The sequence below is a fragment of the Delphinus delphis genome, chromosome 17 (assembly GCF_949987515.2).
Source record: "Delphinus delphis chromosome 17, mDelDel1.2, whole genome shotgun sequence".
In the NCBI taxonomy this organism is placed as follows: Eukaryota; Metazoa; Chordata; class Mammalia; order Artiodactyla; family Delphinidae; genus Delphinus; species Delphinus delphis.
In genome coordinates, this window is record NC_082699.1 from 34,455,814 (window position 1) to 34,599,992 (window position 144,179).

The window sequence follows — 144,179 nt, forward strand, 5'->3', positions numbered from 1 at the left end:
ATTCTCTAGTAGTGAGATAGAAGCCAGGACTTCTTAGTCACTCTAATCCTTCTTCAAGACAATACTAAACAACCCTCTGGCCATTTCTGGAAGTCATGGTTCTTTAGTACCCCACAGTCCAGGCCCAAGCCTGGTGTGACTATATGGCTTTAGTACTGGGCATTGTTGGCTTTGCTCACTGAGTGGTTTGTTGCTGGGGGGCAGGGCATGACTAAAAACAAAATCTCCTGCTACCCCAGAAAACCTCTCCACAAAGATAGAAGAGAAAGGGAACAGCTTTATTATTGAATAAGCATAAACTGGAATTACAGGTGATCTGTTAAAGAGATTGCAAAGACAGAAAGAAATCTCATCCTTCTATATAATGTTGACAAAAATTTAATCAATAGTTGAGCTAAGAAAGAAATGGGAAATTTTATTTGAGCCAACCTGAGAATTATAACCTGGGAGATAGTCTTTCAGTAAGCTCTGAGGACTTTCCACACATTAGAGGTCAAAGCACAGTTATATAAATTTTTGAGACAAAGGGTTACACATCAAATGATGTATTGACTGTTTACACAATCCAGACTGCATGTACAAAGCAAGTAGTTGGTCATTATGACCCTTTACAGGATTAAGAAGGATGGTTGTCTCCTAAGGAGGTCTGGTTAATGCAGATGCACAATACACACTAAGGGGAATGGAGAAGGCCCAAATAGGTGGAAAAAAATTTATGATCAAATTTTTATCCTGCCATAAAATGAATTTTATTTCATCAGTTTCCCCCTTTTGATCACTAATCTTTTGAGAGAAAGCACTGAGTGATCAAATATTTGGTCCCTTGATGATAGGGTGATTGCTTATCTGCCCTGGGTCCATCATGTCCCTTGATGTCAGGTCTTAATAGCCTGGTTCTTTTTTTCCTTTTAGGGGTTGTACTAGTAAGAACTAATGTCAATTCCAAATTGTCCAATAGGATTTACACCAATTTTATCTTGCATGTGCATTGTGCATGTTCATTAATTTATAGAGAACTATAGATGTAATCAATAATTTCAAGTTGTTTATATATCATTCTTAGTAGGAGTAGGTGATGCATAGTGTGAAAGGCAAAAAAATTATCACTTTATGAGTTACACAAACTGTAATCAAATTGACGGTATAAGTAACAATGTCATTTAGTAAAGGTTTAAGCCAAGACCCTCCTAAACCAAACCATTTCCTTAGTATTACCCCTAAACTGGGAAGAGGATCATTCAGAGTGGCAATATGATTTTTCATATGTGTCATAAGATGAGTTACAATAAAAGACTCATCAGGTATAAAAGCACAACATTCAGTATCTATTATAGCACAAGTTCCTCCTTGGGAAGCAGTTAGAATATTGAGGACCATGTGATTCTGATCTTCATGGAGACTTCTGAATTGAGCAAGATAATGACTTGATTACTATTATTCAAAGCTTGCTGAGTAAATTTTGTTAAAGCCTCTATGTGATTAATGCCATCTTCTATTCCAAGTGATGGAACAAATATTGTAACCAAATGGTCATACTGTTGGAAAACTGATTGAATACAGAATGCTCACATTAAAGGCAGATTGGCAGGAGCTGTTTCCACCTACCTGTAGGTGACCTTGAGCCCAAGGAGGAAATACATTTGGTTCATAAACAAAAGTTTACTAAAGTAATACAGGCCTGGCTTAGCATCTTGAGTCAGCTGTCTACTTCAGATGTCATCTTCTTGTTCTGGTCTGATAGTGCTGGTCTTAAGTTAGTCAGGTGTCAGAAACAGGAGTTGCACTTCATTCAGGAGAATAAGAGGCCTGATATGGTCCCTTCCATCAGGGCTGTAAAGAATCCTTTATCTGATGTTTTTTTCAGTATGCATAATCTCCTGGTCATGGGGCATCTGATCTTCATCCAAATATAGATTACTGTGATAAGCTTCAGAAACAAACTTTACAATAATGTAACATAGCAATAAGGAGCCATTTGAGAACTGAGTCTTATGCAGTAAATACAAATAACTTCAAAGACAACAACACTAGAACTTCTTTTTAAACCACACTAGAACTTAATGTCCACCGAAACATAATCTTTTCTCTCTAAAATACAGAAAGTTTTAACAGATTACTTAAAAGGTTAAGAAACTTTACAATCTGTTATCAAAAGCAGATTAGCATCGTAAGAAAACTTTGCCCTCTTAACAGAGAAAACACCAAGTTCAGATTTTACACCATCTAACCTTTAATATTAAAATTAATTTACTCAATTAAATTTATTCTAATCTTAGCAAATCCTGACATAGAATTCTTTTCTAAAGATTCTTTCATTTTCTTTCTCACACACCTTCTACAACTTTCTATATCCATATTAATTTGTCCCTTATTTCCTTTCCCATTTAGAAATAACCAGCTTTAGGACAAAAATTACTTTCTTTTCCCTTAAGAACACTCATTTCCAATCCTTATACCTTCTTTTTCCTTACATACAAAGATGTTTTCCTTGTTAATTTTTAGTAGTTTTAATTACATATTTTAATTAGAATTCTTAACTTTAAAACCTTATTGTCTCAAACTAACAGGCAAGTAATTATGAACTGTTTATTTGTCATACAAGCACTTCCTGATTGGCAAACTTAGGAATATATTCTATAACCTAATTTCTTTCCTCAGTGAGGCACAATATATATCTAAAGAACCCAAATATCTTTAGTTTTTCTCTAATAAGAAGACAAAGGTATGTAAACTTAGACTTGTTTAGCAATTAAAGTTCCAGTACATTATTTGGAATGATCTGGATATTCAATGAATTCCCATCATTTAACTTAATTTAGCAGTTTTAAGTTACCAAAAAATCTGCAGAAACTATTTTAAGTAGACAGTCCTTAAAAGAGAAACTATTTTAAGTATACAGAAACTATTTTAAGTAGACAGTTCTATTTTAATTAGAGTCCCATCATTTAAATTAATTTAGCAGTTTCAAGTTACCAAAAAATCTGGAGAAACTATTTTAAGTAGACAGTCCTAAAACATCATTATTCCTAGAGTTCACTTAAAAATCTCTTACCTCATTTATATTTAATGTACTTTAAAGTTTCATCACATCAAGTTAATGTTCTTGCTGACAAATTTTGCAACAGGAATGATAAGAACTTATTTGACTTGTAGTAAACCTAGGTACCATAAAAGTATTGATATTACACTTAATGTTGATGACTCTAAAGACACGTCTATATTAATTAAAACAACACACTTAAACTTGTTTTCATTCATTAAAGTTAATCTTAGATCATGTGACACTGAAATTCATTTGGATTAGTTTCTTTTATATTTCTGAGTTTTTATATAAGCACTTAATTTCCTTTCAGCCAAGTAAATAGAGTTCTTTTATAAATTAATTTTAGCAATACCATATATCTAAAACACACCTATGTAGATACATACAAACACACAGACACAGAGACCCCATAGTTCCTATAACAAAATTTCAGCCATGAATCAGGTACAATAATATAAAACCCACCAGTTACAAAAGAGATTGGATTCAAATTGGGTTTCTGGCAGATGGAACAAATCAAGGTCATTTGTTTAGATGGCTAAATCCTTTTTGCTATTATTTATTGAGAAGACACTTAAGATGTGTATTTGTTCTTGACAAGTCAAGTTCCAAATTAACTATCTCCCTTTTGTTTTTTTCTTTCCCTAAGAGTTACCATCCTGAAATTTGCATTTCAAAAAGATGGTCTACCTAAGAGTTCCTAGAGAAGACCAGATATATGACTTTATATCTCAAAGGCATAAGAGAGGAAATGCAAGTTCCCCTTAGGAGGAAATTTTGTTCCCTTAAAGCCAGAACTTATTTTTTCAATACTTACAAGCCACTTAAGGGGAGGTTTATCCCCACTAAGGGGATAAATAGGGGAGGTTTGTGGAGTGGTAAAAGGATTGGTGGGCTTTGGATTGTTTCTGGAGACACACATATGGTCCCGTAAAGACTAGACTTATAAAACAAGGACAGCTGTTTTTAATTCCTCAAAGGATTGAGTGGCCACTTAAATTATATCGAAGGGCTGACATACTTTTTCAGCTATGTTGGATTGTTTTTGTTTCCCTCCTTTAGCTTAGGGGAGAAGGCCAAAGGAAAAAAAGAAATCCAATCAGGCCCTCAACATTAGCTATGGTTCTGTTAGACTGGTAGCTTCCCCTCTTGGTAATCCATTTACAAAAACATTCGCGGATTCTCCCTGGGTTTAAAAAATTCTTTAACTATGGCCCTCAGTTTGGCCTTTGATCTGAAGAGGCTCACCTAGAGCCTCAGGTGGTCCCATTCTTAAAGGTAACCATTCAATAGTCTCTTCATAGTGGAAAGGCAATTCAGAGGATTACTAGAATGAGTACTCAAATAAAGGGGGACAGAGGGGAACAGTAATTACATCAGTCTTGAAGTCTTTTGTTTTAGGTACCTTTTATATCAATCTTTCATTAGCCTCTACAACAAATCCTTCAATGAGGCCACTTTGGAATTTTGAAACCTGTGGGGGCTTCTGCACACCAATTAAAATAAATACAATGTTTTAAGATGAGAGGTCTCTAAAATTTTAACAGTTTAGAAGTCTTTCTAATTCAAAGAATCCAAGAAGCTAGCCCTACACGTATTTTCTCCTACTATTCTAATTTTAGAAAAGAGAAAAACTATTACCACTCTTGTTTCCAGTAGATCCTGCAGACAGAGATCCAGCAGACTGGTTGCCATGGTAAGAACTTACCTTCCACTGGCTTTCTTTAACTGTGAACACAAAGTTCAGTTTTGGAGTGCCTAAAGAACCCTATCTTGGCCATTTCAGGGTGGGATTTCCTTTAATACCCAAATAAGTAAGTACTTGCAAGTATACATAAACCCAGCTGGTATTCCCCTGGGTGGCTATCTTCCCAGGAACTGTTTGGCCTTTGAGAAACAATTTTACATTAATAATTTGGTACTCTAATTCAGATATTAGATCTGATCTGAACAACTTTCTGAGGACAGTGTGGTAGATTGGATGTGTGCTTCCTCTGAGTCTAGTTCCCCAAGGAGTTGCCTTTGGGTTGGTTCAACTCTTTTACGTGTCTCAGTTTCTCCCTCTGACAGTCTGAAACCACTGTGGGTGCTTGGAGCACTGGATGATCAGTCCTTATCTTGTGCATCTCTGGAAGAGCAGTATTTACTTAATGATTATAGTGGGGTTCTCTGTGGGGACCTCACTGCACATCGTGAGGATTGATCTTCCACTATGTTCTTAGTCACCTAAGAACACCCTGTGGCTGGAAGGAGCAAATTCCCCTTGTTCTTCAGAGCTGAATGATTCAATCTTTCATACCACTAACAAAAGTTTTGTTCTGAACATATATCAAATTGTTTTGTCAATTTAAGTCAAATTTAAAAAACCCAGCCACCTATGTGTCCCTGAATCTCCTGCCCAGATCCCCCTAGGTTCCTGCCTAAGAAATGCACTGGTGCCCCTTAAGATTCCAAGTCTTAAGTAAAAACAGCTCAAATAAAAATTTAGAATCATCACTTAAAATCAATGAGATCCAGATATCAGGAGAACTCACCAGAACACCTGAGGAGTACTGAGAAGCTGGTGGGGCTCAATGGGCCTATGCTGGTACCAAGTGACAGTCTGGGGTAGACTCCAGGTGTCCTCAGGTGGGTATCTCTGATATCCTGCCAACCATACCATGCATATGTCAATGAAAAAATTAATCAATAGTTGATCTAAGACAGAAAGGGAAAATTTTATTTGAGCCAACTTGAGGATTATAACCCAGGAGACAGTCTTTCAAATAGCTCCGAGGACTATTTTACCCATTAGAGATCAAAGCACAGTTATATTAGTTTTTGAGACAAAGGGTTACATGTCAAATTACATATTGACCATTTATACAATCCAGATTTAAATGTACAAAACAAGTAGTAGGCCATCATAACCCCTTACAAGATTAAGAAGAAAGGTTATCTCCTGAGGAGCTATTGAGTAGTAGATCATCCTGACCCTTTACAAGATTGAGAAGGAATGTTGGGGATTCCCTGGTAGTCCAGTGGTTAAGAACCTGCCTTCCAATGTAGGGGACATGTGTTTGATCCCTGATTGGGGAACTAGGATTCTACATGCCGTGGGGCAACTAAGGCCGCTTACTCTAGAGCAGGGGTCCCCAACCCCCGGACTGTGGACTGCTACCAGTCCATAGCCTAATAGGAAGCGGGCTGCACAGCAGGAGATGAGCAGTGGGCAAGCGAGCAAAGCTTCATTGCTTCATGTGTCGCTCCGCATTGCTTGCCTTACTGCCTGAACCATTCCCCCCATTGCTCCCGTTACTGCCTGATCCATCCCCCCCAAATCTGTGGAAAAATTGCCTTCTATGAAACCAGTCCCTGGTGCCAAAAAAATTGGGGACCGCTGCTCTAGGGCCCGTGCACCACAACTAGAGAGCCCATGTGATGCAACTACTGAGCCCACGTGCCACAACTAGAGAGCTCACATGCTCTGGAGCCTGTGCGCTGTGGAGCCCACGCACCACAACTAGAGAGAAGCCTGTGTACTGCAACGAAGAGTCTGCCAGCTGCAACTAAGACCCAATGCAGCTAAAAATAAACAAATACTTTAAAATATATATATGGTTAAAAAAAAAAAAGACGGAATGTTATCTCCTAAGGAGGTCTGGTTAATGCAGATACACAATACACATTAAAGGGGAGGGAGGAGGCTTATATAGGCAGATAAAAATTTTATGTTTAAATTTTTCCTGCCTTTCCATAAAATATTAAACCTTCCCACAGAAACTAGGAGATGGGGTACTCTCTTTCTTGATAATTACGTTTCTAAGAAATGGCCCCCAGGTCTCTGAGAAAGACATTGCTGGATTGTAAAGCTATCAAGAAGTTTATTTAGCTTTATAAAAAATATTTACATACATTGCAAAGAGAAAGAGAAAGAATTTACAATTATAAGTTTTCTAAAGTAAATGCTCTAAAAAAAGGGAGATAACAGAGTTTTTCCCCTTATTTTCAACAGGGAGAATTGTCTATTATTTTTAATTTGTATCCCCATTACAGTACCAAACTAAGTGGGACTGATCACCCTCTTCAACCTCTTCCCCTTGAGCAGAAGCTGTGAGGCATAATTTTGTACAAACAGAACTTGGTAAACTTATTTTGGACACTATATGTTAGGTTTTTGTAAAACTCTCTAACAAAAGTTTAAAAAGCATTGAATGTAATTTCTAGACAATAATTCTTGAGCAGGAATTTTGTAAGTTTTTTTCCTTTTTTTCCCTCCCTTGGAGTCGTTTATCTTCTGGGTAATAATCTTGTTGAACCTGCTTAACAGTAAGAGACTGTGATTGCATGGGAAAAGAAAAAATCATTATAGAATGATGCCAGGGGTTTCCCCCTAATCCTGGGTTAACAATTGCCTTTGTCGATGTGCATGATAACAGTGAGTGTTTACTGGCTCTTTTCTATATGCCAGGCCCTATTCTAAGTGCTTTAAATATGTTATTTCATTTAAACCTGTATAGAACCTTACAAAATAAACACTCTTCTTATCTGTACTTTACGGATAAGAAAATCAAACAGAGTTCATAACTTGCTACACATTAGGCATCTAGTGAGACCTGTAGCTTGGCTTGAACCTCAGCACTCTGACTCCCATATTTACACCCTACTAGCAATGGCTGCGAGCTGGGCCCCAGAGCCAGACAGGTCTGGGCTCACATACTATCACTGTTAGCTGGGAAGTTTGCCTAATTGTTCTGTGCCTCAGTTTTTCAAATGGGGATAATAATAGTACAAACCTGTGAATGAAAAATGTTGCCGCCATATCAGTAAACAAAGGATGTTACAGCCATAAAGCCATCACATTACAGCCACCCCTTACAGTGAGCCCTGAGGGAACTCAGGATGGAAACAGGCTGCCCACTGCCCAGCCCTCAGCTGCTGTAGCCACCGACGGTGCATCCTGAGAGGACTCAGGATGGGAAAGAACAGCATACTGATCCTGGTTGGTTAGGGCGCATATCAAAGGAATGATTTCAGTGAGCCCAGACTCTTGCATCTTCCCATACATAGAAAAGTGCTAAATTCCTTAACTTGAGATGTCTGGTTTTCTTTAATTAACAGCAATCTTCTGAAGTTCCTACTACCTGGTCTTTGTTGCAAAAACTCCTATATACCCTGGCTCCTCCCTTACCCCTTTGGAGCAGTCTCTCAGAGCTATCTGAGAGGCTGTGTCCTGGCTTAAGTCCTCAGTTTTGTCTGCCAAATGAAACATAATTCTCAACTTTTAGGTTTTGTGTTTTGTTTTTTCAGTCGACAACCTCATGAAAGCTCATGAGGATTACTGATATGTGTGCACAGGATGCTGAAGAGTTTGACAAAGAGAAAAACGTTGAGAGATATTAGCTTTCATTAATCATATATCCTCAGTCATTGAAGTCAAACCCCATGGCTCCAGCCTAATTGAAATAACTCACTGAATTTGGAAAGGTCTCTTTGAGCCCCCAGTCTATTCCTTGGTAGTGACTGTCAATGCTACAAGTTCTCTAAATTATATTTATGGTACTGGCTTTAGAAATGGCAACAGTCTCAGTGCTTACAAATTCATGCAACAAATGTTTCTTGAGGGCTATGTTACCAGTCATTTGCTAGATATGGGAGATAGAAAGATAGTAAATAAAAAAACACTCACCCCCACACCTCCCCTCTAATACATAAAAGAGAGATGCAACTGCAACTGTGACAAGAGCTACAAAAGGGAAATTCAGGGCTCTGTGAAAATGTAGAACAAGGTGGAACAAGTAAACTTCAGGTCCCCTCACTTGCACAATCCTTCCAAGGACACAGAGGCATTTATGTTTTAGTAAAAGTTGCAAGATATCTTAACATTTGTGGTTAAAATAACTTTTCATTCCACTTCTGTTTGTCAAAACTCCTCTCCTGTTGGATGATGTTGGGGTGACCACCAGCAGTTGGGGGATTTGCTAAGAGGAAGTTGAATTGGGGATAGCTTAGACTTGGACTAAATGAGAAATATTTTGTGATTAGTTGTCTCTTCTGTATAGGTGTAAGTAAATTTTAGTTGTACTGCTATAGGACTATCTTCCAGAAATATACTTTCTCTGTACCTTGTGACATCCATGTCTAGGCCAGAGGTGGTATTGAGATATAGATGTGTCCCATGGTGTCCAGTCCTGGAAGAATATGAGGATTGAAGGAGAAGCAAAGTTTGAAATGTTTGAAGTGTATGGAATAAGAAGTTAGTATCAACTGTGTAAAATTGTAAGCAGAGGATATGGTTTCATGGATGCAGTCATAACGGAAGTTTTCCTTTGTCAGAAATATTCAGCAATACGGTATTTACTATTATGATGCACCATACTTTTTGTGTGTGTATGATGGGAATTGGACACAATAGAATTTATCAGAATTTCTGTCTATGCAGGATACAAATCTGTAGCAGTCCTATAAACAGCAAGTCTGTATATGTGTGCAGTCACATGATTTAGCACCCAAACTTTCTACTCCCTCTATAGAAAATGTGCTTACAAAATCTTTGATATATGAGGAGGCGATCAAAGATAATGCAGCCAAAAAAATGTAGGGGAAAAGTGTAAATAGTGGTATGGTAATTAAGCATTTAAGTAATTAAACATACTACCTTACTTTTCTGGATTGTATGAAATGTGTAATATTACAGATTTTTTTGACATTTGTAATTTGTTATGATTTCTTCTTACATTCTAAATTAATATTCATTTTTGTACCTAATTTGGTATTCTTTTTTCTTAAAGAAGGCTCCCAAAAGTGTGTAAGTATCAGATATCACCAAACTTGGATGCAGCTCTAGCAGGGAGACCTACACTAGTCCAGAGTCAAGGTAACTTTCTGAGAAAATGACTTTGAAGCTGACTTTTGATGTTGGGGGTCAGAGGCAGCCACACTAAGATGGTAGTGTATTTATGTGTGTGTATGTGGGATGGGGATGGGAGGGAGAAAGTGTGAGGAACTGGGGTGCAGACGCTAAGGCTGAACAATGAGGAAGGATGGCAGAAGTCATGGTGTGTTTTTAGGCCCTGCAATTTCAAGAAAAATTAAAAATTAAAAAAATTTAATATGATCATTTCTTTTGTGTCACATTCAAGACAGGTGCAGTGTATATGAATTTTCAACCCCATATTCAGGAGTGAAAGTAATATCATTTTATTTTATTTAAGTCCCATTCTTAGTCCTCATCCATCCATCCATGATTGTGGGAAATTCAACCTTAGTCATCCTTAGAGTCCTGTTCTTTTCCTTCACTCTCAAGATCATGAGAAGGTGGGCTTTCTCTGAGGTATGTGTGTTAGTCCGTTCATGCTGCTATAACAAAATACCATTGACTGGGTGGTTTATAAGCAACAGAAATGTATTGCTCGCAGCTCTGGAGGCTGGAAGTCCCAGATCAGTGTGCCAACAGAGAGTCCCCTTCTGGTTTGCAACTGCTGACTTCTCATTGTAATACCATCGCTTTGGGGGTCATGATTTCAACATATGAATTTTGGGGGAACACAGATATTCACTTCATAGCAGCATGTGCTCTCCATCTTCTCCCAGAGTTTCCCTGTGGCATTGGTCTAACTGCCCACATTGTTAGTTAACTGGATAACTCACCCTGTATTGTCTGCCTCCCTTTCTTACTGGTATTCCAAAGTTCCCCAGTGAGTCACTTGTAGTGGATCTTCTTCTCAGGATCTGCTTTGGAGGAACCCAAAGTGAGACAATGAGTTAATACTGTAAGCGCACTGTCAATGCCCTCCAGCCAAAGACCACCAGGGACACATCTACAGTTGAACCAGTTGGGTTTATTTATTTTTTTGCATCAAGGTAGGACACACACCATGGGATATCATGGGGTGTCTCTGAAAAAGTGTGTCAGAAAGGACCTATTATAGTATTTGGACTTGGATGGTTTGGGAGATGGTCTAAGGAAGTGGGATTGGATACTGTCAGAAAGCACAGGCCATTCTATGAAGGAGGATCTCAATAAATCTTACCTATAGTGAGGGGAGACTAAAATGAAGTTAAAGTTGTAACTGGTAAAGAAATAGCCACTCACCTGGGCCAAGAGCTGGGTTGTCAGGTACTTGTGGGTGACAACCGGAAACTTGTTTTTGTCTGTGCTTACACAAAATTGTGAAGTGGACTTGCTTTGTCTCACCTTCTGATCTCAGAGTAAACTTGTCTGAGGTTGGTATTCTGTGAGATGGTTTATGTCTAACAGATTAGCATGGTCTACCTGTGAATGCCAGGCCAGGTTCCGAAAGTCCAGTCCTGGTCTGCTTTTTAAATTTCTCAGCACTTAGAAAATGCAAGGCACTTAGTAAACTCTCAATGTCACATACCAGTCACCAGTCTGAAGTTAGGGCTTCACAAGCAACCTCTTTTAATCTTAACAATAATCTTGAGTTAGGTATGAATTATATTCACATTTTAGAAGTGAGGAAGAAATGTGATCTGTGCTTATGCAGGATGTCAACAGGTACATTACATTAAGATGAAGAATGATAAACAAGAGATCTGCCCTTAATTCTGAAGTGAATATTATTAATCCCTTAGAGAGAAAAAGCAAAAGCAGGAGGGTCAGAGCCCCGCTGTCTCTCGGCGATAAGATAAAAGTCGATGTGTCCTTGGAAACATCAAAGCTGCCCGGAATCTGCAACTTTTATTAGATTTCAGCCACTTCCCCTTAGGGATATGGAGGCTGTCTTAAATATATTATTATTCTGATGATGTGTGGTTCAGCTTGGACTTAAACATGCACTTCAGGAGTAGACATAAATTACTGAAAAGGCATTAGCACTCCGGCAGTGTATACATGCCTTTTGTTTCTGCAGTCTTTAAAACTTTTCTGGCACAGTAATTCGTCCACCAACACAAGGACATATAAACCGCCATTACCAGCCCTATAAAAAACAATCGGGACAACAAAGGGAAAGACAGCAAGGAAAAGCGTGAGAGAGGCAAAGCGAGGCAGCGCCCTGGGGTTCAGACCCGGGTGGAAACGCGCCAGGCCCCTCGGCCTCCAGGGCCCGCCCGCTCCCAGCCCAGCCCCCATAGCTCTAGGATTTCTGGCCCGCCCCCTGCATTTCCGGCCAGAAGTTGGGAGGCTCTACATGGCGCTGCTAAGCCGTGTCCTCTTTGTTTGGGGCCGCGGTCCTCGGCGGGTAAGGCGGTGCTGGAAGGGCCGAGGGTCCTGCGCTCTCCCCGCAGACGCCCTGTCCGGGGGACTAGCGGAGCGAAGCGCAGAGCGTGGACTCGCGTTACCGGGGCGCTAGGAGCGAGGACAGGGTATCTCGCGGAGAGAGGACAGAGGACTGGGGTTTCTGGGGAATCTCGCGAGGAGCGGGAACCCGGGGACTGGGATGAAGTGGGAAGGTCGCCTTGGGTTGCTGTCGGAGGAAGTCCTGGTGTATGTTTGTGTTTGGGGTGGGGATGGGGCTGGGGAGGGCACGCCGTGGTTCTCACTGGTTCCCATTCCTAGTAGTTTCAAAGTTGTGTGTAAGTAGAAAGAGAGGACGCTGTACACACCGGCCTTTAGAGCTCTGAGTGGGAGAGGGACGGGGTGGGGAGTGGGGCCCAGCGGAAGCATTGGCCTTATCTGTAGTTTTTTATTTTTTAATGAAGGAATTCTTTCAATTGTTATCCAGTTAAACATTAATACAAACATATTCACATAAAAAACTTCCCTTCCTAGAGATAATGCTGGGCGAGCTGCATCTCAGGCTGGCTTCCACCACTTTCACCCTCATAATTTTGTTTTGTTTTGTCAACATCTCTCCACTAGACCAATAATCAGAATAAAGTGTGCAAGAGAAGACAGCTGGAGGGGGGAAGAAAGAGAAAGGAAAATAAAAAAGTCATATCCAAGACAGCCCCTTCCCCCAACTAAATTAAAAAAAAAAATCTTAGTGAGCTAAACTAAACGAAACCAGAGTTCACAATTTCCTTAGCCAGGTAGAAAAATTAATCTGCCAACTGTGAAAAAACTTTTTTTTCAGTTAGAATGGGCAGCCATGGTTTTCTTTTTTGAAAAACATGGACAAATTGCAAATGTTGAACACAAGGAAATGGTATAATGAGTCTCTGAAGTAAGAAAGAACTACCTTTTAAAAAGTGAAATTTGTTCAAGGCTAGGGTTTTGTTGATACTGTTTTCTCTTATAAAGATTTAGGTTCTAGGTTATTGTAAAAGAAAGCTACATTTTCACATCCCTTCTTAACTCTCTCATTTGAATCCTACAAAGACTCTGTGAAGAAGAAAAGTCTTCAGAGAATTTTTTTTTAAAAACACAAATCATTAGGCTTGTAGTAATAAGGTCACAGAGACTGTATCCCTGCTCTTCTGACACCATTAGACAATACAGCATGAGAGGGAGAAAATGAACTCATTTAAAAATTAACTGTAATCTGACAGTTGTGAAATTCCTTTGCTTAAGAAAAATGGAAGTTTTGAGGATGGGGGTTTGAAGGCAAGGGAGGCCCTTATAGGTGGTGTTTCTCTCCTCCCTGGCACATGCAGGCTTGGGTGTGAATTACTGGGAAAGGAAAAGTCTTCACATCTGTTAAGTGGGAGATTGTTCCAGGCAGCATAATGTTTCTGTGAGCAAATACAAGTTTTTTCAGTTAAAGCCCCTGACTTGAATATTTTAGTTACCAAGAAACTGAGAAATGTTTCATTTGTCGTACATCCTATTTATGAAGTGCTGTATTGTGCTGGTAGCTAGTAGGGTTCAGTTCAGTGCAGCGTTTAATGAGAACTGGCTCTGTGCCTGCCCTGGGGATGCAAAGGTTAAAAAAAAAGTATGAAACTTGCTCTCAGTTTTTTTTAAAATAAATAAATTTATTTATTTATGACTGCGTTGGGTCTTTGTTGCGGTGTGAGGGCTTCGCATTGCACTGGCTTCTCTTTTTGCGGAGCACAGGCTCTAGGCACACGGGCTTCGGTAATTGTGGCACATGGGCTCAGTAGTTGTGGCTCGTGGACTCTGGAGTGCAGGCTCAGTAGTTGTGGCACACGGGCTTAGTTGCTCCATGGCACGTGGCATCTTCCCGGATCAGGGCTCAAACCCGTGTCCCCTGCCTTGGCAGGCGATTCTTAACCACTGCGCCACCAGGGAAGTCCCGCTTTCAGTTTTAATGAGGAAAACATTCACTCATTCAGTAGTTTATCAAGAAATGCTAATTAAGTGCCTACAAAGTGTTGGGCGTTCTTTGGCGATCCTTACTTGAAAAGTATCTCTACTGTCCTTGAGCTAATAGCCTCATGTGTATTTTTCAAGTTATGGATAATAACTCATGAATGGACCTTGAAATAATTTAGTGGAACAAAATGAGTTTAAGAAAAATAAAGTGGAATGGAGTAGAAAATAAAGTGGAATAGAGTAGAAAACCTAATGTAGTAAGGTTAAGTTTACTTTGTGAAACTTTTTTTTTTAAATTTACTGTTCTTCCTTTCATAAATTCATTCTTTGTATCTCTGGTGCACATTGCTTTTTCTTTTTCCTTTTTTTAATCAAGAGTAATAACTACTATTTTTATAAAAATGATACCTGGCCAATATGAATTCAAGTAATAAATATAGTTAAATTAAAACAAGCAAAGTAACACATGTTCCCAAACTGGCCACCCAGAAATAACTGGGGTTAACATTTCGCTAACATCATTCCAGGCATCTTGTTTGTGCTGGTAAAAGGATGGGTAGATAGGCATAATTTTGCTTGGATGTATCACATTTATTTTTCCCATTGAACTTCATCAACATTGTTTCATTGTTTTCTGATGCTGATTATTGTCAAGAAGAAGTGTAAGGCCAGCTGTTTTTTTTTTCCTCCTGTTTGTGTTTTGAGTTTTCTTTCTTTCCTCCCTCCCTCCCTCTCTCCCCCTTTCTTTCCTTTCCTTTCCTTTTCTTTTTTTCTCTCTTTCATTTTTCTATCCAGAAAGCCTAAGAAATCTTTCTTTACCCATCTCAGAATTTCAGAATATAAGCTTCCTGGAGGCAAGGGTTTTCATGTGATTTGTTCACCTGGGCTGTATGCCCAGGTCTAGAGTAGTTCATAGCACAGAGTAAATATGGAATATCTGTCACACGACTTAATGCATGTACTGTGTTTTGTATAGGGCATATTTCTTACTAGATCCTCATTCAGAATATGTCTGAAAAATGATATTCTAGTGGGTCATCACCAGACATCAACAGACTGAAAATGCAGATGTTTATTAGAATGCATATATGAACAAAGCAGTGTGTGCCTAGAGGAGGCAGGGAAGGCTTCATGGAGGAGGTGGGCTCCTAGAGCTCACTTTTGAAGGAGTTGCAGTGTACAGGATCCCAAAGGTAATCTAGATGTAAGGAATAGCATGTATCAAGAAGTGAAGGAGCATGACCTATTTTTAAAAATTCAAGTGTTTTGGCATTGTGGACTTTGCAAAGTATTGGAGTCAGAGAGAAGTTCATGGAGATGAGACGGGACAGGTTGCTGGGGGACCAGGGCATGGTGGGCTTCACTTATTTATGTGGCAAATTGAGCATTTACTATATGTTAGGCACTGTACTAGGGATATGAGCATGAGAAAAAGAGCTGATTCCTGCTCTCAGGAAGCTTAAGAATCTAGTAACATTATAGTTTATTATGGTATGTGTTTTTTTTTTGCTGTATGCGGGCCTCTCACTGTTGTGGTCTCTCCCGTTGCGCAGCACAGGCTCCGGACGCGCAGGCTCAGCGGCCATGGCTCACGGGCCCAGCCACTCCGCGGCATGTGGGATCTTCCCGGACCGGGGCACGAACCCGTGTCCCCCGCATTGGCAGGCGGATTCTCAACCACTGTGCCACCAGGGAAGCCCATGATGAGTGTTCTTGATCTTAGAGGGGGTACAAATAAATAGCATCCCTCTTCTCCCATCTGAAAAACCAGAGTAAAGATGGAGGCCAAAGTACCACTTGTTACAGTTTGATTTTAGAGCCAGTGCTAACTGGATTTCCTGAATTAGGCAGACTTATCATCTGAGGAGGAACATTTGCTTTCTGAGGGCAGCTAGCTCCCAAGAGGGAGAAGGTTTAAGAAGGACTACTCATGCCCAATTATTCTCTCAAAATTTGCTGGTCAGATAAACCATTTCCAGGGGGACAGGGTGACTAAGGGGGCAAAAAGAAGCCTGGAGTTTAACTCAGCTCCCCTCCTGGAGGGAAGTGAAACATCAGGATTAGGGAAGAAACATTTCCCATCCACAGTGGGAGAAGTGTACAGTTTTAAGGAGTATAGGGGCTTCCCTGGTGGCGCAGTGGTTAAGAATCCACCTGCCAATGCAGGCAACACAGGTTTGAGCCCTGGTCTGGGAAAATTGCACATGCCACGGAGCAACTAAGCCCAGCAGCTAAGCCCGTGCGCCACAACTACTGAGCCTGTGCTCTAGAGCCCGTGAGCCACAACTACTGAAGCCCACGCACCTAGAGCCCGTGCTCTGCATCAAGAGAAGCTACCGCAACGAGAAGCCCATGCACTGCACCAAAGAGTAGACCCCGCTTGCCGCAACTAGAGAAAGCCTGTGTGCAGCAATGAAGACCCAATGCAGCCAAAAATAAAATAAATAAAATAAATAAATTTAAAAAATCACTTTAAGGAGTATAATTTTTGGGTTTTACATATAAGCTGGGACCTGAAGGATTAGTAGAAGTTAGTCAGGGGGAGAAGTAAGAGTAAGAAAGTTCTAGGCAGGAGAGTGGCCTATGTGAAGGCCCAGACTAGATTATAGGTAGCAAGTAAGGAGGCAGGTGGTGAGAGACAGGCTAGGGAGCAGCCTGTGAGCCATATTAAGGAGTGAGAGCTTTGTTCTGAAGGCCTGGAAATAGGGGTGAGAATGGAGGCAACCTGGGTAATCTTCTCTCCAGATGAGAGGCCATGGTGGCTTCAACTAAGGAATGGCAGTACATGAGAGACTTGAAGTCTGGTGATATTTAAGAGATATATTGAGAGGTCTTGGTGATTGGTGGTAGCGGGTGAGGAAGGAAGATTGGGCCATGCTGAGGAAGTGAATGGCACCATCAGAATTGTGAGCAGGAAAGTATTATCATCAGGTGAGACTTGAGATGGGGATACTAGAGTGCAAGTATAAGTGGTAAGGGTCAGAACTAAGGGCGGTTGTTGGAGCTATTTAGGACTAAAATGAACCGAACTTAGTGGTTTGGGTATGTGATGTGAGATGAAGCCCAGATTTCTATTTTTGACCCCTGAGCTAAGGGAAATGTTACTCTCTGAGAGAGAGCATTTATGAGAAGGAGCCAGAGGGAAGAGAGGGGTAAGTGATATATCTTGAACATGTTAAAGCGCCTCTAGGACTTCCAAGCTGGTATACAGATAATTTGATTAAGTTACAGAGATGGCGGTGAGAATGATAATTCTGTTGGGAGTGTTAGGGAAGCCTCAGCCTTGAACGATGAATGTTGAGTGATGGTGGGGATCAATTTGTTTTTGTTTTTTTTTTTTTGGTGGGGATCAATTTGTATAAAGGTAGAGAGGTGGAAACAATTTGTGTTTGGGGAACCCTGCATATTTTGTTTTTCTGAGTATAAATTTCAAGGTGGAAAAGCAGAGGGAGATGAGGCTGGAGAGATGGACAAGAGCCAGGTCGTAATGACTTGCTGTGCTGGGTGAAGCTAAGGAATCTGGACTTTATACAGGGAGTCATATAAGATCCTTATACAAGGATCTTAAGGGTAGAAGTACCATGAGCAGGTTTGCAGTACTCTGGAGCACAGCATTGCAGATATGTTGGAGTAAAGGGAGACTGGAGGACAGAGACCACATAATGGATGATGTAGCATAGGCCCTTAGTATTTGTGAATGATGGAAGATAGGGACCTTTGAACTCAGGCAGTGGACGGAGAGTAAAGATACTGACTGGGGAGGTAAAATACATGGGACTTGGAGAGGGATGGAATATATTAGGTGAAGAGAAAGAGGATGTGAAGGAGTCACTAGAGGGAATCACATCGATGAATGGTAGCCTCAGAGCTCAAATATTAATGTGAAGAAATTTCAAAACAAACTCCCTTCCAAAACTATAACACTAACTTCGTAATGTTAAAAAAAATCTAGATCTCAGATTATTCCCCACAGGTCATTATAAAGCACATCAAAAAAAGGAGGGGAATTCTAAAGTTAGCCAGGGTTTCCTAGAGCTCATATTAGAAGGCATTTCATTGGTGTTTGGCAACCCTTACTTCTTAAAGAAAATTCCAGGTAGAAAATAATCAATCTTAGCTGTCCTATAGTCTCTTCCTAAGATGATAACTTACTTTAAGATTAGAAATGCCTGCGTAAGTATAAGTAAGTTAAGAGTAAGGGGACAGCTATACTTTGATCCCTTCCAGCATGGGGAAACTCCCACATTGCATTGCATCTAAAACAGTGATAGAACTGTAGGCTTTCACAGTTTGTGAAATGATGTTGCTGTTTAGCTTTAGCCCTGATTTATTTTATTCTCTGTGCTTCAAAATTTTATTTCCAACTGCAGATTAGATATCTCCACCGGAATAGTCCACAGGCATCCCAGGTGGAGCATTTCTAATACAGAACTGGTTATCTTCAGTTCTCCACCTTGAATCTTTTCGTGTCAGCCCAGTCATTTCAGTAACAGCATCACTCCACATGTAGCTATTTAAACTAGAAAACTCTGTCATCTTCATCTCTTCCCTTGCTCACCATTTCCAGTTGGTTGGCTTCTGAGTTCAGGCTAATCAACATGTTAAATATGTGTGGTAAATGTTGTCTTGATTTCTGCTGTCCTCATTATTTCTCACTTAGACTAATGCCTTTTGTCTGACTCATATCTGTTTCCTTCTAGCTCACAGATAAATCTTATTCTTTCCAAAACACAAAGGCAATGCAAAAAGTAGCAGAGGTATTGAGGTGAAGGTGAGAGAAGTGGAAAAGGCTCTATCTGCCAAATGGCCTTGATCAAAGGGAGAGACCTCTTTGTCTGCTTTTAGTGAAATAGGTCAATGTGTTGCTGAGGTTGGACTTTGAGGCAAGAAGAAATAATTGGATTAGGCAATATTAGGTACAATAGTAATTCACTATATCCTCATTTTCTGGGACCTTCCCATCTGCAAGTAATTTTATTTGCTAACTTCTTACCCCTTCTATGATGGCATCCAGTCTAAATCATCATCTCTTGCCTGGCCTGGCATAAAAACATTATACTTACTCTCCCTGCTTCCAGTCTTGCCTCCTACATTCCATTCTCAACTTAGTAGCCAGAACAATTCTCTAAAAACTTAAGGCAGCTCATGTCAATCCACTGCTCAAAACTTTGGAGAGTTTCCCACTTGACTTGAGTATAATTGTAAGTGGTTGACTCAGCCTGTGTGATCCAGTCCCCTTTACCTCATTGACTTTACCTCCTGTCCCTCTTTCTCTTCCCTCCTTCTACTTCAGCCACACTCGCCCTCTGATTCTTTCTAATGTGCTAGGCATGCTTCCTTCTCAGGGCCTTTGCTTTTAGTTTTCCCTCTGCCTGAAAGGACCGTGCAACTCATCCCCTCACTCCCTTTAGGTCTTTGCTCAGATGTCACCTCGGTGAGACCTTTGCTGACCACTCTATTTAAAATAGCAACACTCTACCCATATTCTATGCCGTATCTTTCCCACAGCAACATACTAGCTTTTAATATACTCTATATTTCACTTAATTTATCTTCCCTCCCCCCCAAAGATAATCTCTCTTAGGGTAGAATATTGTACCTGTTTTGCTCACTGCTGTATTGCCATTGCCTAGAACAGTGTCTGGAGCATAGCAAATGCTCAGTAAAAACATGCTAAAGATAAATAAAATGAGTTAACACAATAATCATAATATCATGTTTATCTCTAATACTTTTTCATACAAGCAAATTCCCAAATCAGAACAAACCCTTTACAAGGGTTTGTTATGCTATGTTGTAACCTGTTACATTGTAGACACTTATTAGGAATTTTTATTTCAAATGTGATTATTTTTACCTTTATAACCTTTTCTATGAGGTTGAGAAAATGTTTTAAAATAATAAGAAAAGAAAGTTTATATGCAAATATCTTGCTTAATTTATCTTTCATAAAGTACCAGATAAAATTCCCTATACAAATCAATACTAAATAAATAAAAATTCATCTTAGTGTTGGGAAATTAGGACACATTTTTTCTTTATTACTAGGTAACGATAAACTCACCAGCCTACTTGTGCAAATTTCCTGATTCATCATCTTAATGTAATAGTTCTGGAGTTGGTGGCAGCCTTAAGTAAAACTGCCATTTATGCAGAGAAAGATTATTGTAAGTTGCTTGGATTATCATGCTTTGGCTAAAGGGTACCAAAAAATGCTTTGTCAACACGAAGGTAAATGAAATATAATGACTGGCATGGAGGATTACCAGATTTGCAAATTTATCTTTCACAATTATTTTATACATGTTTTCAAATTTTATCTTTCACTAACTTTTTTCCCTGGTTAAAAAATCAAATCATATTTATTGAATAGATTTTGAAATTACTAAGAACCAATCAAACTAACAAAAAGAACAAATAATCTTCCATGATCCCATCACCTAGACATACATAGTAACTGTGAAAGGTAATGAATGGACTCTGAAGTCAGACACATCTTCGATTTGAATCTTTACTACTTATTATTATTTGTCTTTAAAAGTTAGTTACTTGACCTTTCTGTGCTTCAGTTTTCTCATCTATAAAATGGGAGTAACAATAGAATTTACCTTATAGGGTTGTTGAAAGTCCTTCATAGACCTGGCACATGGTTAATATTGAATCTACTACTAACTGTTGTTATTTTCTTCTAGTCTTTTTTCTAAGTATATATTTTTATTTATAGTTAAGAACATCCTGTATATTTCTTTTTTTACTTAACATCATATTATAAGCATTTTCTTGTTAAATTTCTAGTTGATGAATAGCCTTATCCTAAATCAGTGACAACATTTCTATTTCCTTAGGGTAAATTGTAGATATCTCAGAACAACTAATGGCAGCCCATTTAACTTATAAGAATGCTCTAGCAGGAAATTATCGATTCTGGAGTTTTAATCTTATAACCATAACCTGATGGGGAATATCAGATACCCGACTGGTGTGATCATTGAACTCAGTAGGAGCTCAGTGAGTAGAGGGAGGCAGTATACAAGGTCGTTATAATCTTGGTTTTGCAAGTTGGGCAACGTACTTAACTTTTCTGGGCCCCTCCTGAACAATGGGGTAAAAATAATGCCTATCTCATGGAGTGGTGAAGATTAGTTTCTAATCCTGATAAATGGTAAACACTTAATGAATATTAGCTCTTTATTGTTTGTTATTATGGTTAACACTTAAAAGTTTGTTTTCATAATTAAAAGTGAGAGAATAGCAGTGATTTTGACAAGTAATATGAGAGTAAGCTGTAAAATATAAGATAGGGCAGTATAAATAGTTTTCAGTTGAAAGTGGTTTGATTTTATCCCCCCATTTTAAATATAACAAATATTTTTATCTGTTCTAAATTTATTATCCAGAAGACAACATGGGAAGAGGCATTTGGTTTAATAAATCTTATAAAGGACTTTTTATAATTTTCTTCAGTGATTCAAAGATGGAATGTGATTTTTATCCAAATTATTCTTGTTAAAAGACAAAAATGCTTTATGTAAGTTTTTTTGAAGTAAAATTTAAGCTAAATACATAAACTAATAATGCTAGCATTTATAGAGTGCTTTCTGTGTGCTACACAATTTTCTAGGTTTATTATTCATATTAGCTTATGAAATCCTTATAATGTCCTATGAGGAAGGTTCTGTTATTATCTTCTATTATTATAGAAGAAACTGAGGCAAAAAGAGGTTAAATAACTTGCTGAAGGTTACATGACTAGGGAGAAAATTCTGCCCTCTGTAGTCTAGCTCCAAAACCCATGCTTTTAACCACTCTACTATGTTACTTAACATTCCAACAGAAAAAGGATAAAAATTGATTAAATACAGTACCAATATGTTTACAGTAAGTTTGTGTTAATCTAAGAATTTGATTAATATTAAAGAGTATGTTTAAAAAAATTCATATCTTTTGTGGGAATATAAGTATGCAAATTTCAATTCATTTTTTTTCTTTTAGTTTTTTAGGTATGGAACAAAAATATTATATCAAAACAATGAAGGTTTTCAGTCTAAATTCTTTCCACCCTTTCAAGAAGTGATGCTACCACCAAATAGTTTTCAAGGAAAAGTAGCATTCATTACTGGGGGAGGTACTGGCCTTGGTAAAGGAATGACAACTCATCTGTCCAGCCTAGGTGCACAGTGTGTGATAGCCAGCCGGTAAGTCAGTCTCAGCAAGTTGCCTGGCAAGAGTCTATTGGTGAATAATTCCGTGCCACAATATTGAAAACACTATTTGCCAGAGTTGTTTGATTTGCGTCGTAATCTTCTATGAAATATCCTTTAGATTATTTAACTAAATCTCCTTGGAAAAAGTCAGTTATAATTTGTGATGATAGGGCTTCCCTTGTGGCACAGTGGTTAAGAATCCACCTGCCAATGCAGGGGACACGGGTTCGAGCCCTGGTCTGGGAAGGTCCTACATGCCGCAGAGCAACTAAGCCCGAGCGCCACACTACTGAGCCTGTGTGCTAGAGCCCACGAGCCACAGCTACGGAAGCCTGCGTGTCACAACTACTGAAGCCCATGCACCTAGAGCCCATGCTCTGCAACAAGAGAAGCCACAGCAATGAGAAGCCCGTGCACCGCAACGAAAAGTAGCCCTGGCTTGCTGCAACTAGAGAAAGTCCACACACAGAAATGAAGACCCAAAGCAGCCAAAAATAAATAGAATAATTTAAAAAAATAATTTGTGATAGAAATAATGATTGATTATGGAACTGATGATATATATATTTCACAAATTCAGTGATAGAATTTTTTCTCTATATGAAGTTAAAAAGTACTATATTGAGGCTGCTTTGTTTTCAGTGAGATTGATTATAATTACTGATTCAGTGGATAGTTAACCTTGTACCAGGATAATGGATATAATGCTTCCATTTTCTATAAGATGGGCAGATATTTCAAAACAGCTGTTGTGATGAATGTAGGGAGGGTGAGACCATGTGGAAAGAATTTCTTATTTAGGCATGTCCCAGTACCTTATAACGATGTAAGTATAGAGGTTTAGAGACTGGTCAAAAAAATCTACCCCTTCTTCCAATTTTGAATAGTGTACAATTCTTAGGTAGGCTAAGTAGTAACCTGAATGACAAGTCACTATGTAATTTACAGGGGGCAAAAGGAATTTCTTTCAGATGTTGTTGTTTTTTTTTTTTTTTTTCCAGTACGCGGGCCTCTCACTGTTGTGGCCTCTCCCGTTGCAGAGCACAGGCTCTGGACACGCAGGCTCAGTGGCCATGGCTCACGGGCCCAGCCGCTCTGCGGCATGTGGGATCTTCCCGGACCGGGGCACGAACCCGTGTCCCCGGCATCGGCAGGCGGACTCTCAACCACTGCGCCACCAGGGAAGCCCTCAGATGTTGTTTTTAATGCAAATTGGCCAGAACATTTTTTTTCATGTTGTAATGTGTTTAAGAGTGTTAAAATATTATTTTTTTATAACACTACATAATTTACATTGTGTATTTTTTTGTGTTTCTCTCAAGAGCATAAGATTTTGACTATATATAGTTGTCCAGACCCATCAATTTGATCTAAAATCTACTAATGTCGATTTTATACATAACATAGTTTTTTTATAGTTTAACGTAAGCTTACATCATTCCAGGAATGTATTTTCCTTCTCAAGCAAGCTTGGGCAAGGAAATACATAGAAATGAATATAATTAAGGAAATAATTTAAAATCTATGAGTAGATATAAAATAACTGGCTTAGAAGTAATTTAATAAATTAGTGTCACATATATGAAATTGCTTAAATTTAACTTCTAGAAAATAAATGCATTCAAACTACCTTGCTTGTAGATATAGCTTTTCTATTGTCTCAAAAATTCATGTCATTAAGCTGTAGATTCTCTTTTTTAATTTATGAAATTAAAAAGAAAAATATAACATGAAGTTATTTCAGAACTCATGCAAAGTACCATGTGTTTTTTTCTAGAAAAATTGATGTTCTGAAAGCAACTGCAGAACAAATTTCTTCTCAAACTGGAAATAAGGTACATTAAAAACAGTTACTTAAATCAGATTTAGGAATTATAGCATGCTTAAGTAATTTACTCATACTCATGGATTAGGAAGTCTGAAAAAATATAGGGTTCTTTTTTTCTCTTTGTTATTTTGCAGGTTCATGCAATTCAGTGTGATGTGAGGGATCCTGGTATGGTGCAAAGCACTGTGTCAGAGCTGATCAAAGTCGTAGGACATCCTGATGTAAGTGTAATGGTGATGAGGCGAAAGTATGAGGCCTTTGATGTTGATATCACCTACCAAGATGTATTAAGGAAATAAAATATTGATGTGAGCAAATGCTGTGTTAAGAAGCAGCTATTTTCCATTGCTAGCAGAAAGCTAGCTCTGTTTAAACCAGGGAATAGATTAGGTGGACTGCTACACCATTTCCTTTCAGGAGTACTTAAAAAATACATTTACAATCATATAGAAAAAACGATTTTACTTTATTTAATAAGATTATGAAATAAGAGCTGTTATCCAAGAGCACAATATCTAATTTAAATGATTCATGCTCTTTGCTTTTTTTAAATAACTTGATTATCTCTGTCAGTGGAGGAGAATAATACAAACAAGGAAACCTACAACAAAACCTCCAGATTTGTAAGACCTGAGATATGCATGGGTATTTTGCTTTTGTTTGGTTCACATATTGGAAAGAAACCATTTCTTCCAGTAGTCTCAAAGAGAGCACTTTTCTATGTTAAAGATATTTTCAGACAAACCGATAATGTATTACATTATTGGTGGAATAATAATATTGGAATCTTTATTGATACTGAAGAAGCAGGTCATCAACCAAGAATTTCATTAGCTAAATTAAGCCAAAATGATACCAGAAATTAAAGGCATTTTAATTAAGATTTCTTGAAATAAAGTATAGTCACATGGTAGATATGCTTAATCTATATTTATATTTTTAATAATAGACTGTACCCTAATTTTGAGATGGGGATTAGAACTCTAAAATTTGGTAAATAATAATAGGGAATTTTCACAGGCTCAAAAAAGGTAAAACTGAACCAAATCTCATGGTATTTTTTCATAGCAGACTGTGAACTTTAGCTTTATTATATTATTTGGATTTATAAGTTTCAAAAATAAAAGCCCTTTAGGGAAAATATTCTTCCTCATCTAAGTTTCTGTAACTTGCCTTAATCATTTATTAGATTGTGATAAACAATGCAGCAGGGAATTTTATTTCTCCCACTGAAAGACTGTCTCCTAATGCTTGGAAGACCATAACTGACATAGTTCTAAATGGCACAGCCTTTGTGACACTAGAAATTGGAAAGCAACTAATCAAAGCACAGAAAGGTATGTATATTTATTCTTTACATGTTTATTGGATTCCTACTTGTGCAGTTTCTGTGCTAAGCCCTGGGATACGTAAAAACGTCAATGACAGTGTCTATTCTTGTACAACTCATAAGCTATTGGGGAAGAAAGATACTTAAATAGTTACCATATGCACTTAAATAGTTACCATATGCTGTGATCTAAGCTATATTAAATGTTATGTTTCAAGTTCATTGGAAATCCAGAGAAAGAAAGAAATAACTCTCCCTAGGGATGATTATCATGTTCCTCATTATCATTGAGGAACAGAATGCAATTTTAGCTGAATTTTCAAAGATCTAGACATGGAGAAGGGGGAAGGAAAGGAAATGTAAATGTCCATGGGAAGAAGCTTGGTGTGGGAAAAGCAGAAGGGTTTAGGGACTGGTTACAGATGGGGAGGGAGATCAGTGGGAGATGATTATGGGAGGTGGGTTGGATGTAATTGGGAAAGTTCCCAATACCAAAATGGGGAATTTGATGTTAATTTTGAGGAAATGGGGAATTATTTCTGTATGGCTTTTTCTTGAAGGTGTCTCATAAAGAATGTGACTTGATTAGAAAGGTTACTGGGAACAATGTAAGGGCTAGAAAAGATTAGAGAGATCATTTAGGAGGGTCTTATTTTCCTTTTGTTAGGATAGATGGCATGGAGGATAAATTAGGAGATATTTAGAAGATAAGATCAATAGGCCTTACTGATAAGGTGACAGAGTTTTTAGCTGGAGTGGATAGTTTAGATGATGATGACATCAATGAGAAAACTGGAAGGAGAGTAGATTTAGAATGTACTAAAACATTTTTGTTTAGTACTATAGGAACAGACTTCTTTAGAAAAGTTCATACAATATAAATAGTGAATATATTTGTAATGTATTTAGGTGGGTATATACATATATGTCTAGAACCAGTGTACATTTATTCATTTAACAGAAACTTACTGATGACTTTTGTGTACCAGGCCCTGTGCTGCATGCCCACATGACAGGTGACTAAGACACTGTCCCTGAGCAGGTTGTGGTTGGGACTTGAAGGATGGGGGCATTTTCTCAGAGAGGTTGGAGAGTATTCTGAACCAGGACAAGGAGGAAGAATCCTTGTGTTCCTTGAAGGATGTCCTCTGGGGCTTGAGGGGAATGGCATGAGCCGACCAGTTTCCTTCTGTTGGTTCAAAGCCTTTGCCTCATTAGGTTCAGTTTCTTCTTCTTTACAGTGTGGATAATTCTCAAATCAGCTTGAGAAAGGATGTAGGAACAGACAGAAGGATGCTAGAGAGGCACTAGCGTTTTTTCTACACATGTGCTAATAACTTCCATCTTTTCTCCATGCACTCATTGAAATTGAAACCCCAGGTCACTCATTCCCATTACAACAAAGTGGATATGATTGAAATTTGGAATTTACATATTTTTTTTGATTTTTTTTAAAGGGGTGGATGATTGGGAAGGGAGACAGAGAAGTGTGGGCTGACTTCTCTCTCTTCTCTGTTCTAGGATCCTTCTATCTCTTCTCACTCTGCCTCTGTCTGATTTCCTCTCTCCATACCTCTTACTCATTTCTCTATTTGTTTCTCTATGTATGTCTGTCTCTCTCTCTTTCTCTCTCTCTGTCAACTCTTCACTTTTGCTTCTGTTTCTTTCTTCGGTCTCTCTCATCACTTGGTGTTTCTCTGCCTTTTCTCTTTTATTTCATCCCCTGCCCATCTGTGTTACTCTTGATTTCTGTCTGACTCTCCCTTCTTTTCTCATTATTGTCATTCATTTTAACGTAGACTTTGATCTATTTTTATTCATCACATTGGTTAAAATTCTATGGGCTTCATTAAAAATACATTAGCTAAGGCTTCTTAAAAGATGGAGCCAGTTTTCATTCTTCCAAAATTCCTGTCGGTTATAGATGCTGTAACCTGACAGGGTTTTAAGGACTTGTATTAGTGAGCTGTGGAGAGTACAATGCACAGGGTCTTTTCTGGTATTGGAGCGATAGTCAAGGAACTCAGGTGCTAATGACCTCTGAGGTGTGTCAAAGTGGTAAATACGGAAGTCAGTTCAGGGAGCAGGCAATCTGTAATAATCTGTGATCAGAAGTATGTTAGGTGGTCTGATATCTAGGAAGGTGGTCAAGGTAAGGTATCCGGGAAGTCAGACTAGAAAATATAAGGGCACCAGCAACTAGAAGCCAGATACTCACTTGCTGGGGACAGGAATTGGTGATGAGGTGCACTCAGAGAGGGACTAGCAGATGACTGAAGATCAGGAGAACTGTGGCCTTAGCAGGGGCAGAGAAGCTAAAATTAGAGGGACACTATTAAAGTATGTTTCTAGGCAGCACTGATGCAAAACTAACAATTTTGAACAAATAAAGGATTTAGGAAACTCCTAAAGACCTTAGCCCAATGTGCTCTTATAGCCACAAAGGTCAGTAAATACATGGCTGATCCTTTCTGGGGAGGATTTGAAATTATCATGCTGAGGTTCATTCATCACTAAGATGTCATATATAAATTTAAAATTTTTAGTAAATAGTGTGGAAAAGAGTACCTAAATTTATTAAAGAATTGAGAGAACTTGAAATGAGGAAAGACTAAAAGAATAATACAGAGTTTTATTTAAGAGACTAGTCATGAAGGACATGGATAGGATAAATATTGAATTTTTCCATCAAACCCTAGAGATCACTAGAAGCAAGAGATACCTCTTGAAACTCTTAAGAGGTTATTTTAACCACTTAAAGTAGCATTATTATTTAAGTAGCATTAATAATACTTTATACCACAATAGTGCTTTGTAATTTACAAAGTATTTTCATATATCAGTATAGAATCAGTATGAAATGCAGGATTATTGTATGCTGAAATACAGATAGATTAAAGAAAGAGTAAATCAATGCATAATGTAGCTCTAATGTATGTATTATTTTTAGTTTGCTAAATGGGAAGAAACATTTATGTATAGTAAAATCCACAGATTTTCTATATATAAATTGATACAGAATTTTGATTGTTTTGTAAATTTATACACTTAGGTAACCATTACCAAACCAAGACATAGAACATTTCTGTTGCCTCCAAATGTTCCCTCTTGCCGATTTCTACTTAATCCTCACTATCTATGTTTTTAATCCATTTTTTATTGAGTTATTTCTCTTTATTATTTTAAAAATTCTAGATTTATTTTTTATTGAAGTAACATTGGTTTATAACATATATAAATGTTTCAAGTGTGCAGTATTTCTACTTCTACTTACACTACAGTGTGTTTACCACTAAAAATTTTGTTTCCATCTATCACCATACAGTTGATCCCCTTTACCCATTCCTCCCTGCCCCTTCCCCTGGTAACCACTACTCTGTTCTCTGTATTTATGTGTTTGTTTTTGTTTGGTTTTTTCATTTGTGTGTGTGTGCATGTGTTTGTTTTTTATAGTCCACATATGAGTGATATCATATGTATTTGTCTTTTTCCATCTGACTTATTTCACTTAGCATGATACCCTCAAGGTCCATCTGTGTTGTCACAAATGGGAAAATTTTATCTTTTTATGTCTGAGTAGTATTTCTGTGTGTGTTTGTGTGTGTGTGTGTGTATCACATCTTTATCCATTCAACTGTTGATGGGCACTTAGCTATTTTAATATCTTGGCTATTGTAAATAATGCCATGATGAACACAGGGGTTCATATATCTTTTCAAATTAGTGTTTCTGTATTCTTTGGATAAATACCCAGAAGTGGGATAGCTGGAAAATATGGTAGTTCTATTCTTAATTTTTTCAGGACCCTCTATACTGTTTTCCATAGTGGCTACACCAGTGTATATTCCCACTAACAGTTTACTAGGGTTCCCTTTATTCTGTATCCTCACCAACATCTGTTATTTATGGTCTTTTTGATGATAGCCATTCTGACAGGTGTGAGGTGCTATCTCATTGTGGTTTTGATTTACATTTCCCTGATGATTAGCAATGTTGAGCATCTTTTCACGTGCCTGTTGACCATCTATAAGTCTTCTTTGGAAAAATGTTTATTCAGCTCCTCTGCCCATTTTTTAAATGTTTTTTGTTGTTGTTGAGTTGTATGAGCTCTTTACATATTTTGGATGTTAACCTCTTATCGGATATATCATTTGCACGTATCTTCTTCCATTCAATAGTTTGTATTTTCATTTTGTTGATTGTTTCCTTTGCTGTGCAGAAGCGTTTTAGTTTGATGTAGTCCCATTTGTTTATTTTTGCTTTAGTTTCCCTTGCCTGAGGAGACATATCTAGAAAGATTGCTAAGACTGATGTTAAAGAGCTTACTGCCTATTTTCTTCTAGGAATTTTGTGGTTTCAAGTCTTAGATTCAATCTTTAATCTATTTTGAGTTGATTTTTATGTATGGTGTGAGATAGTGGTCTAGTTTCATTTTCTGTCAGTGACTGTCCAGTTTTCCCAACACCAAGTACTGGAGAGATTATCCTCTCTCCATTGTATGTTCTTTGCTTCTTTGTCATATATTAATTGTCTGTATATACATGGTATTATTTCTGGGCTCTACTTTCTTTTCCTTTGATCTGTGTATCTCTTTTTCTTTCATTACCATGCTGTTTTGATTACTATAGCTTTGTAATTTAGTTTGAAATCAGGGAGTGTGATACCTCCAGCTTTGTTCTCTTTTCTCAGGAGTGTGTTGGCTATTTGCTGTATTTTGTGATTCAATATAAATTTTAGAATTCTTTTGTTCTATTTTCATGAAAAAAGTCCCTGGGAGTTTGATAAGGATTGCATTGAATCTATAGATTGCTTTAGGTAATAAGGTCATTTTAACAAAGTTAATTCTTCCAACCCACGAGCCCAGAATATCTTTTCACTTATTTGTGTCTTCATTCTTTCAACAATGTCTTATAGTTTTCAGTGTATGAGTCTTTTACCTCCTTGGTTAAATTTATTCCTAGGTATTTTATTCTTTTTTTTGTGATTGTAAATGGGATTGTTTTTTAAATTTGTCTTTCTGCTAGCTCAGTGTTGGTGTATAGAAACACAGCCAATTTTTTGTATGTTGATTTTGTACCTTTCAACTTTACTGTATTTCTTTACTATTTCTAATACTATTTGGGGGAGTCTTTAGGGTTTTCTATATATGAAATCTTATCATTCACAAATAGTGACAATTTTTTTTCTTCCTTTCCAATTTAAATGCCTTTGATTTCTTTTTCTTGCCTAATTGCTCTGGCTGGGGCTTCCAATACTATGTTGAATAAGAGTGACAAGAGTGGATATTCTTTCCTTGTTCCTGATTTTAGAGGGATAGTTTTCAGTTTTTCCCCATTGAGTATGATGTTAGATATGGGCTTGTCATGTATGGCCTTTATTATGTTGCAGTATGTTCCTTCTATACCAACTTTATTGAGAGTTTTATCATAAATGGGTGTTTAATCTTCTCAAATGCTTTTTTTTTTTTTTTATTCTGCCTCTCGGCAGTTATTTCCACCATTTTATCTTCCAGCTCACTTATTCATTCTTCTGTCTCAGTTATTCTGCTATTGATTCCTTCTAGTGTAGTTTTCATTTTATTTATTTTGCTGTACATCACTGTTTGTTTGTTCCTTATTTCTTCCAGGTCCTTGTTAAACATTTCTTGTATTTTCTCTATCTGTGCCTCCCTTCTATTTCCAAGATCATGGATCATCTTTATTATCATTACTCTGAATTACTTTTTAGGTAGGTTACATATTTCTTCTTCATTTATTTGGTCTTGTAGGTTTTTACCTTGCTCCTTCGTCTGTTGCATATTTTTTTGTTGTCTTAATTTTTTGTTGGGTGGGAGCGTGTTCCTGTCTTAATGGTTGTTTGGCCTGACGCTTCCAGCACTGGAGGTTGCGGGCAGTTGGGTAGAGCCAGGTTTTGGTGCCGAGATGAGGACCTCTGGGAGACCTCACTCCAATTAATATTCACTGGGGTCTGAGGTTCTTTGTTAGTCCAGAGGTTCAGACTCAGCACTCCCTCCATAGGAGCTCAGTCCTGACCCCTGGCCCATGAACTGATTCTGCAAGTGATGTGGTGTGACAAGAAAAAAAAAAAAGGAGCAGAACAATGACAAGGAGTAAAAAAGAAAATAAAAATAAAAAACTAACAGGTATATTAGAAGAATTAAAAATATAAATGAAACAGCAACCAGAAGGTAAAACATAACCCCAGTAGCAAAAAAAAAAAAAAAAATAGCCAGAAAAGGCCTTGACTGTGGGGGGCGGAGCTTAACTGGGGCGGGTCTAGGCTGGAGGTGGGCTTTAGGCTGGGGAAGAGCCTGTGTTCAGGACCTATGCTGCTGGAAAAGGCCCTGGGGATTGGGGGTGGGGGGTAGGCTCAGCGGGGCTCGAGGGGCCCTTGGGGTGCCTCCAGCCTCGGAGGGTGGAGTGCCAGGCCCAGCACCCCAGCAGTTTCGATGAGGCCGGAGTGGGCAGGGAAATGCTAGCTGTGTTCCCTCCGATTCTCCTATCCCGAGAGTCCCTCCCTGTTCGTGTCTACTCTTCCTCCCCCGTCTTCCACACCCACAGGACCCACGTGGCTAGAGGCCCAGGACCCCAGCTGGCTCCCAGGGGCTTGAGTGGGTAGGGGAAATGCTAGCTGTGTTCCCCCCGGATCCTACAACCCCGGGGGTCCCTCCCGGCTCACTTCTACTCTTCCTCCCCCCTCCCTCCCATGTTCCCATGACCCATGCTGGAGGGGGCCCTGGAGGGCAGAGGACCAGGCCCCGGACCTCAGCAGGCTCCCCAGGGCCTGAGTGGGTGGGGGAAATGCTAGCCTCTGAACCCCTGAGGGTCTCCTCCGACTCCCGGTCCCCGTTGGTTTGCTCATGGTGAGTGGGCCTCTCCAGGAGTGGGAATCCCTCCCCTTCCCCAGCCACCCGTCAGGCGTGCCAGTCCCGTCCAGCCTCCACTTCTCCCCCCTCGTTCCCCACCACATCCTACCCGGTCGCTTGGGGGTTCCTCCCGTCCCTTTGGGTATTGAGGTCCCCCACCAGCATCTGGTAGGTGCCCTAGTTGTGAGGACATGTGAACTCTGTGTCCTCCTACTCTGCCATCTTGACTCCACCCTGTTTATATCACATCTTAGTCCACTCATCTGTTGATGGATATTTAGGTTGCTTCTGCATCTTGACAATTGTAGATAATACTACTTACAAATAAATGTAAGATGTTAGGGGAAAACCAGAATGAACTTTTTGGCCAGCCCAGTACAATGAACATTGCAGTGCATGTATCTTTGCAAATTAGTATTTTTTGGATGTATACCCAGGAGTGAAGTTGCTGGGTCATATGGTAGTTCTATTTTTATTTTTTTGAGAAACCTCTGTACTGTTTTCCACAGTGACTGCACCAATTTACATTCCCACCAACAGTGTACAAGGGTTCCCTTTTCTCCACATCCTCGTCAACGTGTGTTATTTGTGTTCTTCATGGTGGCCATCCTGACAGGTGTGAGGTACTATGTTATTGTGGTTTTGATTTGAATTTTTCTGATGATTAGTGATGTTGAGCATCTTTTCACATGCCTGTTGGCTGTCTGCATGTCCACTTTGGAAAAATGTCTGTTCAGGTCTTCTGTCCATTTTTAAATCAGGTTCTTTGTTTTTTTGATGTTGAGTAGTATGGTCATTTTAACAATATTATTCATTCCACTCCAAGAACGTGGTATATCTTTCCATCTGTTTGTCTCATCTTCAGTTTCTTTCATTAGTGTCACAGTTTTCTGAGTACATGTCTTTTACTTCCTTAGATAGGTTTATTCCTAGGTATATACTCTTTCTGATGTGCTGGTAAACAGGATTGTTTCCTTAGTTTCTCTTTCTGATAGTTTGTTGTTAGTGTACAGAGATGCAACAGATTTCTGTATATTAATTTTGTATCCTGCAACTTTACTGAATTCATTGATGAGTAATTTTTTGGTGTGTTCTTAGGATTTTCTATTTATCTTGTCATCTGCAAGCAGTGAGTGTTTTGCTTCTTCCTTTCCAATTTGGATTCCTTTTCTTTTTCTTCTCTGATTGCTGTGGCTAGGACTTCCAGTATTATGCTGAATAAAAGTGGCAAGAGTGGGCATCCTTGTCTTCTTCCTGACCTTAGAGGAAATGCTTTCAGCTTTTCACCATTGAGTGTGATGTTAGTTGTGGGTGTGTCATATTGGGTCTTTATTATGCTGAGGTATGTTCCCTCTATGTCCACTTTCTGGAGAGTTTTTTTTTTTTTTATCATAAATGGATGTTGAATTTTGTCAAAAGCTTTTTCTGCACCTGATTGAGATGATCATGTTTTTTATCCTTCATTTTGTTAATATGGCATATTACATTGCTTTGTGATCTTGAACCATCCTTGCATCCCTGGGATAAATTGCACTTGATCATGGTGTATGATCCTTTTAATGTATTGTTGTATTTGGTTTGCTAATATTTTATTGAGGATTTTTGGATCTGTTTTCATCAGGAATATTGACCTGTAATTTTCTTATTTTTCTTTTAATTTTATTTATTTATTTATTTATTTTTGGCTGTGTTGGTCTTCGTTGCTGTGCACAGGCTTTCTCTAGTTGTGGTGAGCGGGGGCTACTCTTCGTTGTGGTGCACGGGCTTCTCATTGCAGTGGCTTCTCGTTGAAGAGCATGGGCCCTAGCCACACGGGCTTCAGTACTTGTGGCTCGCAGGCCCTAGAGCACAGGCTCAGTAGTTGTTGTGCATGAGCTTAGCTGTTCTGTAGCATGTGGGATCTTTCCAGACCGGGGCTCGAACCTGTGTCCCCTGCATTGGCAGGCGGGTTCTTAACCACTGCACCACCAGGGATGCCCCTGTAATTTTCTTTTTTGTTGTTGTCAGGATGATGATGGCTTCATAGAAATGAGTTAGGAAGTGTTCCCTCTTCTTCAAATTTTTGAAAGCTTTTTAGAAGAATAGGTGTTAATAGATATTAAATGTTTGTTAGAATTCACCTGTGAAGACATCTGGTCCTCTGCTTTTGTTTTTTGGGAGGTTTTTGAATACTGTTTCAATCTCTGTACTAGTGATCAGTCTACTCAGATGTTCTGTTTCTTCATGATTCAGTCTTGGAAGGTTGTATGAGTCTATGAATTTATCGGTTTCTTCTCAGCTGTCTGATTTGGTGGCATATAGCTGTTCATAATATGTTTTTATAATTCTTTGTATTTCTGTGTGTCTCTTGTTATTTCTCCTCTTTTGTTGCTGATTTTTTTATTAGAGCCCTCTCTTTTTCTTGTGAGTCTAGCTAAAGCTTTGTCAATTTTGTTTGTCCTTTTGAAGAAACAGCTTTTAGTTTCATTGATATGTTCTTTTGTCTTTTTAGTCTCTATTTCATTTATTTCTGCTCTAATCTTTACTGTATTCTTTCTTTTACAGACTTTGGGCTTTGTTCTTTTCTTTCTAACTCCTTTAGGTGTAGGTTTATTTATTTGAGATTTTTCTTGTTTCTGTGGTAGGCCTGTATTAGCATAAACTTCCATCTTAGTATTGCTTTTGCTGCATCCCATAAATTTTGGTATGTTGTGTTTTCATTTTCATTTGTCTTCAGGTAATTTTTGATTTCTCCTTTGGTTTCTTTGTTGAACCAATAGTTGTTCAGTAGCATGTTGTTCATTCTGCACATATTCATGATTTTTCCAGCTTTCTTCTTGTAGTTGATTTCTAGTTTTACACCATTGTGGTTGAAAAAGATGCTTGATATGATTTCAAATTTCTTAAATTTTTTGAGACTTGTTTCGTGTCCCAACATATGGTCTATCCTTAAGAAAATTCCATGTGCACTTGAGAAGAATGTGTTTTCTGCTACATTTAGATGGAACGTTCTTTACAAATCTATCAAATTCATATGGTATAATCTCACATTTAAGGCCACTATTTCCTTGTTGACTTTCTGTCTGGATGATCTATCCATCAATGTAAGTGGAGTGTTAAAGTCCCTTACTATTATTGTGTTGCTGTCAATTTCTTCCTTTAGGTCTGTTAATAATTGTTTCATATATTTTGATACTCCTATGTTAGGTGCACATATATTAATCACTATGTCTTTTTGATTAAATTGTCCTCTTAATCATTATATACTCTCCATTTTTGTCTCTTGTTACCTTTTCTATTTGATGTCTATTTTGTCTGATATAAGTATAGCTATAGCCACTTTCTACTAGCGTTGAGTAGATGTTCTGTGTGAATCGTTCCACTTGTACATGTGTTTTTGATGTTTTTGTGGGAGGAGTAGAGCTTCAAATCCTACTCCTCTGCTATCTTTTTTTGTTTGTTTGTTCCCAAACAAGATGGCGGAGCCATCTTGATCGCTCCCCTATACCCACTTCCTTTTGGCTACTATTTGCTTGGAGTATTATCTTCTGTTGCTTCACTTTTAGCCTACATTTGTCTTTAGAGCTGAGATGAGTCTCCTGGAGGTAGCATATATTTGGGTCTTGTTTTTTAATTCATCTAATTCTGTGTCTTTTGATTAGTGAATTCAATCCATTTATATTTAGGGTGATTATTGTTAAATGAGGACTGCCATTTTATCTCCTGTTTTCTGCTTGTTTTGTATCTCCATTGTTTCATTTTCTTTGTGTTTCTGTCTGCTGTTTTGGTTTGGTGGTTTTCTAGACACTTTACTCAGTTTCCTCTTTTTTATGTTTTGTGTCTCTGCTCTAGATTTATGTATTGTGGTTCCATGGGGTTTGTATAAAATGTCTCATAGAGAAAATTGTCCTTTTTCTGACGATAGCATCAGACCTTTATTTACCTATATGGGTTCCATCCCTTACCTCTTCACTTTTGTGTTTTTGTTGTCTCAACTTACCCCTTTTTACGTTGTGAGTTTGTTACCAAATTGAAGTAGCTATATTTTTCTGCTTTTGTTCCCTTTTAACTTTTTTAAAATTTTATTTATTTATTTTTGGCTGCGTTGGGTCTTTGTTGATGCACGTGGGCTTTCTCTAGTTGTGGTGAGTGGGGGCTACTCTTGGTTGTGGTGTGCAGGCTTCTCATTGTGGTGGCTTCTCTTGTTGTGGAGCACAAGTTCTAGGCATGCAGACTTCAGGAGTTGTGGCTCGCGGGCTTAGTTGCTCTGCGGCATGTGGGATCTTCCCGGACCAGGGTTTGAACCTGTGTCCCCTGCATTGGCAGGCGGATTCTTAACCACTGCGCCACCATGGAAGTCCCCTTTTTAACTTTTATGCAATAATAAAGTGTTTGAAAGACCTGTTCTGTAAGTTTGTTTATGTACAACATGATTAATATAATTAACATGCTATATGTATGCCATATATGAAAGTTAAGAGAGTAAATCCTAAGTGTTCTCATCACAAGGAAAAAACTTTCTTTCTTTTATTTTGTATCTGTATGAGGTGATCATTGTTCACTTATTGTGGTAATCATTTCATGATGTATGTAAGATTGTTATGTTGTACACCTTAAACTTATATAGTGCTTGCTGTATGTCAACTTGATCTCAATAAAACTGAAAGAAAAAAACCTATTCTGATAAAGAGTTGCTATTTAACATCTTTTCTATTTAACATCTTACTCAACGTTTTGTGTACTTTTGCCTTTTTGTTTCTAGTAGAAGTGATGCTTTCAACATTTTTTGTAAGGCAGGTCTAGTGTTGATGAACCCCATCAGCTTTTGTTTGTCTGAGAAAGTCTTTATTTCTCCTTCATATCTTAATGATGACTTTTCAGGATAGAATATTCTTTGGTGACTTTTTTTTTAACATCTTTATTGGAGTATAATTGCTTTACAATGGTGTGTTAGTTTCTGCTTTATAACAAAGTGAATAAGCTATACATATACATGTATCCCCATATCTCCTCCCTCTTGTGTCTCCCTCCCACCCTCCCTATCCCACCCTCTAGGTGGTCACAAAGCACCGAGCTGATCTCCCTATGCTATGCAGCTGCTTCCCACTAGCTATCTATTTTACATTTGGTTGTATATATATGTCTGAGCCACTCTCTCACTACGTCCCAGCTTACCCTTCCCCCTCGCTGGGTCCTCAAGTCCATTGTATACCTCTGCATCATTATTCCTGTTGTGCCCTTAGTTTCTTCAAAACCTTTTTTTTTTTTTTTAGATCCATATATATGTGTTAGCATATGGTATTTCTTTTTCTCTTTCTAACTTACTTCACTCTGTATGACAGACCCTAGGTCCATCCACCTCACTACAAATAACTAAATTTGGTTTCTTTTAATGGCTTAGTAATATTCCATTGTATATATGTGCCACATCTTCTTTATCTATTCATCTGTCGATGGACAGTTAGGTTGCTTCCATGTCCTGGCTATAGTAAATAGAGCTGCAATGAACATTACAGTACATGACTCTTTTTGAATTTTGGTTTTCTCATGGTATATACACAGTAGTGGGATTGCTGGGTTGTATGGTAGTTCTATTTTTAGTTTTATAGGGAACGTCCATACTGTTCTCCATAGTGGCTGTATCAATTTACATTCCCACCAACAGTGCAAGAGGGTTCCCTTTTCTCCACACCCTCTCCAACATGTATTGTTTATAGATTTTTTGATTATAGCCACACTGACTCGTGTGAGGTGATACCTCATTGTAGTTTTGATTTGCATTTCTCTAATGATTAGTGATGTTGAGCATCCTTTCATGTGTTTGTTGGCAATTTTTATGTCTTCTTTGAGGAAATGTCTATTTAGGTCTTCTACCCATTTTTGGATTGGTTTGTTTGTTTATTTGAAATTGAGCTGCATGAGCTGCTTGTATATTTTGGAGATTAATCCTTTATCAGTTGCTTCATTTGCAAATATTTTCTCCCATTCTGAGGGTTGTCTTTTCATCTTGTTTATGGTTTTCATTGCAGTGCAAAAGCTTTTAAGTTTCATTAGGTCCCATTTGTTTGTTTTTATTGCAATTTCTCTAGGAGGTGGATCAAAAAGGATCTTGCTGTGATTTATGTCATAGAGTGTTCTGCCTATGTTTTCCTCTAAGAGTTTGATGGTGTCTGGCCTTACATTTAGGTTGTTAATCTATTTTGAGTTTATTTTTGTGTATGGTATTTGGGAGTGTTCTAATTTCATTCTTTTACATGTAGCTGTCCAATTTTCCCAGCACCACTAATTGAAGAGGCTCTCTTTTTTCCATTGTATAGTCTTGCCTCCTTTATCAAAAATAAGGTGACCATATGTGTGTGGGTGTATCTCTGGGCTTTCTGTCGTGTTCCATTGATATATATTTCTGTTTTTGTGCCAGTAACATACTGTCTTGATTACTGTAGCTTTGTAGTATAGTCTGAAGTCCAGGAACCTGATTCCTCCAGCTCTGTTTTTCTTTCTCAAGATTGCTTTGGCTATTTGGGGTCTTTTGTGTTTCCATGCAAATTGTGAAACTTTTTGTTCTAGTTCTGTGAAAAATGCCATTGGTAGTTGGATAGGGATTGCATTGAATCTGTAGGTTGCTTTGGGTAGTAGAGTCATTTTCACAATGTTGATTCTTCCAATCCAAGAACATGGTATATCTCTCCATCTATTTGTAACATCTTTAATTTCTTTCATCAATGTCTTATAGTTTTCTGCATATAGATCCTTTGTCTCCTTAGGTGGGTTTATTCCTAGGCATTTTATTCTTTTTGTTGCAGTGGTAAATGGGGATGTTTCCTTAATTTCTCTTTCAGATTTTTCATTATTAGTGTATAGGAATGCCAGAGATTTCTGTGCATTAATTTTGTATCCTGCTACTTTACCTAATTCATTGATTAGCTCTAGTAGATTTTTGGTAGCATCTTTAGGATTCTGTATGTATAGTATCATGTCATCTGCAAACAGTGACAGCTTTACTTCTTTTCCAAGTTCGATTCCCTTTATTTCTTTTCCTTCTCTGATTGCTGTGGCTAATACTTCCAAAACTATGTAATAATAGTGGTGAGAGTGGACAACCTTGTCTTGTTCCTGATCTTAGTGGAAATGGTTTCAGTTTTTCATCACTGAGAATAATGTTGGCTGTGAGTTTGTCATATATGGCCTTTATTATGTTGAGTTAAGTTCCCTCTGTGCCTACTTTATGGAGGGTTTTTATCATAAATGGGTGTTGAATTCTGTTGAAACCTTTTTCTGCATCTATTGAGATGATCATAGGGTTTTTCTCCTTCAATTTGTTAATATGGTGTATCATATTGATTGATTTACGTTTATGGAAGAGTCCTTAAATTCCTGGGATATACCCCCACTTGATCATGGTGTATGATCCTTTTAATGTGTTGTTGGATTCTGTTTGCTAGTATTTTGTTGAGGATTTTTGCATCTATGTTCATCAGTGATATTGGCCTGTAGTTTCCTTTCCTTGTGACATCTTTTGTCTGGTTTTGATATCAGGGTGATGGTGGCCTCATGGAATGAGTTTGAGAGTGTTCCTCCCTCTGCTATATTTTGGAAGAGTTTGAGAAGGATAGGTGTTAGCTCTTCTCTAAATGTTTGATAGAATTTGCCTGGGAAGCCATCTGGTCCTGGGCTTTTGTTTGTTGGAAGATTTTTAATCACAGTCTCAATTTCAGTGCTTGTGATTGGTCTGTTTATATTTTCTATTTTTTCCTGGTTCAGTCTTGGAAGGTTGTGCATTTCTAAGAATTTGTTCATTTGTTCCAGATTGTCCATTTTATTGGCATATACTTGCTTGTACTAATGTCTCATGATCCTTTGTATTTCTTTTTTTTTTTTTTTTTTTGCGGTATGTGGGCCTCTCACTGTTGTGGCCTCTCCCGTTGCGGAGCACAGGCTACGGACGCGCAGGCTCAACAGCCATGGCTCACGGGTCCAGCTGCTCCGCGGCATGTGGGATCTTCCCGGACCGGGGTACGAACCCATGTCCCCTGCATTGGCAGGCGGACTCTCAACCACTGCGCCACCAGGGAAGCCCGATCCTTTGTATTTCTGAGGTGTCAGTTGTTACCTCTCCTTTTTCATTTCTATTTCTATTGATTTGAGTCTTTTTTTCCTTGATGAGTCTGGCTAATGGTTTATCAATTTTGTTTATCTTCTCAAAGAACCATCTTTTAGTTTTATTGATCTTTGCTATTGTTTCCTTCATTTCTTTTTCATTTATTTCTGATCTGATCTGTATGATTTATTTCCTTCTAATTTGGGTTTTTTTGTTTTTCTTTCTCTAATTGCTTTAGGTGCAAGGTTAGGTTGTTTATTTTAGATTTCTCTTGTTTCTTGAGGTAGGATTGTACTGCTATAAAGTTCCCTCTTAGAACTGCTTTTGCTACATCCCATAGGTTTTGGGTCACGTTTTCATTGTCATTTGTTTCTAGGTATTTTTTGATTTCTTCAGTGATGTCTTGGTTATTAAGTAGTGTATTGTTTTGCCTCCATGTGTTTGTATTTTTTACAGTTTATTTCCCTTAATTGATATATAGACTTACTGTGTTGTGGTCGGAAAAGATACGTGATACAATTTCAATTTTCTTTAATTTATCATGGCTTGATTTGTGACCCAAGATATTGTCCATCCTGGAGAATGTTCCATAAGCACTTGAGAAGAATGTGTATTCTGTTGTTTTTGGATGGAATGTCCTATAATAAATCAATTAAGTCCTATAAGTATCAATTAAGTCCATCTTGTTTAATGTATCATTTAAAGCTTGTGTCTCCTTATTTTCATTTTGGATGATCTGTCCATTTGTGAAAGTGGGGTGTTAAAGTCCCCTGCTATGTTTCTGTTTTTGTCGATTTCCCCTTTTATGGTTGTTAGCATTTGCATTATGCATCATATGTTGGGTGCATAAATATTTACAATTGTTATATCTTCTCTTGGATTGATCTCTTGATCATTATGTAATGTCCTTCTTTGTCTCTTTTAATAGTCTTTATTTTAATGTCTGTTTTGTCTGATATGAGAATTGCTCCTCAGCTTTCTTTTGATTTCCATTTGCATGGAATATCTTTTTCCATCCCCTCACTTTCAGTCTGTATGTGTCCCTAGGTCTGAAGTGGGTCTCCTGTAGACAACATATATACAGGTCTTGTTTTTGTATCCATTCAGCCAGTCTATGTCTTTTGGTTGGAGCATGTAATCCATTTATATTTAAGGTAGTTATCAATATGTATTTTCCTATTAACATTTGATGAATTGTTTTGGGTTTGTTATTGTAGGTCTTTTCCTTCTCTTGTGTTTCCTGCCTAGAGAAGTTCCTTTAACATTTGTTACAAAGCTGGTTTGGTGGTGCTGAATTCTCTTAGCTTTTGCTTATCTGTAAAAGTTTTAATTTCTCATTCCGAATCTAAATGAGAACCTTGCTGGGTAGAGTAATCTTGGTTGTAGGTTTTTCTCTTTCATCACTTTAAATATGTCCTGCTAGTCCCTCTGTCTTGCAGAGTTTCTGCTGAAAGATCAGCTGTTAACCTTATGGGGATTCCCTTGTATGTTATTTGTTGTTTTTCCCTGGCTGCTTTTAATATTTTTTCTTTTTATTTAATTTTTGATAGTTTGATTAATATGTGTCTTGGTGTGTTTCTACTTAGATTTATCCTGTATGGGACTCTCTGCGCTTCCTGGACTTGTTTATTTCCTTTCCTATTTTAGGGAAGTTTTCATCTATAATCTCTTCAAATATTTTCTCAGTCCCTTTCTTTTTCTCTTCTTCATGTGGGACCCCTGTAATTCAAATGTTCATACGTTTTTTGTTTTCCCAGAAATCTCTATGACTGTCCTCAATTCTTTTCATTCTTTTTTCTTTATTCTGCTCTTCAGGAGTTATTTCCACTATTTTATCTTCCAGGTCACTTATCCGTTCTTCTACCTCAGTTATGCTGCTATTGATTCCTTCTAGAGAATTTTTATTTTCATTTATTGTGTTGTTCATCCTTGTTTATTTGCTCTTTAGTTCTTCTAGGTCCTTGTTAAACATTTCTTGTATTTTCTCCATTCTATTTCCAAGATTTTAGATCATCTTTACTATCATTATTCTGAATTTGTTTTCAGGTAGACTGCCTATTTCCTCTTCATTTGTTAGGTCTGGTGGGTTTTTACCTTACTCCTTCATCTGCTGTGTGTTTCTGTGTCTTCTCATTTTGTTTAACTTACTGTGCTTGGGGTCTCCTTTTCACAGGCTGCAGGTTCATAGTTCCCGTTGTCTTTGGTGTCTGCCCCCAGTGGGTGAGGTTGGTTCAGTGGATTATGTAGGCTTCCTGGTGGAGAGGACACTAGTGCCTGTGTTCTGGTGGATGAAGCTGGATCTTGTCCTTCTGGTGGGCAAGACCATGTCTGATGGTGTGTTTTGGGGTGTCTGTGACCTTATTAGGATTTTACACAGCCTCTCTGCTAATGGGTGGGGTTGTGTTCCTGTCTTGCTAGTTTTCTGGCATAGGGAGTCCAGCACTGGAGCTTGCTGGTTGTTGAGTGGAGCTGGGTCTTAGTGTTCAGATGGAGATCTCTGGGAGAGCTTTTGCCTTTTGATATTACATGGAGCCGGGAGGTGTCTGTTGGACCAGTGTCCTGAACTTGGCTCTCCTACCTCAGAGGCACAGGCCTGACACCCGCTCAGAGCACCAACACTGTGTCAGCCACATGGCTCAGAAGAAATGGGAGAAAAAAAGAAAGAAAGAAAAAAAAAAACAGGTACATGGGGAGTTTTTGCCTTTTGGGAAGTCTGAGGTCTTCTGCCAGTGTTCAGTAGGTATTTTGTAGGAGTTGTTCCACATGTTGATGTATATCTGATGTATTTGTGGGGAGGAAGGGGATCTCCACTTCTTACTCCTCCACCATCTTGAAGGTCTCCTGGATTTGTTTTCTTAAGGCCTTACTTACTACTCTGTCAGTCCTCAGCTCTACTTTGCCAATAGATGATATGTTGTTTACAGCCCTGTCTTTTGAAATTGATATTATATTTAAACTAAATTCAACCAATGTCTCTTGTGCCACTGTGAAAGACATATTAAATAAGTGTTCAACATAGTGTGATGCTCTTCATACTTGGTTGTTTTTCAGAATCTTAAATTACTTAACATTTGAGTAAGAATATTGACCACATATCCACTATTGTTTTTTTAAAAAATATATTTGTTTGGATTCTATTTAAAGAGAACAATTTTTCTTAAATTTTACTTTTTTTGTCTGTGTGAGTGTATTAATTGACAAAATATGTGACAGCCTACCCAGATATTTTACTTGATTTTGGACTATCTTTGATCATTGAGTCACATAGATTACTTTATACCAGGAAGCTAGAATTTCTTCCATGTAAGACCACATATGAGAAATCTGTAGTGATTACTGCAACTTGTATAATTATTAAATACAGATATAAGATGCAATAGATGTTAGAATACTGAACAGTATTATTTATAAGTAAATGCTCTAATTTTAACTAAATTTTCTTCCTTCTTGTCTCCCTTACTCCCTCTCCTTCCCTCCCTCTCCCCTCCTTCCTTACTTCCTTTCCTCTTACTTTTTTAAAACACCTAACATTTATCAAGTGCTTATTCTATATCAGCTTTTGTTCTAAGTGTTAAATATTTATGAACTCATTTAATACTTGTAATGACTCTGGAAGGTAAGTGCTGTTTATAGTTATGAGTAGAAACTGAGGCGCAGAGTTAAGTCTTTTTTAATATATTGCTAGATGTTTTTAATTCTCACTTTTACAGATGAGAAAATCTCGTTTATTAAATAACTAAGAAGTGTTAATTATCACTGTTAAAACTGATGATTGACAAATTTTTTTTTATTGTCAGAAGTAGTCCAGGGCTTCCCTGGGGGTGCAGTGGTTGAGAATCCTCCTGCCAGTGCAGGAGACACGGGTTCGATCCCTGGTCCAGGAAGATCCCACATGCCGCAGAGCAGCTAAGCCCGTGTGCCACAATTACTGAGTCTGTGCTCTAGAGCCATGGGGCCACAACTACTGAGCCCGCATGACACAACTACTGAAGCCCACATGCCTAGAGCCCGTGCTCTGCAACAAGAGAAGCCACCACAATGAGAAGCCCACTCACCGCAACGAAGACCCAACACAGCCAAAAATAAATAAATAAAATAAATAAGTTCATTTAAAAAAAAACCAAAGAAGTGGTCCAATAGGAAAAAAGGAGCAGTAGTTTAATTAAAGTCATTGTCACCTAGTTTATACCTGATACTTAGATGGTGAGTCTTGATATTTTGACCACTACTCAGCTTTCTCATCTGTAAAAAAGATTGGATAATCAACTACTACTCCAATATTTAGTAAGCAAACAAGGTATTAGATACAAAAGTTTTGTGAAAAACATAAATTGCTTCAAAAATATTCATGTGCTTCTTCATGTATGTGAATGAACATATGGTAGCTTAGATAATTTAAAGAATTAGGTAGAATTAATTTTCAGATATTCAGGGAATCTAAGAGTATGGAATAGTCAGAAGCAGCCCAAGGAAGCTTGAATCATATGGACTGTGTCAGGGAAAGGCAAGGAGTGAATGGTTATTGTCTAGTCAGATTAATCATGAACAATGAAGGGGAAATAGAAAGTAGTTAAGAAGTGTCTGTAAAGGAAATCATGGATAGGATCAGTGTCATTGGAAGTATGCCTGAGATGATCTTACCAGCAGCCTGAGAATATCTTACCAGCAGCCTTGTGCTAGAGGAAGAGAAGAGTAAATGCAAATAATGCACCAACCGAAGAAACTAAAAAAGGAAAGATCCTTTTAATCAATAGTTATGAAGAATCAGTTGAAGGCTTTGAACTACGTAAAATACTTTATGCCATTCTTGCAATTGAGTTAAAACAAATTATCAGAAAACACAAAGTTTTTAACCATCTTGCTGTTCTAGACACATAATGTGTGAACTGTAAACACAGAAATAAATTTTAAAGCATTCTTATTTTCAATCCATTGATACTGAACTCGCCAGTTACTTTTCCTTCATCATTACATCATTCAGTGAACTTCAGCCTGTCCAATCTCACATCCTCCTGTAATCACGCTTTGTTTGACTACTCTTTTACATAGACTCTGACAGAATCATTTTCCCTTAAGCCATATAGAATTGTCATGCCCAGCTTTAGTTCCACACGTTAATGAATCATGTCCTATTCAAAAGCTCTAATACACACTTTAGCATTTAAAAACATGCTGCATATTGTTATTGTTCCATGTTGCAAGTCTTCTTTTCTCATCCATCAAAATTGGAAATGCTATTACCCATCAGTATACAATACTTCTGCCCCACCTGAAAACCCTTTCCACCCTTACTCCATTCTTCTCCCCACCAGTTCCTAACTCATCACTAAGCACAAAGGTGATGCTTTGTTTATGGAATGAAACATTTTTGAGACTCACAAAAAAAAGGCGAATTGAGGGCATGTTTAACACTACTTTCAATTATGTCCTTCAGCTTTACTATTAGGGGAAAAGAAGATGATGAGCCATTTGACAAAATCAACTGATAAGGAGGCAAATGCACCTTGTTTCAGAAGAAGGAAGAGTAGAGCAGGCATAGGATGAGGCTTTTCTTATTTGTCAGTGTGAGTGCAAGTTGTATGCTGTTTAGATTTTAAAGTATAGAAGGACCATATGGGTACATTTCTGTGTATTGCGACTAGGCCTTCCTTAGAACAGTGGGTGCATTTTAAGAATGTTTAAAAACACTTTCTTAGTAATGAGTTGGCATTTATTAAGGCAGTGTTAATATCCTTTTAAAATCACTTTTTGCCAGAGTTACTAATTTGATACAACATTTCTACCTCATTTATTAAATTTTCTTATAGCAACTGTGTACCTTACTTTGATGTTTTGTGAAGATAATGTAAAGGTAAGGTGATTTGGAAATTTTGGAAAGGAATCTTATTTTTTCTTTTTAACTATATAACTGAAAATTTCTTCGAGAGGAAATTTTATGAGTGCAGGCTCTGGATCAAACTGCCTGGTTCTAGTCCTGATGATACCACTTATTAGTAGTGTGAACTTGGGAAAACTACCTCTCTGTGCCTCAGTCTCTTGTAAATAGGAAGATAAAGATAGAACCTTCCTCCTAGGATTGCTGTGATGATTAAGTGAGCTAGTGCCTGTAAAGTGTTAAGAATAGTGCCTGGCTCAGACTACTGCTCAGTATTAGCTATTAAAGAAAATGTTAGATTCCTCCAAGATAAGTGTATTTTTACCACCTGTTTTACAAGGGGACCATAAAGTATCTGAATGTGAGGCTATGTTCCTATGTCCCATAGTTAAAATAGACTAGAAAAACCGGAGATCTGATACCAGTTATTGTAATTAAACTTTTAAGTTTCAACCTACATGAAGGATGTATTTATGTTAAATGTTCAAATGAGGTGTCTTCACTTAGTAGATAATAATCTTTTAAAAAGAGTTATGCTATTTGTTTTTAAGTTATATGATCATCCTGTGAATAACTTTTAGAGTGTTGATGACTTTTAGATTTAAATTCAGTTGAGTCTCTTATCAAAAAGTGGCTAAGAAAAAAAAAAAAAAGTGGCTAAGAGTTAGTGTCCTCTGTGCCTTCATCAAAAAGAGAAGTGAAGAGTTTTCTCTTCATGTTATGATTGTCAGGAAGATTAATTGCTGGCAATAACAGTAGAAGAGTTAAACCTGCAAGCAATAGCTCACCTGTGTGCTTAGATAGTGCAAGGAGTTCAGGCTTACTTACGTGTAGTATATAATGCCTGGAGAGGCAAAGATGAGGCTAAGGGGTGTGGACTTTACCCTCTGGAATTGGGTAAAGATAAACTGAAGGATCTTAACAAGAGATATATTCAGAGTGGAGACTGAAGCGTGATTAATGACTGAGGGGAGGGCCCAATGAGAAGTGTTGAGAAAGAAAGAAGAGAGAACCAATGAAGGAATGTTGTAGTCTCAGGAGATGTGAATCAGAAACATAGGTGGAGGAGCTTACTCTGGATACTGAAAGAGTTGATAAATGATGTTGAGAGCCCTGGTGAAATTGTAGATGCATCTTTCCAATGGCATTTACCTACAGCTTGGAACAGTTTTAAAACTCCCTCCTTATAAGAGTGGAGAAGGCCGTTCTGGTATTGAGAACCGCAGGATGGATGTTTGAGAGAATGTGTGGCTAGGAATTGAGTGCCTGATTCATGTAATAGTCTAGGCTGTAAATAGAAAAGTTAGACTAGGAGGGAACTATGAGCCTAAAGAATATGGGAGATAAAGCACCCAGAATTTATAATGAGGTCTCAAAGAGCACATGTAATATGAGGATGTGAAAGATCTGGAAGGACAGAATACAGAGAGTTAACACATTGCATTCAGTATTTTGGAATGATGACAAAGTTCAGGTTGTGGCTAAATTGGGGTAGCACTGAAGGTCATGGAACTGTAAGATTTATGATCTTGTCCACCTGAATGTTGAAATCTTCCAGATTGTTGAGAGAAGTTGGCTTTGAGATGTGGTTACAGATATTTTTGTAGGTTTAAGTCCAGGAGTCAAATTTTAATTAAAATGGCAGAGTAGGTTGGGAAGTCAAAGTTAACATCAATTGAAGTTACAAATGGTGGTTAAAGAGCTGGATATTATCATTTTCAAATGGGACTTTTTGCATGAGGGTAAAAGAATAATAGGTAGAATCGATTGCAATGATCAATTAGTGAGTAATCTGTAGAATGTAATGACATTTGCTGGAAACTCTCTATTTTCCTACTTTACAGTGATAAATCTGGGGCCCAGAACAGGGAAGTGATTTGCCCAAGGTCACACAGTTATAGAGCTAGTAAATAGTAGAATTAATGTTTGAGTCAGGTGTCTTTAAACTGCAGTATTCCATCTCTACTGGACATTGGAACTAAAATTTTTTATTTTAATTTTCAAAATTTGTATTTAAACCAGATTTTAGAGCTTTTGAGTCTTTTTGAAACTGGCATGTAATCTTACACGTTTTATCCTTTTTAATAGTGTGATTTTTAGTGTTTCTTTGTTACTATTTTTTTCCATTTTGAAATAGTTAAGGATGGGCAAGCATAATATTTATTTTATTTATTGCTCCCTTTCTCTGTTTTCTTAACTTCACTAACATAGGTTCTATTTTTGTTGTCAGCACTGGGATGTTAGAAACTTGCCATTTACAAGCCTCTTCCATAGGTAATTCTAATTTAAATGATAAGCCTTCCTATGAAAAGAAAAAAATATATCTGTGACTGACCCTGGGAGTCTGGGAATTCTTTACTTTGAGCTATTAGCACCACTGTTCATTTTTTGAAATCCAGCTGTTAATTGTTTATGCAGCATTCATCCTATTGGAACAGTGCAATTTCAAATGTTTGCCTCTTTTTTACACTCAGGGGTAATTAAAAGCAGCAGTATCTCATTCTAAGCAGTGGGCTACCCACATCTTAAATAAAATCTAGAGAGAAAGAGAAGAGGATGATAACTTTCATTTCCAGTATCTCAATTACATAATAATGACTTAACTCCTCCTTTCCCACACCTCACGAAAAATTGCTGTTAAATCTGAATGGGAAGATAGAGCACATTCTATTGGAACATTGGCATTACATAAGTAATTGTCACTTTTAAAAGTAGTTTTTATAATTTTGTTGTAAGATGATGCAGTTAGCATCTGTTGTCAGTGTACTGTAATGGTGTACACTAAAGTTCTACATCCTCTTCTTTCACAGGGTGAATTTGGAAACAAAGTAATTTTCAGAGATCTGAGAGATTGAGCTTGATATATTAGGAAAAGTTACCATAATGCCTAACATAACTATTCTTATTTCTCATGTCCTTAAAATGGTACTCCTGTCCCCTCTTCCACTCCCAATGTTTTCCGGGTTGTACTAAGTTTTGTTTCTACTCTGGAGTGTGTGGAGGGAAAGAGAAACAAAATATGTCAAGGAGAAAAAAAACTTATCTGAATATTCTTTAAATTATTTTCCTTGTAGTCCTTCAAACTTGTAGTCTTAAATTTCTTAAAGTATCTACTGTTTCATATATATATATATATATATATATATATATATATATATATATATATATAGTTTGATTCATTTGCTAATATTAACTTACAGTATTTTCAGTGTTGTGGCTAAGTAGGAAGTAGAAAATCAGTGATTTTTCAGGAGCTAAAGATTATTATTTTAAACTTTCATACAGTCAATTTACTGAGAACCCAGTATGTCCCAGGCAATGTTGATTACTGGCTGTATTTTCCTGTGCTGTACAATATATCCTTGTTGCTTATTTTATACATAGTAGTTTGTGTCTCTTAGTCCGATACCCCTATCTCACCCCTTTCCCCTTTCCTCTTCTCAGTGGTAACCACTAGTTTGTTCTCTATATCCGTGAGTCTGTTTCTGTTTTGTTGTATACATTCATTTATTTTATTTTTTAGATTCCACGTATAAGTGATAACACAGCATATGTTTTTCTTTGACTTATTTCCTTAAGCATAATACTCTTTAGGTCCATGCACATGTTGCAGCTGTCAACATTCCATTCTTTTTTATGGCTGAGTAATATTCCATTGTGTGTATATATATATATATATATATATATATATATATATATATATATATACCACATTTTCTTTATCCATTCATCTGTTGATGGGCGCTTAGATTGCTTCCATATCTTGGCAATTGTAAGTAATGCTGCTATGAACATTCTTTTTCTTCAGACACATACCCAGCAATGGAATTGCTGGATCATATGGTCGTTCTATTTTTAGTTTTTTGAGGACTCTCCATACTGTTTTCCGTAGTGGCTGCCTCAATTTACAATCCCATCAACAGTGTACTAGGGTTCCCTTTTCTGCACATCCTCACCAACATTTGTTATTTGTAAACGTTTTGGTGATAGCCATTCTGACATGTGTGAGGTGATATCTCATTGTGGTTTTGATTTACATGTCTCTGATGGTTATCATTGTTGAGCATTTTTTCGTGTGTCTGCTGGCCATCTGTATATCTTCTTTGGAAATATGTCTTTGCCCATTTTTTAATTGGGCTGTTTTTTTTTTTGATATTGAGTTGTATGAGCTGTTTACATATTTTGGATATTAACCCCTTATTGGCCATCTTATTTGCCAGTATTTTCTCCCATTCAGTAGGTTTTTACATTTCATCCATGGTTTTCTTCATTGTACAAAAGCTTTTAAGTTTAATTAGTTCCCATTTGTTAATTTTTGCTTTTATTCTTTTGTCTTAGGAGACACATCCAAAAAAATATTGCTGTGGTTTATGTCAAAGTGTGTTCTGCCTATATTCTCTCCTAGGAATTTTATGGTTTTAGGTCTTTTTAGATCTTTAATTCAATTTGAGTTTATTTTTGTATATGGTGTAAGGAAATGTTCTAATCTTATTCTTTTACATGTAGCTGTCCAGTGTACAATATCATTTGAAAGGTCTTCATCTGCTGATTCTATCTCCTGTGTCATTTATGAGAGTCTCTCTATTATTTGATTTTTCTCCTGGTTGTTTCTGTGTCTTTTTATGTGTAGTAATTTTTGGTTGCATGCTATGAATTTTATGGTGGTGGTGGTGGTGGTGGTGGTGGTGGTGGTGGTGGTGGTGGTGGTGGTGGTGTGTGTGTGTGTGTGTGTGTGTGTGTGTGTGTGGTGTCCACATATGTGTATGCGTTTTAATTTCCCTTTGAATTAAAAACTTGTGGACCAGCTTGATCAGTTCAGTGTTCATTTTTAAGCTTTATTTGGGTGAGTCTAGAGTAGACTTTACTTTTGGGCTAATTTAACCCTCCTATTAATGCACAGCCCTTCTGAACTTTTCCACTGAAAGCGCTGGATATTCAACAAAGCTGCTCAGACTCACTTATCTCCCAGCCCTCTGTGTACTCTGGGAATTGTTCAGCTTATGGTTCCCAGGCAGTTGTTCTTTGCCTGGCCTTATGGAATCTTACCCTAAACATGTACAGCTTGATATTTGGCCAGAGACTCAAGGATACACTATGCAGATTTATGGGGCTCTATCTTTACATACTTTTCTCTTTGGGGGAACTCTCCTCACAAATTGCAACTTCCTCAGTCTCTCTAAAATCTGATCTGTCTCCTCAACTCAGTGATAATGCCTTATATGGCTATTTTCCTACTCCTTATGCCACAGTCTATATGACATATGTATATAGTATAATATAGAGTATGTAATATAGAATATATAGTATGTATATATATGTAGTATATAGTACATACTATGGTATACGTACAGTACCTTTAGGCAAAATCTGATCTTAGGGCTCATTTCATTTGTTTTTCTTCTCTCAGGAATTGCCATCTTTCCCTGCCTGCTAAACAGTATCTGAAAATAGTGGTATCATATATTTGATACAGTTTCTTTGTGTTTACAGGAGGACGACAAATCCATGATGCTGGAGGCAGAAGTCCCTGCTAATTTAGTTTTGGTTCCGATTTATTCTTATAAATGGGTTAATGGAAATCCTGTCCAGCTGATTATGCAGGGTATAATAGGGCCATACCTTTGAGATTTGAGCCTTGGTATTGACTCACCTGGTATAGAATTTTAATTAAGCACAGACTGGACCATCCTGAATGGCAGCAAGATTACTAGCAAAGATGTAGCAATTTTATTAGATTACTCTTTCATTAATTTAGGCTTAGTGAAGTTTTGAAAATTTCTTCAGTTTTTGTTATACCCTCTTGAATTAGATCCCATTATTATAAATAATGTTTTCCTGATGTGAATTGATTTAGCTGTATTGTTAATTACTGTATCATTTTAAAATGTCAGGAGCATCGTTTCTTGCTATTACAACCATCTATGCTGAGACTGGGTCAGGTTTTGTAGTACCAAGTGCTTCTGCCAAAGCAGGAGTGGAGGCCATGAACAAGTGAGTACTACTGTGTTAATCCTGTCACTGAAGATAAATAATGTGCTTTGGTAGCTTGTGTAACTAAATTCCTGCTTTCTAGTCTCTTTCCAGAGAAAAATAAAACAAAGACTAATTTGGATTCACCAGGAGACATTCTATTTCATGAATAGGTCCTATTTGTCTACAGCAGCACTGTCCAATAGAATTTTCTGCAATGATCGAACTGTTCTGTAAATCTGCAGTATCCAATAGCTATATGTGGCCATTGAACCCTTGCATTCTGGCTACTGTGACTGAGAAACTAAATTTTATTTAATTTTAATTACTTATCCAGTATGACTGTGTATTATAAAGTATGAGAAAAAGGCTTATAGGAACTCAGACTAGTGTATCCATGTATCTTTACTAGTGCCCCCTCTGACCTCTCTTAAACATACCTTCATCCTTTTATTGTACCTACTATACACGATTAATAGAACTAATATAGACAGTGACCACTTGTCAGCCCTTTTGGCCTTTTCTCAGCAGCATATGATTGCTTTTTGAATCTGTTCCCCATTGGCCTTTTCTACTGTCTTAGTTGTAATGTAAGGTCTTATCATTGCTTGTCTTGCTTACTGTAATAACCCCATAATATGTTTCTCTGCTACCAGTTTCTTTTCTCTTTATTTTTTATTCACATTCCCACCAGACTTATCTTTCTACAAATGTATATCTGCTTCTTATAATGCCTAGTTAAAAACCTTATATCATTTTTCTATTACTCTTTGGAATAAAAGCCAAAACTCAATATGGTATTCTAAACAGACTTGTCCCTGGCCTTTCTTTATTCATTGACTTATTTGATAAATATTTATTGTGTATCTTTTGTGTACATGGGATACAGGGATATGATAGTGATGGAAATAGAACAGTCCTCATTCTCACCTGAACTTGCATTCTTTTACTGTTATTCCTGTGCTTTTAATTACCATCATTCCTGTGCTCTATATTTTCTTAAACACACCACGCATTTTCATATTTCTATGCCTGGGTGATGCTGTTGTTGGAATTTGCTGTGATATTTTGCCTCCCTTCAGGGCGCTTGTATCACCTCCTCTGGGATATTTACTTTCATTTCTCTAGAAGAGAATTAACCATCCTCTACTCTTTGCACCCTTAAAACTTTGTTTATTCCAGTCTAGTGAGAAGACTAACACATTAATAAATGCCATCCGGTGTTGTAGATTCTAAAATGAAGGGGCACAGAGAAGGGCACTGTAGACTATTTTTAACATATCATTAAAGCTATATGACTTCCCCACTAGAATGTGTGTCTGTGAGAGAAGAAAGCATATCTTATTCATCTTTGTGTACTCATTGCTCAGCAAGATCAGGTACATAGCTGGTGCTCAGTGCTTGTAGAACTACATAATTGTTCTCTTTTTCAAGTAGTCTCAAGGTTCTTTTTAACATTTAAACCAGTAATACACATTTGTTTGAGATACAAAGAAGTCATACTTTACTCAGCAGTTTAGTTTGAATAGAGATAATTACCATTTTGGGGTTTTTTTTTTAAGGTCAAATGGTATTGGAAATAAGGGATTTGAACTTGACTATTTTGGCACCATTTGTACAATATTTGTTTTGTTGAGATCTTTGACTCTTGTTAGAGGTTTCAATTTCATGTCTTTTAAGGACTATGATTCTGTGCTGCTTTTTTTGTATTACTGCATAGTGAATTGCACATAGCAGATGCTCAATAAATGTGTACCTTCCTCCCCAGCCCGTGTTCCCATCAGCCATCTTTCATATTTTATAGTACACAATCATACCAGATAAGGTCTTATAGGTCCCTGAATACTGCATGTTGTTTATGCCTTTGTCCTTTACTCACACTGGCCCATGTGCCTGGGCTGTCTTCTTTTTTCCAGCCTACCTTCTAATATCTCCCATCCTCTTCTTTCCCCCTTACTCCCACAAAAAACTCCTAATCCTTCTTCAAGTGTCAGCTCAATTATCACCTCCTGAGGGAAGCCTTCCATGTACTTCAGGAAGGCATAGATACTTCTTCCTTTACGTAGCCTTGGCACATATTACACAGTTTCCAGGATAGTAGTATCTAGTTCTTTATACAACTAAAGCGACCTCTCTTGAGAGAGGGACTATCTCCTGAAAGCAGGGCTGCCTTTCTTTGTTTGAGGGTATTGGCATATAATAAGCTCACAATAAACACCTGTTGATTGAAAAACAATAATGGTTAACATTATTGAGTATATTGTACTTAGCATCTTAACATGCAGAGTGAGCCAGTGAGGTGGATTCCTCATGTTACAGTAGATCTTGAGAATATAAACTAGGTTATAAGAGCTAGCACTAGAACAAATTTATCTGTTGCACCTATGAATAGAGATAGCATGGCTTTTCCTCTTAAGCCAGTTTCCTTAATAGCTTGCCCAGTTTTTCACAGAATGCTGTAAACTCTGCTCAGCTCAGTAATTCTGTTAAGACACACAGCTACTACTTCCCTAGCAATCTAGTAGGTGCACTACAAGTACATACCCAGGGTAGGTATGGTCTTGGACTCTGTTAAAGGTATCACTCAGAAAAGCAGTTTTTAATGTATGATTTGCCTGAAAGAGATGCAGCCCATTTCTCTAAAATGTACCAGTGGATTAATCAGATTAACAGACTGTACTTGGAACACAATGCTTTATAAAGCATTGTTAATGTTAATGCTTATCTTAGTGAGTATCTTATAATTACATAAAGCTTATGTTAATAGATATCTTATAATTATACAAAACTTATCCCTTTGTATCTATTGCAAGGATACAGTGTCTTAAGGACATTACTATACTACACAATTTTCCTTTTATACGTTTTCTTGGAAGAAATGTTTTATTAAATTTTTTTGTCAGAAACAATTGTGTTTTTCCTGAGAGATTAGCTTGCTTTTTTCGTTATGGGCAGTGTGAATTGTGTAACTGATTAGGCTTACCTTTTGCATAGCATCATGGAAGGAGTAGATACAAGTTTTTCACCTGCCTATTATAATTATGTGGAATATCACAATACATTTAGTTATAAGTTTCATTCTTGACTTCCTTATATTTCCTTATCCTTGTTTTGTTTGTTTTCTTTCTTTTCAAGTAATTCTATCTTCTTCATTTGCATTACATGTATTTCTTAAGTTACGTTAAATCATTTTTTTAAAGTAGATTAAGTATATGCACACAAATGTACATATGAATTTAAATTTCTAAAATAAGTTTAGGTAATAAAAAGACATATCTATCAAGTAAGCTTTTTTTTTTAAAATTTATTTTTGGCTGCATTGGGTCTTCATTGCTGCACATGGGCTTTCTCTTGTTGCAGCGAGTGGGGGCTACTCTTTGTTGTGGTGCACGGGCTTCTCATTGCAGTGGCTTCTCTTGTTGCGGAGCACGGGCTCTAGGTGCACGGGCTTCAGTAGTTGTGGCACTCAGGCTCAGTAGTTGTGGCTCTCGGGGTCTAGAGCTCAGGCTCAGTAGTTGTGGCGCATGGGCTTAGTTGCTCCATGGCATGTGGGATCTTCCCGGAGCAGAGCTCGAACCCGTGTCCCCTGCATTGGCAGGCAGATTCTTAACCACTGCACCACCAGGGAAGTCCCAAGTAGGCTTTTAAAACAGGTTGCTTCTTCAAGGTTTCATGTTTGCTATTAGTGTTCTATTTTGCTTCAGGGCATTTAGCAAGATTCTTTTAGATTCTTATTTCCTTTTTAGCTCAGTTCAACAATTGTATTAAAGCCTAGTTAGACATGATATGGTTAATATTTTAAATCTATGTAATCCGTCTCTTACTCAATTAAGGCACTTGTAATGTTGCAAACATTGTAATCTAATGTACTATGAGTAAAGTTACATTGAACTTTATAAGTGCAGGACTGAACTCCAGAAAATGTGGGGGAGACACATGAATCTCTTCCTTCTTTGTGCTAAATAATGATACCCTTTTTAAAAATGTGTATTGATATTGGACTTCGTTCAAAATGTGAATAGTAGGTCATCTAGCATAGTGCTTAAGGACACTAAAGTGTAAATGGTAGATAGTACAGCAGAGTGTGACTAAGGGCACAAACTCCAGAGCTAGACTGCTACAGGTTGACTCACTAGCCATATGACCCAGAGCAAATGATTTAACTTCTCTGTGCCTCAGTTTCCTTGTCTGTAACAGGGGGAATAATAATAGTACCTACCTATTGGAGTTATAGTCTCTGGCATTTAATAAGCATGCAGTCTTGGTTAATAGTATTTTTAATATATAGTATAATATTTTAGAATCTGTGTTGTTTAATTTTTAGGTCTCTTGCAGCTGAATGGGGTAAATATGGAATGAGATTCAACGTGATTCAACCGGGGCCTATAAAAACCAAAGTAAGTTTTGGTTTGCTTATGATCACATTTTGAGGGATTAAGGAGTGAAAGATAGATAGATAGATTCTCATGTGTGCAGGATTTTCCAGCGATACCTTAGTTTGGAGCCCTGGTGGAAGGGAAGAGGGTTTTGCCATTATCCAACATAAGAAATAAGGAGGTGGGCAAGAATACAGCAGCTATACAACTCCTTGATAAGGTCTATTTCAGTGTCGTAATCTTTCTGGGATCTTTTATGCCATCAATTTTGGCATTTTGTCTGATTTGCTTTAATCTGTTATTGTGTTATATTTCTTAATTTTTACTATATTTTAAAGGTTCTTTGACATCCTTTTTTAAAATGGAAATGTAATGAGGTGGATAGACCTAGAGTCTGTCATACAGAGTGAAGTAAGTCAGAAAGAAAAAGACAAATACCGTATGCTAACACATATATATGGAATTTAAGAAAAAAAAAATGTCATGAAGAACCTAGGGGTAAGGCAGGAATAAAGACGCAGACCTACTAGAGAACGGACTTGAGGTTATGGGGAGGGGGAAGGGTGAGCTGTGACAGGGCGAGAGAGAGTCATGGACATATACACACTAACAAACGTAGTAAGGTAGATAGCTAGTGAGAAGCAGCCGCATGGCACAGGGATATTGTCTCGGTGCTTTGTGACAGCCTGGAGGGGTGGGATAGGGAGGGTGGGAGGGAGGGAGATGCAAGAGGGAAGAGATATAGGAACATATGTATATGTATAACCGATTCACTTTGTTATAAAGCAGAAACTAACACACCATTGTAAAGCAATTATACCCCAATAAAAATGTTTTTTTTTAAAAAAAAGGAAATGTAACTATATTTTAAATTTAAGAGATGCTTTAGAAATTTATCATACAAGCTTGGTCTTGTTATAGGCAACATTTTCTTTGACACATGTCTGTGCCTTTTCACTTTCAAACACTGTTATGCACATCATCTAATTCCCATGTCTCTCTGATTAAAAATCCTTCTGATGGCATGCATTTCACCTGAAATCAGATATTGCAACTCATAATTATCACTAATGCTGTTACAGATGTTGCGTGAAAGGTTCACAGGTTCTCTGTTCTCTCACGTTACCCCAGATGACTTCACTCTCATACTTCTTTTTGTTTCCGTGTAAAGCAAGAATTTATAATCCCAACTGGGATGTTTCTTTGAAGGCCCAGGTGAAATTTGCTAAGTTGTTTCTGTTGTATAAACTGAAAATAATGCAAAGGAGTATTTGGCTTGTAGATGGTTCTGGGGTATTAAATATTAACATGGAGATGGTTGTATTAATTTTTTTAGCAGTTTGAAGGGTGGAAAATGGAAAGAACAACTACCTGAGTGAGTGAAACTTGACTGAATATCTTATTTGTTTGGCACTTATGTAATAAAAAATAATAAAATTAATGGAAAAATAATTCAAAGGCACATATTAAAACACATGATTCAGAATAGCATTGTGCTAAGCACTATCTTATATATAGTCATAGAAACTTCTTTCTAGGACCTCAGTATCTAGGAAAGATCATCTGCATTTTATTATATATTTAACATGTACTTACTGAGTGCCTTCTGTATGCAAAGGTGCTAATAAGAAAGATACAAAAACATTTGTGACAGATGCTTGCCATCAACTTTTAGTCTAGCAGTATAGGTGTAAGTTTTATGCAAATAACATGCATATAGTTTTAAAGAGATTTAAGAAAATTGAAGTATAGAAACTCTCTAGCAAGCACTGATAGAACCAGGATTGGGACCTTTGTCTACCCTTTTTCTTTGATGCTTTATACCTGCCTAGGGAGAGCTGAAGTGCTCTCAAGGAGCCTGTGTGTGCTTGCTATGTCTCATGTCTGTGTTATTGAAGAGAGTTGTCACCTAGACTTACAGGCACTGGTAGAGAAAAAGCCAATTATTTTTATTAATCAACACGCATGCATACTTTATCTTGGTCTGCTCCTTTTTTTTTTTATTGGAGTATAATTGCAATACAGTGGTGTGTTAGGGTCTGCTCCTTTTTATCATTAACAGAAGGCAGAAATTGTTTGGCAAATTTAGTTAATGTTTTTCTCTCTCTGGAATCTACTTGAATTTAATATTCCTACATACTTGTTTTCTTCCTTTTCTATTATTTTGAGAAGTAAGGAGAAGCAAAGGAATTTCCTCTTAAATATTTCCTATTTGAATCATTTTCCTGTGTTTACTAAATCAAATGACAGTAGCAGCCCTACCACCACCACACTAAATTTGTACATATTTCAGAGTACTTGCATATGCATTTTCTCATTTCTCAGACAACAATTTTGTGAGATAGCTAAAACAGGCATCCTCATTTTACATATGAAGAAACTAAGCTAAAAGTTATATTTTCTAGTGTTTTTTTTAACATCTTTATAAGAGTATAATTGCTTTACAATGGTGTGTCAGTTTCTGCTTTATAACAAAGTGAATCAGTTATACATATGTCCCCATATCTCTTCTCTCTTGCATCTCCCTCCCTCCCACCCTCCCTATCCCACCCCTCTAGGTGGTCACAAAGCACTGAGCTGATCTCCCTGTGCTATGCGGCTGCTTCCCACTAGCTATCTATTTTACGTTTGGTAGTGTATATATGTCCATGCCACTCTCTCACTTTGTCCCAGCTTACCCGTCCCCCTCCCTGTATCCTCAAGTCCATTCTCTAGTAGGTCTGCATCTTTATTCCCATCTTGCCCCTAGGTTCTTCAGACCATTTTTTTTTTGATTCCATATATATGTGTTAGCATGAGGTATTTGTTTTTCTCTTTCTGACTTACTTCACTCTGTATGTCAAACTCTAGGTCCATCCACCTCACTACTAATAACTCAGTTTCGTTCCTTTTTATGGCTGAGTAGTATTCCATTGTATATATGTGCCACATCTTCTTTATCCATTCATCAGTTGATGGACACTTAGGTTGCTTTCATGCCCTGGCTATTGTAAATAGAGCTGCAATGAACATTTTGCTACATGACTCTTTTCGAATTTTGGTTTTCTCATGGTATATACACAGTAGTGGGATTGCTGGGTTGTATGGTAGTTCTATTTTTAGTTTTATAGGGAACGTCCATACTGTTCTCCATAGTGGCTGTATCAATTTACATTCCCACCAACAGTGCAAGAGGGTTCCCTTTTCTCCACACCCTCTCCAACATGTATTGTTTATAGATTTTTTGATTATAGCCACACTGACTCGTGTGAGGTGATACCTCATTGTAGTTTTGATTTGCATTTCTCTAATGATTAGTGATGTTGAGCATCCTTTCATGTGTTTGTTGGCAATTTTTATGTCTTCTTTGAGGAAATGTCTATTTAGGTCTTCTACCCATTTTTGGATTGGTTTGTTTGTTTATTTGAAATTGAGCTGCATGAGCTGCTTGTATATTTTGGAGATTAATCCTTTATCAGTTGCTTCATTTGCAAATATTTTCTCCCATTCTGAGGGTTGTCTTTTCATCTTGTTTATGGTTTTCATTGCAGTGCAAAAGCTTTTAAGTTTCATTAGGTCCCATTTGTTTGTTTTTATTGCAATTTCTCTAGGAGGTGGATCAAAAAGGATCTTGCTGTGATTTATGTCATAGAGTGTTCTGCCTATGTTTTCCTCTAAGAGTTTGATGGTGTCTGGCCTTACATTTAGGTTGTTAATCTATTTTGAGTTTATTTTTGTGTATGGTATTTGGGAGTGTTCTAATTTCATTCTTTTACATGTAGCTGTCCAATTTTCCCAGCACCACTAATTGAAGAGGCTCTCTTTTTTCCATTGTATAGTCTTGCCTCCTTTATCAAAAATAAGGTGACCATATGTGTGTGGGTGTATCTCTGGGCTTTCTGTCGTGTTCCATTGATATATATTTCTGTTTTTGTGCCAGTAACATACTGTCTTGATTACTGTAGCTTTGTAGTATAGTCTGAAGTCCAGGAACCTGATTCCTCCAGCTCTGTTTTTCTTTCTCAAGATTGCTTTGGCTATTCGGGGTCTTTCGTGTTTCCATGAAAATTGTGAAATTTTTTGTTCTAGTTCTGTGAAAAATGCCATTGGTAGTTTGATAGGGATTGCATTGAATCTATAGATTGCTTTGGGTAGTAGAACCATTTTCACATTGTTGATTCTTCCAATCGAAGAACATGGTATATCTCTCCATCTATGTGTATCATCTTTAATTTCTTTCATCAGTGTCTTTTAATTTTCTTAGTTTCAGTTGTTTTTGGTGTCTGTCTCAGTGGCTATGGTTGGTTCAGTGGGTTGTGTAGGCTTCCTGGTGGATGGGAGTGGTGCCTGTGTTCTGGTGGATGAGGCTGCATCTTGTCTTTCTGGTGGGCAGGTCCACGTCTGTTGGTGTGTTTTGGGGTGTCTGTGGCCTTATGATTTTCGGCAGCCTCTGTGCTAATGGATGGGGCTCTGTTACTGTCTTGCTAGTTGTTTGGCATAGTGTGTCCAGCACTGTAGCTTGCCGGTCATTGAGTGGAGCTGGGTCTTGGCGTTGAGATGGAGATCTGTGGGAGATTTTTTGCCGTTTGATATTACATGGAGCTAGGAGGTGTCTTGTGTACCAGTGTCCTGAATGTGGCTCTCCCACCTCAGTGGCACAGCCCTTACTCCTGGCTGGAGGACTAAGAGCCTGTCCTCCACATGGCTGAATCACTGCAGAAACATTCTGGCAATGAAGCATGCTATTCTCCTAAGCCCATTTAGAAATACCTTGGAGAAGAATCATGGAGTCCCTCCAATCTGGTTTTCCTTTTTCCTTCTGTCCTTTCTAGTGGTTTTTTAAAGGTCAATATTGGGTAAAATGAATATGGACGAATTTGGCAAAACTCTCTGTTGCTTACAAGTACTAAGGTATGAACAGGTTGCCATAGTAACATTCCATTTACTGCAAATTTGTTTCTTAAATAGGAAAGAGGTTGTATTAAAAAAAAAAAAAAAAGCAACCTAATTATTTTCTTAATTCCTAAGGGTGCCTTTAGCCGTCTTGACCCAACTGGAGCTTTTGAAAAAGAAGTAATTGACAGAATTCCCTGTGGTCGGCTAGGAACTGTGGAAGAACTTGCAAATCTTGCTGCTTTCCTTTGTAGTGATTATGCTTCTTGGATTAATGGAGCTGTAAGCATTGTTGTCTCTCAACTTTTTTGGGAGGTGGATTTGGCGTGGGGAGGTGGATTGTAGAACCAATCCTGACGATGTTGAATGTAAATATGATTTAAAGTTTTAATTAGCTGTATTTAGTATATTATTTATAATATAGAAATATTAATATATATTGTTTAGCTTATGGAGTTGATTCATTGATAAATTAATTTTATTAAATGTAAATCACTCTGGTAGACATGCCTCTAAGATGAACTTTAAGATTGGGTATAATTTGAAATTGTAGAAATGATGGAGAGAGGATTTTAAAGAGAGTAAATCAATTTAGGTTTAAGCATCAGTTTTGTCCTTAAAATTTAGGCTTTGATTGAAAGTGCCAAGGAGATATTCTATCCAGTTAGGAGGGAGAAATGGCTAATGATTCAGAAACTTTTTAAAAGAAGTTAGTTTCACAGCTTTTATTATTATTTTTCAGGTAATTCGATTTGATGGTGGTGAGGAAGTACTTATTTCAGGGGAATTCAACAGTCTGAGGAAGGTAATGCCATTTTGTGAGTATAATATAATATTGGCAGTGAGGATACTAAGCTTTAAAAACACACAAGAACCTCATTAAATTGACTTTTTCTTTTTGTGGTAGGTCACCAGGGAGCAGTGGGACACAATAGAAGGACTCATCAGGAAGACGAAAGGCTCCTAAGACTACTCTGGCCTTCATCTTGGTTATAATGGAAATTATACAAACTGTCTATAATCTTTTGAATATTTTCAAGTCTAATAAATTGTTACTTAGCAAACATTGAGCGTGTATTATGTGCTAGGCCAATGGTAGGTAGATCTTGTATATTAAAAGATAAATAAGATGGGCTGTTGTTCCTTTAAAGAATTTTTTAAAAATAAAAAGAGGAAAGTGAGTGAAGGCTTTTGATAGAGGTGAAACGAGACTGGAAGTGCAGAGAAAGGAACAGATATTTGTAACCTGGAAAAATCAGGAGAAACTTAATGGTGAAAGTAGTATTTGAATTATATATTAAAACTATGTCTTTGGTGATGGTGCCTAAAAGAAAGTAGAGGATTTACAGTAAATCTAATGGACTCTGTCTTTTCAGTGTATTTCCTTTTCATTGGACTTATGAATTGTCTTCTTTGGATAGCTCAGTATTAATTCAAATAAGTTCTTGCCAGGACCTATTTTGTAGCCAGACATTTTATTTGGTACTGAGAATAAAACATGAATAATCTATAGCCTTTGCCCTCTTAAAACTCATTATCTAGCAGGATAGATAGACCTGTAAATATTTATGATTCATTGTGATAAATATTCCAGCAATGTTAAAGTGTGGAGGGGGAAGTAATTCAATCTGTCTCCAGAGTTTAGAGAAAGTGACACCTAGGAGACAGCATTCCATCTCAGCTTTTAAAGTATATATTCTCTATGAATTTATGGTCACCAGGGGGTGGGGAGGTGGGGAGGGATAGACTGGGAGTTTCAGATTGACATGTACACATTGTGATATTTAGGATAGATAGCCAGCAGGGACCTTCTGTATAGCACAGGAAGCTCTGCTCAATATTCTGTAATAACCTAAATGGGAAAAGACTTTGAAAAAGAATAGAAAAAAAAATTTTTTTAATAAATTATTGTTATAAAAAAATAAAGTGTACTGGAATAGGAAGTGCTAAAAAAGATAAAGTATATATTCTCATGTAGAGAAGATGAACAAAGCTCATAAAATATTTTTATGTATAATTTCATTTCATTCCATATTTGGTTTGACTAATTTGTCATCCTAAGAATCAAATAATAAGAAAACCACAGTCTCAAGTGTATATAGCTATAATTTTGAGTTTATATTAAAAAAAGTATTTTGCTTTCATAGGAATCATTCATTACATGCTCACTAGACTGACTTTCCCAATTGCCTGAATTACCAAGAGAGGGGACCAGCTTCTATCTTACCTCCTCTGAATAGATCTGAAAAGGAATCTAGTTTTCCTGTTTGAATTTATATGCTGTAAGCCTGATATGCAAATCCTTATTATATTGACAGTTAATTTTGTGCATAAGTTACATTAAATTGTGTACATAAATGGTTTAGAATGAGTGGCCTTGACATTTCCAATAATTTTGCCTTTCACTGGGGTACCATACCCAGTCTCCATTTTACCTTTAACACTAACCATAGTTTTCCTCTCTTCTATCTACATCTTTCTTCTTTATTTTTAAATTATCAATACTCTGTGGGATAGGAATAAAAAGTGCCAGTAGTTATATAAATTACCTTTTGTAAGTTTCATCACTTCTTATTTTCTTCATGATAAAATTCAGGATTATAATATCTGCTTCACAGGGTTGTTATGAGGATTAAGTGAGATGAAACAATTAAAAACACCATGTAAATGTAAAGCACACAAATGAAAGACAAGGCCCTCCTGTTTTTCTACTCTTTGATTTTTAAGACATGATTATCATAGAAAATGTGAGAATACAAAAGAATAAAAAATTTAAAAACTAACTTCCTAAAGAAAACTTCTATTAATACTTTGGTATAGTTATTTTCAACCTTTTGCCTTTTTTCATTTAATTTTTATTTTTTATGAAACTAATTTGTTTATATAATTTATATAGGGAAGAGTACTACTGCAATCTCTGCTCCAAAGCTATCTTCCCATGTAACTATCTTCAGCTCTTTTAACCATTTTTTTGGTTTGTATTTTTGGGGTTTTTTTCTGGAATATACATTCTTCCCCATCCACTAATTCTACAAATATAACCATATCCCTATTTTTGGTTAAATTTATATTCAGTGTTTACATTTTTATAACTTTATTAATATTGCTTTTTCCTCAATGTTTTCTCAACTTCCCTACTTCTTTTTAACCTACTTCATTTTAACAGTTGAGATTATATGATAAGTCAGATCCTGTTTCTCATAAATAAAAGATTTTTTTTATATTTCATTGTTTATATGTATCATACTTTGATTTTTTATTCTTAGAATTAGTTAAAAAAAAATTTGGTATAGTATATAAAACTGTGATGAATATCTTTATGCATAAAACATTTTTAGAGTTTGGAATTTTTTCTCCTGATAGATTCCTGGGAGTAATATTATTAGTCAAAGTTATGAAGCTTTTAGAGACTCTTGATACACATTTCCAAATTGCTATTCCTGAGATTTGTATGGGTTTAAAAAACCCTGAGCTATGTGTGCTAGTGCCAATTTCAACAAATACCTACCAACATGGGGTAGTTTCACTTTCAAACTATTTGCCAATTTCATAAGTAAAAATTGATAGCTCCTTCAAACATGTATTTATTTAATCACTAGTGATAATATTTTTCTATACTTAATGAATGTCCTGTTTGTCTTTTTACCTCTTAATGGGGTATCATAAAAATTTTGACTTGTCTGAGTTTGTATACAAATTTTTCTTCCGTTGATCATCTCTTAGAGTTTGCTTCATTATTGTATGTTATTACAAATGATGAATGAAGAAGCAAAGCTTGCAGGCATGGCAGGGAGGACCAGAAGAGAGATCATGGTAATATCATTTGACTGAAATTTCTTCCTAAGAAAAATTTCTTAGGAAGTCTGAAAGAGAAACAAACATTATTGATGGATAGTCACTATATTTTATGACACAACACCTTTGGGCATCAATGTTTTACCGTAAGAATTATTACTTTTTCACACTACTTAGTAACTTCTCCAAGAGTCCTGCTTCTAATGCGTTAACAGAAGAGTTAATACTCAGAAAATTAAAGTGAGGATTATTGGTAACAATATCACTTATCTTAGAATTAATGTATGAAGACATCCCCAGGAAATGTTTCAGGGAAGGATTAACAGCTATTGTTACTTTGTTCTTGAGGAAAACTAAAGCAGTGAGAATTTAAGTGACTTTGAATAATAGAATTTTAGACCTGGAAAAGTCTTAGAAGATAGTACTCTCAACCCCTTCATTTTATAGTTAAGGGAACTGAGGCTCAAGGAAGTTGTGACTTGGCCAGGGTCACATAATTAGTCAAGCTCATGTCTCCTCAACTGGACCAGTTTCTTGGGATCATAATTTAAACCAAGAGACAATAATAGGGTCTTTATGAGATATAGTTCTATTGCAAAATCCTTCTTCAAAGGAAAAAAGCCCATTAATTTTTTGGAGGGAGGGTTCTTGATCAGTTTTATTTTGTTGTAATTGAACATAAAAATATTTATTAGACTTTCATAAATTCATTCTCAACTTCAATCCCTTTAATTTTCTTCTAAGGTCTTACATTTCTCAACTGTACAGTAAAATAATCCTTGGATTTGGAGACAGAAAAATGGCGCTTAGTATAAAATCTCAGCCCCTTAACACTAGCATAGGTGATCTTGCCTCTCTACCTTATACACTCTCCCCTCACACAGGCTCTGTCACAGCAGCTTTCTTTCTGTTCCTTAGGATTGTTCAACCTAGGGCCTTTGCACTGGCTGCTTATTTGTCCTATGAATGTACTTTTCCTTATCTTTATATGGCTGGCTTCTTCAGAGAGGCTTCCCTATATCCCTATTTGCACACCATTAATTTTTAAAAACTTTAAAGTGACCTATGATTTCTAAAAGTACTCAAATCATGAATTTTCACAAAGTGAATATGCTTTTATAACCGCTAACCAGGTGAGAAACAAAAGTATCACCAGGAATCCAAAAGCCTTGCTTATGTCCCCCATCATGACTCCATTTCTCTCCCTAAAACTAACCACTATCTTGACTTGTAACCTCTAAGCTAAGCTGCTTTTGAAGTTTATATAAGTAGAATTACACAACATGTATTCTTCTATTGCTGGCTTACTTGCTTATGCATTCTCATTGTTACATAACATTCCACTGTATGAATATACCACAATTTATTTGTTCTGCTATTGTTGGACATTGGGTTGTTTCTAGTTTGGGCTATGTCAAATACAATGCTGCTGTGAGCATTTTTTTTTTTTTTTTTTTTGGTGAAGATAAAACATAGAAGTGAAATTGCGGGATTGTGAAGTGTGCATATGTTCAAATTTAGTAGATACCGCCAAATGGCTTTTCGAAGTCTTCACAACCTCCCATCAAGCAGTGTGTAAAAATTTCCATTGTGCCACATCCTCATCAATACTTTTAGCATTCAAAAATCTCTAACTTTAGCCTCTCTGATGAGTGCATGGTAGTATTTCATTTATTTTAATTTGTATTTCTCTTGATTACTAATAAAGTTGATTAGTTTTTATTTTGGATATTTAGATACCCTTTATTTGTGAAATGCCCATTCAACTTTCTTATATATTTTCTGTTGTGTTATGTATAAACATTATTTTTAGGAATAATGTTTATATATTTTGGATATGTACCTCTGTCAGTGTTACAAATTGTTGGAGGAGGTCATCGAGAGGACGTGACTGCAGGTCGACCCAAGAGCTGAATCTAGGCTCCTCACTCCCTCCCTCGTTCTGGAATGTAGATTTGAGCCACTGTTCCCACAGCCAGAGCTATTTCAAGGAAGTAGCCTTGAGTGAGTAAGGTGCTGTTGAGACCATCTGGATTGAACTATGACTGAACCCAGTTTAAAGGCTCTAGAAACTTTAAATTCTGGTGGGCAGGTGTAGAGATCTACTCATTTTACACCCAAGCCGAACCTTGTACATAGGTTTCCTTGCTTATTAAACCTGCCACCTGCCAATCTGGAGTGGTCTGACTCTTTCTTAGGTCTCTCCTTGTCCTCCATGTACTGGGGCCAGTTTCAGATTTCACCTGGGGAACTCTCAAGGTTGTGAGCCAACATAAATATCTTCTCACACTCTGATGTTTGGTTTTTCAAACTACAAACAAATTTACTCTCTTAATAGTATATTTTTGGGAACAGAGTTCTTAATTTTAATAGAGTCCAATTTCTCAATCTGTTTTTTCATAATTGCTTAAGGAATTTTTCCATGCATGAGGTATTAGAGATACTCTCTTGTCTGCATATACTTCCCATTTATGTTTAATAATATACTTGGAATGAATTTTGTGATATGAGGTAGGCATTATATAAGCTATCTTCCATTTGCCCTTTCAGATTCATCTTCCATTCTTCATTCTGTTCTCTGCTCCAGGGGGCTGGCCTGTCACTCATATGTAATTGTGACTGATTTCGCTGAGTCATAAGAATTTCTTTTCCTGGTAGTGCTTGGGAGTTAAAGTCCACCATGATAGGCCAGGTGCTGGATTCGTTGCCATTATTACTGTAAGCACTCTAGGAAGTTCCCTCAGATATACTCCTATCAGACTTTTTCTTGTTGCTTTTCTTTCTTTTTCCATGCTATTATTGTAAGAGTACCAAACCTGGTCTAGTTATGGAGTATACTTTATAATGGATACTTGTTTTCCTACAGATGAAATGTAGGAAAATTCTATATATTCTTCCTATTCCTCTGGAGAACATCTTTCATACAGAAATATTTGATTATGTCTGTTGGGCAAAGAGCTACAAATATTTGGATTTTTTGAGATTTCTTTGTAAATCTTAATGCCAGAGGCACATAATTCACTGAGGCATCCAATAATGCACTGAGTCAGGCAGGTTTACATTTATTTAGATTTCCTAGGCTGTATTAATTTCAGTAACCTACACTTCCCTGAATTGATCATGGGCTATGTTCACTGACTTTTTGAGGAAGAAAACAAATATACAAGATTATTAGAGTTATTTTCCTTTTTATTTATTCTTAGTAGTTAAATTCAGCCTAAGGTCAGTGCTTCCATTCACACACTAGAAGCAAAGCCAGTCTACTACCGCCATCATATGAGAAATTTTATTTTTTGGCAATCTTTTCTGTTCATTCTTTAGGGAAAGAGAGACCTCACTTTTTTGTTATTTATATGAATTGAGAAAATCAGTGCAGAATTTATAGAATGGGGACATTCAAAGCGACCCAGAACCATTAACTCTTCGGCAGTAACTTTATAAATTTCAAAGAGACACATCTCTCATAGTTCCCTGGTTCACATCAAAAAATGAGAAATCGCCAACCATAACATGTCAACTATAACCAGTATAGTGTATTCTAGCTACAAATATATGAAATTATGACTTGGATGTGGGTCAAAAGAATGTTTTAGAGTCACCCTTGCTACATAAGATAAATGATTGCATTAGCATTTCTCCTGAGATGTTCTTTTTAACTCATTTGAAACTATTCGCAGATAGAAATACAACTATTTTGAATGCTGATCTCAAAATGAAATATAGAATTCACAGAATACACAAAATTATTGATGATATAACATTCAACAATCAGGGTGCTATGAATTTTAAATTAAAATTCAATTATGTAGTAAAAATAGAGTTGTTGTAGCTAGAAAACAAAAAAATTCAGAGGCAGCAGTTACCCTTGGTGGAAATGAACAGTTCTACATAAAAAGAAAATCCAGAAAGAATGCAAACTAAACACCAGGATACCTGATATATATAATTTAATCAGATAGTACATAGACTGTGACATAAAAACAGCAGTTTACTAGAATAATTATAGTCTGCAACACATGAAAACTGTTTAGAAAATGGGTTAAGGTCATACTCTGACAGTAGACTCGGAAATACAAACGTAGAAGAAGACAGATTTATGCATTGTCTGGTGCTGCCTTTCCTTGTCATCAAATCAACTTGAACCAATGGATTGGTGTGGATTCAAGCAATAGGTGTGTTGTTGGTTAATTGACTAAATCTTGCCTAGTGAGACTGTTAACCACATAGAGCCATAGTTAGCTAACGATTGATATTTTGGTATTTTAGATGCAAAAGCACATTTCTTCTAATTGGAAACACAGCTTAGAACTACTTTGTGGGGCAGATTTACAATTGTCTGAAATAAGAATGCTTGGCTTGTTATGTATGTATAATTCTTCTATTCAGTGACAAATGCATTTACATATCAGAGACTAGGATTTTAGAGATTAATCCTGGTGGAGTTTTTAGGGAAATCTCGTCCAACTATATTTATGGAAGCAAGAATATGTTAGATTATTTTATTTTAATTGGGTGTATTGACTGGCCTAAGCATAGACATTCTCCTTTTCAAATGTACAAAAAATGTACGTTACAAAGAGTATAGAAACAAACTGAAAAGAGTGTGCCACACATCCTGGATAATTATCTATATGCAGTTAAATTTACAGATACAAAACAAAATACAGCCTACTCCCTTATAGTGCACAGTTATTTTTTAGATACAATGAACTGCTAGTAAGTGGTCATGGGCGTCAATTCTAGTTGTCCCCAGCAGAGAGAATAAGAGCAAGATCCGTTCGGTACAGCTTCCCTCCATCCGATAAAGCCATTATGCTTTTCTTGTACATTGGAATATTATTAATATCCAGATCCTATATAGAACACAGAATGTATTATAATCCAGTTAAACATGGAAGTGAATTAACCACTGTCAAGTGATAAAATGTGAGATGAAACTGCTTGTTACATCAATCCATCAAGAAAAGAGCTGGATTAAATTCTTATACAAATGTGGATAAATCACAAGGTTGTTTTTGAAATCTATTTATCACAGTTAAACACTGATTCAGGCTAGTACCAAATCAGGTTAAGAACTGAAATCTACTTCTGCTCCTCTATAAATTTTTAAAGTAGATTCTCCAAAATGGATGTGAGGTTGCTTCTAGATGGATCCATCAAGTCTGCTTAAGAAGTGTGGCAAGGTAACTAGATTACCTGTTTATTCTTCTCACATAGGTCCTTCAGTAAAGCATCCAGTTCATTTTCATCTATGTATCCATTGCCATCCTAAGGGAGGAGTAATAAAACAGTATATAAGCAAACTCATCCATAATAATGGAGAATGTAGTAAACTGGAAATAATTGAAATCCTCAGAAAATCTTCCTACTGCAAACTTGGCAGATATTCTAACCTCTTAGGTCAGGCACTCAAATTTTTAACTGTTCCCAAGTTCCAAAATAGATATGAATTCCCTCTCATTCAGCATCTTATATTTGTAAAATGCTTTGAAATTTTCAAAGTGATTTCACATTTAATATTTCACTTTATGTTAACAATATCACCACCTTCTGTTGAAGTAATTAATATTTTCATTAAATTTTTCATTAAATATTTTCATTAAAAATTTTCATTAAATATTTCAAATTTCAAATATTTTCATATGAGTGAGGACATAGGCTTGGGGAACCTATATTACTGGCTTGATGTCACATCAGGCAGTGGAAAGGCTGTACTAGAGCCTGCAGAGGACTGATTTGGTCCAGGAGTAGAGAAATTAGAAGAAACAAAACATGTTAACTAGTGACATCATACACAACCTTTCCTCACACACATGATCTTACCATACACTTAATGGGAGGATTCTGCTGGATATTTTCATTGGCTTAATCCTCATTCTACCCTGCAAAGTGAGTATTATTATCTCTTGGTTACAAGTGAGGAAACTGAGGATCAGAGGAGTTTGGTATCTTATTCAAAGCCTCACAGGAGATAAATTGTTGCATGGGATTTGAATCAAATTTGTCTAATTCGGGATATAACATAACTCATTTCCCATGACAAGAATAAATTGGCTGAGTAATTTTAATAGCTCATGTTTCTTTTAATATAACCTTGAGTTTGAGGTTAACCCTTCCTGAGCATTTTCCAAATTTTTCTAAAGAATTAAATTATAGATAAGAAAAATTTTTTACCTGATCATATAACTCAAAAGCTTTATTGAACTCTTTCCCACACATTTTGACTCCCTAAATGATAGAGAAGAGAGCAAAGGTTAAAATGCAACTATTATATTCCATCGTGTTTCCCTTGGCAAATATCCCACATTCTAACCTTTTGAGAAACATATTATTTATGGTAGAGAAAAAGAGAAATACCTGAAATTTAAGAAGAAAATTCTCCTGCACTGGCAGTAACCTTTTGAGAGAAAAACATTATAATACATTAGATTTTTGACAAGGATCAGCTTTTTATAATAATATTTGCATAGTTCCTAAACTCACCTGGCCATCTCAGTTAATTCCAGCTTCCCATCATTATTTGAATCAAACAATTTCAGCTGAAAGACAGAATGCATTACTGTAGCCATTGAAGAATTATTTATTGCATTAAGGAGAAGGAAATTCAAAATAAAGCAGTTTGAGTTATCAATTACCTATGTAGACAGCAGAATTCTAGAAACTAGCATCTATTAAACTTTCAGTGCAAAATTTCTATTCTATGACCTGTGTCAATTGCCAAAATTTACCATAACAATATAGAATAGTCAGAGTAATAGTGATCTTAGGCTAGGCTTCTGGAACATAATCATTTATTTTTCTTGCAAATATGTGTTTATATGTATCAAGATGTGGAATAGATGGTGTTTGGCAGTACATAGCACATCCTGAAACTTTCCAAATAATAGTATGAAAATTAATATTTAATTTGTTTCTCTCTTTTAGAGCATCAAAGAGTACAATCAGAATAAGCAGATAATATGAATAAATCCTCAGAGAACAAATTTTTGAGTAAGTTTGAATTGTTTTATTTTGCCTTGGGTACTAGGTACTCAATAAAGCTCCTTACCTCCCCATTGCACTTACATACACATCATATACCAAGACACAGCCAGGTATAAACACATTCATACCCATATTTGGGAAGCATTCACACTTTAGAAAGTTGCAACTACTGTTCTAATATTTTATATAGAAGGACTACATATAAAACAAAATATATAAAATATGTGAGAAAGTGGCATTATTTTTGTTTTTAAAGAAAGGAGTGTGATCATAAGGGATATAGGTTTGATGAGGTCTCTTTAGGGAAAAAAAGAAGGGCATTCTGTGGTCTGAGATGTTCTAACAATCCTTTGTAGGAGGTAGATTTTTTCAGGATCTGTTACTAATGCAACATTTTATAGTCCATTGACTATAAAAGTTCTAAATTGTCACAGTGTCTGCCAAGATACTGGACACCAGATCACACAGTTTAGTGTCCCCAGGGAAATATTTCCCTACAAATATATTTAAATTTTAATTAGTTCTTGATTAATCTGCTTCCTGGATTTGAGCTTGTTTATGACATTTAACCAGATAGGCCAGGCCAATTCAACAGGGGGAAAACTCCTATCTGAGTGGTTTTAAAAAGGCTGCTTCAAATTTCTACTTGGAAAGGAGTCTTTAAGTAGACATCCTTTAAGATTGGCGCAAAACAGAAAATTGATAAATGTAGGTTATTGTCCATTTCCCAAAAGTTATTCAGAGTGTAGATCTGCCCATTGTAACACGTGTATGTTAGTGCTGTGGTAAGTGGCAATGTAATGAGGAATTAAAGAGGACACTTCCTTACAGTGAAAACTTTTTTGATTGCTTTGAAACTAAAGATTAGTCCCACTTTATAATAAATATCACTGTATAATGAATAGGGCAATAGTAAAGTTCTAGTGGGTTTTTTTCCCCCACATAAAAGTAGGCTGACAGGCTGAAAGTAAACCTCAGTTACATCAAATATGATCAAACTCTTTATAAAATTATTTCTCAGGAAAAAATTCGAACTCCTTTATTGGTCTAAAATAACATAATTGTTATAATAGGCACTTATGTTTTATAAGTTATTTATATCAATGAGGTAAGAATTCACTGTACATTTATAGTACTTAAAGTGTGTATAAATATATGTACTGATCTGGATAATTTAAAACTGTCTGAATTTCAAGAATTAAACAATTAAAATAATGTTGCCAAAATATTGGGCCATGGCTTAATCAGTTTGGCAAAGGCTTTTTCCTCATAGTCCTAATGCTGTGAATCAAAATGAACAAATTTTACCCACTTGGAAGTTAATTAACTTCATGGGCATTGTATTATTTTATCTGGAATTTTATAAATTTATTCATTCATTCTTCAAACATTAAGTGCTTATGTGTAAAGCAATTTTCTTCACTCTATTATCAATATTCTAAAATAGTTTTTGGTTATACTATTTACCACAGCATCAAGCTCAGGGTGTATTTGGACTTCCTCACCCAAAGCACCAAGACAATATTCCAAAATAACAAGATTCAAAAGAAAGAAGGAGGAAATATCCATTTTTAGTCACTCAGTGAATAAGGTAGCCAGAAGTTTTCTTTAAACTCTAACAAAATCAATGATTTCCTAAGACATGATAAAAATGGATTCAGAATCTCTATAATAAATGAGTTTTTGGTGATATAATTTATATATCTATAATGTAACTTACATATATATGTGATATAATTACACTGGTTTGTAAGAAAAACAAGTGATATTTTGATAGATGAAAATTACCTACCTCCACAAGAAAGGAAATGCTCATATGCTGAGCCTTAAAGCCAGCCTTACAATACACTTGTAGCTTTCAGCCTTACAAGGTATAAGCATCCCTAGGTATTTCACTTTTGAAGTGAAATGATACCTATGTGAATGTGATGCCCACACCATGGCTTGTTTACTTCATCCTGTGTAGACTTGGGAATTAGCCAGAACACAGTAATATTTCATAGGCTCTTGGCTGTAGTCTTTTCAAGATCAGTCTTACCATTAGGTCTGTATACTCAGCTAGTTTTTTATCATCAACAGTCTTGTTTGCTTTTTCCAGAAGGTCCTTTAGAAAGTTCTGTTAAGACAAAAAAGTCAGATAAATTTCATCAGTAACAAACAATCTGCTTTCATTTCAGCCTGCCTTGAAATGGAACACCCCAGGAATACAAAGGAAGTCTCTTTTTGAGGGTAGAACCGGGTAACTGGAGGAGCTTAGAAGGGAGGTACTCTTGGCGTTCCAGCAGTTCTCTTTGACTGAAAACTGATCTGTCACAGTCTGCTATGCTATGCTATGCTTTTATGATTTCAATTAAAGAAGTATCTGGATTGTACACCATGTAGGAATCAGAGTAAAGACTTGTAAAACCAGCCAGCCCAATGGATGCATTTCTACCTAATGCTATCTTCACAAATACTCATGTAACTCTTCTCCAAGAAACACAAGGGACCCCCTTAAACCTTTGTAAGATATGTGAACAATTATCAGTAAAGAAGGTGGAGACCTACCCTTAATTTCATGTGCATTTTCTGCCCTCACAAGCTGTATTTCCACATCAGTTTATAGCCAATATGAAGTACATTTCACCAGAGGGCTTTTAGGCTTGATGCGGTACAAATCACCTTGGTTAGAATGTTTCAGCTGACTGTTCAAACTAAAACAGTTGGCTGCAGATGTTACCTAATCTTTGAAGGATATATGAATCACATCAAAGTAGAGATTAATGTGGGAAGGATGAAAAAAGATGATTATTAATTTGACAGTTGAAGTTTAGGAGTGAATTTAATTTTTTTTACCAGAGAAATAAATTAAAGCTTTACAAAAACTTGCCATATAAATGACAGTGTAAGTACTTAATATAAAAGTCTTTCATTTTGTCTAGTGCTGTTCATTTGCAACTTCTTTATTTGTTCAGAAAATGAATTAATGCAATTATGGAAAACTGAGCAGATATTATGTCCAAACATTATTGAAGGGTTGGGTTTCTTCAGTTTTTCAGTTATCTCCCTCCCAGATTTTCTAGCTCTGCTGGGCTGATTTAACTTCATTATTTTCAAGGAAGGAGACCTTTTTCTTGGTTTGATAAATTTAATTTCACTTCAAACATTCCACTTCAAATTCAAAGTAAAGCATGGAAAATTCAAAGTTATCTGTTGGGGGGTGAATTTTACTTTTGAACCATATGAGGCTTTTGTCAGAGACTAATTGGGTTAAAAATCCTCATCAGAGACTAAAATGGTGGTCACAAAAATAGCCTGGGAGAAACCTCGGGATGCTGAGATTCAAAGTCGTGTCTGAGAGCAAGCAATGTTTTACTCTATTACGGATCTTAAAATTAGCTTTCTTGAAAGATCCATTAAAAAAGAATGCCAACTTATCTTCAAAATTCCCCAGAGAGGAGTACTTCTATTTAGAATCTCTTCTGAGAATAAAATTTAGAATAAAGAAGGCCAGTATTTGAAATGAGCTAAAGTTTCATTATGAACTTGAAATGATATTTGGAAGAATTTTTTTTTGGTCCAATAGAATAAAAACACAATAGTTTAACTGTCACCTTGTGGGTAACCTTGTGGGTTGCTGAGTTGCAAATTTGTGAAAGACATTGTTTTTGGTGATTTCACATGAAAAATGTTTACATTTCTAAGTGTTTTTATTTTTTAAGATGTTATTACTATTATTTCCCTTTCTTAAAAATTTTTAAAGAAATTTAAAAATATTAGTTTTTTGGCTGTGCCACGAGGCATGTGGGATCTTAGTTCCCCTATCAGGGATTGAACCCATGCCCCCTGCAGTGGAAGCGTGAAGTCTTAACCACTGGAGGGCCAGGGAAGTCCCTGTAAGTGTTTTTAGTTAAATATGTTTTAGCAATTTTGCAGTGGTACAAATATATGTAACTCAAACCATGTTAAACTATGACCAGGAAACTGTGTTTGATATTCATGTTTCCCTACATAATAGCAGAAGAGGTAGTTCTTGATGACTGAAGCTTGAAAATGTTTGGCCTTGTGGGGAAAAAAAAAACATTATTATCATTATCAGATATTCTGTGTCCAAAACCAGGTTCTTTTCCCAGGCAGCTGTGTACTCTTTAAAATCTCTCTGAATTTCAGTTTCTTTGTTTGTATAATGGGAATTATAATACCTCCCTTGTAACTTTTCTGTGAGGATTAAATGTTAAAATATATTTTAGGCATCTAGTACTATGCCTGCCACATAGTAGGTGCTCAGTAATTATTAATTTGCTTGCCTTTTAGTCACTCTATACCATGAAGATAGAGAAAATAGAGTCTTCCAGACTGCGAAGTATTGAGGTCAATTTAAAGAAATGAGAGAAAGATGCTTCTATATTTCTGAAGGCTAGTAAATTATTGAGTTCATGAATAATATAATTTATACTGTGCCTGTATTTCACAAAATCTTCCATGTGCAACATCTTACTTGACCTTCACAATAAATCTGAAAGGAAGGTATTATTACCCCCACATAAAAGATGAAATAAATCAGGCAGAATGATATAGAGATTTGTCCAGAGATAAGACTTGATTTCAGACCTCTTTGTCTTTTCCTTCATATCTTCTTCCTCCCCCACCAGCTCTTATATACATCTGTGAGATATGAATTGATAAATTTAGTTTCAAAGTTGCAGTTTTTCGGAAGTTTGATTATATTAGGACTTTGTTTTTATTGCTGTTACTGAGAGGCAGTAAGCTAGGGGTTTTGGAAACAGATGAGTTTAAAGATCACAGTTCTATGTCTTATTTCTGTGTAGCCTTCAGTACATCACTTCTCTTAACTTTTTCCTCACTGGGGTAATACTAATCTCAAAGAACTCACGTGAAGATTAAATGTGTGTAAAGCACCTGGCATACAGTAGGTGTCCAATAATTGTTTATCTTGAAAGAGAAATCTATTTATATAGCTGTTTCATTTATAAAATAAAATGCCAAATTTTAATGCAAATAACCAACTTATTTGGCTTAGTATATCATTATCTATCTATCAGCTACCTCATATAATAATTTGTATGTATCACAGAGAATGCTAATTTTACATTGCTGAACAGAATTTCAAGAAGTACTTGAAGTCTCTTTTTTGATCTGGTTCTTTATTAACAACTGGAAGAGTGGGTGAAAATGCGCCATTGCTCAACATTAGTTTCTTTTGTGGGAGGCTTTTTAAAAAGCTACAAAGTTCATAATTATATTTGACAGGAAAAAACTTACATGTTTTTACTTGCTTACCTTAAGCTCCTCAGTTTCTATGAAGCCACTGTGATCAGTATCATATTTTCTCCATGTCTGTAAATTATTTTGGATAAGGAAAACCAAATATATTAAAAAAAAAAAGGCAGCCATTTTCCTATTTTAAGTAGCTTTCTGAAAACATCATTCAGTGACAGAGCTTTCTTATACCTTCATGAATTCCTCACAGGACTTCAGCTGCTGGCATCGGAAGAGCAGCAGGAAGTTCTCTTCTGTGGGTAATACATGAGCCAACTAGAAAAGATTTAAAAAGTTGTTGTAAGGAGCTTGAAAGCAAGTCTCTCACATTTCCTGCTCTTAGGTTTTCTTAACATAGTTTTATTACCTAGAAAACTACGAAAGGAAAAACATTATAATCGATTTTCCCTTTCTGATACTTTGCCCCTACAAAGTGCCATTGTGTCTTCCAGTGCTTGGGTGTCCTTGAGTGACTGGTTCTCTGGTCTGGGAGATGACCACAGCAAGCATGCATAGGAAGCTCAGATAGGGATTATTTGACCAATTCTCATCTGCTAGACATAGAAGCAGACTCATCCTGGTGGCTTGACCCCTTCATCTTTTCTGTGCCACAGATCTGGTCTTGTTCCTCTCAGGGAACACAGAATGGCACACATGGAGACATACATTTCATGTAGAATAAAAGAAACTAGAGAAATATGAATGCAGTGGAAAGGATAGAAGGAAAAAATGCATTCCCAAGTCTGAGGAGAAAGCTTATTAAGAGATGCAAAGGAAGGGAAATTCAAGACAATTGTAAGACAGTGGAAAGAGAGATGGAAAAGACAATTCACAAAGAACAGTGGAAATTGACCAGTAATAGTGAATATCAGTTCTCAAATTTTTGGTTTCTGCTAAAAGAACGTCTGCTGCTTGAGTCCAGGTCTTGAATTCTATTCGATGATCTCCATTTAGTGACCCTATGACATTTCTCCTTAGATCTCATTTCGTAACTTCAATGCTCATTTTTTTTTTTTTTCCGGAAAGAAGGACTCCAGATCCCATTTTAAGATGAATATAATCTATCTATTGTGTGCAGGGAGGAAGGGAGCTGGATTGATGGCCTCACTGAAGGTATGGGTTCTATTCCTGGCTCAGCTGCTAATTAGCTGTGGTCCCCAGCAACTCCCTCAGCCATTTCTGGAACTTAGCACCCTCGTCACTAAAATAAGGAGTTGAAATAGAAACCAGTGTCTCTTAAACGTATTGGGTTCAAAATGACTTTGAGAATCTGTTAGAATCACTACATTTTCACCGTTAAAGAATGAACCTACAACACTATATTTCATCTAATTTCCAGAAGCTGATGAATCCCCTGAAGTACGGGCATGAACCCTCATCTCTGGATTTTAGACCAAGAATCTGCAGTCTAGATTAACCTTAAGTTCAGCATAAATGCCGAAAGTTCTACCAAATTATAGGAAAGACTCTCACACTTCAAAAAAATGTTGTCCTTTTAGGTCCATTAAAAAATATAAAATTTAATATAAAATGTATCATTCTACCTTATAGGCAAGTAATCTCAGCTTCTTTATGCCTGTATAATATGTCCTTTAACTTATCTTGTTTTTAGATCTTTGAAATATCTCAATTTAGAATCATTCAGTTTATAGGCACTAATAATGGGATGAAACTAAGAGACAGGGCCAGACATCTTATTAGGATGTTTAGTATGACTCAGAAAACATTTTCTTATTTATTTTGAGACAAAGGTCACTAGTTTGGTTGTGCATTAATGCAAGCATTTATTTAGGAAACAGGAAATAGCCAATGCCAACTCTCTATTTATTGGTATGTAACTTGTCAGATACTACTTTGTAAGTTTTTGGTGGACCTCCCCATAGACTATCCATTTCAGGAGGGCAAAGTCTATTCTTTGTCTGCATCCTCTGAATACTCAGTGTGGTGCTCAATGTTAGGTGCCTGACATAAATGTTTGGAATTCGTTGATAATTTTACTTCATTAAAAATACCTACTTAATATGATTTGTAGTGAGCATTTTTTTCCATCTTCATTGCAATTTTCTATATTGCTTCGATTTTCCTAATTATTGTGTGTTGTTTTGAACAAAAATAATAATTTTTCTTAAAAAATTCTATTTACCAAAATCCACCAAATATATAAAAACAGAAAAAATAAAAGAATGAGCTAGTAAGCAATGACCCATGTAAAATTAGGGAAATTTTAACCATCTTTGTTTCAAAAATTAAACTTCATATAACTTTCATAAAGTTCAGAGGTCTCTAGAATGTCAAATATAGAGATGGTAAAATTGCTCTTCATGTAGTATAAATATATATCTCTTTGCCCATGCCATTTTGGTTCTAGTTGGTTTAATTATAAGAAAATACATATTATATCTACATGCAAAATAGTCAACCTTTTAATTTAATTGAACTGTTAATGTTAAACTGAATACAGTGCTGTCCTATTTTACAGACATTAGAAATGAGTTTTAAACACATAAAACATTATAATAAGACAACTAGTCACTAAGAAAGAAGCAGTGAATATGTGTGGATAGGATGTGGCTATTAGTGAACATTAAGAAATCATCTTTTGTGTGTTTTTTGTTTTGTTTTTGCTTTTTGGTGGGATTTTTTTTGGCCACACCATGTGGTTTGTGGGATCTTAGTTCCCAGACCAGGGATTGAATCTGGGTCCTTGTCAGTGAAAGTGCCTAATCCTAACTACTGGATGGCTAGGGAATTCCCCAAATCATCTTTTTCAAGGTGTGTTTCACAATGCATATGAATTAATATTCAAGTTTCAGAGCTGGTGCAGTAACTTTCCAACTGTTGACTCTAAGACCATATTGACAAAGTACCTGAGGTCTTTTATAGAAGCTGTTAAGTAGGGCTGCTTTTGTCTCTGTTTTGCTAAATCACTGTTGTCCGTAGTAGTATCCAGTACTACCTGTTCCAAGATTATTGGTGATTTCTTAGTTCTTGGGCTACCTACCTGCTTTTTTATAAACTCTCAAAACTTTATTATGGGTTGGAGAAGAGAGTGGAGAAAAGCAAGGGAATAAGTGGCAGGCAGATAACTGTGGCTGCCACAGGAGAATCTCTCAAAGCTTCATTTATGAAGCTTGTCGCTTGTTGCTTGTCACTGAGAGTGGGGAAGCAAAAATTTCTACTTGCCTGTCTTCCCTATCACTCTATATACATCTTGAGGAAAGGGTCTGTCTTAATTACTGTTTCTTTGCCTGGCACCTGCAAAAATTTCAGTAAATATTTTACTCAACCAACGAATGAAGGCAATTGACTAGGGTCAGCATAGGCTTCCAATAAATGGAAATAAAGCTCTTTTGGAGATAATTCAAATAACTTATTACTGAGTTGTGGATAGGGGTTGGGGTGGTCACTGTGATATGACATCCAGAGCTCTCTTTAGGTGCTAGGAGTGTTGCTATGGTCTCAACTGCCAGGTCTCTTTGGGAGATTACCTGGGCTGAAGAGAGCTATGTTCCCCAAGGAAGCTGAATTCTATGACTGATGCGTATGGGGATATAAAACCTAGCCCTCTCATGAAAACTTGGGACATCTCTGAAGGCTCATCCCAGTTCAGAGCTCACTGTACGGTCAACTGAAGTTGAGACTATATCACAGCCCAAAGTCTCCCTCTGCCCAGCCCTGTTCTTTTCATTTACCTTCCACAGGTATTAATCCCAAGAGCACTTCCTAATAAACTTCCTCATTGCTTTTCTTCAACTCAGATATGCTCCCCAAGGAACTCAACCTGTCCCATGACAGGGATCTTTACCATCTGTCTTCTATTCCTAGGCATAAAATCGAGCCCTTGCCTGTGTTTTGGAGTAGGTTGAAATCCCTTGCTATGGCTCATGTGGCTATGATTCAGAACCTACTAGGCACTGTGCTGGATGCTGGAGATTCGTAGTCACCAATAGTAAGAACTTTACAGGAAGGCAGATAAGTTCAAAAAAAGTTTTTTTCAGACAGTTTCAAAGCAACATGCTAGGTGCTGGGAGAGTACACATGAAGTAACTTTACTAGAAATATAAGTGACTGAGCTATATCTTTTAAAGCACACATGAGGCATAACTTTTGAAGACAATCTTGGTGCATGTTAGCTTCCTTCAACACATATTAGTAAAACATTCACTTTTTTGGTTTGGGAACCAAAGAAATATTTTTCTAGCCAATGAGAAGTGAGTCCAGGAAACCTGGAAATTTGAAAGGCAAATAATCTTTTTGTACAAATTAAAGACTGGTGGAATTTAATAATTTGAATTTGACAAGTTATAAAAATGGGAAAAAGATTGACATTCAGAAAAATGGTATAGATTTTCCAATGAAATATTTTTATTTTTAATAATAATAGCAAATACATTTATTGAGTTTTTACAGTGTGCCAGAGTTTATCTATTTGTTTGACATGTATTATCACATTTGATGTTGATACTCACATGTCACCCCTGTTCACAGCCAAGGAAACAGAGACTCAGAGAAGATAAACGGCCTGCTATCACATAGCTTATTTTGAAATCAGACAGTCTAACTTTTTTGATTTTGAGACCTTGTCCTTTTACCATCACCCTCCATTAAAATCGTCAGTCAAAAAGTTTTCTTAATAAACTGTTTTTAAAAATCTATCCAGAATGAACTTTTAAATCAGACTTTATTGTCAGTCATTTCCCCAAATTCTGAGGTAGAAAAGTAGTCTGCTATAAAAAAATTACATTTACTATGGTTAAACTCATGTGCTCAAATCCCACTATGGCTGAAAAGAAGGAAAGTCTAGAGAAGTGTCTGCTTCCCTGGGAGGGTTATTATAGTTTTAGGATTAAAATAGCTTGTAGATCTATTTTTCCAGTGGATGCACTGACTTGGACAAAGAGACACAATAGACTGGAGAGGTTGGTAGTTTCCCACATAGTTCCCAAGGGATCAGGTGAAAAGTTTGCAGATTTGGCATCCCGCTAAAGGAAATATCTATACTTAATGTGAGCACCAGAGAAGAAATTTCTATTATCTGTCAAATCATTCAGTCTCTCTCTTTAACTATTTTAATCAGTCTTCTCTGCAATAGAGCTATTAGTCTGAATAAATTTAGAACATTTTGACTGTCACGGTATTTGTTAAATTATCTCAGAATTTCAATGCTCCTATTTTGAGTTTGTATCAACAATCTCTTTATTACCGAACTGTATTTGTGTGAATTTTAAAATCTCTTTGGAGACATAAAATTGAAAAGTTCACAAGAAAGCATATCTGTACATTACCCTTCTTTTTACATATTTTTACATATCTAGGTAGAAAAAGCATGTTGTTGGAAAGTATCAGTCAACTTCATTAGAACAGAAGTTTGAAAATTAACCACTATATTTTCTAATCTTTTGAACGACACATTTCAATTACAGCCAAGTCAATTTGGCCTGTTTCCACCAGGAAAGTAGACTGCCACTTAAATACCATTTGGTTTACTTTGATTAGATTTTGATGAGCCCATGTGTACACCTGCTAAGTGGGCAAAACAAGCAAATCTAACCCCTTTTCCCTTTGAACACCAAAGTGATGGTGTACTTGATGTGAGTTGATGGGAGTAAGTAGACTATTATATATTTTGGAAAACCTGGATTTTTACATTCCTTCATAGCTGGCTGGGATTTGTGTATTTGTATTTCTTGTTATATATAGTATTTCTTAGCAAGTGATATATAAGTTGGAAAACAGAAAGGATGAAGTTTATTTAATACAACTTTCTGGTGACACCAGAGAGCACATTACAAATTCAGGCATTCCCCACTCTCCCTTTTTCCATTTTGTACATGTAATCTGTAGCTTTCAATTCCTTTTTTACAATGATTTTTTCAGAACCTCTCCTTTTTCTTGTCCCTCCTGCTTAACTAGGCTAAGTACACAATCAACATGCATATGAACTACAGCAGCAATCTCTTCCCTGTTCTCCCCTTCTCTCATTCTCACTTCTCCAAGTACTCACCCTCCCCACTTCCTTCTGTGTCTTGGCTGATAACTCAGATTAATGAAAAGAATTCTGGAATCAGAGTCAGACATAGGCCTGTATAAATGTTCTGTCACTCCCTGCCAGTGGGATCTTGGACACATCATTCAACCTTTCTGGACTTCAGTTTCTTTATCCTTAAAATGAGAAATCTTGGCTAGTTTTTCCCACAGGTCCCATATGACAAAAAGTTCCCTGTCCTGGAATACTTAAACCTTCTGATTAATTCTTATGTGTCTCACTTCTCTCCTTTTAATCTCTTTCTGCTTCCACTGATCTGAAAGTTCTTCCCAAATTATGTTTCAAGCGGTTTGGTCAAATAACTTCTCTATACTTTGTACATCCCTGTTCAACCAGACTAAATTTAAGCCTTGCCATAAGTAATCAATGAACTGAAGCTTGCAAATATTTTCTTTTAATGCAGAAAATGTATGGATTATTAATTTTAAAAAAAGGCTGAGTAATTTAAAGGAAAATGGCTGAAATTCTATTGAAGTCACAGGTTTCCTCAACTATAAATTAGATGCTCATTTTATATTTGTATTTATTTTATTTTGTTATAATGAGGATCAAGTGAGATCACATATTTGAAAACACTCTATAAATTGTGTAATGTATACAAATAAATGAAAATTCTTTTTCTTACTGTTATTGCTATAACAAGTTCCTCAAGTCTTCATTTCAGTCTTCATTAACGTCTTCATCCACTTCTGTTACCTATTTCTCTCTATCTTTCCTCATACAGAAATCTTTTCTTTCCTATAACAGTTTCTTTTCTCAAACTTCTGGGGAAATTTCTTGCATCAAACCTCTAGGAAAATGTATCTGCTAGTGACTCCTAGTCTCCCATCCAAATTAGACCTCAAATAATGCTTCATAAATGATTATACCATATCATACACAGTAAAATACAGATTCAAAACAGATTCATCCTTCTTATCCTTTTAAAAATGTGGAATCCATGTGAATCAGATACATGCTTTTTGTGCTACTGTTACAACCCAGTATCACTGAAGAAATTAAAATAAATAGCTGAGCCCACTGGAGTTCTTAAAGGTGAAATACTTTAAATACAAGATGACAGTCTTTCCTCTGCTAGAATTATAAAGTATGCCAAACTCTGAAATAGCCACATCTATAATTTCACTGATTTTAGAATTTCCACTAGTTTTGAATAATTAGATTTATGTCATCTCATTTATGTTCATTTCAAAGTTATTTTCTTATCCTTGATGATTCATATCTTGATTAGTTGGCCTCTATGTCAGTCTATAAGTCCCATTACTATTAATTTATCTATTTATATAGTAATGAGTTACACATGGGCAAAGGGGAAAGTGTATACTCCAGGGAAATATTTTAATTACAAAGATAATAATAGTATGTTCTTCCTTAACTCTATTTGTGGTAGCTGTTTAAAAATAAGTGTATTTCACATTGACATCACAGGTGTCCTATAAGATCAATTATATGAAAACCAGGTTAGTTCTCTGAAACAAAGGTAAATTATGACTAAATGTTGTTGACAGCCAGAATACTTCACAATCTAATACATTAAGAACATTATATAAATAACATAATTATGCCTGTATTTGGTATATTTTAAAATATGACCTTATTAATTTTTCTGGACAAAGTTGTTCACTCAACTTCTCTAATGGGTTGCAGAGTTAAAGAAAGTAGCTGAGACACTAGATTTTATAAAAGTAGAAGTAAGGGAAGCAACAGCTGTTTCACAAATCTGAGAATGCTGAAGAATTAATGTATAGTCAAAGTTTTACCTCCTTGATTCATAGACAAAAAAAAAGTTGTCCTCAATGGGAAAAGTCATTGTCAAAAGATAAGATTTGACACCGAGAGTTTTAACTCTTAAAGACTCAAAAGAAATCTGTACCTATAACACATCATAAAATATTCACTGACTTTAGCTAAGTTCTTATGTTTTTATAAGGCCAACTGCTAATCTAAAATGGAATTTCAGAAACCAGCATGCAGCTTTTTGCCATGATATCATTTAGGGACTGCAAATACTTTATTTTATATTCTAACAGAAAAGTCTACACTGTTAAACAATAAGAAATACCAATGAACCATGTACTTGGTTGCTGTTTTATTGAACTGAATCTGGGTAATGTAATGGGATGGGTACTCACCCAGAAGTTAGGGACTTGAGCCTCTAACTGCACCAGTGCCAGCAAACAGTTAACATAGTCAAAGGCAAATCATTTCACTTCTCCAGGTCTTAGTTTCATAATGTATTAAATTTCAGCTTTGGATTATGCAAATTCTTAGGTTTCTTTAATTTCTGAGCAGTTTTTGATTTTATATTTCTGAACAAAAGATAATATGTTACTTAAGTAAAATAAACCTCTTGGAACAGGTCTTGCCATATCATGTTTGAGTTGAGTACAACTCCAAAAATCTCATTTATTAAAACTATATGAGAACAATGCATAAGTTCCTTACCTCTACAATTCCTATTTTTCCATCATCTTTTTGCCCATACTGATCCACAAAAGTTTTCATCTCAGGTGATAACTCCTAAAATTATAAAAAAGCAGGTAAGAAGTTTTTTTTTTTTTTTTAAAAAAAACCAAACAAACAGTATGCTTGTGATGGTGTAATAACTTGTTGTAAAGAAAAACTGGAATTAGAACCATTCAGAATTATGCATACTGATTAACTATTTTCATGAAAATTAAGATACAAGTGATATACAGTTTTTACTGGTTTCAAATGACATTATTATGTCTGAATCAATCACTATGATTTATCTTCTATTATTAGTTTTCAGAATATGCTATCCTTTGAGAATGTAGTCAGAATCATTCAGTTCATAACATTTAGTGAATTTAAATATAATGATCACTGTGAAAGTACTTTAACATTGCTTGCTTCCGGAAAGTTTATTTTATATTGCTGCACTAATTGCCCTATAACATTTTATTTATTATAACATGTTTTATCCATGGAAGTTAAAAATATGTGTTTTCAGACAAGCAAGTAATGTGAATGTTCAAGAGCAACTCATTTGTAAGCAAAGAATGTTTCCAGCATGGAAGTAGTTGGAAACATTCTTTGCTTACAAATTAAAAATCAGAAAAATATGTGTCAGATTAAAAAAAATAACTTGACCAATTTGCACTTTCATTAGAGACAGACAATACTGATGACCTTATTTTGGTCACTGACTGTATATGCTTAAGATCTTTGACTCCAAGGGTAATTTAGGGAGCAGTTTTCCAGGGTTTCCTTGTTTCCATTTTTTTTTTTCCAAGATGATGTTCTCTCTCCCATTTAGTTATGTACATAAGACATGTTTAAGAGTGACAAAGTGAATGCTTTCATCTCATTTGACTTATTTTTTTCAATGTATTCTATTGCTTACATAATCTCTTCACATATTGCCAGATTAGAGAGCTCTGAACTGTAAACTAGTAACCTGAACATAGAACTAGTATTCAGGAAGTTGGATTTATACCCTTGGGTCTTCAACATAGCCCATTTAAAATAGCCCTCTTGCATTAACTGAAGCCTATGTAAAATAGGTCAGCCTTTATGAGTGTCCTATTCTGTGTCCTTGGAAAAGTAAATTAAGGTCTCAGTTTTTATCATAACTAACAAGATAGTGATATTATCTATCACACACATTTGCTCTAGGGATATAATTTGATGGCTATATTGAGGCTGAATATTATTATTACTAGTGTTACAAAATCCTGCTTTGGTTAAAAGTAAATATCTTTAGTAGAACTGAGATAACAAATAGTAATTAAGCAATTTAATATAGACTTAAAAAAATCTCTTCCAATAAGGATTAATTTCAACTTGTATTTATTAAAGTTTATTTATTTTATTACAGCAACAATTGTAAGAAAGTGAAAGTGGCAATAGTGTGACTATCAGTTATGTTCTTTACACATACCCTAAAGTAACAAAAAAGTGTAAAGTAAACTTAAAACAGTGTATACCTCTAGTCCAAATTTATGTTTTAAACAGTGTAAAACATAATGATAATGATAATAATAATAACAAATTAAAGCTTTATAAAAAAGAAATGCAAACTTAAAAACTATGTTTAGTGAAAAATGGTAGCTCTGAAAGTAGACTGGGTTGTTATATTTCATTAATGTTATATTCACCTATAGTTAATATTATTGAAATTTTTGAAATTTCACATTATTAATATGATAAGCCAAACAATGTTTCCATTAATACAGTAAAATCTGTTATCCTATTGCTAGAAATGCAAAGAAACTGGGTTTATAAGGTCAACCTTTAAGTTCTAAAAAAAAGAGAAGAAAAAATATAAAAGTAGATTTAGTACAATGGGGTCAGTAGTGAAATATTTGTCTACTACATGAATATCTCAATCCATATCTTGATTTAGATTTTAACTATTCAAAGCCTATATTACATAATTCACAAAATATTCAATAATCAAGGTATTAAACAACTTGATATAATCCTGTACTTGTGCTCAAATTTGGTATAATAATCTAATAATTACAGTTTCCAATATTCTAAAATTGGAACCTTGGCAGTAGAAAAAAATAATTAAGATCTAAAATCTTTAAAACTCTAACATGATGTCACTGTTTGCAAAAAGTATAAATATTAAAATGGGAAGAGGAAAAGAAGTATCTGAAAACATGTATAGAGTTTCTAAATATCTGAATTTCTAAATGAAAATAAGTATTAAAATTACTTCCAGAACAATTAAAATATAATCATTTAGCTGCTGGAAGCATCTTTCAAGGTTTTAATGAAAAATTTTATGTCAGGTAAGATTTTCCAACCAGATTTTAAAATATTTATATTTTTAAATGTGGAAGAAAATGTTTTATTAGTCAAAGATACATAGAGCTATAATGATAGTACTGCATGAATTTATTTACATGGTAATGTATAAGGTGGGGGAAGGGAATGGAGAAAGTATATAAAACATTTTAAATTTTATTTGATCTCATCCTATTATACTTTCAAATTTATGTAATATTAAATCTTGGTAAAACAATTCCCAGAGTGTTATCTGGTTTTAAATCAATTTGATTTAAATCATTGGATTTTAGCAATTGATAGTTTTTTTTTTTTTTTGCAGTATGCGGGCCTCTCACTGTTGCGGCCTCTCCCGTTGCGGAGCACAGGCTCCGGACGCGCAGGCTCAGCGGCCATGGCTCACGGGCCCAGACGCTCCGCAGCATGTGGAATCTTCCCGGACCGGGGCACGAACCCGTGTCCCCTGCATCGGCAGGCGGACCCTCAACCACTGCGCCACCAGGGAAGCCCCAATTGATAGTTTTTTAATGCTTCATAATATATTTTAGTGTTCTCTGGGACTCTTTTGAATATGTTGTACAGAGATGTCTATCACACAATTTTCAATTTAGATAGAACAAAAAGGGAACTATTAGTAAATTGTATGTACAGATATATATAATATATGTGTACTATTATATATATAACTCAATTCTAGACGTGGTGATCTGCTAAAGGATTCACACACAGCTATATTTTCCTCTAAAGATATATATCTATGTATAGTCTATCATGTAAAATCTCTAACGATAGTCAAAAAGACAAAAGATTGGTAACATCTCTCTAGCCCAAATCCAACATTGCCTTCTGAAATGCAGTCTTACATAAACCGCAATAGATTAGTAAGATTCTTAACCTATTTCCCTCTATGTAATCATCTCATCTATGTTTTAAAGCTGGGCATATTTTATTTTTATGCTGACAATATCTCTTCTTAACAGGTTAATTTATGCCTAAAGGAAGTCATTCATAATTAGTAAAAATTGTCATTTGTTTAATTAACTAATGGCTTAAATTACAAATATAGCTTATTTTCAAAACACCACTAATTGCTTCTCATTAGAGTATCACTTTGCTTGTTTAAAATATGTGAAGGTCTTAAAATTACTTTTTACATCTCTAACTTTTGGTTTTCTCCTTCTCAACAGAAATGAATCCCCTTTTTGCTAAATTCCTTGCTCATTGCAAAGTTGTACAACTTTCTCCCAGAGAGGAAGGTCAAGACAAGACATTTTCTCATCACTCCAACCACATCAACATTACAAGAATAATAATTGGCAATAGAATAAGAGATCCATAATCTGCAGATTTGTTTCCTCACCACCAAGGGGAAGAAATGTATTTCTACCCCCTTACAGGCTGTTAAAGAGAAGTTAAAGATTACCTAACTGAACTCAATCGAAGAGGTGGTGATCTGCTAAAAGATCTCACGCACACTTTCCTTTTAAGCACTATTAAAGAAAGTACAAGTATAGAATTTATATTTTAAAAGCTCTGATTTCATATTGTAAGGTTTTTTCCCTTTAAGGAATTCTCTCTCTCTCTCTCTCTCTCTCTCTCTCTCTCTCCTTTCTCTCCCCCTCTCCCCCTTCCCCTTCCCCCTCTCCCTCTCCCTCTCCCTCTCCCTCTCCCTCCACAATTTGGAAAGGCGCCCTTTCTCCCCTTCTCAGTAAGTAAATGTTTACATTCCTGGAAACCGTTTGATTTCGCTGGTTCTTTATGAGAATGCTAGAATATCTATTTATTTAAGGGCGAAGGTCCTTTTACTCCTTTGCAAACTTCAACCTACCAATCCAGCCTTCTTCCGCGCTTGCTGGAGCTCCTGAATCAAGTTCTGAAGCTCTTTTCCTTCCAGGTAACCACTTCCTGTAAAGACAAAGAGGCACCCAGGTGTCAGACATCTCATTCTGAGTTTCTTCCCCATTCAATTTCCACAACAGCTATCTTTCTGGCCACCGGAGAGGTTCTCTCTTGCCTCGATATTCATTAACCCGCAAAGGATACAGGCGCAGCAGTGCTCCCCTCCCGGCGTGTCGACATTTAGACCCACTAAAAGGGCAAAGGAGGTTGGTTGGGATGCTGAATGTAGCCGTAGAAACTTTGGGGGGCAGGGTCCCTAAATCCCCCCCCCCCTTTTTATGAGTACCATTCTTGGAGAATAAAAGTTTACGGTTTTGGGATAACATAGAAACAATACATAAACTTTAAAGTGAATGGTTGGCCGCCAAATGGAGAGATAAGATTAGGGAGGTGCGGGAAGAAGTGAAGAAAAGAAATGAGGGATAATCAGATCAGGAGCCTCAAGGAAGGGGAAAGGGAGGGAAAAGGCATGCATAAGATTCTTCAAAAGAGAGAAGATAATCACCGTCAGCGTCGAAATGAAGCCAGATCTCGAAAAACTGTGAGGCTGTGATCACGGATGATTGCAGGTGGGATTCTGCCATTGTATAGCAGAGTGTGTGTCTGCGTGGAATATGCGTGTGTGAGTATGTCAGGGCGAAAGTGGGGTGAGAACCTCAGGGTGTGTGTGTGTGTGTGTGTGTGTGTGTGTGTGTGTGTGTGTAAAGAAGAAATCCTGGGCTGCTGGAGGAAGAAGAGCAGAGCGCAGGCGCTGCCAGGCGCTGTCCTCGGTGCTGTTAAGCTCTGGCGTTCCTCCGGAGTTCTCTCCACAGCCGGCACCCAGTTCTCAGTATTTATCTTGACAGTCGAGCCGGGCCACGCCTCCTCTTGCCTCCCAATCCCGCCTCTTGCTCGCACCAACCTTCTTCCCCTCCCTTCCAGTTTTCTCCTCTCCTCCCAGGAAAGCTAGTTGGAGCAGTAGTTTTGAAGTGTAGAAAGCAGCGGGTGGTGGGAAATCCTTAGCTCAGAGACTGGATGCTGAAAACAGACTAATTTCCCTCCACATTCTTATGTCCAAAAGGTATCTTACTCCTGAATACTATAGTAAAACAACGTACATGAAGAGGTTTTGATATTCAGATGGAGGAGGAAAGCTAATGATGGGTAGAACCACATAAATGATACTTATATTGTGTGTGCATGATTTCTCCAAGATGTTTTAGTATTTGTTTGAACAAAGTCAGGTGAAAGTTTGGCAAATATTAGATTAATTTAATTAATGTATACAAGGAATATATTGATATCAATAACTACTCTATTTTGTGCTTGTGAGGACCATCACATGAATGTTTCTTAAGATGGTTTATATAAACAAGCCTTGCCAACATGAGAAAGCAGGATTATGGTTTTTTTTTTTCAACCTGAAGTAGAATTGTAATTGGAAAGTGACAGAATTAAACTATAAAATCATAAAATGTTAGGAGAAGGAAGTAATCTTTAGGGATATTATGGTTTATCTCCTTTGGGTTTAGAAAGAGTGAGCAAACTAAAAAAAGAGAAAGCAAGGATCTGGTCCAAGTTCACACCTAGGTGAGTTAATGACTCAGCCAAGGCCCTGCTCAGTGGCTGGAACACACATATCTTTTCTTTTTGCTATGCCAAGCAAGTCCTGTTAAAAAATTTTTCAGCAACTGGAAGTTACCATCAGAGTTGGGGGGAAAAAAAACTAACTGAAAACTTTATGTATTTTAATACAATAAATAATATATTTAGATAATTTATTTACTTAAATACTTCTAAAATATTTGGTTTTGAAACCTCAAGGTCCACTGAAGATGTATCTTAAGTGTCTGATTAGAATGGTACAAAAGCAAAATTAAGGAACAAGAGAAAATTCAAATACAGCCAATATAGATTTAAAGTGAATTCACCAAGCTCTATTTTTTAACATGTGTAATTGAGAATGAGAACCCTCAATTTTATGTTTCTGAGACTGTAAGTCTACCTAGTAGTGGATCTGTGGCCTATTTCAATAATCTTCTCAATGGAGTTCTCACTTCCATAGTACTTTGCTGTACACAAATTATTTTCACTTTAGTTACCTTATATGATTCTCACATTTAGCTTCTGAGGCTGTTATGCAGCCTCAGAACAATACTACTACTAATATTTTACACAAAAGGTAAATAACTGTATTCTTGGACTAAATAGGCGTTCATTAAATATTCATTTGTTTATACTTTTATTTATCCAATAAACATTTATTAGTACTTATTATGTCAAGCACTCTGCTAGACACTGGAAAATAATGAGATAAAAAACATGGTGCCTGCCTTATTGAAGTTTAGATTTATGGGGATATAGTCACATGCATACACATGACATAATAGATATGATGGAGGTATGCACAAACTACTATGTATGTATAAACCTCCTAATTTTTCTGCATGTGTGAGAGTTGAAGTTTAAATTATCTAACTTTTCTTAGATAACAAGCACGAGAAAACTTAGTTCCATGGTGGGCACTTTTGGTTACAAGGAGAAATGGTCATGGGAATGAAAGACCAATAGCTTATGCAAGCTCATGAATTCTGGAAGACTAATTCTAAATCTAGTTTGCCACTATATTAGCAGCAGGAACTTTGTTTGAAAAAATATAGTATGTGAACTTGGAAGCAAATGCTATCACTTCAAAGACAGGGTGAGAAAGAATTGACTACAGAATAATCTGAGGAAGCGCTCTGACCCTTTCTAGTCCTAACAGCTAACAATGTCTAGACTTTGGGTACAGTTCGGAGAGAAGGAAAATTGCTGGGAAAAAAAATGAAGGAACATGAATTGAACAAACCAATGAAAAGACAACTAAAACTTCTATTACTTTTAGTAATTACAACTAATTTTCTTCCTGAACACCCCCGATACCCTCCTCCCACCCAACACACAGTGGTATAAATTCCTAAATAGTTCCACCGTAATTTTTTTTTTTTTTTTTGTGGTACGTGGGCCACTGTAGTGGCCTCTCCCGTTGAGGAGCACAAGCTCCGGACGCGCAGGCTCAGCGGCCATGGCTCACGGGCCCAGCCGCTCCGCGGCATGTGGGATCTTCCCGGACCGGGGCACGAACCCATGTCCCCTGCATTGGCAGGTGGACTCTCAACCACTGCGTCACCAGGGAAGCCCCACCATAACTTTTTTTAGAGTATTGTTTTAAGTTTCAAAAATATTACATGACAGTGAGAGGGAGATGCAAGAGGGAGGAGATGTGGGGATATATGTATACATATAGCTAATTCACTTTGTTATACAGCAGAAACTAATACAACATTGTAAAGCAATTATACTCCAATAAAGATGTTAAAAATATATTACATGACAACTTGAAAAAAATTTTAAAGATATATATGAAAAAGCCAGCTCCTTTCCAATTTACTTTGCTGAAGTTAAGAAGACTTCAGAATTTCCACGTAACATTTTTTACGTGTGGTGATTTGCTTAGGGTGGGAAAGGAATAGGTGATTTTCTTGGAGCTGTGTGCAAATAGCAAGCACACTCTTTTTACTTCTTTTTATGTAGAATGGTTTTTGAGGGAACTAATGTAGATTATGGAGATCTAAAGCCCCTTTTTAAATCATCTCTTAGTACTGCCACTACCCTGAGCAATCAATATTAAAATCTCCATGCTTTTACAAACACACAGATATGTTTTTTTTTTAATTTTCACAGAAAAGAGACTATATTCTTTATATTACTCTGTAACTTTTTATTAGTAAATCAAAGGCATCCTTCCAATATTAACATCAACATCTAATTCATAATTTTTATAGTCAAATAATATTTTTATTGATTAACTGTAATTATAGACATTCAAGTTATTTCTAGCTTTTTAAATTTTTTTATTTTTTCTTCTTTTTACTGACAATGTTGCAACAGTGCAACATACACCTTTATCCATTTATCTTAGATACAAGTGTGTTTTGTTCTTGTTGTTTTTTGTTTGTTTGTTTGTTTTTTGGCCCTTGGGTTGAGGGATCTTAGTTTCCCAACCAGGCGACCAGATATTGAACCCGGATCACTGCAGTGAAAGCGCCTAGTCCTAACCACTGGACAGCCAGGGAATTCCCAGTACGTGTATTTTTAATTATAGTAGGACAGAGTCCCCAAAAGTAGTATTGCTAGTTCAGAATTGTGAATACTTTAAATTTTAATACACATTTCCAGACTATTTTCTCCAATTTGTAGCAACTCATACAAAGTGTGAGGATGACATCCTCATTAGCTATGAATGTTATTGCCTTTAAATTTTGTGCTAATCTAATGAGTAAAAATATGTTATTAGTCTTCTCTTAATTTGCATTCACTATTCTTAAAAGTTACCTTTTGATTTTCTAAGGTGAGATTTTCATTATATATATATATATTATATATATATATATATAATAGCAGAAATATCAGTCAACAGAGAATATTTTTCCTTGAAACTATTATTGGTCTATTGTCTCAGACTGTTACCTAATTGTACCTACAATGTCTCTTTTCAGAATATTTTCAGCCATTTCTAGATTAAATTCTACTTTATACTAGCAGCAAAGAAGTGTATGTTTTATATAGATTTGAAGAAAATTTAGAAATAATTCTTACTATTGTCTTCAAATCCTTTGATTCCTTAATTAAGGTGAGAAGGATCTTCTTAAGTTCATGGGAATCCTTCATTTCTAGGATTCTTGAAGAACTACACAAGCTTTTAACAATGAGAGTGATTTTTCCATAAGATTGGAGTTTCTAAAAACAGCATTGCAAACAAAGCATTTTTATGACCTGCTTTATAGGCCTCATTACTCAGCATTAAGGTGAATGGGTTCATGATCCAATATTGTCATAAAAATAGAAGCAATTCGTTTGCAAAAAAAAAAAATCCCTGGGGTAATTAAAATGCATTTCCCATTTCATGGTACTGAGTTACCCATATCTCCATTCATATTAAGGCTACTGTGGTTCCAATTCACTACGCAAATTGGAAGACTGAACCTCCCAGGTTTAATGAATGCTTACTTAATGTCTATTCAGAAGAGAAAACTCCCAGAAATCTTTCGCTAAGGGTTCAATCGCTTGTGGAATATAATAAATCACTATCTCTTTGCATTATAGCTCCTCATAGAGGTGTCCTTTTTTTGGCCATGTCGCAGCATGCGGGATCTTAGTTCCCGACCAGGGATGGAACCCGTGCCCCCTGCAATGCAAGCTCGGAGTCCTAACCACTGGACAGTCAGGGAATTCCCAGAAGTGTCCTTAATAGATGAATTAAGCTTTCTGGGAGGAGTTCATTGTTTTATCTACTTGGGTTCTCTGCAAGATACCTCATCAGTCTCATCTTGTCATCTGATATTATTTTCCCAAAGATTGAAAAACTTGCATAGTTTTAGTCACAGAGAATTCTGGGCTGGCTAGGCAAAAATTGGAAGGAATTGGGGCTTCCCTGGTGGCGCAGTGGTTGAGAGTCCGCTTGCCGATGCAGGGGACACGGGTTCATGCCCCGGTCCGGGAAGATCCCACATGTCGCGGAGCGGCTGGGCCTGTGAGCCATGGCCACTGAGCCTGCATGTCTGGAGCCTGTGCTCCACAACGGGAGAGGCCACAACAGTGAGAGGCCTGCGTAACGCAAAAAAAAAAAAAAAAAAAAAATTGGAAGGAATTATATTTCATTCTGAGTGTCACAAGTTTTAGAAAAAGAAATGACCAAATGTTGCTCACACAGAGGACAGTAAAGTCTTGGAAACAATGACATGTGGCAAATGTTGGAATGGTGAAGTGTGGCTTGGAGAAGTTGCTGCCTGCAAATATTTGCAAAGCTTACATATGCAAAATGGGGCAGAATTTATCAGAAGGTGCCAGAGGTGAATTTAGTGCAGTTTAAAGGAACATCTATCAATTTGAGCTCGTCTACAAAATGGGCACTACTGGATATAGGTGGCATAATTCCCCCACAAGAACACCCATTCACTTGCTCAAAAATATTTACTGACCACAGCATTCAGGAGGCTATAATGGTGAGAAAGAGAGTCTCTCTCCTCATGGGGGTTGCAGTTTAGCAGGAAAGAATGTAGAAGTTGAATGGCAGGCTGTGAGAAGGGATACATGCACAGGGGGCATTTTAACTTTTTACCTTCTGTGGTCCTTCCCAACTCTTCAATTCTATAATTTTGTGACTCTGCTTGGTCTGGTGCTTTTGTGATAGGTAGTGTGCGTTTGCAGAATGGATTTCTAGTGAGGAGTATATACTGTGGCCTTGAGCAAAAATGATTTTCTTGGTGACTAACTGACCTACTTAAGATAATTCTGAAGTCCTTGGCCTCACTGAACCCATATTCTGAAGTCCTTGGCCTCACTGAACCCATCTTCTAACCTCCTGAGTTACAAATGCCAGTAAATACTGCTACAAATATTTTTATTTACAATAACTGTATTTTCTCAAAGACATAGAATCTTTTGATTTATGAAGAGAAAGGGATCTAAAACCTGAAAGGCAGATTTTACCAAGTTTTTTTCTTTTTTTTTTTAAACCCCACATTTGTTTAATTTATTTTTGGCTGTGTTGGGTCTTCGTTTCTGTGCGAGGGCTTTCTCTAGTTGTGACAAGTGGGGGCCACTCTTCATCGCAGTGCGCAGGCCTCTCACTATCGCGGCCTCTGTTGCTGTGGAGCACAGGCTCCAGACGCGCAGGCTCAGTAGTTGTGGCTCACGGGCCCAGTTGCTCTGCGGCATGTGGGATCCTCCCAGACCAGGGCTTGAACCTGCGTCCCCTGCATTAGCAGGCAGACTCCCAACCACTGCACCACCAGGGAAGCCCCAAATTTTTTTCTTTAGAGTAGATATCTAAAGTCATCAGGCTTCTTCAGTTGATAACAATTTTAATCAGTCCTAAACTTCATTTTTTTCATATTTTACAATCTCTGATATTGTGATGTATCTTACAATTAGTGTTCTACAATTGGCAAGTTGATACATGATAATCATGTACCTTAAATCAATGGTATATTAAACTTGAAGTTTGTTAATTCCCTTCAAGAATTTCAGTGGCTACCCAATTATATGAAGAATAGAATTTAAATCTCTCAGGCTAGAATCCAGAGACCTATGACCTATACAATATATTTTCAGCCTTATTTCCAACACCATTCCCATAATATCCAACTTTCCAGACACACACACACACACATCTGCATATTTGCAGTAAGTCTTTGCTTATGTTATTCTTCTTTTTCTGGGAAACTTGCCTTTTTCCTTCATCAATATTTCCCTGTTGGAGTACTACCTATCAGCAGCTTGCTACAAGTTTAGACATTGCCAGGTTGCTCTCTCTTGATCTCTCATCAAGAGACAATTCTTCTCTCTGTTGAGTAACTTTGAGTAGCTTACTGTTCTGTATCTTCTCTGATTGGCCTCTCAGCTGGATTATGCAGTTATTTATAAAGTGGTTTTAAAGGCCCAGATAAAAGGAAGAATATTTGGCTAACAATAGCCAGGAAATGGAACACATCTTGATTTTAATCTGAATTAACACCTGACTAGAAGAAAGCCATTATATGTTAATATCTTTGAGTTTACAATTGTGCCTTTTTCCCAATAGATTTTTCTAATGTTTAGAAGTGTGAAAGGTGGAAAGTTCTCATCGATACGTGCAATGAATTAAAATATTAGCCTTTTAAAAAATGTAATAGGGAATTGAAAATGGACAACTAGTTAATCAATCAAACAAGTATGTACTGTTCAAGAATTTCAAAGTTATTAACAAAGTCTGGTGTCTGACTTTTTTATTTTATTTTTTTAACATTTTATTGGAGTATAATTGCTTTTCAATGGTGTGTTAGTTTCTGCTTTATAACAAAGTGAATCAGCTATACATATACATATATCCCCATATCCCCTCCCTCTTGCGTCTCCCTCCCACCCTCTCTATCTCACCCCTCTAGCTGGTCACAAAGCACCGAGCTGATATCCCTGTGCTATGCGGCTGCTTCCCACTACCTATCTATTTTACTTTTTGTAGTGTATATATGTCCATGCCACTCTCTCACTTTGTCCCAGCTTACCCTTCCCCCTCCCTGAGTCCTCAAGTTTTAGAATCATCTCTTCCCAGCACACTTGCCCTATTGTATTCTGTGTGAAACTTTTTGGTTCTTCAAGATTCTCTTTTTTTCTCCAGGGCATTTGCACTTATGCTTCCTGTTTCCTGCAACATCTTCATGTACTCTCTTAGCTGGGCTAACTCCTGATCATCACTTGGGACTAAAATTAAATGTTAGTTTTTCAAGAAGTCCTTTCTTAAATTTTCTTTCAGGTTATAAAACCTTGCTATATGCTCAGAGAGCACCCTGTGTACTTCCTTTATCATAACACTTGACACTCTAACTTTTAACATCTCTTGTTTTTCACCAGATTCTAAGTTCCCTCAGGACAGGGACCAAGTCTATCTTTCCTTCATTGTTTCACAAGTACCTGACACAAAGTATATAATCAATAGGTATTTTTTAAATGAATTATTAAATACAGATAAAGATGTAAGTGTTCTTAATTAAGGATCTGAAACTTCAATACATTTTGTATTTCTTTATTCTGCTTTTCTGAGATCTAAATTCAAATGGATAGGGAGGATAGACAAAAGGAGGAGAGGATCATGGGAAAAAAGCATACTAAATTACTCAGGGCAAATGAAAAACTAATTAAAGTAAATAACTGTATGGAAGTATGGCTAAAAATACTCAGGGATATTAAATCCACAGAATTCACACCCAAAATTGGACTCATATTCCAACCCTCACCTCAGTCAATGCCCTCCCATTCTGTATTTCACATTTTTGTTAATGGCTATTCAGTTTCCCAAGCCACAGGGACTGAACTTTTCTGCCTACTGCATCAAACTGGTTTATTCCAAAATAATAAAGTTCTCTCTTTTTCCCACCCAAGGCCACTGTTTTGTTCAACCCCTCCAGCTTAGTCAGTTCTTAGATTATTGCAATAGCCTCTTAGATGGTCCCCTGCCTCTACTTTGAATGCCTTCTCTACTTAATTATTCTTTTAAAAAACAGCTTTTTAGAGGGATAATTACCATACAACAGACTGCATGTATTTATACTGTATAATTTGACAAGTTTTGGCAAATGAATTACTCTTGTGGAACCATCACCATAATCAAGATAATGAACAACATCCACCACCTCAAAAATTTCCTCATGCCCCTTTCTGACCCTTTCTTCCCTTCTATTCCTTCCAGTTGTCTCTTCCCCATCTCCAGGCAGCTACTGATCTGCTTTATGATACTATAGATCAGTTTGCATTTTCTAGGGTTTTATGTAAATGAGATCACACAATGCACATTCTTCTTGTCTGGCTTCTTAGTGTTGTTATGTGTATAAATAGTTCTTTTTTATTGCTGAGTAGTATTCTACTTCATGGATGTACTACACTTTGTTCATTCAACTGGTGATATTCATTTGGTTTGTTTCAGTTCTGGCCATTACAAATAAAGCTGCTATGGGCGTCCATGCACAAGTCTTTGTATAGACATAAGCTTTCATTTCTCTTGGGAGAACATCTAGGTGTAGAATGGCTAAATCATATGGGACATATATGTTTAAATTTTTAAAAAACCTGCCATACTGTTTTCCAAAGTGGTTGTGCCATTTTGCATTCCTACCAGATCTGCATAAGATTTCCAGTTCTGTCACATCCTTGAAAACACTTGGAATAGTCTTTTTATTTTAGGTAGTATAATATGTATGTAGTAGTATCTTATTATTGTTTTAATTTGCAGTTCCCTAATGACTAATGATATCGAGCATCTTTCCATGTGCTTATATGCCATTTGGTGAAATATCTGTTAAAAAGGCTTTTATAAATTTGATTGTATGTCATCTTCTTATTGAACATTGAGGTTTTATTTTTTTAATATATATTCTGGATATATGTTCTTTATTGAATATACAGTTTGTAAATAATTTCCCTTAGTCTGTGGCTTGTCTTTTTATTCTCTTAAAGCTGTCTTTTTAAGATCAGAACTTTTTAATTTTGATGAAGTCCACTTTATCAATATTTTCTTTTATGGATCATGCTTTCGGTGTTTCTAAGAAATCTTTGCCTGATACAAGAATGTAAAGATTTTATCTTCTGATTTTACACATTTTATAGTTTTAGGTTTTACATTTAGGTCTATGATCTTTCTTTTTTTTGTGGTACGCGGGCCTCTCACTGTTGTGGCCTCTCCCGTTGCGGAGCACGGGCTCAGCAGCCATGGCTCACGGGCCTAGCTGCTCTGCAGCATGTGGGATCTTCTGAGACCGGGGTACGAACCCGTGTCCCCTGCATCGGCAGGTGGACTCTCAACCACTGCGCCACCAGGGAAGCCCTATGATCATTTTGAGTTAATTTTGAAGTATGTATCAAAGCCCATTTTTTTTGCATTTGAGTACCCAAATTTTGAAAAGATTATCCTTTCTCCTATTTTTCTGACCATATACATTTTTTCTGTACTTAAAAATGTTGCTCTACTATCTTCTCACTTTCTTTGTTTTTTATAAAAAATCTTTTTCTCTGTTTCTCTGTGTGTATATGTAAAGTATCTTTTTTTTTCTGGTTGCTTTTAAAATTTGTCATTATCACAGGTTTTGAGGAGTTTGATTATGATGTGTCTTGGTATAATATGATTTATGTTTCTTGTGCTTCATTTTTCTTCTTGGAAAATTTAACAGTTTGGAAATTTTTCTTGGAAAATTCTTTCTTGGAATTCATAAAAAGTAGAAGTTTTAAAATCTTTCTTTCTTTGTCCTTCATCCGTTTGGAAAGTCCAGTTATACTAGGTCACTAGAAGTGGTCCCACATTTCATTGATGCAATTTTCAGTTTTTAAAATCATTTTTTTCTCTGTGTGTTTCATTTTGGAGAGTTTCCATTGCTATATCTGCAAGCTCACTAATCTTTTCTCCTGAAATCTCTAATTCAGTGTTACTCTCATCCAGTGTATCTTCATCTCAGATATTGTAGTTTTCATCTCTAGTAGTTCAATTTGAGTCTTTTCTTATATCTTAATTTTCTGAATATATAGAATACAGTTATAACTGTTTTAAATGTCCTTGTCTGCAATAATAGTTGTGTCAGTTCTTGGTCAGTTTTGATCAACTGATTTATCTTCTCAGAATGGGTCATATTTGCATGATTCTTTGAATGCCTGGTGATTTTTATTGGATTTCAGACAACATAAATTTTACCTTGTTGGGTATTGTATATTTTTGTATTCCTATATATATTCTTGAACACTGCTGTACGACACAGTTAATATTATGGAAAACAGTTTGATCTGTTTGAGTCTTTCTCATGAGGTCAGAGCAGTGTTTAGTCTAAGGCTAATTATTCCCCACTACTAAGATACCTCCTGTGTATTCTACCTAATTCCCCAAGAGTTTTTGCAGTCTACCTGGTGGGAATAGGCACTATTCCCAGCCATATGAGAGCACTGAATATTCCTTTTTCTCATCCTTCCTGGTGATTTCTTCCCAGCTTTAGTTAGTCTCCTATATGCATGTACTGGTCTGTACTTAGCAGGAATCCTAAGAGGACACTCTGTAGATTTCGAGTTCTCTCTCTGTGCAGGTTTCTTCTCTCTAGTACTCTTACCTGTAAACTTGATCCACGTTGTTCTCCTCAGACTCGTGGCATCATCTCCTCAGCTCAGAAGTCTGCTGGACTCTACCTGGATTATTCGTCCCTAAACTAAGAACTAGAACCTTCTCAAGGCAGTAGCTGTTGCAATAATTGAGCTCACCTCATTTGTTTCCCTTCTCTCAGGGATACCTGTCTTTTGTTGCCTGATCTCTGTTGTCCTGAAAACTATGGTTTTATATATTTTGTACACTTTTTGTTTTTTACAGGTGTGTGTGTGTGTGTGTGTGTGTATGTGTGTGTGTATTTGGTTCTTGTTGTTCCATCTTGACCAGAAGTGGAAATCTTCTAATTCATTACTAATTATGCTGGTTGAGTGCTCCTCATAAAGGCCTTTCATTCAGTGGCTTCCCACTGTATGGCTTATGATATGCTCTCTAATTTCACTTTGCCCTCCTTTATAGGTTCTCTCAGTGTTTTTTTTTTCTTTCCCCAATTTTTCAGCTTTTCCTTCAATACTCTATGCTTTGTATATTTTTGCCTGCCATTTTCTTTCCTTTTAATCTTCCAGGATTAAGAACCATTATCTCTTAAGCTTTTCTTGACCTTTTCTTTCATTGTTCAGAATTGATTATTCTTTTCTTTGCACTTCCACTAACATTGTACTTACTTTTGTTATAAAATTTATCATACTGTTATAATGATTGGATTGTACCTCTTTCTTGTACATTAGTCCATGGAGACAGAGATGAGATCTTCTTTATTTTCTGCCTCCTCAGTGTCAAACACTGTGCCTGGGATGTAATGAATGTTCAATAAATTGTTAAATAAATTGATAGAGAGTTGGAATACCATATTAAGGCTTCAAGGAAGAACAAACTTTATTGTAGGAGTTCTCAACCATTGACTGGACACTTGAATTATCTGAAAAGCTTAAAAAAATTCCTGATGCCCTGATCCTAAGAATATTAAACCAGAATATCATACAATGGGCCCCAGACATGAGTATATCTTAAAACTATCCAAGTGATTCAAATGTGAGACCCAGGTTGAAGAACCTTGCTCATTTAGTATTTTTTAATGGCTATATTGAAATATACCATAAAGTTCACCCACTGTTAGTATATAATTCAGTGATTTTTAATGAATTTATAGAGTGTAAGACTACCACATCAATACAGTTTTAGTTTTCCCCACCTCCTGAATTTATCTTAAGCCTGTTATAAATCTCTACTTATACTCCACCAGCTCCAGGCAATCAGTGATCTGCTTTTTTCTGTAAATTTCTCTTTTTTGGTATTTCATATAAATGGAATCATACAATGTGTAGTCTTTTGCAACTAGCTTCTAATGTTCTTGAGGTTCAACCATGTTGTACCATGCGTCAATATTTCTTTCCTTTTTTATTGCTGAATAGTATTCCGTTGTATGGGTACAGCACATTTTGTTTGTTCATTTCCCAGTTAGTGGACATTTGGATTCTTTTAAAGTTATTGGTTATTACGAATAATGCATCTATGAACATTGTCATACAAAACTCTGTGGGGGCATATGTTCTAATTTTCCTTGGGTGGATTCTTAGGAACAGAATTGCAAAACCATATGATAAATTTAGATTTAACTTTTCAAGAAACTTCCAAATTGTTTTCCAAAATGGTTATATCATTAGTATTTACATTTCCATTAGTGATGCATGAAGATTTTAGTTTTTCCACAGTCTCACCAGCAGTTGTTACTGTCTGTCTTTTTGATTATAGCCATTCTGGTTAGTGTGTAGTGGTATCTCATTGTGGTTTTAATTTGCATTTCCCCATGTGTACTGATTTTGTGTATCTTTCATGTTCTTATTAGTCAGGCATGTATCTACTTAGGTGAAATGTCTATTTAAGCCTTTGTTCTTTTGTAAGTTTTGTTGTTTTCCTGTTATGTGTATACTGTATACAAGTCTGTTACCAGTTTTATGATGGGCAAATATTTCATTCCAGTCTTTGGCTTGCCTTTTTATTTTGTTAATGGTGTCTTTTGAAGTGCAAAATGTTTAAGTTTTAATGAAATTCTTTTTCTTTCATTGTTTATGTTTTGGGATTCTATCTAAGAGATATTTACTAATCCAATGTCATACAATTTTTCTCCAAATTTATCTGTTAGTTCTTAAATTCTAGTTCTTACATTTAGGTCTATAATCCTTCTGAGTTATTTTTTTCAAATTGAGGTATAATTGACAAATAACATTATGCTAGTTTCAGGTGTACAACATAATGATTTGATATTTGTATATATTGTGAAATGATTACTACAATAAGTCTAGCTAACAACCATCACCATACACAGTTACAAAATTTTTTTGTTGTGACAAGAACTTTTAAGATCTACTCTTAGCAACTTTCAAATATGTAGTACATATAGTCACCATGCTGTACATTACACCCATCCCCAGGACTTATTTATTTTATTAGTGGAAGTTTGTAACTTTTGACTCTTCACCCATTTCAACCCCAGCCCCACATCTGTCAACCACCAATCTGTTCTCTGTATCTATGAGCTTGGTTTTTTGTTTGTTTTGTTTATTTTTTATTTTAGATAACACATATAATTAAGATCATACAGGATATGTCTTTCTCTGTCTTACTTATTTCATTGAGCATAATGCCCTCAATGTCCATCCATGTTGTCACAAGCAGCAAGATTTCCTTCTTTTTTTTGTGGCTGAAAAATATTCCATTATATAAATATACCAAATCTTCTTTATGCACTCATCCATTGATGAACATTCTTTTGAGTTAATTTTTGTCTCGTTTAAAGCAAGGATGTAAGTTTATTTATTTACATATGGATATCAAATTTCCCCAGCATCATAGGAAATGACAGTTCTCTTCCTATTTAATTGCCTTGACATCTTTGTTGAAAATTAATCTATTATAAATACAAGGATTTGTTTTGGACATTCATTTCTCGTCTACTGATGTTAATGCCAATCTGTATACTGATTTCACACTGTCCTGATTATTGTTAACTGTATTATTAATTTTGATATTGGGCAGTTTAAATTTTCCAATTTTTTCTTCTTTTTCAAAATTGCTTTGGCACTTATAGGTCCTTTACATTTTCATAAAATTTTAAGTCAGCTTGGCAATTTCTACTTAAAAACCTGGTGTAATTTAACAGAGATTGAGTTGTTTCTATAGATGAAAATGTGAAAGAATTGTCCTTTAATAATATTGAATCTCCTACTGTATGGACATGGAATGACTCTTCATTTATTTAGATCTTATTTAATTTCTCTCAGGAATGGTTTGCAGTTTTCAGTCTATAAACTTTGCTCTCTTTTGTTAAATTTATTCCTACATATTTTGTTCATTTTGATGCTATTGCAAACGCAATTATTTTTAATTTCACTTTCAGATTGTTTATTGGTAGTATGTAGAAATACAGTTGATTTTTGTAATTTGATCTTATATCCTGTGACCTTGCAAAACTCATTCATTAATTCTAGTACTTTTGTGAATTCCTTGGGGTTTTCTACATATTGAGTAACCTGCAAATAAAGACATTTTTACTTCTTCATTTCCGATCTGAATTTTTAAATTTCTTTTCTTCCTTCTACTCTTTCTCTTCCTCCCCCTCCCTGTCCTTCTCTTCTTCTATGTAGATGATATTTCAATTATTGAGAATGGGTTATTGAAATATTCAACTATTGTTTTTCAACTATCTATTTCTCCTTTCAATTTTTTCGGTTTTTGTTTCTGTATTTAGATAATCTATTCTTAGGTGTGTATGCATTTATGATTGTTATACATCCCTGGCTTTTATCATTATAAAGTATCCTTTGTCTCATAATATTTCTTATTTTAAAATATATTTGTCTAATGTTAATATAGCCACTATAGGTCTCTTATGGTTACTGTTTGCATTTTATATGTTTTTCTACCTTTTTACTTTCAACCTATTTGGAATCTAAAGTATATCTTTTTTGGACAACATATTGTTGGGTTTTGCTTTTTTAATCCAGTCTTACAAGCTTTTTTTGAGTATATGGGGAGTTTTTAAGAAAATCAACATCTTTTACTGTTACTCTGTTATTCATTAAGTGAAAACAGATATTACTGATTAGGAACCACAGGATAATAGGAAAAGCACAGGCTTTGCATCTAGAAAGACCTGTTGCAAGACCTGGTTGCAAGACCTGTTGTTTATTTTGTGACCTTGGTCAAGAGGAGTTCTAAAACGTGTAAAATGGTGATATCTGTCTCATGGTATTGTAAAATTAAGAAATAAACCTTAGAAAAAGTGCCTGGTAGGGTGTTAGCCAGGTCAAGTAGTTAGTGATTAATGTAGTAGTAATAAGCATCTTTTAAGGTTAGCATATTAGAGTACTCAATTTGATTCAAGATTCTTATCTTAAAATTCTCTAATCCTGATTCATTATAATTGACTGGGGAAACTATTCCCATGCCCTTTATGATAGCAAAATTCCATGGCAGTTTTTATTGGTGCATAATTATTGTATGGTTATTGTTAATTTTCCTTCATAGATCATAATTCATTAACTAGAGATGCTGTTTTTGAATGACCTTTTGACTTATTCATTGCAAGCCACGCCAGCATGAATTAAAATATAAAGGTGAGGTATATTTATCACAGTGTTGTTGAGGTATTTTGTGACTATTAAAGTTGAGCACAGTCTCAGTAAATGAATCTTAGGATATCCATTTCCAATCAGCCAAAAATAAAGAGACACAAAATCAGACACAAAATAAAGAGATCTCCTGAGAAAAATGCCTCATGAAAGATGAATAAAAGGAGTATTTAAGGGCACCACAAAAATGAGGGTAAAAGAAGATAATCAGTAACAAAACAAAACAAAAGCAAACAAAGAGAACTACCTGACACAAAACATATTTTATTCCAGCACATTTGCGAGTGTGTCTTCTGCAAACAAAACATTAAGAATGTTCTTGGACATCAGGGAAAATGTGAAAGTTGGATTCTTTTCTATTTTGTTTCTTGGAATAATAGAGCTTTGGAACACTTAGGGATAAATCAGACTGAGACCTTTTACATTATACTCAATTTCCTCTAGGAAAATGTTATTAATTTTGTTTTCTTAAAAATCATGTATATGCCCAGGGAGAGCAGTGATGAGCAGTAGAGAAATATCTTGACAGATAGATGGAAAACAATTAGAATGTGCTCAGAGGTACTGCACCCAGCACTGTGGTGTTTGGTGCCAGGGGAATGCAAAATAACTAGAGCACCAATAATCATAATATTAATTATGGTGCACATTGTTTAAAAATTATTGAAGATAAGTAGACAGAGCTTTATCTATAAATACGTATTAAGAATATATATGTATATATGCAAGCATATGTAGTGTCAACTAAAAAATTATTCACAACCTAAAAGTTGAAAGTTATGTTTTATCCGGCAGGAATTTTTAGGACTTCAAGCCCAGGAGGCAGCATCTCAAGTAACCCTGAGAGAACTGCTCTGAGGAGGCGAGGGGGGAGCTAGGATATATAGGAGTTTTGCAACAAAGGGCAGGTAGTTGGGAACATCAAAATACTATTGTTAATTAAAGAAAACCAAATACCCCAAGTTAAGGCATATAGTGCTTTTCTAGGTATGGGAAGATACAAGAGTCTGGGTTCACTGAAATCATTCCTTTGATATGCACCTCAGCTATCTGACACCAGTATCCTGTGTTTTCACATCTTAAGTTTTCTCAGAGCTCACCATGGGGAGTGGCTGCAGTCTGATGGCTGCTAGGTGGCAGGTATTCTTTCCTTCCTGAGTCCCCTCAGGGCTCACCAATTTACCATCCAGTGGTGGCTGCAATCACTGATGTCTGTGACATCCTTTGTTTACTGATATGGCAGGCAATATTCCATTTATCAGTAGTTAACGAACCATATTTCACTTTATGAAATATATTTGTGCTAATGAATTTAAAGTGAGTTTCCATATAGCAAATCCTATTTTCCAACCTATCCCATTCAGGTAATTGGACACATTTTCCATGGAAGATAATGAAACTGACAAGCAAATACTGGTCTGGAATTTGTTAATAAAGTTTTTACTCAAAACCAATTTTTCAACAATCACTATGTGCCCTCTACTGCAAATAAGCTGGGGATGAAATGCTAAATCACAAGCTCTCTCTCTCTATTTCCAAGGGATTTATCCTTTAGTTAGAGACACAGAGAAGTAAACAAGGAATTTCAACACAATGTAACATGTTATAAAAAGATGATGCTGAGTAGAATGGAAGAATGCAGACCATACTTAACACAGTCAGCTGAGGCAGAGGGAGTTCCTAGAGAGGATGGAATCTAAGCACAAGAAGGAATTATCTAGGCAAAAATAGAGTAGAATGTGGCTATCGAGGTCCTAGTGATGATGGTAGATGCACCGAGTTAGGGATGGTGGTGTTGGTGATGGTAGAGGGTGTTCTAGGCAGGAGCACAGAGTATTTGTGGATCTGCACATTTTAAGTATTGTTGAAGGGTTTAATATGGGAGAATGGAGAGATGTCTAAGGTGAGAGATGAGGCTGGCAGGGGCCAGAATATGAATAAGTTTATAGCCTATGAAAGGAGAATTACTGTTCTGTGTTGTGCTGGTAAACAGTTCTATGAATAAAATGCTCTGTTTTGTAATGTTTGCCCATTTCTGTGCTGTAAAGACTCCCATCATGGCCACTTTCATGCTACCAATGGTTTAACAATTGCTGTGCAAAATTCCTCAGTATTTAACAATTGACTCTTGAGAGCCAGTTCATACAGCATACAACTACTAGAGACTAGATCATGACTGATAAGCTGTTGTTAGGAAAGAGCCTGTGGAGAGAGAGGGAGGTAGGTGCATTCATTATCGTGATTCATCACTAGTTTAAATAACTTTTCCTTTTTTAGGTTGTAACTGAACTTACCTCCTCAACACCTATGCATACCTATATACTCACAAAATCAGCAGCCATTTTACTATGTGACACTTTCCATTCAGTGGGAGACAAAACTTAGAATTTTAGGGAATCTTTGAAATTGTTTGGCACAGCTCCTTTAAAGTTCAGGAAACTGAATCTCAGGTTACAACTAGTAGTTACAAGTGTATAGCCTGAATGTCTTTTTCAGCCTTTCTCATATCAGCCATTAGCCATCTTAACATCCTCCAAACCCAATTTTTTTACACTATCAGTCACTAAATTTTAACTCTTTACTCCTTTTCTAAATATTTATGATTCAACTGAAGTGCAATACTATAGTTTATTGCTCTCAGACTTAGAGATCTCTTACTTCAACATTTTAGTTTTTTCAAGTTAAGCTATTTCCTGTTTGAATTTTTTTAAAAAACTGGATTTTTCTGTGTGCAGACTTTCAATAAATATACATGTTCAGTTCAGTTAGTAATTCTTAATTTTAAATGTCTTGCTTGAATTGTCAAACACAATTTAGAAAACTCAAAAGGAGAAAAGTCTGTGTACCCCAAATTTTACTTTTACCATTGTTTAATCTTCCTTTCTGATGTTCCAAGATTCCTTCATCATTTCCTTTCTATTTCAAAAACTTCATTTAGTTATTCATTAAAGTAAGTATGCAGGTGACAAATTCTTTGTTTTCTTTCATTTGGGAATGTTATAATTTCTCCTTCATTTCTTAAGAATACTTTCATTGAACATGTTTTTCTACTTCTTCTGGCCATGATGGTAGCTGGTGAGAAATGACCTGTCATTCAATAGCTTTTCCACTATAGGTAAGGAATTCTCTGTGACTGTTTTCCAGTTTTGTCTTTGTCCTTAGTTGTCAGAAATTTGAGTATGCTATGTCTTGGCACAGATTATTTTGAGTTTATCTTGTTTGTGGTTTGTTTAGCTTATTGAATCTGTAGGCTTATGTCTTTTTGTCAAATTTGGGTCTATTATTTTCTTTCATTACTTTTCTAGGCCTTCCCTCTTTTGCCTCTACTTCTGAGACTCAAATTGTGCGAATATTAGATATTTTGTTATAGTCTCACAGGGCTTTGAAGCTCTGTTTAAACTCTGTTTAACTTTGGTCAGTCTATTTTCTACGTATTGCTCAAATTAGGTAATTTTTATTATTCTATTTTCAAGTTCACAGGTTCTTTCCTCTGTCCTCTCCATTCTGATGTTATGCCCACATTGAGTTAAAATACCTTTTTTAATGTTTAAAATTTAAACTTTTTAATTAAAAATTTTTCAATTTAAAACTAAAAAATTTCATTTGGTTCTATTTTATACCTCCTGTTTCTTTGATAAGACTTTCTATTTTTTCACCTAATAAATATGTTATGGCTAATTTAAACATTTTTATGAGGGCTGCTTTAAAACTCTTGTCAGATGATTCCAACATTTCTGTCATCTCAGTGTTGGTATCTTTTTATTATCTTTTCTTATTCATGTTGATATTTTCCTGGTTCTTGATAGGAAGAGGGATTTTACTGAATAAATTGTATCCTGGACATCTTGGGTATTATGTAATGAAACTATGGATCTTTTAAAAATCTTAAGATGTAATAGGTCTCTTCTGACACCATGTCTGTGGACAAAGAGGGGTGCAGTCTTGTTGTCATGTGGAAGTGCAAGTGCACATTCTCTACTCAGCTTCCATTGCCAGCCCAGAGTAGGGTTAGCATTCCTTGTTATTGCTGAATGTGGGTAGGAATTCAAGCTCCCTACTAAGCCTACACTGACACCACTCTGGCTGGAAAGGGAGAGAAGACTGGTATTGCTCTCTACATGGCCTCCACTGACACTGTGGTGGGTGCTGGTTACTGCCAGGCAGGGATGAAAATCCTGCCTCCACAAGTTAATATTCTTCACTTGGCCTTTGCTGGCAGAGGATAGGGTATAGCCATAGTTTTCTCTGGAATGTTTGGTTGGAGTAGATAGGTTATTGTCTAAAAGCTTACTGTTTTGCTAGGCAGCCCTTTTTTATATCTTTTAGCTAAAGAGAGCTTCCTTTCTTGGGGCTTTTTTCTGCTCCCATTGACATTTCTGGGTTGTTGGGCTTTCTCAGCACTTAAAATTTCCTACACTATCTGCCTTTTTCTTGCCTTTTATTAAAAAGATGTCTCAGAAGGCCAATGGATAGAAAACTTAGGGATTTTAATTTCAAAATTTGAGAAAAAAACTGAGAATCAAACTATCCAGAAGTGGAATCTTGGTAGGTGAGATATTCTGTATCATGAGCTGTTGAAGATGAAAATCAAGAACCAGAAAGGGGTTGGACTAATTGACATTTAAGATCTCCTCCAACTCTGAAGTTCTATGATATTCTAAGAAAGCAGCTTTAGAAAATCTTCCCCAGTGAAGAGGACTGTGGCATTGAGACACCACAACTTGAACATTTATACCATGATCCTTCTATATGGAGATTTCTTGTCTACACAGTCCCTATAAGAATAACAGAGGGAGGATGGAGGGTTGGAAGGGGGATGGGAAGAGAAGAACATTCATCATAGACAGAGAATGCATATATTTTAAGTAGCTTTTAAAAGCCGAGAGACTGGGCTATGCTTTTATAATTTTTATATTGTTATCAGCACACTGAAAACTCCATCACCAGCTATAAATGAAAATATTTCTAATATTTAGCCAAAATAAGTTTTTTATATACCAGATACTCCTCAGGAAAAAAGATATTGGCTTTTATGTAAAATAAATGTTTGTTAATTTAAAGCAAAAGTATTTAGAGTTAAGAACATTTGTATCTCAATTAATGAAACACAAATTTTTACTTACACATATTTGATATAATTCCATTATGGACTTGTTGGTATCTGAGGTCATAATTATCCCTTGAGAAAATGTTCATATTAGTAACATGTTGGAGTTAGGGGGATCCTTAATAACTAGTGGCAGCCCTGAAATAAATACTGGAAATTCTGGATTGTGTAATTTCAAATCTTACTATGGAGATAGGTCAATTGCATATGATTCAAAAGCAAATACACTATATGAATGGCATCTCAATAAAGTGTTATATGGAAAAAAAAGCAGTAACTAAAGTATACAACCTGAAACAGTTAACTAGTTCATCACTTGACCCTTATGATCTTGAAATAGTTTTATATTTCCATGGGGGATGCTAAGGAAACTAGTTAACATAATTAGGATTTGCTAGTGCAAATCAGCTACTTAGCTGTGGAGTTATTTACCAATGAGATTTATTTACCATGTCATCATGTATGAATATTTTCAGCTAGCCACTTTGGGGGTTCCAGCAACACTAAAGGCAAATTTGGCATTTGTTTCCCAAGTGTCATTTTCATTAACATTTGTGGGTGTGAAATGTAAATAGTGAAGAAATAATTATTTCCGTTAGCAGTTATCAAAAATTGCAAAATGAGAAACATTGTGAAACAACTGAAATGTTTCTTTATTTTTTATTTGCTGAGCAATATCTCTGGAGGTTTTTTTGTGTGTCAGTGTTTAGAAGACTAGATTTTCAGTATTCTTTTATATTCAAACTGTGAACCTTATACAATTATTAGTAATGTTTTATGCAGGAAAAGAGTAAGTGACCAGAAGTCATAGCCTGATTAGAAACATTGTTGGTTAACAAGAATGCCCTAATAATATAAAATTTAAGATTCAGTGAGAAAATTGACACATGATGAGAATTAGAATGAACAGGATTTAATCTGTACATACACACAAACTATGAGTATTTATGTATACATATTTATATCTATATATAGATACATATAGATATATGTGAAACGTTAAGAGATGAACTAAGGCATATTAAAAATTTTAAAAGTTGGCCAGACCCTTTACAGCCGATTAGGATAGTCTTTGGTTTTTCCAGCTCTCTCTCTGTCTTGGGTCTTTCCTGCAGCCCATACCTGTACCTAGGGATTTGTCAATTTACCCCAGATCAGCAATGGTCACTCACATCATAAATGTCTCATCCCATAACTGAGCTTACCATGGATATCAGCATCCTACACCAGGTGCTGGGGATTGTGAAGTATCTGGCTTTCATTCCTGCAGTGAATGTGGCCAGATCAGGACCTTCAAAGACAGGATCATAGATGGCCTGTCTCATTCTTAACTCCCTAAGAATTTGTTGTACCTCCTCCATAGATTTCTAGGGTGTCACATGGCCAGGGAGATCCCCTTCATTGGGCCAACTCTCCGTGCAGGCTAGGATAATCCAATCTATAAGGGAGTGAGTACCTTGAACACTGCTCTCCTCCTCCCTCTCCCCAGCTCCATGCAGGTGCTGCCTAAGGTCAGGCTGTGTGATAATGTTCATTTTCTTACATCCTGCTTGTCAGACAAGTACTATATCCTCACCTTTGCCCTTCTCCACTGCCCCACTCCATATTCCATAGCTGTACTAACTGTGCCTGGATACTCTTGCCGGAACTTGGCAGTTATAATAAGCTCAACAGGAATATATTCTCTCATTTTGAATGTTTCCTGAATTGGAGCTTCCCTGCTGGTTGGGTTGTTGCTGTGCTTTTGCTTTCCTTTAGCATGGGGTGTTTACTGTCAATCACCACAACATCCTCCCCTTCACTCTCCTCACTTTCCTAGGGATTCCACCTCTTAGCATCCCAATCAGGCTTTGTCAGTGCTTAGCATCCCAATCAGTGCTTTGTCACAAGTACTCAGACAGTAATTTGCAGCAGATTGTACCCTCCTTAGCTTTGCAAAATGGCATATTAGGGTCTTCAATTTATTATCCTGCTCTCCCACCTTGTCTGCCAGCCCTGAAGCTAGCAGAGACAACTGCACATCCTTCTCTAACCTCAGCTCTTCTTCCAACTTTCTAACTTGAGTATCAGCCTCTAGTTAAGCATCAGTGGCCACAGACCTGCTCACAGTAGAAGCCAACCCACTTGTAACCATTCAGTTCCCTAATTTGCAGCAGTTCCTCAAACAAGTACATCAAACCAGCTGGCTTTTTTGGGGTGTCCCATACTCACTCAGTGGTCCACAAGCATCTAGTGTATGGGCCACCCTCCCTCACATAGAGGTTGATGACCAACTTGGGATTCCTCCCCACCACGTGCCTCTTTTCTAAGACCCCTTTTTTTGTTTGTTTGTCTCCTGGCTTTCTTCCCAATTGTTGGTTTGAAAACTTGGGAGCTTCCAGGTGATATCTAAAACTGGCCTCCCCTACATGGAGGGCAGGGAGAGACTGAAGAAAGAGGCAGATCACTCCAAATAGGTAGGAGGAAGGTTTAATAAGCAAAGGAATTACATACAAGGGTTGTCTTTAGTGGCTATAAATTGAGTAGATCTTTGCCCTCACCCACCAGAATCTTAAAAGTTTACATAGAGACCTTAACTGGGTTCAGTCAAGAACACTGCCCAGATGGTCTCAACAACACATTTCTCTCAAGGTTGCATCATTGAAAAAGGTTCCCACTGTGGGAATGATGGGCCAACCATACATTCCAAGGGCAGAAAAAGGTATGAGGAGCCTCTCATTGCCCATGTCAAACTCTGGGGTCACCAGAAGTCATGTTCTCTTGGTGACCTCCTCTAACAGCCTGTCAACCTGAATTTGGAAAGGAAGGGACAAAGTGACATTTTACCTTCCTTTCTTTTTTTAAACATCTTTATTGGAGTATAATTGCTTTACAATGGTGTGTTAGTTTCTGCTTTATAACAAAGTGAATCAGTTATACATATACATATGTCCCCATATCTCTTCCCTCTTGAGTCTCCCTCCCTCCCACCCTCCTTGTCCCACCCCTCTAGGTGGTCACAAAGCACCCTTTCTTGACCAAGCACCACAGATAGAAATCTGGGAAAGCTTTGGTAAGAATTCTCACCCTTTGCCAGTTTCTGCCAGTTTTCCCACTGTCTGCAGGCTCTGGTGTGAGTGGGGTGTCCCAGTGGGTCTTATCTTAGTCACCATAAACTGTAGAGAAAAAGTAATTTCCCTACACACTTTATGGTGAGTGGTTTGCTGAGACCCCGTTTTCTCTAGGGCATCTCATAAATGGGTAAGCTTATCTAGGTTAGAAGTTCTCCACTAAGGCCACTGTAATTCAAGATTATCTTTGGTAAGGTAATCATGCTTGTTCAGATTTAAAACAAATTTTTATTCACCCAAGGTCTTACACTGGGTCCAGCTCAGCTTAAGTTGTACCCAGTCTGGTTTCTAAGTCAAACCCAGTTCAACTCTGGCTGATTTCTGGACACAGTCCAGAAAAATAAACGTTCAAATAAAGTTTGAAAGCTCGTAATGCAAAAGCTACAGACCTAGGATTGGAGAGGGACTTACCCATCACCTCCAGAAAGCAGTGAACTCAAGGGACTCAACAGGTATCTCTATCTGGTTGCTCATTGCTCCTGCAAGCTGTCAGGTTCTTCTTTGGTTCCCTTTTCTGACATCAGAGCTGTTACAAGATAAACTGAAGCATATTAAAACTTCTGAGTTTATTTGAGCAAAAATTCATTAGAATCAGGCAGCATGCAATCTAGCAGATAGAAAGGAGCTTCGAGGAATTGTATAAAATGAAAGACTTTTATGGGCAGAAAGGAGGAGGAACAGGGAAGTTGCACTAATCAAAAAGGCAGGTTGGTTACTGGAAGCTTACTTTCCTTTAGGGCATAGCAGGAATCTTTCAGGCAGATGACCTAACTAGTGCTGATCAGGAGATTCCTGATTGATTGGTTTAAGATTTCATTTCTGGGAGACTAGAAACTGTACTGAAGTCTTGGTTTGGTGATGTAGGGCTTAACATAAGCAACTCCAGTTTGGACCTGTTTTCTTGTTTTTAACAGTATACATATGTAACTTTATGTATATCAAAACTTTGACCCAATATTTTCTTCTTGTCAATTTCTCACTTTTGTAGTGAAAACACCATTTTCTTGTCTTGTTTTTGTTGTTATTATTATTATTTTAGTCTTACATGTTAAAATACCTTATGTTTCTCCTTGTACAATTTTGCCATAAAATAAATGTATATTTTTAGATTTTTTTCTATATATTTTCATTGCTGTGAATTTTATTTAAAAAACCCTTATTAAATGAATCCCTTGATAACAGTCTGAAATATCTTTAATCCAAATAACAGCATGAATTTAAATTTAGATTGGATGACTCATTGCTAACTCTTCTAGAAACCCATCCATCAAATTAAAGACAAAATCAACTCCTTTGACCTAGTTCTAAAAGTTAATTTCAAAACTTGAGGAGGTACACATTTGAAATTTGTGTTTCTTTCATATATCCCTAAATATGGAGTTCAAAGTCCTTTTTATTTAATACAAACTCTGAAATCTAAGCAAGCTGTGCCACTGGTTATATAATCAGGTCTCTGAAGAATACAGGTCATAGAGTGATACAAAAGGAGTAATTTTATATAAAGAGAAAAGGGTAAGGACAGAAATGTAACTTCAATATTTTTGTGAGTGATATAGCAGTGTTATTTGAGCTTTCATTAACTCTTCAACCCATGTTCCCCAAACCTCAAGTAACATGTTTTTGTTTATTTTATTTATTTTTGTCAACCATAGCTGTGAAAATGTATTTTCCAAGGTGAAAAATTTAAGTTTGACCCATGAATTCTAATTTCAGTAGGAGTCATTTTATCCTTCTCTCTCAGTTTCCTTGCCTATAAATTGAAGAGGTAAGAATAGACCATCTTTTAATATGTTGATGCAGATTAAGACTTTTTAAATTTATAGGAATTGATGGTCCTTGAACCATAACTGAATCCTTCCAGGAGATAGTCTATTCTCTAGTTAAAACACATCTTTGTTCTATTTTGACCTTTCCCAATCCTTATTTCAGTGTTTAATGATCTTCATTTAAAATGAAGTTTCCCTTATAAGTAGAATTTAAATCTTTTTCCTGTTCTTGCTCTGTTGGAGAAAACAAATACACAATGTCTTGCCCCATTGCTAAGAAAAGAATTGAGTGTCTCACTCCATTGCTTAGAAAAGATTAAATGATTTAAAGTGTTTCTAAAACTTGGTGATATTTCACTATCATGGTACAGTGAGTGCAAAGAATATTTATGTAAATAATTCAAAGTAAGCAGTTTCTCAGAAAAAATATATTTAGTGAGTATTAATCATGTTTGCTTAGATATCTTCTAATATATAAAATCTGGTGATTTTCAATAGTCCCTATCACCACTAGTGCAAATTAGCAAGTGAGTTTCTCCAACCTGTGATCTCTTACTGATGGAAAAAAGTTGAGATTACATTGCTCAGTGAGAAATTGGCAAAGTACTGCAGCCAGTGGGAACCTGGAATAATATAGGCTACAACACTTTTATTCAGAGTTCAAAACAAACCAATGTACTAGGAGTAATCAGAGAGATAGAAAAATTGTTCCCTCTAACAAGATGCAGTAACTCCTTCATGCACTAAAGTGCCACAAAAGAAGTAACTGACTGGAATCCCAGAGGAGTAGTTGATCCCAGGAGAGAATCAGGTAGCTTAAACTTACCTTTTCTCCTTTTCTTTCATCAAATTTTGGTGACTTTGGGGCAAAACATAAGCTATTTTTATTTTTTTTAAAACTCTTGAGTGGGAGAGATTTTACTTAGGATGTCATAATTTCCCCCAGTGTCTAACTTAGGTCCCTCGTCTCCTTAGCAAAAATAGAGATAGCAATAAAATACCCAATATCTAGCATCCTTTCTTGCTGAGGAAACTGAGTCTGAGATAGACAAAGCAATTTCTCCCAAGCTACCTTGAAGTTTAATCAACCATCTTATACTGGGGATAGGAAGTTTCATTCTCTTAAATTTTTTTTTTTTTGGTCACCATAGAGAATTTGAAAGGTTTATTAGCCAAGTGTATGGAAGAGGTGGGTTGTTTCCAGATCCAATCCTTAGATTTCAATCTGAGTTCTGTTTCTTGTTAACCAGGTTTCCACATATCGACATTAGTTTCTTAGAGTGATTCGTATGTAACATTAAAATAGATCTAGAGATGAAATAAATCCATATTGCTGAAAATGTCTACATTGTACTGACTGGTTTGAGCCTGGTGGAAGCAGCACGGTAAAGAGGGAAAAAGCCCTGGTTTGCGGTCAGAAACTCAGGTTTAAAACTTGAATTCAACATTTATCACCTTTGTGACTTTGGAAAAATTATTTTACTTCTCTTACTCCTGTTTCCTCATTTGTAATACAGGGATAATAAGATTTGCCTAAGCTGTTGAAAGATTTAAATGAGAAGGTGCAAGTGTTTCTGTTGGTGTTCTCTTCCTTCTCCTCCTATCTTCCTTGTCATAATCAACTAACATAAAATTTATTGTGTGCTTCCATTGCTCCACAATACCTCTCAATAATCCAATCTAACAAAGAACTTTATCCTGAGACAATTAGATAGAGTGAACCAAAGCCAGAGAAATTTGACAGCAGAAACTACAGAAGAACCCTATTATTTGGCTTGTAAAATCAAACAACTGTTTAGCTAATTTTTAAAAATCAAATTGGCTCTTTTTTCCTTATTTAATTAAAATGATAGATGGGCACTTGGTTATTGGGTAGACTTAGGTGTTAGGAATATTGCTTTGGAAAATTAAACTATAACTTTGGGTTACACCTACAAATTAGTTTACTAAATAGAGAGAAATCAACAACCAAAAGTTTGTTTATGGAACTAAGTTGATTATGCAAAATGAATCCATACACAGAGTCCCATATCTTTTAGATAAAAATATTTCACTTAATATTTCTGCTATTGGAGAAACTTATAAATATACTGTTTTAAATAGATATTCATTATATTTTTCATACAAATCTTTTTTGTTAGCCTACCAAGATGAAACTTGGGATTGATTTCAAGGATAATTATATAACTATGAACTTCCAAAGAATATACACATTATTTACACAGCAGACTGTGTTGCATTTAAGGCAGTAAATGTATGTTTGGAACTTAAAAGGCTTTTACACTGTTAGACATAGACATTTATTTAAAAGATTCACTTGGCTAGTTGATTTCATTTCATAGATTTATATTGTATATAGGCTAATATACACTGTCAGATGTACTTCTTTGTGTATGAAAAAATGTGCATATCTTTTTGTAGTTTTAGTAAAATTTTAGCATAAATGAAAATGTCCCAATATTTTCATAATGTTTCTTTGAGCAGACTAACAAAGAAAACATATTCAATGGCATAAATATGTTCTTTCCACTAAAGTTAATGGGTATGTTTGAAAGCAAGAAAATATCTGGCTTCTTTTGATCAATCTAATGAAAATTCATGTTCCTTTGATCTTGTAAATGACCTACTTGAGTAGCTAGAAAATGAGCAAATGAGTTACTATGACTAAACTAGTTGAGAAGCCAAACATTAAAATCTGTCATTCTGTTATTTATAAGTCACCAATTGCATTTTATTTTCCACTGAGTTTTTTCTTTTAAATCTTTATCGAAGTATACTTGCTTTCCAATGTGCTGGTTTCTGCCTTATAACGAAGTGAATCAGTTATACATATACATATGTTCCCATATCTCTTCCCTCTTGCGTCTCCCTCCCTCCCACCCTCCCTATCCCACCCCACTAGGTGGTCACAAAGAACTGAGTTGATCTCCCTGTGCTATGCGGCTGCTTCCCACTAGCTATCTATTTTACGTTTAGTAGTGTATATATGTCCATGCCACTCTCTCACTTTGTCACAGCTTAACCTTCCCCCTCCCCATATCCTCCAGTCCACTCTAGCAGATCTGAGTCTTTATTCCCATCTTGCCTCTAGGTTCTTAATGACCATTTTCTTTTTTTCTTAGATTCCATATATATGTGCTAGCCTATGGTATTTGTTTTTCTCTTTCTGACTTACTTCACTCTGTATGACAGACTCTATGGCCATCCATCTGACTACAAATGACTCAATTTCGTTTCTTTTTATGGCTGAGAATTATTCCATTGTATATATGTGCCACATCTTCTTTATCCATTAATCTGTTGATGGACACTTAGGTTGCTTCCATGAACTGGCTATTGTAAATAGAGCTGCAATGAACATTTTGCTACATGACTCTTTTTGAATTATGGTTTTCTTAGGGTATATGCCCAGTAGTGGGATTGCTGGATGGTATGGTAGTTCTATTTTTAGTTTTTTAAGGAACCGCCATACTGTTCTCCATAGTGGCTGTATCAATTTACATTCCCACCAACAGTGCAAGAGGGTTCCGTTTTCTCCACACCCTCTCCAGCATTTATTATTTGTAGATTTTTTGATGATGGCCATTCTGACTGGTGTCAGATGATATCTCATTGTACTTTTGTTTTGCATTTCTCTAATGATTAATGACGTTGAGCATTCTTTCATGTGTTTCTTGGCAATCTGTATACATTCTTTGGAGAAATGTCTATTTAGGTCTTCTGCCCATTTTTGGATTGGGTTGTCTGTTTTTTTGATATTGAGCTGCATGAGCTGCTTGTAAATTTTGGAGATTAATTCATTGTCAGTTGCTTCATTTGCAAATATTTTCTCCCACTCTGAGGTTGTCTTATCATTTTCCTTATGGTTTACTTTGCTGTGCAAAAGCTTTTAAGTTTCATTAGGTCCCATTTGTTTATTTTTGGTTTTATTTCTATTTCTCTAGGATGTGGGTCAAAAAGGATCTTGCTGTGATTTATGTCATGGAGTGTTCTGCCTATGTTTTCCTCTAAGAGTTTGATGGTGTCTGGCCTTACATTTAGGTCTTTGATCCATTTAGAGTTTATTTTTGTGTATGGTGTTAGGGAGTGTTCTAATTTCATTCTTTTACATATAGCTGTCCAATTTTCCCAGCACCACTTATTGAAGAGGCTGTCTTTTCTCCACTGTATATTCTTGCCTCCTTTATCAAAGATAAGGTGACCATATGTGCATGGGTTTATCTCTGGGCTTTCTACCCTGTTCCATTGATCTATATTTCTGTTTTTGTGCCAGTACCATACTGTCTTGATTACTGTAGCTATGTACTATAGTCTGAAGTCAGGGAGCCTGATTCCTCAAGCTCCATTTTCCTTTCTCATGATTACTTTGGCTTTTCAGGGTCTTTTGTGTTCCCATACAAATTGTGAAATTTTTTGTTCTAGTTCTGTGAAAAATGCCATTGATAGTTTCATAGGGATTGCATTGAATCTGTAGATTGCTTTGGGTAGTAGAGTCATTGTCACAATGTTGATTCTTCCAATCTAAGAACATGGTATACCTCTCCATCTCTTTGTATCATCTTTAATTTCTTCCATCAGTGTTGTATAGTTTTCTGCATACAGGTCTTTTGTCTCCTTAGGTAGGTTTATTCCTAGATATTTTATTCCTTTTTTGCAATGGTAAATAGGAGTGTTTTCTTAATTTCACTTTCAGATTTTTCATCATTAGTGTATAGGAATGTTAGAGATTTCTGTGCATTAATTTTGCATCCTGTTACTTTACCAAATTCATTGATTAGCTCTAGTAGTTTTCTGGTAGCATCTTTAGGATTCTCTATGTATAGTATCATATTATCTGCAAACAGTGACAGCTTTACTTCTTCTTTTCCAATTTGGATACCTTTTATTTCTTTTTCTTTCTGAGTGCTGTGGCTAAAACTTGCAAAACTATGTTGAATAATAGTGGTGAGAGTGGGCAACATTGTTTTTTTCCTGATCTTAGTGGAAATGGTTTCAGTTTTTCACCACTGAGGAAGATGTTGGCTGTGGGTTCGTCATATATGGCCTTTATTATGTTGAGGAAAGTTCCCTCTATGCCTGCCTTCTGCAGGGTTTGTTTGTTTGTTTATTTTTGTTTGTTTGTTTGTTTGTTTTGTGGTACTCGGGCCTCTCACTGTTGTAGCCTCTCCCGTTGCTCAGCACAGGCTCCGGACGCGCAGGCTCAGCGGCCATGGCTCACGGGCCCAGCCGCTTCGTGGCATGTGGTACCTTCCTGGACAAGGGCACGAACCTGAGTCCCCTGAATCGGCAGGCAGACTCTCAACCACTGCACCACCAGGGAAGCCCTGCAGGGTTTTTATCATAAACGGGTGTTGAATTTTGTTGAAAGCTTTCTCTTCATTGATTGAGAAGATCATATGATTTTTCTCCTTCAATTTGTTAATATGGTGTATCACATTGATTGATTTGCATATATTGACAAATCCTTGCATTCCTGGGATAAACCCAACTTGATCATGGTGTATGATTCTTTTAATGTGCTGTTGGATACTCTTTGCTAGTATTTTGTTGAGGATTTTTGCATCTATGTTGATCAGTGATATTGGCCTCTAGTTTTCCTTCTTTATGACATCTTTGTCTGGTTTTGGTATCAGAGTGGTGGTGGCCTCATAGAATGAGTATGGGAGTGTTCCTCCCTCTGCTAAATTTTGGAAGAGTTTGAGAAGGATAGGTGTTAGCTCTTCTCTAAATGTTTGATAGAATTCACCTGTGAAGCCGTCTGGTCCTGGGCTTTTGTTTGTTGGAAGATTTTTAATCACAGTTTCAATATCAGTGCTTGTGATTGGTCTATTCATATTTTCTATTTCTTTCTGCTTCAGTCTCAGAACGTTGTGCATTTCTAAGAATTTGTCCATTTCTTCCAGTTTGTCCATTTTATTGACATAGAGTGGCTTGCAGTAATCTCTCATGATCCTTTGTATTTCTGCAGTGTCAATTGTTACTTCTCCTTTTTAGTTTCTAATTGTATTGATTTGAGTCTTCTCCCTTTTTTTCTTGATGATTCTGCCTAATAGTTTTTCCATTTTGTTTACCTTCTCATGGAACCAGCTTTTAGTTTTATTGATCTTTGCTATCATTTCCTTCATTTCTTTTTCATTTATTTCTGATCTGATCTTTATGATTTCTTTCCTTCTGCTAACTTCGGGGTTTTTTTGTTCTTCTTTCTCTAATTGCTTTAGGTGTAAGTTTAGGTTGTTTATTTGAGATGTTTGTTGTTTCCTAAGGTAGGATTGTAGTACTATAAACTTTCCTCTTAGAACTGCTTTTGCTGCATCCCATAGGTTTTGAGTCATCGTGTTTTCGTTGTCATTTGTTTGTAGGTATTTTTTGATTTCCTCTTTGAATTCTTCAGTGATCTCTTGCTTATTAAGTAGTGTATTGTTTAGCCTCCATGTGTTTGTATTTTTTACAGATGTTTTCTTGTAATTGATATCTAGTCACATAGCGTTGTGGTCAGAAAAGATACTTGATATGATTTCAATTATCTTAAATTTACCAAGGCTTGATTTGTGACCCAAGATATGATCTATCCTGGAGAATGTTCCATGAGCACTTGAGAAGAAAGTGTATTCTGTTCTTTTTGGATGGAATGTCCTATAAATATCAGTTAAATCTATCTAGTCTATTGTGTCATTTAAAGCTTGTGTTTCCTTATTTATTTTCATTTTGGTTGATCTGTCCATTGGTGAAAGTGGGGTGTTAAATCCCCTACTATGATTGTGTTACTGCCAATTTCCCCTTTTATGGCTGTTAGTATTTGTCTTATGTATTGAGGTGCTCCTATGTTGGGTGCATAAATATTTACAATTGTTATATCTTCTTCTTGGATTGATCACTTGATCATTAGGTAGTGTCCTTCCTTGTCTCCTGTGATAGTCTTTATTTTAAAGTCTATTTTGTCTGATATGAGAATTGCTACTCCAGCTTCTTTTGATTTCCATTTGCATGGAATATCTTTTTCCATCCCCTCACTTTCAGTCTGTATGTGTCCCTAGGTCTGAAGTGGGTGTCTTGTAGACAGCATATATTCAGGTCTTTTTTTTGTATCCATTCAGCCAGTCTATGTCTTTTGGTTGGAGCATTTAATCCATTTACATTACATTTAAGGTAGTTATTGATATGTATGTTCCTATTACCATTTTCTTAATTGTTTTGAGTTTGTTACTGTATGTCTTTTCCTTCTTTTGTGTTTCCTGCCTAGAGAAGTTCCTTTAGCATTTGTTGTAAAGCTGGTTTTGTGGTGCTGAATTCTGTTAGCTTTTGCTTGTCTGTAAATGTTTTAATTTCTACATCAAATCTCACTTAGATCCTTGCAGGGTAGAGTAATCTTGTTTGTAGGTTCTTAATGAGTTTGTTTTTGAATTTAAAAAATCTGAGTAAAATTGCCATAAAATCAGTCAGGTATTACCTACAAAAATTACCTTATTAAAAACAGAAGAAATTATGTGTCCTAAACAATCATTTAAATTGTCATTAAGATTTAATTCCAATAAGAAATGTGAGCTCAAAATGTTGAAGAAATGACAACAACTTAAAAAAACATTGGAGGAAGTTGAAATTTTTATGTCATGTTCCATTGTAGCTGAGGAAAGCCCAAATGTAACAAATACCATCTGTTTAGCTATATTTGTATGTGTTGTAAATGAGAATATAAATGTGACTGAAGAAATTTTGGACATAAAACCCATGACAGGCACAACATTCACAAACAAAGTATCTGTGTCGAGGAATGTTTTGAAATACTTAATGAAAACTGGCCAAGAAATATTAGGGAGTGACTCTAATATTAGATAGTGCCTCCATGAAAGTCTATGTTAATACCAAACTCCTGAGATGAAAATTTCAGGTGCTAAAATTTTGAGGGACACATACAATTTTCCAAGAATTACTTTGTACCAAATGATTTTTTTAAAAATGAAGCCTGTCTTCATTTGAAGTAAGATAAGAGGATCCTGTGGCTGAAATGTAGATAACTCAATGTTTACTTGAAGCCCTAGAAACACAATCAAATAAGTTGTCTAATAAAGAGGCTAGGGGACTTGGTTGAGTCATTTTAGTTGTATTGAAGTTTCTTATTTTTAAGAGTTGAAAGAAATTGACTTGCTCATGTCATCTTGGGAAAATTTCTGTTTCAGCTCACCAGAGATTGAGGGATGAATCTTCACCTTTTTGGTTGATGTTGCAACTCATCTAAACACCTTGAAAAGACCTTCACAAGTGGTTACCAATGATTTTATGTGCCCATTTCAAGTAAAATTGTGTCTTTGGGAAGCATCTGAGAAGGAAAATGGAAATTTACATTCCTCTGATGAAAGTGACTCTAAAAGTGACAACTGTAGCTTAAACTACATTCTCCAAGTATGAACTGGATTCCAGAAAATATTCTGATTTCACAGTTTATAAATATGTGCTAATATTCAATTTCAGTCAAATTAAGCTCTCAAAATTAACTTTAATCATGTGAACAAAGAGCTTCAAATGGAAGTTTCTGAGCTGCAGAAATGTTTCTGAAAACTAAATAGAAGTTCTAGAATACTAGAATTCTACAAATATCTCTGTAAAGTAGTTTTCTTAATTGTAAAAAACATTCTGTAAAGATTTTATAGGTGCCCAGATGTACTTAATTTTGTGAACAGCTATTTTCTTTTCTGAGTAAAGCTAAATAAAACTCCCCAATAAAGGATTCAAGGCTGAATTCTGTACTGCATGTAGCAATATAAAACACACAACTAGACACAGTCATCTTGGTGTAGAAGTAGAAGGGTGAATTTTCCAGTTTTAAATCAAAGAAGCAATGAATTAGGAAAGAGAAATGTAATACTTAGTAGCCCCTGTTATTGTTTTTTTTTTTCGGTATGTGGGCCTCTCACTGTTGTGGCCTCTCCCGTTGCAGAGCACAGGCTCCAGATGCGCAGGCTCAGCAGCCATGGCTCACGGGTGCAGCCGCTCCGCGGCATGTGGGATCTTACCGGACCGGGGCACGAACCCGTGTCCCCTGCATTGGCAGGCGGACTCTCAACCACTGCGCCACCCGGGAAGCCCGCCCTTGCTTTTTAATATGTATATATAAATAAATAAATATATATATATATTTAATTGGGGTGTAGTTGCTTTAATATACTATGTTAGTTTCTGCTGTATATGTACATGTATATATATATCCCCTCCCTCTTGGACCTCCCTCCCAACCCCCTCCCCATCCCAACCATCTAGGTCACCACAGAGTACTAAGCTGAGCTCTCTGTGCTATACAGCAGGTTCTCACTAGCTATCTGTTTTACACATGGTAGTGTATATATGTCAATCCCAATCTCCCAATTCATCTCACCCCACTTCCTCATCCCATATCCACATGTCCATTCTCTACGTCTGCTTCTCTATTCCTGCCCTGCAAAAATGTTCATCTGTACCATTCTTTTAGAATCCACATATATGTATTAATATACAATATTTGTTTTTCTCTTTCTGACTGACTTCACTCTGTATGACAGACTCTAGGTCCATCCATGTCTCTACAAATGACCCAATTTCACTCATTTATGGCTGAGTAATATTCTATTGTATATATGTACCACATCTTCTTTATCCATTCATCTGTCAATGGACATTTATGTTGCTTCCATGTCCTGGCTATTGTAAATAGTGCTGCAATGCACATTGGGGTGCATGTGTGTTTTCGAATTATCATTTTCTCTGGGTATATGCCCAGTAGCGGGATTGTTGGGTCATATGGTATTTCTATTTTTAGTTTTTTAAGACACCTCCATACTGTTCTCCATAGTGGCTCTATCAACTTACATTCCCACCAACAGCACAAGAGGATCCTCTTTTCTCCACACTCTCACCAGCATTTATTGTTTGTAGATTTTTAAATGATAGTCATTCTGACCAATGTGAGGTGACACCTCACTGTAGTTTTGATTTGCATTTCTCTAATAGATAGTGATGTTGAGGATCCTTTCATGTGCTTGTTGGCTATCTGTATGTCTTCTTTGGAGAAATGTCTACTTAGGTCTTCTGCCTATTTTTTGATTGGGTTGTTTGCTTTTTTTGATATTGAGCTGCATGAGCTGTTTGTATATTTTGGAGATTAATCCCTTGTCAGTTTCTTCATTTGCAAATATTTTATCCATGTCTAAGAGTTGTCTTTTAATCTCATTTATTGTTTCTTTTGCTGTGCAAAATCTTTTAAGTTTAATTAGGTTCCATTTTTTTTTTGTTTTTATTTTCATTACTGTAGAGGAGGTGGGTCAAAAAAGATCTGCTGTGATTTACGTCAAAGAGTGTTCTGACTATGTTTTCTTCTAAGGGTTTTATAGTATGTGGTCTTACATTCAAGCCTTTAATCTATTTGGAGTTCATTTTTGTGTACGGTGTTAGGGAGTGTTCTAATTTCATTCTTTTACATGTAGCTGTCCTGTTTTCTCAGCATCATTTATTGAAGAGACTGTCTTTTATATTGTATATTTTTGCCACCTTTGTCATAGACTAGGTGACCATAGGTGCTTGGGTTAATCTCTGGGCTTTCTATCCTGTTCCATTGATATATATTTCTGTTTTTGTGCCAGTATCATACTGTCTTGATTACTGTAGCTTTGTAGTATAGTCTGAAGTCAGGGCACCTGATTCCTCCACCTCCATTTCTCTCTCTCAAGATTGCTATGGCTATTCGGGGTCTTTTGTGCTTCCATATAAATTGTAAAATGTTTTGTTCTAATTCTGTGAAGAATGCCACTGGAAATTTAATAGGGATTGTATTGAATTTGTAGATTACTTTGGGTAGTATAGTCATTCTCACAATATCAATTCTTCCAATTTAAGAACGTGGTATATCTCTCCAACTGTTTTGTCATCTTTGATTTCTTTCATCAGTGTCTTATAGTTTTCTGAGTACAGGTCTTTTGCCTCATTAGGCAGGTTTATTTCTAGGTATTTTATTCTTTTTGTTGTGATGGTAAATGGGATTGTTTCCTTAATCTCTCCTTCTGATATTTCATTGTTAGTGTATAGGAATACAGGAGATTTCTGTGCATTAACTTTGTATCCTGAAACTTTACCTAATTCATTGATTAGCTCTAGTAGTTTTCTGGTGGCTTCCTCAGGATTTTCTATGTATAGTATCATGTCATCTGTAAACAGTGACAATTTTACTTCCTCTTTTCCAATTTGTATTCCTTTCATTTCTTTTTCTTCTCTGATTGCCATGGCTTGGGCTTCCAAAACTCTGTTGAATAAGAGTGGCAAGAGTAGACATCAGTGTCTTGTTCCTGATCTTAGAGGAAATGCTTTCAGTTTTTCACCATTGAGAATGATGTTTGCTGTGGGTTTGTCATATGTGGCCTTTATTGTGTTGAGGTAGGTTCCCTCTAGGCTCACTTTCTGGAGAGTTTTCTTTTTTTATCATAAATGGGTGTTGAATTTTGTCCAAAGCTTTTTCTGCATCTATTGAGATGATCATATGGTTTTTATCTTTAATTTGTTAATATGGTGTATCACATTGATTGATTTGCATATATTGAAGAATTCTTGCATCCCTGGGATAAATCCCACTTGATCTCAGTGTATGATTATTTTAATGTGCTGTTGAATTCTGTTTGCTAGTACCTGGTTGAGGATTTTTGGGTCAATGTTCATCAGTGATGTTGGTCTATAACTTTCTTTTTTTGTGATATTTTTGTCTGGTTTTGGTATCAGGGTGATGGTAGCTTTGTAGAATGAGCTTGGGAGTGTTCCTTCCTCTACAATTTTTTGGAAGAGTTTGGGAAGGATCAGTGTTAGCTCTTCTCTAAGTGTTTGATAGAATTCACCTGTGAAGTCATCTGGTCCTGGACTTTTGTTTGTTGGAAAATTTTAAATCACAGTTTGAATTTCATTACTTGTGATTGGTTTGTTCATATTTTCTATTTTTTCCTTGTTCAGTCTTGGAAGGCTGTACCTTTCTAAGAATTTGTCCATTTCTTCCAAATTTTCCAATTTATTAGCATATAGTTGCTTGTAGTAGTCTCTTAGGATCCTTTGTATTTCTGTGGTGTCAGTTATCCTTTGTATTTCTGTGGTGTTAGTTTCTCAGAATTTGTCCATTTCTTCCAGATTGTCCAAGTTATTAGCATCTAGTTGCTTGTAGTAGTCTCTTAGGATCCTTTTTATTTCTGTGGTGTTAGTTTTTCATTTCTAATTTTACTGATTTGAATCCTCTGCCTTTTTTTCTTGATGAGTCTCACTAAGCGTTTATCAATTTTGTTTATCTTCTCAAAGAACAAGCTTTTAGTTTCATTGATTTTTGCTACTGTTTTCTTTGTTTCTATTTCATTTATTTCCACTCTAATTTTTATGATTTCTTTCCTTTTACTAACTTTGGGTTTTGTTTGTTCTTCTTTCTCTAGTTGCTTTAGGTGTAAGATTAGGTTTTTTATTTGAGATTTTTCTTGTTCTTGAGGTAGGATTGAATTCTGTAAACTTTCCTTTTAAGACTGCTTTTGTTGCATCCCATAAGTTTGGGTTTTTGTGTTTTCATTGTCATTTGTTTCTAGGTATATTTTGATTTCCTGTATGATTTCTTCAGTGAACTTTTGGTTACTTAGCAGCATATTGTTTAGTCTACATGTGTTTTTGTTTTTTTCAGGTTTTTTTCCTGTAATTAATTTCTAATCTCATAGTGTTGTGGTCAGAAAAGATGCTTGACACAGTTTCAATTTTCTTAAATTAATCAAGGCTTAATTTGTAACCTAAGATGTAATCTATCCTGGAGAATGTTCTGTGTGCACTTAAGAAGTTGTATTCTGCTGCTTTTGGATGGAATGTCCTATAAATATCAATTAAGTCTACTTGCTCTGTTGTGTCATTTAAAGCTGTTTTTCCAGATTAATTTTCTTTCTGGATGATCTGTCCATTGGTGTAAGTATGGTGTTAAAGTCCCCTGCTATTATTGTGTTACTGTCAGTTTCCCCTTTTATGGTGGTTAGCATTTGCCTTATGTATAGAGGTGCTCCTATGTTGGGTGCATAAATATTTAAAGTTGGGAGAGACTTTCAAGTTGTCGGAGGAGTAAGATGTGGAGATCACCTTCCTCTCCACAAATACATCAGAAATACATCTACATGTGGAACAACTACTACAGAACACCTACTAAATGCTGGCAGAAGACCTCAGACTTCCCCAAAGGCAAGAAACTCCCCATGTACCTGTATAGGGCAAAAGGAAAAAGAAAAAACAGAGACAAAAGAATAAGGATGGGACCTGCACCTCTGGGAGGGAGCTGTGAAGGAGGAAAAGTTTTCACACACTAGGAAGCCCCTTCACTGGCAGAGACAGGGGGTGGGCCAGAGGGAAGCTTCAGAACCACGGAGGAGAGTGCAGCAACAGGGGTGCATAGGGCAAAGTGGAGAGATTCCCACACAGAGGATCAGTGCCGCCAGCACTCACCAGCATGAGAGGCTTGTTTGCTCACCCACCAGAGTGGGTAGGGGCTGGGAGCTGAGGCTCAGGCTTCAGAGGTCAGATCCCAGGGAGAGGACTGGGGTTAGCTGCATGAACACAAACTGAAGGGGGCTAGTGCGACACAGCTAGCCAGGAGGGAGTCTGGGAAAAAGTCTGAAACTGCCTAAGAGGCAAGAAACCATTGTTTTGGGGTGCATGAGGAGAGGAGATTCAGAGCATCCCCAAAACGAGCTCCAGGGAGGGGTGTGAGCCACGGCTATCAGCACAGGACACCAGAGAAGGGCATGAGACACTAAGGCTGTTGCTGCAGCCACCAAGAAGCCTGTTTGGAAGCACAGGTCACTATCCACACCTCCCCTCTTGGGAACCTGTGCAGCCTGCCACTGCCAGGGTCGTGTGATCCAGGGACAACTTCCCCTGGAGAACACACAGCATGCCTCAGGCTGTTGCAACATCATGCCAGCCTTGCAGCTGCAGGCTCGTCTGGCATTCCATACTCCTCCCTCCTTCCGGCCTGAGTGAGCCACAGCCCCTGAATCTGCTGCTCCTTTAACCCCATCCTGTCGTGGTGGGAACAGATGTCTTCAGGAGACCTACATGCAGATTTGGGCCAAATCCAAAGCTGAACCCCAGGAACTGTATGAACAAAGAAGAGAAAGGGAAATTTCTCCCAGCAGACTCAGGAGCAGCAGAGTAAATCTCCACAATCAACTTGATGTACCCTGCATCTATGGAATACCTGATTAGACAATGAATCATCCCAAACTTGAGGTGGTGGACTTTGGGAGCAACTGTAGACTTGGGGTTTGCTTTCTGCATCTAATATGTTTCTGGTTTTATATTTATCTTACTTTAGTATTTAGAGTTCATTATCATTGGTAGATTTGTTAATTGATTTGGTTGCCTCTTCCTATATATATATATATATATATATATATATAAAATTTTTTGTTTTTTCTCTTTTTATGAGTGTGTATGTGTATGCTTCTTTGTGTGATTTTGTCTGTATAGGTTTGCTATTACCATTTGTCCTAGGGTTCTGTCTGTCTATTTTTCTGTTTTTTTTTTTTCTTATGATACGTTTTAGCCCTTGTTATCATTGGTGGATTTGTTTCTTGGGTTGGTTGTCCTCTTATTTTTTTTATTACTTTTTAATGTTTTTAATATTTTTTTATTCTTTATTGTATTTTATTTTATTTTTCCCTTTCTTTCTAAGTTGTGTGGCTGACAAGGTCTTGGTGCTCCGGCTGGGTGTCAGGACTCTGCCTCTGAGGTGGGAAAGCTGAGTTCTGGACATTGGTCCACCAGAGACCTCCCGGCTCCATATAATGTCAAACATCAAAAGCTCTCCCAGAGATCTCCATCTCAATGCTAAGACCCAGCTCCACCCAATGGCCAGCAAGCTACAGTGCTGGACGCCCTGTGCCAACAACTAGAAAGACAGGAACACAACACCACCCATTAGCAGAGAGGCTGCATAAAGTCATAAGATCAAGACACCCCAAAACACACCACTGGATGTGGTCCTGCCCACCAGAAAGACAAGATCCAGCTTCATCCAACAAAACACAGGCACCAGTCAGCTACACCAGGAAGCCTACACAACCCACTGAACCGACCTCACCAACTGGGGGCAGACACCAAAAACAATGGGAACTACGAACCTGCAGCCTGTGAAAAGGAGACCACAAACACAGTAAGTTGAGCAAAATGAGAAGACAGAAAAACACACAGCAGATGAAGGAGCAAGATAAAAACCCAACAGACCAAACAAATGAAGAAGAAATAGGCAGTCTACCTGAAAAATAATTCAGAGTGTTGATAGAAAAGATGATCCAAAATCTTGGAAATAGAATGGAGAAAATACAAAAAACGTTTAACAAGGACTTAGAAGAACTAAAGAGCAAACAAACAATGAAGTGCAATACAATAAATGAAAATAAAAATTCTCTAGAACGAATCAATAGCAGAATAACTGAAGCAGAAGGATGGATAAGCGACCTGGAAGATAAAATACTGGAAATAACTACCGCAGAGCAGAATAAAGAGAAAAGAATGAGAAGAATTGAGGATAGTCTCAGAGACCTCTGGAACAACATTAAACAGACAAACAGTCTAATTATAGGGGTCCCAGAAGAAGAAGAGAAAAAGAAAGGGACTGAGAAAATACTTGAAGAGATTATAGTTGAAAACTTCCCTAATATGGGAAAGGAAACAATCAAGTCCAGGAAGAGCAGAGTCCCATACAGGATATATCCAAGGAGAAACATGCCAAGACACATATTAATCAAACTATAAAAATTAAATACAAAGAAAAAATATTAAAAGCAACAAGGGAAAAACAACAAATAATATACAAGGGAATCCCCGTAAGATTAACAGGTGATTTTTCTTCAGAAACTCTGCAAGCCAGAAGAGAGTTGCAGAACATACTCAAAGTGATAAAGGGGAAAAACCAACAAACAAGATTATTCTATGCAGCAATGATCTCATTCTCATTTGACAGAGAAATGAAAACCTTTACAGACAAGCAAAAGGTAGGAGAATTCAGCACCACCAAACCAGCTTAACAACAAATGCTAAAGGAACTTCTCTAGGGAGGAAACACAAGAGAAGGAAAAGACATACAATAACAAACCCAAAACAATTAAGAAAATGGTAATAGGAACATACATATCGATAACTATCTTAAATGTAAATGGATTAAATGCTCCAACCAAAATACAAAGACTGGATGAATGGATATAAAAACAAGACCTGTATATATGTTGTCTACAAGAGACCCACTTCAGACCTAGGGACACATACGGACTGAAAGTGAGTGACCGGGAAAAGATATTCCATGCAAATGGAAATCAAAAGAAAGCTAGAGGAGCAATTCTCATATCAGACAAAACAGACTTTAAAATAAGGACTATTAGAAGAGACAAAGAAGGACACTACATAATGATCAAGTGATCGATCCAAGAAGAAGATGTAACAATTGTAAATATATATGCAACCAACATAAGAGTACCTCAATTCATAAGTCAAATGTTAACAGCCATAAAAGGGGAAATCGACAGTAACAGAATCATAGTAGGGGACTTTAACACCCCACTTTCACCAATGGACAAATCATCCAAAATGAAAATAACTAAGGAAACACAAGCTTTAAATGATACACTAAACAAGATGCACTTAATTGATATTTATAGGACATTCCATCCAAAAACAACAGAATACACTTTCTTCTCAAGTGCTCATGGAACATTCTCCAGGATAGATCATAACTTGGGTCACAAATCCAGCCTTGGTAAATTTAAGAAAATTAAAATTGTATCAAGTATCTTTTCTGACCACAACACTATGAGACTAGACACCAAATACAGGAAAAGGTCTGTAAAAAATACAAACACATGGAGGCTAAAAAATACACTACCTAAAAACCAAGAGATAACTGAAGAATTCAAAGCGGAAATTAAAAAAATACCTAGAAACAAATGACAATGAAAACAGGACAACCCTAAACCTAAGGGATGCAGCAAAAGCAGTTTTAAGAGGGAAGTTTATAGCAATACAGTCTTACCTCAAGAACAAAAAAATCTCAAATAAACAACCTAAACTTACACCTCAAGCAATTAGAGAAATAAGAACAAAAAACCTCAAAGTTAGCAGAAGGAAAGAAATCATAAAGATCAGATCAGAAATAAATGAAAAAGAAATGAAGGAAATGATACCAAAGATCAATAAAATTAAAAGCTGGCTCCTTGACAAGATAAAAAATATGATAAACCATTAGCAAGACTCATCAAGAAAGAAAAGGGAGAAGACTCAAATCAATAGAATTAGAAATGAAAAAGAAGTAACTGACACTGCAGAAATACAAAGGATCATGAGAGATTACTGCAAGCACAACCTGGAAGAATTAGACAAATTCTTAGAAAAGCACAACCTTCCGAGACTGAATCAGGAAGAAATAGAAAATATAAATAGACCAATCAAAGCAATGAAATTGAAACTGAGAGTAAAAAATTTCCAACAAACAAAATCCCAGAACCAGATGGCTTAACAGGCAAATGCAAAATGTAGCAAAGGGAGGAACTCTATCAAACTCATTCTATGAGACCACCATCACCCAGATACCAAAACCAGACAAAGATATCACAAAGAAAGAAAACTACAGGGTGGTATCACTGATGATCATAGATGCAAAAATCCTCAACAAAATACTAGCAAACAGAATGCAACAGCACATTAAAGGGACCATACACCATAATCAAGTGGGGTTTATCCCACTAATGCAAGGATTCTCCCATATAATCAAATCAGTCAATGTGATAATCCATATTAACCAACCATAGGAGAAAAACCATATGATCATCTCAATAGATGCAGAAAAAGCTTTGGACAAAATTCAACACCCATTTATTACAAAAACCCTCCAGAAAGTAGGCATAGAGGGAACTTACCTCAACATATTAAAGGTCACATATGACAAATCCACAACCAACATTGTCCTCATTGGTGAAAAACTGAAACCATTTCCTCTAAGATGAGGAAAAAGACAAGGTTGTCCACTCTCACCACTATTATTCAAAATAGTTTTGGAAGTTTTAGCCACAACAATCAGAGAAGAAAAAGAAATAAATGGAATCCAAATCAGAAAAGAAGAAGTAAAGCTGTCACTGTTTGCAGATGACATGTTATTATACATATAAGGCCCTATAGATGCTACCAGAAAACTACTAGAGCTAATCAATGAATTTGGTAAAGTACTAGGATACAAAGTTAATGCCCAGAAATCCCTTGCATTCTTATACACTAATGATGAAAAATCTGAAAAGGAAATTAAGGAAACAATCCCATTTACCATTGCAACAAAAAGAATAAAGTACCTGGGAATAAACCCACCTAACGAGACAAAAGACTTGTATGCAGAAATGCATAAGACACTGATGAAAGAAATTAAAGATGATACAAACAGATGGAGAGATATAACATGTTCTTGGAATGGAAGAATCAACATTGTGAGAATGACTATATTACCTAAAGCATTCTACAGATTCAATGCAATCCCTATCAAACTACCAATGGCATTTTTCACAGAACTAGAACAAAAAAGTTTCACAATTTGTATGGAAACACAAAAGACCCCGAACAGCAAAAGCAATCTTGAGAAAGAAAAATGGAGCTCATGGAATCAGGTTCCCAGACTTCAGGCTATACTACAAGTCTACAGTAATCAAGACAGTATGGAACTGGCACAAAAACAGAAATATAGATCACTGGAACAGGATAGAAAGCCCAGAGGTAAACCCATGCACATATGGTCTCCTTATTTTTGATAAAGGAGGCAAGCATATACAATGGGAAAAGACAGCCTCTTCAATAAGTGGTGCTGGGAAAACTGGACAGCTACATGTAAAAGATGAAATTAGAATACTCCCTAACACCATGCACAAAAGAAAATTTAATATGGGTTAAAGACCAAAATGTAAGGCCAGACACTATAAAACTCTTAGAGGAAAACATAGGCAGAACAGTGTATGATATAAATCACAGTAAAATGCTTTTTGACCCACCTCCTAGAGAAATGGAAATAAAAACAAAAATAAACAAATTGGACCAAATGAAACTTAAAAGCTTTTGCACAGCAAAGTAAACCATAAACAAGACAATAAGACAACCCTCAGAATGGGAGAAAATATTTGCAAATGAAGCAACTGTCAAAGGATTAATCTCCAACATGTACAAGCAGCTCATGCAGCTCAATATCAAAAAAACAAACATGCAATCCAATAATGGGCAGGAGACCTAAACAGACATTTCTCAGAAGAAGATATACAGATTGCCAATAGACACATGAACGGATGCTCAACATCACTAATCATTAGAGAAATGCAAATCAAAACTCTAATGAGGTATCACATCACACCAGTCAGAATGGCCATCATCAAAAAATCTACAAACAATAAATGCTGGAGAGGGTGTGGAGAAAAGGGAACCCTATTGCACTGTTGGTGGGAACGTAAATTGATACAGCCACTGTGGAGAACAGTATGGAGGTTCCTTAAAAAACTAAAGAAGTAGTACCATACGAATCAGCAATCCCACTACTGGGCATATACCCTGAGAAACCATAACTCAAAAACGGTCACGTTCCACAATGTTCATTGCAGATCTGTTTACAGTAGCCAGGACATGGAAGCAACCTAAGTGTCCACCGACAAATGAATGGATAAAGAAGATGTAGCACATATATACAATGGAATATTACTCAGCCATAAAAAGAAGTGAAATTGAGTTATTTGTAGTGAGGTGGATGGACCTAGAGACTGTTATACAGAGTGAAGTAAGTCAGAAAGAGAAAAATAAATACCGTATGCTAACACATATATATAGAATCTAAAAAAAAGAAAAGAAAATGGTTCCGAAGAACCTAGGGGCAGGACAAGAATAAAGTCACAGATGTACAGAATGGACTTAAGGACATGGGAAGGGGGAAGGGTAAGCTGGGACGAAGGGAGAGAGTGTCATGTATATATATACACTACCAAATGTAAAAGAGATAGGTACTGGAAGCAGCCACATAGCACAGGGAGATCAGCTTGGTGCTTTGTGACCACGTAGAGTGGTGGGATAGGGAGGGTGGGAGGGAGATGCAAGAGGGAGGAGATATGGAGATATGTGTATATGTATAGCTGATTCAGTTTGTTATAAAGCAGAAACTAACACACTATTGTAAAGCAATTATACTCCAATAAAGATGTTAAAAAATGTTTACAATTGTTATGTTTTCTTCTTGGATTGATCCCTTAATAATTAGGTAGTGTCCTTCTTTATCTCTTGTAAGAGTCTATTTTAAAACCTAGTTTCTCTGAAATTAGTATTGCTACTCCAGCTTTCTTTTGATTTCCATTTGCATGGAATATCTTTTTCCATCCCCTCATTTTCAGTCTGTATGTGTCCCTAGGTCTGAAGTGGGTCTCTTGTAGACAGATATATATGGATCTATTTTTTGTTTCCATTTACCCAATTTATGTCTTTTGGTTGTAGCATTTAATCCATTTACATTTAAGGTAATTATCAATATATATGTTCCTATTACCATTTTCTTTATTGTTTTGGGTTCGTTTTTTTAGGTCTCTTCCTTCTCTTGTGTTTCCTTACTGTAGAATTTCCTTTAGCATTTGTTGTAAAGCTGGTTTTGTGGTTCTGAATTCTCTTAGTCTTTGCTTGTCTGTAATGCTCTTGATTTCTCTGTCAAATCCAAATGAGATCCTTGCTGGTTAGAATAATCTTGGTTGTACGTTTTTCCCTTTCATCACTTTAAATATATCCTGTCACTCCCTTCTGGCCTGCAGTTTTTCTGCTAAAAAGCAGCTGATAACCTTATGGGCATTCCCTTGTGTATTATTTGTTGCTTTTTTCTTGCTTCTTTTAATGTTTTTTTCTTGATTTTAATTATTGTTAGTTTGATTAATATGTGTCTTGGTGTGTTTCTCCTTGGTTTTATCCTGTATGGGACTCTGTATTTCCTGGACTTGGGCAGCTATTTCCTTTCCCACGTTAGGGAAGTTTATGACTATAATCTCTTCAAATATTTCCTCAGATCCTTTCTCTTTCTCTTCTTCTTTTGGGACCCCTATAATTCGAACGTTGGTGCCTTTAATGTTGTCCCAGAGGTCTCTGAGACTGTCCTCATTTATTTTCCATCTTTTTTCTTTTCTTTTTTTTTTTTTTTTGCGGTACGTGGGCCTCTCACTGTTGTGGCCTCTCCCGTTGTGGAGCACAGGCTCCAGATGTGCAGGCTCAGTGGCCATGGCTCACGGGCCTAGCCGCTCCGCGACATGTGAGATCTTCCCGGACCGGGGCACGAACCCACGTCCCCTGCATCGGCAGGCGGACTCTCAACCACTGCGCCACCAGGGAAGCCCCCATCTTTTTTGTTTATTCTGCTCCTCAGCAGTTATGTCCACTATTCTGTCTTCCAGCTCACTTATTGTTCTTCTCTCTCAGTTATTCTGCTATTGATTCCTTCTAGAGTATTTTTCATTTCAGTTATTGTGTTGTGCATCACTGTTTGCTCTTTAGTTCTTCTAGGTCTTTATTATACATTTCTTGTATTTTCTTGATCTGTTGCTCCATTCTATTTCCAAGTTTTTGGATCATGTTTACTATCATTCCTCTGAATTCTTTTTCAGATAGGTTGCCTATTTCCTCTTCATTTATTTGGTCTTGTATGTTTTTTCTTGTCCTTCCTAATATTTTTTTTTGTCATTTCATTTTTTTTGTTGGGTGTGGCTGTGTTCCTGTCCTGCTGGTTGTTTGCCCTAAGGCATCCAGCCCTGGAGTTTGCAAGCAGTTGGGTTGAGCCAGGTCTTGGTGTCGAGATGAGGACTTCTGGGAGACCTCATACCAATTAATATTCCCTGGGATCTGAAGTTCTCTGTTAGTCCAGCACTTGGGCTTGGTACTCCCACCACAGGTGCTTAGGCCTGACCACTGCCCTGAGAACCAAGACCCTGCAAGCTGAGCGGATAGTCAAAAGAAAAAAAAAAAAAAGAGAAGAAAAGAAAAAAATCAACAAACAGAAAAGAGCATAACAATAACAAAGAATAAAAACTAAAAAAAATTAGAAAAATAATTAAACAACAACAAAACAGAACAGAACAGCAAAAAAAATAAACAACATAAACAAATTTTTAAATTAAGTAAAAAAGTAAAAATAAAAGATAAAAGTACTAAAAAAAATTTTAAAAATAAATGAAAAATAAAATAATAAAAAATTCCCTGGTGCCTCCTCTATCAATGTTCTTGCTCCGATGGTGCAAGAACACCCTACTCCCACCTCCCCAGTAGGCCTCCAAGACCTCTAGGGAGGTCTCTGGACCCGCTGTGTCAGCCCCACTTCTGCGTGTGTTCCTCTCACCAGCGTCTGTTACTGGAGCTGGCCCAGAGGACAAGTGCTGGGGCGCAGGCCTCCATCGGTGCACTCACAGGGGCCAGCACAGTCAAAGGAGGCCTTGGAGGGGGGCGGTACTCAACCCACCTGGACCCGTGTGGCCAGTGGTGGCCCTGTCAGGGATGGTACTCAGGCTTCCAGGACCCACGCAGCCAGAGGAGGCTTTGGTGGGGGTGGGGCTTAGGCCTGGGACCCATGCAGACAGAAGAGGCGTTGGTCGTGGTAGGGCTCAGGCCTGGGACCCATGAAACTAGAAGAGGCCTGGTTGGGGGAGGAGGCTCAGGCCCGGGACTCATCTAGCTGGAGGAGGCCTTGGGATCTGGGCGTTAAGGCCTGGGATCCCAACAGGATTGCCAGGGCCCAAGTGGGCAGGGGAGACACTGCATCCCCCTCCAATCCCCACTTATCTCCCCATCTTGAGTGGGCCCTTCTGAGCATGGGAACCTCTCCCCTCCTCCAGCCTCCCTCAGGGGTGCTGGTCCCAACCCACCTCCATTTTTCCTTGCCCCTCCCCTTCCCTCCCACATCCTACCTGGTTGAGCAAGGATTCCTCCCATCAACTTAGGTGTCTGAGGTCCCCCATCAGCATCTAGCAGGAGCCCTAGCTGTGAGGAGACTTGAACTCTGTGTCCTCTTACTCTGCCATCTTGATTCTGCCAATGTGTATATTTAAGGTACAATTTAAAATGTAATCTCTGCTATAATACATGTTTACATTATTAGACATAGTTAAATGATATTTCAATAAAATGAAAAATAGTTATATTTTTAGCAGTTGACACACAAAAAATCTGGTTTTCTTTACTCTTTTATTGCTTTCCTGGAACCAAAGGCACTTGAATTTGAGACACTTGGATCAGTGTTTTATCTTAGCAAATGAAAAGAAGAAATCTGGCTTTGCCCTCTAAATGTCTTTCAAATAATGACTGAAAGTTGATGATGACTGACTTCTCTCAGTGAGCACAGCCTGTACTATATTTAGCATGACAATGACCTTTGGTTAAGCAGTAGACTGCTTGCTTCTTCATTTACCTTTCTTCAAAATTGTTAAAATTGTTGGTGCTCCTTTGAAAATGCTGTACATTTTAAATAATTTGAAGCAAATATTGAATCAAAGATAAATCAGTTATATAATATGTACTCAGCTAAAGTAAGCATATTCTAATCTTGTGAATAAGAAAAACTCACATATAAATAATAATGTCCTTAATAATATTATGACAGTATCTCCTTTATTTGTCAACGTTCTTTGTACTTAGTGGTCATGATTATTGATAGTGATTGTGATTTTCTTGATTAGAATATAAACTCCACAAGGACAACACTTTAAAAATGTTAACTGGGCTTCCCTGGTGGCGCAGTGGTTGAGAGTCTGCCTGCCGATGCAGGGGACACGGGTTCGTGCCCCAGTCCGGGAAGATCCCACATGTCGCGGAGCAGCTGGGCCCGTGAGCCATGGCCGCCAAGCCTGCGCGTCCGGAGCCTGTGCTCCGCAACGGGAGAGGCCACAACAGTGAGAGGCCCACATACCGCAAAAAAAAAAAAAAAATGTTAACTGGAGTAGTGCACCTCACCGCCATGGCGGCGGTGCTGTCCAGTCAGCCGCTGGTAGTGGTAGCAACTTTCCCTCAGGAAGTCCGGTCTCCGCCTCCTGCTCCCACCCCACTTGCTCGGTGGCTGAGGCAGCGGTGGCGGCAACGGTTGTCCCTGCCTCTCCGCCTCCACCACCTTGGCCTACCCACCGACTGGCGACGTTGGCGGGGAGGGGGACTGTAGTTGTAGACGGCTGCCCCTGCCTCAGAGAAGATACCACGTTGAATGAGCAAAGACTGAACTTTATACAGATACCTTTTGTAAAAGGCTTATAAGGAATAGTGACATAATTTGAATCGCAGTGGATTTCACATTATGAGGTGAATGGGAGTGGAGTATTGGACAAAAAAATAGATTTTTTAATCTCTGCATCATGGTTTTTAGCTCTTCAGTTGTTGCACAGTCTCACTATTTGGGGAAAGTTCATGCTAAGAAACTGAAGCAATTAATGGGTGAATATGATCAAATTTCTCCATCAAGTTCTCAACCTGATAAGGAGAATCCCTTGTCAACCTAATGAAGCATTCAAAGAAGACATCTGACTCTTTTCAGGATGAACTTGAAGATTATATCAAAGTGCAGAAAACCAGAGGCTTAGAGCCAAATACTTGCTTCAGAAAGATGAGAGAGGATTATTTGGAAACCTGTGGATACAAAGAAGAGGTTGATTCTAGACCCAGGTGTAGAATGTTTAATCAAAGACTCCCTTATGAACCCGTCCAGACCTACCAAAGACCATGCAATATTTCACAAGCAGTGGAGAAGTGGTTACCTCAGTGGCTACCAGCTTATGACAGCAGGCTGAGACTAGACTCCCTGAGCAACTGTCAATTCACCAGGGACTGTTTCTCAGGAAAACCAGTAGCCCTGAACTTTAGTCAACAAGAGTATAACTGTAGCTCATACAGTGTAGAATCTGGAGTTTACAGGCATCTCTCCTTAGAAAACAGTACCAGTGCCCATCAAACTAGTTATAAACAGATACATCAGAAGAGAAAAAGACACCCAGAGGAAGGCTGGGATAAACCAGAAGAGGAGCGGCCCAAGCATAAGAGGAAGAAAGCTTATGAGGAAATAGACTTAGACAAACACAAGAGCATCCAAAGAAACAAAACAGAGGTGGAAACAGTCAGAGTCAGTACAGAAAAGCTTAAGAACTGAAAGGACAAAAAAAGCCAAGATGTAGCCTCTAAGAAAGAGGAATGTAAGCGTAGAAAAGAGAAAAAGGAACAAGGGAAAGAAAGGACAAGAAGAGGAGATGCTTTGGGACCAGTCTATCTTTAGATTTTGAAGCGCTTGCATTGGTTCTCCTGAGGTTAAATTGAAAAAATAGTTGAGGAGCTTGGTTTTACGATGTCCATGTTCATATCGCTCTTTTCATGTGAACAGGTACAAAGGCTAAGTGAACAGAAAACATTTAGTGTACTTTCTCTCCAACATGGAAATTACTTTTCCTCTCTTCTAAAATCATTACTACATTTTTCTTATACATAATGTAACTTCCCTTAATGAGGGTGGCTCTGCTTTTATTCATCAAATTGCTATGATGGTGGAAGTATTTTTCCCTCGGGAGGTCATTTATTTTAAATTGGAGGATTAATAGCTTTACAGAATCTATTTCTTGATTGGGTTTTAGTTTGGGATGGGTGTTTTTATATTCATTAGTTTTCTCTGTGAAGCAGTTTAGATTGATTTTCTTTTCCTTCGTTAGATCTAACTTGCAGTATATTTTCTAGATTGGAAAGTGGAAAATGACATACATTATAATAGGCTTAAGTTACATACAGTTTTAAACGTTTCAAGAAGTCTTGATACAAAATCAGTTTATATTCTGGAAATGTTTATAATATAATAAAGTTCTAATTTCTCCAAAAATATGTTAACTGTTATATCCTAAATATTCAGTAGAGTGCTTGGCACATAGTAGATAATAAATGTCTGTTGAAGTATTATTTAAGGATAACTGAAAAAAAAACCCCTATATTTGAATAATATGTATTAGCCAGATTAGGCTAAATTGCATTGTCAGTAATAAACAACATCCAAATATCTGTGGTTTAACATACAAAAGTTTATTTCTTGCTCCTGAAACATATTATTGTGGTTGACAGTGGGCTCTGCATCTGGATTGATGTAGGCTCTGCAGTCTTGTAGCAGCAACATTTGGATTAGAGCTCTCCACTCAGACATCATGGCAGGGGAAGAGAGAGAGACTTGAGAATCATGCACAGGCTTTTCTCCACTCATGTCTTTGGCCAGAAGTAGTCATATATCTTCATCAAGATGCAAAGAGGTTAGGAAGTGTTGGGAGCAAATAGAATATTGGATGAGTGTTACTGCCTCTGCCACAGCATGATAAATAAACCAGTGCCTAATTGTTACCTGAAGCTGCTGCTAGTAGCTGCTAGGATTATTGTTAGGCCCTTTAGTACATATTTCCAGATGTTAAAAGGACTTCATCCCCTAGGAGGACCATGGGGCAGGCTGTTATGTCACTCACTGGGGTTTCTGGAAATTCACAGTGTGTCACATTGCTTATAATTTAGAGTGCTCTTTGAACCACATTTTTTTTTTTTTTTCCGGTATGCGGGCCTCTCACTGCTGTGGCCCCTCCCGCCGCGGAGCACAGACCCTGGACGCGCAGGCCCAGCAGCCACGGCTCACGGGCCCAGCCGCTCCGCGGCACGCGGGATCCTCCCAGACCGGGGCACGAACCCGCGCTCCCCGCATCTGCGGGCCGACCCCCAACGACCACGTCACCAGGGAAGCCCTTGAACCACATTTGATTGACAGTACCACATGCATAGATTGACCCAAGGTATTGGACCCTATTGGAGGTTAAGAGGGTGGGTCTCCAAAGTGGATTCAGAAGTGAAATCTGAGGGATTATCTCCCCCTTTCAACGGAAACTCCTCTTTATTTCCCAAAATATGGATCTCAGAAGTAAGCATTATAGAAACCAGTCTAGTTAGGGATCATTTTGCTGGTTCTGCCAAGGATGCTGGAGTTACCCTCCACATTGATGGTATTCTTGGGACCATGGTCCATCTTTTATAAGGTAGCCAGATCTCATTCCTGGAACTGATATGTCTTGCATTGACTTATCAAGGAATTTCCTTCTCTAAAGAGAAATCTCATGTTAGCCACTAAGACAATACTGTCACTTCTTTACATGCTTATGTGAAGGCATGTAATGTTCTAATACATCTTTTAGGTCTCTATTTCTGAGTAAAATCTGTTGAATATATATAATTTAAGTTATTTTAGGCTATTATTTCCATAATGATGTGCATAGTCTACAAAATTATTCATAACCCTATGCATATAAGTTAGGAACAGAGTCATTCACCCAGTAAATGTTTGAGAAGCAACTCTGCATCAAGAATGAGGATAATTGATGACAACTATTGGATACACAAAGATGAATGAGACATAGTGACTACCTTTGAGATGCTCAAATGCTGGCTAGAGAAAGACATGTCAATAGATAATTCTGGTACATTGAGATTACTACTGTAAGTTAGGAGAAAAGTGATTCAGGGAAAGGATTGTTCCTCCCCTGTATTTTCAGGCTTTTC

General features: G+C 36.6%; 3 protein-coding genes across 5 annotated transcripts; 2 read left to right on the forward strand and 1 right to left on the reverse strand.

Moving 5' to 3' along the window:
- Nucleotides 1-12,153: 12,153 nt before the first annotated feature.
- Nucleotides 12,154-64,763, forward strand: DECR1 (2,4-dienoyl-CoA reductase 1). Of its 2 annotated transcripts, none has more exons than XM_059994873.1 (10): nucleotides 12,154-12,225; nucleotides 22,194-22,396; nucleotides 24,183-24,240; nucleotides 24,368-24,454; nucleotides 25,423-25,570; nucleotides 52,272-52,371; nucleotides 56,675-56,747; nucleotides 61,734-61,880; nucleotides 62,341-62,416; nucleotides 62,506-64,763. In XM_059994873.1, exons 1-10 carry the CDS (start codon nucleotides 12,175-12,177, stop codon nucleotides 62,592-62,594), a joined length of 1,032 nt encoding a protein of 343 aa, XP_059850856.1. In that variant the 5' UTR covers nucleotides 12,154-12,174; the 3' UTR covers nucleotides 62,595-64,763. The 2 variants fall into 2 exon arrangements, with proteins under 2 accessions (XP_059850856.1, XP_059850857.1); XM_059994874.1 differs by having other exon boundaries at nucleotides 62,341-62,403; nucleotides 62,506-64,761.
- A 3,817-nt stretch (nucleotides 64,764-68,580) lies between these two features.
- On the reverse strand, nucleotides 68,581-91,133 carry CALB1 (calbindin 1). 2 transcript variants are annotated; one of them, XM_059994875.1, is made up of 12 exons: nucleotides 90,845-91,133; nucleotides 90,269-90,345; nucleotides 86,128-86,202; nucleotides 77,829-77,912; nucleotides 77,658-77,714; nucleotides 76,968-77,021; nucleotides 74,416-74,493; nucleotides 71,877-71,932; nucleotides 71,751-71,790; nucleotides 71,568-71,621; nucleotides 70,590-70,661; nucleotides 68,581-70,246 (listed from the first exon to the last, which is right to left on the reverse strand). In XM_059994875.1, exons 1-12 carry the CDS (start codon nucleotides 90,921-90,923, stop codon nucleotides 70,133-70,135), a joined length of 840 nt encoding a protein of 279 aa, XP_059850858.1. In that variant the 5' UTR covers nucleotides 90,924-91,133; the 3' UTR covers nucleotides 68,581-70,132. The 2 variants fall into 2 exon arrangements, with proteins under 2 accessions (XP_059850858.1, XP_059850859.1); XM_059994876.1 differs by lacking the exon at nucleotides 76,968-77,021.
- A 49,880-nt stretch (nucleotides 91,134-141,013) lies between these two features.
- On the forward strand, nucleotides 141,014-141,984 carry LOC132440241 (lysine-rich coiled-coil protein 1-like). Its single transcript, XM_060035209.1, is given in 2 exon segments — nucleotides 141,014-141,849; nucleotides 141,851-141,984. Coding segments are annotated over 2 exon segments (774 nt in total). The 5' UTR covers nucleotides 141,014-141,117; the 3' UTR covers nucleotides 141,893-141,984.
- The last annotated feature ends 2,195 nt before the right edge of the window (nucleotides 141,985-144,179 follow it).

Bases quoted from the DNA above. Each gene is read 5' to 3' on its own strand.
- CALB1 (XM_059994875.1), bottom strand. From the start codon at position 90,923: ATGGCAGAATCCCACCTGCAATCATCCGTGATCACAGCCTCACAGTTT. The intron at 77,913-86,127 runs GTAAGGAACTTA...AATCTTTTCTAG, and splicing joins GAAAAATAGGAATTGTAGAG to TTGGCTCATGTATTACCCAC. The intron at 71,933-74,415 runs GTAAGACTGATC...TCTGTCTTTCAG, and splicing joins CTGAGTATACAGACCTAATG to CTGAAATTGTTTGATTCAAA.
- DECR1 (XM_059994873.1), top strand. From the start codon at position 12,175: ATGGCGCTGCTAAGCCGTGTCCTCTTTGTTTGGGGCCGCGGTCCTCGG. The intron at 24,241-24,367 runs GTACATTAAAAA...GTTATTTTGCAG, and splicing joins CTTCTCAAACTGGAAATAAG to GTTCATGCAATTCAGTGTGA. The intron at 25,571-52,271 runs GTATGTATATTT...TTAAAATGTCAG, and splicing joins ACTAATCAAAGCACAGAAAG to GAGCATCGTTTCTTGCTATT.